General features: G+C 47.5%; 3 protein-coding genes across 4 annotated transcripts; 2 read left to right on the top strand and 1 right to left on the bottom strand.

Annotated features, from left to right (window-relative positions):
- Positions 1–6,564: 6,564 nt before the first annotated feature.
- Positions 6,565–69,323, top strand: MACO1 (macoilin 1). Its single transcript, XM_059690760.1, has 11 exons — positions 6,565–6,866; positions 21,896–22,037; positions 23,491–23,617; positions 28,142–28,265; positions 29,496–29,674; positions 31,779–32,280; positions 54,612–54,770; positions 56,097–56,279; positions 60,705–60,825; positions 62,987–63,161; positions 67,392–69,323. The coding sequence occupies exons 1-11, from the start codon at positions 6,787–6,789 to the stop codon at positions 67,592–67,594; spliced, it is 1,995 nt and encodes a 664-aa protein (XP_059546743.1). The 5' UTR covers positions 6,565–6,786; the 3' UTR covers positions 67,595–69,323.
- LOC132231512 (small ribosomal subunit protein eS24-like) lies at positions 45,322–45,827 on the bottom strand. The gene has a single exon (XM_059690761.1). The coding sequence runs from the start codon at positions 45,784–45,786 to the stop codon at positions 45,388–45,390; it is 399 nt and encodes a 132-aa protein (XP_059546744.1). The 5' UTR covers positions 45,787–45,827; the 3' UTR covers positions 45,322–45,387.
- Positions 69,324–100,290: 30,967 nt separating the features above from the next.
- Positions 100,291–124,515, top strand: LDLRAP1 (low density lipoprotein receptor adaptor protein 1). 2 transcript variants are annotated; one of them, XM_059690758.1, is made up of 9 exons: positions 100,292–100,495; positions 109,619–109,761; positions 110,573–110,685; positions 112,836–112,950; positions 118,306–118,378; positions 118,685–118,771; positions 119,308–119,438; positions 120,827–120,861; positions 122,541–124,515. In XM_059690758.1, exons 1-9 carry the CDS (start codon positions 100,408–100,410, stop codon positions 122,683–122,685), a joined length of 930 nt encoding a protein of 309 aa, XP_059546741.1. In that variant the 5' UTR covers positions 100,292–100,407; the 3' UTR covers positions 122,686–124,515. The 2 variants fall into 2 exon arrangements, with proteins under 2 accessions (XP_059546742.1, XP_059546741.1); XM_059690759.1 differs by lacking the exon at positions 118,685–118,771 and having other exon boundaries at positions 100,291–100,495.
- The last annotated feature ends 3,702 nt before the right edge of the window (positions 124,516–128,217 follow it).

Genomic DNA, 128,217 nt, shown 5'->3' with positions numbered 1-128,217 from the left:
AGGTGCTTAACATGTGTGGACTCAGTTGATGACACTGTGCGATGGGAACTATTAGTCTTAGAGTCCAAGTGAGGAACCTGAGGTGCAGACAGGTTAATGAGTTGCCCAGGTTTACAGGGCTAGTAAGTAGGAGAGCTGGAATTTAAACCCAGGCAGTCTGACTTGCGCACATGAGTGTTTAGCCCAGGGGTGGGCAAACTTTTTGACTCGAGGGTCACAATGGGTTCTTAAACTGGACCGGAGGGCCGGAACAAAAGCATGGATGGAGTGTTTGTGTGAACTAATATAAATTCAAAGTAAACATCATTACATAAAAGGGCACGGTCTTTTTTTTTTTTTTTTTTAGTTTTATTCATTTCAAACGGGCAGGATCGGGCCCGCGGGCCGTAGTTTGCCCACGGCTGATTTAGCCACTTAGCTAGCCCAGATGACTTCGAAGTCTTCTTCTAAAGTCTAGGAATATAGGATTCCTAGCCCTCAGCTACCTCAACAGTAAATAAGGGAGCAGGTGCCCTGACTCCTAGAGATCAGAGATCAGAAGTCTCCATTCCCCTCATGATCACCTGGTTCTGATTTCTGGCCTTTTGCTGGCCATCAGCACTTCCTATGACCTGGGTATCGTAAGGAAGGGCTCCGCTGTGTGGAGGAATAAATGAATGTGACCCCTGTTGGTCTGGGTCCTGTGCCAGTAGCTTGTAAAGCAGGCAGTCAGACCCACTTGCCCAGGGGCACCAGACGTCAGCCAGATGAACACAAGATTTCCAGCCCCTGTGACTGCAACCCCCGGACGGTTGTGTTTCCCAGCTGACAAGCTCCGTGTGAACGGCAGCTGATTCCACGGGACCCCAAACACCTGTGCATCCTGATCCAGCCCCAGTGAGAGCCTGGCTGCTGGACAAGAGGGCCAAGCTCCTCGCTGAACAGAGAAGCTTTCTTTAATAAAGGAAGGCTCCCCGCCACCCCACCACCACCCCATCCCCGCCCGGAGTTGGCCTCTCCAACAGGTTTGTTCAAAGGGGAGTTTTCTCTCTTCTCCTCTGACTCTTGCAAAAGTCCCCTGGTTTCTGACAACAGTTCCAGGTTGTCTGCAGATCTTCAAGGCAGGTCACCTGGAAACAAAAAGCACAGGGATCCAGGGCAGCTATGTCATCAAACAAATAGGGTTAAACGTTATTGTTGAGTAGGTGGAAGGTGAATGACTTCACTGAGCCAGTCTTTCAACTTTTTTTGTGTTTGTTTGACATTTTTCATAATAAAATGGCGGGGCCCTAACTGGTTTGGCTCAGCCGATAGAGCGTCGGCCTGCGGACTGAAGGGTCCCAGGTTCGATTCCGGTCAAGGGCATGTACCTTGGTTGCGGGCATATCCCCATTAGGGGGTGTGCAGGAGGCGGCTGATCGATGTTTCTCTCTCATCGATGTTTCTAACTCTCTATCCCTCTCCCTTCCTCTCTATAAAAAAATCAATAAAATATATTTAGAAAAATAAATAAAATAAAATGGTGGGAAAAGAGCACGTGTGCACCCGCTGCTCGCTCTGCCTGAAACACTCCTCCCAGCAGCTATCAGATCCACGCCCCAGGGCTTTTGACTGTTTAATCTTCAGCACCTGCTGCTCGGTCCGTAGTAGATATTCTCAATACCTAGTTGTTGAATGAATAAGAGCTGCACTTCTGGAATGCCACGCTCTGGGCCCAGACTTTTGCACCCATTGTTTCATTTAATCTTCCCCGCAAGCTTGTGAGGATAGGCATCATCACTTTCATTTTACAGATGAGGAAAGTGCTGCTCAGAGAGACGGAGCGAGTCCCCAGAGTTACACGGCGGGCAAATGGCAGAGCTGGGACCCCACTCATGTCCACCTGATGCCACCGCTTGTGTTGTGAGCTGCTTTGCAATTCCGCCTTCCTTTCCGAAACCATTCACAGCCTCCGTTTCCGGAGGAGTCAAATGAGATGCACTTCTCTGCTTTCCTCACAGGGTTATTATAAAAAAGAATATGTAAGCATGCTTGGCACCTGTGTCATAGAAAGGAAGGTGGGAAAATGGTGCTATGACTGTATCATTCTGGTTTGAGTGGTTAGGTGTGATGACTCAAGTCAGAGGGACTGCAGCTTTCACATGTGATCATGCATTTTGTGTAAAAACAGGACTCTACGAGAACAGCTCCCATGCCCTCCTCACCTTGGTCATGGGCAGTGACTAAGGAGGAACATCGTGCCTTCATTCTCTCTCGGGAAAGCTTGCCCACACCAAGGGTATGGTCCTGCTCTGGGCACACCTGGGTAAAGTGTGGCTAAGTCAATTATTCATTCATTTAACAAACTTGAGCTTAAGAGTCAGGCAACCTGGGTTCAAATCCTACCTCTGCTGTGTGATCATGGGTAAGACGATCAACATCTCTGAGTCTGTTTCTTCATCTGTAAAGTGGCTTTCACAGTGGTGGCAGCCTTGGTGAAAGTTTGAGCTCCGAGTTTACCCTTGGTCACCCAGTGCCACTTTATCAACATGCTGGAGTAGAGGCGAGGATTAAAAATAGGGCTCTGTTAACAGTAATTACTTGCTGTCACCTACTGCATGTCTGGCCTGAAAGTTCATTATCCTGGAAGCCTTAAAAGATCCCAAACTGGAAACAGAGGCTCTGAGAGATTCTGTAATTTGCCCAAGCTAGTGAGTGGCCAAGCTGGAATTTCTATCCTCGTCTGAAAAAGCAGGTACTCTTGCCATTTTCCAAACTTCATCTCTGCAGGCTATGGATCCAATCCCCAAGAAGCTTTTCACCTAGGCAGATGGGTAAGCCTCACCCAGGAAACCACAGATGAAGAGCAGAACTGATGGAGATGCTCTGTGCGAAAACAAAGGCAGGAAGGCGGGGAGATAGGTTGGAGTGGGTTTGAGGACAGTGAGTAGATAAAGCTTGCTTGCCTGGGTAGGCCTGGAAAGGGTCCTCATTGTGGCCAGCTCTGGACTCTGTAATAAAGAAAATGGGTTTTCTCTTTCAGGCCCTGAGGATATTTTGAAGATTTGCAAGTAGGATGAGGTAACAGAGAGCAGTGGTTGAGGACAATGCATTTGGTATAAATTACTTGTTCCTCCTTGGAGTGGGTGTTGATTGAAGGAGTGATCACAGGGCAGGGAGGGAGAGGTCTACCCATCCCAGGGCAAACAAGATGCTGTGTACTTCCTGGAATTTTTAAAAATGTGCTGGAAGACCACCTAATAGTCCCACTATTTATGAATGGTTAAGTTGGTATAGCCACTTGATAGATTCTGCAAACATCAGAAATATCGAGGAAGGGGGTATGATAACACTTAAAAATGCTTATCCTAGCTAATAATAGGCAAACATGGTAATTGACCATACCTTCGCTACGCCTCCCATTGGCTAATCGGCAAGATATGCAAATTAACCACCCACAAAGATGGCGGTTGATTTGCATACGGAGGTGCGGAGCGGCAGAGCGAAGGCTGAAGGCGGCTCTGGCTGGGGCAGCAAAGGCTTGAAGGCAGCTCCAGCCGGAGCAAAGGTCTGGGTCCCCGGTGCTGGAGGAAAACCGGTGCCGGCAGCCAGGGGAAGGGAAGGCCTATTGCACGAATCTTTTCGTGCAACAGGCCTCTAGTATTAAATAAAGAACAGAATACAAACTTGAGTATCTAGTATGATCACTATTCTGTTGAATAATAATAATAATAACGTAATAGTAATATCAGCCATAGAGAAAACAGGAAAAGAAATAAAAAATAGAAAATACTAACAGGACAGTGGGTGTGTTAAGGTGATGCAATGCATGGGTGTTTTTCCCCCCTCCACTGACTTTTCTACATCTTCCATTTTCTTTAATGATATACATTCATCTTTTTCTCTTAAAAAAAAGCACACTACCCTAGCTGGTTTGGCCCAGTGGATAGAGCATTGACCTGCAGACTAAAGGTCCCAGGTTCGATTCCGGTCGATTCCCAGGTTTTGGACTCGATCCCCAGTGGGGGATTAATAAAAAATATATTTGAAAAATAAGAAAAGCACACCAACTTTGCTGGGGTTTTTTCTAGTAGTGATTTTGTCATATCTACATTGCAGGGGAGTAATTGTTACTGGAAAGGGGACCTGACCCTGAATGGGCCTAGGGTCAGTTGGTAGTGTGTGGGTTCTTGCCTTGGTGCAGGAAAGATTTCATAACATGAGTCCAGGTGACTTTGAGGGAATGTTTATTAAAGCTGGGGACAGTGAAACAAGGAAGGGCTTGGCATAGAAAAAGCAACAGGAGAGACCTAGTTGGGGCTGCTTTGGTTCTCCAGAAATGTTACAGGAAAGAAATGAGTGGACAGTGCTTTAGCTCAGAAGTCAGAGAAGATAGCATTTACTAGGTGGCTGTAAACTGCTTGGCCATGTAACTCTCTGTCTCAGGGCCCTGGGGACAGGTTTGGGGAATTAGCCCAGGGAGGAGCTATCACTGCCCATTGCTCCCCTGGTTTCAAGTCTGGTGCGGTCCCGGTCCCGTAGAGTTTAGGAGAGGCATGCCTATGGGGAAGAAGGGAGGGAAAGGAAAGGGGAAGGCAAAGCTCCCGGGAGGAGAACACACACTGGGACCTTCTTTTTGAGGGTTTTTAAAGGCTAGGAGTTTAGGGAAGGTCTTGGGGAAGGATCTCAAAAGAATTATTATTATTATTTTTTTACTTTAAAAAATTGTATTAAATTAATTGGGTGGCTTTGGTTAATAAGATTATGTTTCGCCCTGGCTGGTTTGGCTCAGTGGATAGAGCATTGGCCTGTGGACTACAGGGTCCTGGGTTCAATTCCAGCCAAGGGCACATGCCCAGGTTGTGGGCTCGGTCCCCAATGGGGGGCGTGCAGGAGGCAGCTGATCAATGATTCTCTCTCATCATTGATGTTCTATCTCTTCCCCTCTCCCTTCCTCACTCTGAAATCAATAAAAAAATATTTTTAAAAAGATTATGTTTCAAGTGTACAATTCTATAATACATCATCTGTAAATTGCGTTATGTATTCATAATATTCATCAGGTTTATGCTGATGTGCTAAAAGATTTATTTCCTTAACTTCATCTGTCCTTGGGTGTGGTTGGCACAAATGGCACTATTTGGATTTCTGCTGTCTACCTCTCTAAGTAGAGTGATTTACGCTATTTATCCTTTGGTTGGGGAAGAGAAGTGTAAACCATTTACTCTTCTTAAAAATATATATATTTTTTATTGATTTCAGAGAGGAAGGGAGAGGGAAAGAGAGACAGAAGCATCAAGGATGAGAGAGAGAATCATTGGTTGCAACCTCCTGCACGCCCCAGGGATTGAGCCCACAACAGGGGCATGTGCCCTGACCAGGAATCGAACCAAGACCTCCATAGGTCAACGCTCATGGGTCAACACTCAACCACTGAGCCACCCCAGCAGGGCACCATTTACTCTTAAGTGTCCTTGGTTTAGGGAAGATAGGACTTACTAGATGGCTGTAAACTGCTTGGCCATTTAACCGTCTGTCTCAGTTGCCCTATTCCATTGCCAAGGAATTTTCCTGGCTTTTTTACTATCCTGCCTCATAGTGAATAAATGAATAGTAGATGCAAAGCACCCAGCACCGTGCCTGGCACAAAATCGCGCACGAGGAGCCTTAGGTGAGAAGAGTTTCGAGCCCCAAGTCTCCACCTTCGGGAGCCTGGCCAGGCCCGCCCCCGAGCCATCTCCCGCCTCGTCAGTCCTGGTTCCTGGCCGGGGCAGACACTTCTCCTACGCCGACGCGGGCTCTGTCCAGCAGGGGCGGTGCTCCTGCCGCCCGCCGCCCAGCCCGCCCTGCGGACGTGGAACCCCGGCTGCACCGCCCCACGCTCCACACCAACAGCCTCGCGCGACGTCGCGCGCACCCACGGTCCCGCCCCCCGTGACGTAACGCCAGGGGGCAGGACCGGAGTGGCCCCGCCCCCCGCGCTTCCTCCGATTGGCCGCCGCGCTGTCATCACCTCGCGGGAAGCTGGCAGGGTATGTGCGTGTGCGCGTGTCTGTGTGTGGGGTTTGCTTTGTCATTTATACCCCCATCGCGCAGTGACGCGGCCGGCCTGGCTCAGCGGTCCAGGGACCGCAGGAAAGGTCCTCGGCGCTGCCCCTGGAGGCTCCTGGCCGGGAGAGATGCTGCGAGCCCCTTACATAATGACGCGACTGACGGAGCACATGTCAGCGCAGAACCAGCACATGCCCCAAACCCTGGCCTCACTGCTGCCTGTGATAGCCTACAATGAAAATAGCACGGTATGCTCTAGTATGGATTATACAGAGAAGCGCACTCCAGTAATAATGAAGGGTACCAGGCATAATATAGGATGTTATATTTATAGGGCCTATTTATAAGCCTCTATTTAAATATTTTCTGATAGGCCCAGGCACTGGCCCAGACACCATAATGATTGGCGCATTTTTCTGTCCTTCAAAGAGGCGGGTTCTCGAGTTCGTTTAGCCTCAGTAGGCCCTGGGATTGGCCAGCAGCGACGTAGCGGCGCCTTCGATTGGCCCCAAGGGCCGTCCGTCGGAGCCGAGGAGGCGGGGCAGGTGGCTGGCTGGTGCTGGGGCGGGCGGGCCCCGGAATTGTCATTTCTTTGTTTCCGAAGGCGGAGGAGGCTCTGAACCCCCCTCCCTATCGTACCCCCTCCCCCGGGTGCTGGCTCCGTGTCTGCGTGACCGGCCCCAGGGGTAGAGTCCAGGCCCGACGAGGGGCGGGCCGGCGGCGGCGGAGGTGAGAGACGGCGGCGGTGGCGGCAGCACCCGGCCCCCCAGCGGGAGGATGAAGCGGCGGAACGCCGACTGCAGTAAGCTCCGCCGCCCCCTAAAGCGGAACCGGATCACCGAGGGCATCTACGGCAGGTGAGCGGCCGCGTCCCCGCCCCCGACGGCCTGGACCCCGAGGCCCCCGGCCGCTCCAGAGGGTCCCAGCCCCGTTATGTAACCCCGACTAGGCCGCACGCCCGCGCTGGGGGCTCTCCAGTGGAGCGCTGCACTGGGGGCCCAGCCCGCCCGCCGGGGTCCGCCCCGGGGGCGCGGGGCGGGGCCGAGGGCCGCCCGGCTGGGCTGGGAGGGAGCGGCGGGCGCGGGCTGGGGGAGCCGCCGCGCCGCCGTTGGAAGCGCCGGGCCCCGGGGGGGAGGGGCGGCGAGCCCCCTCCCGGCCCGCGCCCCCCAGCCTGCGTCGCACACCCCGGGGGCCGACCGGCCTCCGCTGGCCCAGCCCCCCTCCGGCTTGGGAGTCGCGGGCCTGAGCCCGGAGGCTCGAGGACCCTACGCACGGGGGGCAAGGCTGACAAAGTTGGGAGCAGGCAGTGTCCCCGCGGCCCCGGGCAGACCGGGCAGGTGACCACATCGCCCCATCTTTCGCTTTCTACTTCTCTGTGATGGGATCTCCAACTTGGCACGGAGGCCTGAAGCCGATACCCCCAAATCATTGCCCTATGGCCCCACTCCAGACTCAGAAAAGGAGCTGATGATCATTTTGTCAACAAACATTATTTTGACCATTACAAGTGGATGGTGATTTTCGAACCTTTTCAAATGGATTTTCACCAAATTCGCAATTTTTTTTCCCCCTCCAAGATAAAGACAGTGTGCTTTTAAAGAGAAATTGAATTCAGTACTGGGGGTGGGGGGTGAGGGGGAGAACAGGTTCATGGGGCAACTTGGTGACAATCACTGCTCTTTTCTGTTTCTAAGGATGCTAATTCTAAATGGTACTTGCCTTGATAAAGAAATGATTTCAGTGGAGAAGTAATTAGTTTACAAAGGAGAGTTCTCAGCGTGTGGATATAGGTTAAACTGAGTCCTCATGGTGTTTTACAGGTTAGCATATTTCTCTGAGCGGTGGGACTTCTAGAAATATGTGCGGTAGCTGATGACACCCAGTTGCCTGAGCATAACTGTACACCTTGCACATGCTGCTGTTTACACAAATGGAATGATTTCTTTTCGCAAGCAACTGACTGCTGTAAACATTGGGGGTTTTCTTATTTTCATGTTTCAAAGCATTAAGGAGCCAAAGTAAACAGTCGTTGAATATCTTCCTATGTAAGAGCCATAGATCATAGGAATAATTCATTCATTTAACAAATTTCTACACCATATGCTAGGCCTCTTCTAGCCAGGAAGAAGACAGCATTGAGTAAAACAGACCAAAATCCATGCCGAATTAATCAAACCTGACCGTTTTAACTAGGATTGTAAAAGGAAAAAACTTTTTTTTTTTTTTTCCTATAGATTTAATGGATGGGGGAAAGTGCTCTTCAAGTTACACACACTATTGATTCTTGAGTAACAAAATGGCTTTTTTCCCTGGTTATTGAAAAAGATTTGAACAGCTAAATATTAATACTGACTCAAGAATAGAAAAAGTTTATAAAGCAGAGTTGGTAGACAAAGGACAACTGTAGCATTGTAATGGCTATTTACAGTAACGATGTACCTCCATGTATAGAGAGAAGATTGGGAATCCCGTATTTACATGTCTGCTGTTGTATTTCAACTTCTCTTTGTATTTGAACAGATATACCCCGTTTAGTACCTGTCCCATTATAACCACTCAGTCAATGTGAATCAATGTGAAGAGGTGAATTCATTGTCTAATGAAAATTATTTTACTGATGATCTTCTGTAATTTCAATTCTTACATTAAAGATTAATAGTAAATACCTAATGCAAGTGATTTAGAATTTCATATGTAAAATTTTAAGAAACCAACTCTTCAGCTTTCAAATCTGTTTGATTTCCTCTGTGTGGCATTAAGTCAATTGTCAATAAAAGACCTAAATATATTTTTACATCATATATCAAATGAGTGTTTCATTATCTGTTTCTTGGTTTATATTATGGAGTATTGGACTGAAGAATAGATCATAGGTGGTCCCCCCCAATTCTGTTTTTAAGAAAAGATTTAGAAAACTTATAATCATTTCTGAAGCCAACAGATTGAGTGAGCTAGTTATAAATTGTGATGCTTGAGGATTTGTGAATATCAAATTTCTGTTGATCATCAAATTTAAGTCTATCCTAAATTGTTTTTCACACCATTTATTGCCCATCTTGCTTCTCAACATCTAGCCAATTTTGGTCTTATAAACAGAGAGCTTTCTTTTTATTTTTTTCTTTGAGGCTCTGTTGACAGTTTTGACAACTATTGTCCACTGTTTCATAGCATAACCTTTCATGGATTTATATTTTTTTGTGTTCTGTCTGTACAACTTTCTGAGCTTTGGTGTAGCAAAGAGGCAGCTGTGCTAAGGAAGAGTATTGGACTGCTGGCATTAGGAGCCCTCGGTCCATTCTCAGAATCCCATCTCAGAAGCAGGGCATCCACAGCTTTGATCTCCAGTTCTCATCTATCACATGAGTTTTGAGGACTAAAGGAGATATGTACAGTTTGTGAAAGTTCTAGCATGCCACAGAAATATTACTTGCCATGTTATCACATGTTGGGCTTATTCTTGAAAGAGGCAGGAAAGACTATAAAATTTGGTACAACTATAAACAACAGTCAAGTAGTCAAAACAAGGGTCAGTTGCTGCTTGGTCTTGAAAAAAATCCTGTTGCTGATCCGTTTTTAATCATGGGCTCCAATCCAACAACTGTGACAGGTGATTATCAAATGATAGCATTATTGTCAGTATAATGGCTGTGATCGAATTTTGTTTCAGGGGCAAGATAGAAGGAAAATGGATTTTAGACATGATATTAATGTTAGCTATATTTAGATATATGCTCATTATTTGAGAATTGAAATGTTTAGAAATATGTTATTTTAGTCAAGTTAATCAAGAATGTGAGAAAGGAAACAGGAATGGCGATCATTTTCTTTTATATAATTAAGGGCTAAAATTCAGTGTCATTAAAAAAAAAAAAATCCGAGCCAACACAGAGCCTGACACAGAGTAAGAATTCAGTGCTCAATAAATATTGAGTGAGTGAATTGATAAATGAATATAAGCTAATCCAATCCACTGATTTAAGAACCTGCATTGTTCAAGGAATTATGGAAGGTCACAGGATAAGACAGACAGTTCTTTGTCTTCAAGGAGTTTACCGTCCAGTAGGTCACAGTAATTCCTCTTAAATTTTGCAGTGGTTTTGAGGTTCTAAAGAACTTGGAGTTCTGTTCAAATAAAAATATTTGTGTTGACTTAAATTTTAGTTTGCTGTTTTAGTGGTTCACCTGATACATTAACAGCTTTATTTTGCCCTGTGCTATTTTATGAGGAAATAGATACTTAAGTGAGGGAATATTTTCTAACTCAGAGAGATAGATGTGAAAGTACGATGGAAGTTATGAACACAAGTTATTAATAAGGGAAAGTAGATGAATAATTCTACTACACGATGACATTGCAGAGGTCCTCAGTTTTATGGCAATGGTTCTCTCCCTGAGCTTGCCTTCACACATGCACCAGACAGACACTCCCAACAGTCCTAGCTAATTATGTGAAGTGCTTCTCCAGGCGAAGTGGGGTTGGCGTGCTATGCAGATTTTAAAAGCCTTAAGGGGGTTCTGTGTGAGTCACCCACCTTTCACCTTGCCATACTCCTCACTCCTGTCTACATGAAATTACTGACTTTATAATAGGAAGATGAGGAGATAAGGTGTGGTAAATAGAAGACAGAGGCAGAAACATTTGTTTAAAGTCTCTACAGTTAAAATGGTTACTTACCTAAGTAAGTAGAATTTTAAGTAAGTCATGTGTAAGCTTCAGGAAACTATTTACGGCTTTGTTACTGATGATTGAAGAAAGCAACTCTTGATTTGTGAATTTATGAATATTTCCTGCCATCGTACTGGGTTGGTTTTGCGTGTAGCATGTTTCCTGAAGCGTTGGCAGTGCAATACTGTACCTAACTCTCACATTTTTATAGCTTAGTGTCGTAAAACTAGGACTGAGGACTTCACTGGCATATATACCTTTTCCCATCTTTGTTTCAGAGAAGAGTTTTCTGGCCTTTAACTTTTTAATTGGTCAATTTACATCCTTCTCAGCTTCCTAATGTCCTTTTTCAGACCCTTGGCTGAATTATCTGGTCTCTAGAGATTTCACTTTACTGCTTTTCCTGCCTCCTTAATGATGTTGCTTTGCCTCAGCCTAGTTTTAGACTCCTCTGGGCTATGTTTATTAAAGCCACCGGAGGCTGGCGTGACCCTTGGCTGCCTTGATTTTACATGTGTTCTGCAACCGAAACCCCAGATACCTATGTTGCAATCTCATAGGCTAAAAGCATTTTGGTAACTTGGCAGGCTTAACGTCAACAGTGCTGGACCTGACATAAAAGTGACAAATTTGGTATTGTTTTAAAGGGGTGTTGGTACAATGGGATAGCTACAATCGAGAAATTGAAATATTTTCACTAACCTTTCCAGCCAGGTGTTTAGCTAAACCTTTTTATTTGTAGTTTCTATAACATACATTTTAAAAAATCTGCCACACTGGAATTTTGTCCTTAATTTTTGCTGGTAGTGTACTATGTTATAAAAAGAAAAAGTACTTTCCTCCAGCTTTCATTTATGATACTTCTCTTCTGAGCACTCTTGGCAGTTTAGTTTCATTAGATGTTTTGAAAATTCCCTTTACATTGCTGCTACCATTTGAAGCTGGAAAAGAGGGAACATGATCGATTTCAGATTTGCTTAAAAGCTTCCTGTTTTATCAGTGATATTCTTTTTTTCTTCATATTGAGTCCTTATGGCCTTTCTTGAACTCCATTGATGTTTCTATCTCTCTCTCCCCCTCCCTTCCTCTCTGAAATCAATATAAATATATTTCAAAATAAACAAATAAAAAAAAAAGTGTCAGGCCAGTCCCTTATTACCCACCAGATTTATCCTCTATTAAAAAAAAAAATCAATATAGCCCTGGCTGGTATGGCTCAGTTGGTTGGAGCATCCTTTGGTACACCAAAAGATGGCAGGTTCGATCAGGGCACATTTCCAGGTTGTGGGTTCAATCCCCAGTCAGGGCACATGCAGGAGGCAGCCCATCAATGTTTCTCTTTCATATCTCTCTTTCTCTCTCTCTCTCTCTCTCTCTCTCTCCTCTCCCTCCCTTCCTATCTAAAAATAAATAAATAAAATAAGAATCAATATAGATATGACAACAATGCAAAATGTGATCCTGTACTAGGATCTGTCTATATCTGTCTACCTTCCTATCTACCTATCTATCACTATGAAGGACTAAGTGAGATAATTACTGAAATTTGAATAAAGTCTATAGATCACACAGTAATGCTATAGTAATGTTAATTTCCTTATATTGATAATTATGCTGGGTTATATGAGACTATCCCTGTTTTCAAGAAATCTAGGAGTAAAAGGGCATTATGTCTGTAATTATTTTTAAATGGTTTAGGAAAAAATAATATGTGTACATATATAGGGAGAGAATAATAACAGAAACTTGATAAAATGTTTTTGTCTTTTGTGAAATCTGGGTGAAAGATATATGGGAATTCTTTGTATTATTTACGCAACTTTTCTCTAAGTCTAAAATTATTTCAAAATGAAGTTAAAAAAATAAAAGTAACACATGTTTGTTACAAAAAAATTAAAGCAGCCCTCGCCAGGTAGCTCAGTTGGTTAGAGCGTCCTCTCATATGCCAAGGTTGTGGGTTTGATTTCCAATCAGGAAGCAACCAATGAATGCATACATAAGTGGAACAGCAAATCTCTTTCTCTCTCTATCTCTCCCTCTCTCTCCCTCTCTCCCACTCCCTCTCTTCCTCTTCCTTCCTCTTCCTCTGTCTCTAAAAGCAATAACAACAAAATTTTTTAGAAATTAGACAATATGACAGTGTATATGTCTAATGCAGCGGTTCTCAACCTGTGGGTCGAGATGTTTTTATCTCTCTCTCCCCTTCCTCTCTGAAATCAATATAAATTGACCCCTTTGGCGGTCGAACGACCCTTTCACAGGGGTCGCCTAAGACCATCCTGCATATCAGGTATTTACATTACGATTCATAACAGTAGCAACATTACAGTTATGAAGTAGCCACGAAAATAATTTTATGGTTGGGTCACAACATGAGGAACTGTATTTAAAGGGCCAGAAGGTTGAGAACCACTGGTCTAATGTAAAGGACCTCAGTACTCCTGCTCTGGGATGTCCACTGTTATCTAATTTATAAGATAGTTCCTTTTTTTCTATAAAGCAAACGTATTTCTCTCTTAACAGAAATAGGGTTCTATTTCACAGAAAATTTCTTGGCATTTCTCCTCATTTAGTCTCCTGCCCATTTCTTTACCTACAAATTTATTTATTTTTAGCAGCAACATAGCATTTTATGTAGAATTCACTCTGTTCTCTGTGGTCTTCAAACTCCCATTTCTGTGCTCTTTCAGTAGTGCCCTCCAGCCTGTGAGTTCCCTGTTTCTCAGGCTTCTTTCCTATAAATGGTAATAAATACCCTTCCTATTTCACAGTTGTCAGGATAAAATGAGATAATATGAAAGCATTTGGAAAAGTTACAAGTGTAATATAAGTGAAGGTGTGGTTGGGTATTGAAGATGTGACTCATAACACTTTATTTATGAAATTTCTGATACTTATACAAAATTAACATAGTTTTTAGAGCCTGTGGGTTGTTTTATTTCTCTCTTTTTTTTTTTTTTTTAAATATATTTTATTGATTTTTCACAGAGAGGAAGGGAGAGAGATAGAGAGCTAGAAACATCGATGAGAGAGAAACATCGATCAGCCGCCTCCTGCACATCTCCCACTGGGGATATGCCCGCAACCCAGGTACATGCCCTTGACCGGAATCGAACCTGGGACCTCTCAGTCCGCAGGCCAACGCTCTATCCACTGAGCCAAACCGGTTTTGGCTTTTATTTCTCTTGATGTATTTCTTAACCTCTCTCCATCCCAAACCCCATGGAGTTCACACTGTTGAAAGTATTTTTGAAGCAGAAATTGTCCAGTTGCATTAGGTTATAATACCTGTCCTTGATATCTCTGTAGTCTACATAATCCTCCTATCTAATAAAAGAGAAAAATGGTAATTGGCGTACGACGATACCCTTTTCATTGGCTAATCAGGGCTATATGCAAATTAACTGCCAACTATGATTGGCAGTTAACTGCCAACTATGATTGGCAGTTAACTGCCAACTATGATTGGCAGTTAACTGCCAACTATGATTGGCAGTTAACTGCCAACAAGATGGCGGTTAATTTGCATATGTAGGCACAATGCAGGGAGGCGAAAGGGAAAGCAGGAAGAAGCCCCCTGCCACTGACAGTGATCGGAAACCCAGGGGGGAGCTAAGAGCTGGGGGGCAGGGCAAAGGCGGCCCTGGGGCCGCCTTTGCCCTGCCCCCCAGCCATGATCGGAGAATCAGGCGCCTTTGCCGCCCTGGCCAGTGATAGCAGGAAGTAGGGGTGGAGCCAGCGATGGGAGCTGGGCACAGTCGAAGCTGGCAGTCCCGGGAGCTAGGGGTCCCTTGCCTGGGCCTAAAGCGGAGCCCACAATCGTGGGGCCGCTGCAGCTGCGGGTCCCCGCTGCCCGGGCCGGACGCCTCAGCCAGAGGCGTTAGGCCTGCTCAGGGGCGGAGCCTGCAACCGCGGGGAGCTGGGGGTCCCCTGTCCAGGCCTGACACCTCTGCCGGAGGCCTCAGGCCTGGTCAAGGGGCCGATCCGGTGATTGGTGATCGGAGGGTGATGAGGGTCAACTCCTCTGGCCGAGGCATCAGGCCTGGGTGGGGGGCGGAGCCGGGGATTGGGGGGATATGATGGTCCCCTTTCCCAGGCCTGAAGCATGGGTCAGAGGCGTCAGGCTTGGGCGGGGGGTGGAGCAAGCGATCAGAGGGAGATGGGGGTCCCCTGCCCAGGCATGATTCCTGGGCCAGAGGCCTCAGGCCTGGGCGGGGGCCAGAGCCAGTGATCAGGGGAAGATGGGGGTCCCCTGTCCAAGCCTGACACCTCTGGCGGAGGCGTCAGGCCTGGGCAAGGGGCCGATCAGGCGATTGGAGGGTGATGGGGGTCTATGCCTCTGGCGGAGGCGTCAGGCCTGGGCAAGGGGCCGATCAGGTGATCGGAGGGTGATGGGGGTCTATGCCTCTGGCGGAGGCGTCAGGCCTGGGCAAGGGGCCGATCAGGCGATCGGAGGGTGATGGGGGTCTATGCCTCTGGCCGAGGCATCAGGCCTGGGCAAGGGGCCGATCCTGAGATTGGAGGGTGATGGGGGTCAATGCCTGAGGGCTCCCAGTATGTGAGAGGGGGCAGGCTGGGCTGAGGGACACTCCCCTCCCCACACACACCCAGTGCACGAATTTTGTGCACCGGGCCCCTAGTCTTTTATAAAAGTACTATACCACACAATTGTTAAAACCTTTTATAGTGACCCATTCTAGGTTTATTTTTCCTTTTAAATTGGACATACTTCACACTGATAGATTTGTTGTCATATATATTGTATGTATATGTATGAGTTTGTGTGTATGTATGTGTAAATGTGTAATTGACTCTAGAAAGGTTCTTTTTGCAGTCTGCCGGAGGCTTAAAATAGAAAAGAGAAATATGGAATAGCTTAGGTCTTCTCAGGCTGCTTCTCTTTTCTGGATTTTACACAAGGATGTGGTTGCAGAATGCAGCACTAGTTTTAGTCCAATTCATCTGGAGACTCAGACACAACTTTCTGCAGTCCACCATTTTACTGTATTAGAAATTAAGACAACAATGTAAAACAGTTATTAGTTTATATAAAAATAACAACAAATCCATGAGAAGAGTAATGTTTTATATTTTTGCAGATTTCTTTAATGTCAGGATTAATAGAAGACACTTTGAGAACCCCTACTTAGTCAGAACCAGTGGCAGGTAGGCCAACTGGAGTGATAGTTCGGCATCCAGAACAAGGCTGATTAGATTCATTTCTTCCTAAAGAAGAATAATCAGAATAGATTGGTAGCAGGTGCTTGGTAATCCTTCAGGCAGAATCTGTATTTGTTATCTTTGTTCATGTTGCTTTGTTAGGCACCCTTCCCAGTCACCTATGCATCATCTCTCCCTCTACCTTCATTGTAAGTGTACTTTGATAAAAGCCCTACTGGCAGTTCTAAACACTCTATGCGTTGCAGATCAGTTGTTCAACAAGTATTTGTTAAGCTCCTGCAGCGTGCATGGTACTGTGCTGGGCACTGCGGAGAAAGCAGGGAACAAAATGGGCAGCTCCTCTGCTCTTGTGGACTTTACATTTCAACTGTTAATTACACAGAATATTATTTAATTATAACTGATTAAATATTCTTATGGCACAGCATGTGATGTGAGCATATAATCGGGTAACTATTTTTGCTTTGGGGTCAGGGAGGGCTTTGTTGAAGCGATGCTTCTGTGTGTGCTGAAGGATGAGGAGTAATGAAAGTGTACCTTGTAATTTAAATTGTACTTAGGTAGGGATTTTCTTTGTGACTTAGAAATGTAGAAAAATGGAAGATTTAACCCCGAACAATCGAATGTTCCCAGTTAAGGGAAGTACAACTACCAGTTTGGAGATAAGTCTGATTATCTGAGCAGATCACTGTCTTCTTTTTCAGACATTGTGGATTTCAGTGGAAGTTCCATGACAACGAGAAGTTTATACTGTAGACCTTCTCAAATTTTATTTATTTATTTATTTTAAATTTTTATTTATTGCTTAGAGAGCGAGAGACAGAGACAGAGAAAGAGAGATTTGTTGTTTCACTTATTTATGCATTCACTAGTTGCTTCTTGTATGTGTCCTGACTGGAGATTGAACCAGCAACCTTGGCGTATCAGGACGACATTCTAATAAACTGAGCTACCTGGCCATGGCCAGGGCCTCAAATTTTAATGTATGCACAAATGGCTTAGAGAATCTGGTTCAAATACAGGCTTAGATTAAATAGACCCGGGGTAGGCCCTGAAATACTGCTTTTCTTAAAAGCTCATGTGTGATGCTGGTGCTTCTGTTCATGGACCACACTTGGAGTAGCAAGACTATGTTTACACATTATAAGACTTAAACAGGAATACCAGTTGAATAAGAGGCTGGATGAATATTCTAGAGGTGATGCCCGATAGGGAGAGAGATTTGATAACAGAAGACAAAACCGTTTGGTGTAAGAAGTTATCTTGCTACCACAGAAAGCTAAAAGCACTTCACAGTTGCTATTACAGAGGATGGGAAAGCTAGGGATTGAGATAAATGTTCACTAGCACAGCCAGTGAAATATTCCACAGAGTCATTTCTGTCGTGAGGACCGAGTGAACTAAATGGTCATTAGTCTGCTGAGGGAAAAGGTCAGGCAGGCACTGAGGATTGATGGCCACCCCGTGGTGATTATGTGGACTCTAAAAATGATCTGTGACAAGCAACTAAAGATACCTGGAAAGTGCACTTGACTTGGAAAAAGAACATTTAATACTACTTTTTTGTTATTCATAGATGATTAATCCATAGATGGAGGGTACTGCTAAATAGATTTAGGTTAAAAAAAAGTTTCAAATGGCCAAGATAGAAATAAAATGGGGAAAAGGGGAATCTTATAGTTAGCATCCAGTTTGAAAGAATCACCACCATTAAGCCTATTGCACATGTCTCTTTTTTATTTCTCTGGCACCCAAAATAGAAGCTTATAAGACTGTCAAAAGACATCACTGGTCTGCCCTTCTTTCATATGTTATTATGAGAAATATTTTTTCTTATAGTTATGCTTTTAAATTTTTTTCAAGATGTTTTATAGTTCTTAGTAAATTTATTTGGATCATAGAATTAAAGTAACATCAAGTTAGCATGTTATATTATGAACTGTATGTATAAAGTATTTTCTATTTAATCATATTTTTTTCGTGGTTTATTTTTCTAAGAATATGTCCATTTCGTCTAGGTTGTCCAGTTTGTTGGAGTAGAGTTGTTCATAGTATTTTTTTACTTCACCTCTTTCATTTCTGATTTTGTTTATTTGGGTTCTCTCTCTTTGTTTCTTGGTGAGCCTGGCTAGAGGTTCATCAATCTTGTTTATCCTTTCAAAGAACCAGCTCTTGGTTTTATTGATCTTTTGTATTGTGTTTTTTTTTGTCTCTATGTTATTTATTTCTGCTCTGATCTTTATTATTTTCTTCTTTCTGCTTACTCCAGGCTTTTCTTGTTGCTCTGTTTGTAATTTTTTAAGTTGGAGGGTTAGATAATTTATTACCATTTTTTCTTGTTTTTTGAGGTAGGTCTGTAGAGCTATGAACTTCCCTCTCAGGACTGCTTTCACTGTGTCCCACAGATTTTGGTTCTTTGTGGTTTAAAAGAAATATTTAAGTTATAATGACTTAAAATCCTGTCTAATTTTCTCACCCTTTAGAATGTCATGTTTTTGGATTTGGCAAAATTATATGACTTTCAGTACATTTAAAGAAAGGAATTAGGGGTTCTACAGTAATGAGCAGTCGTTTTAGGTTACTTATCTTTTAACTTTTGTATATTAACCTATAGAAGGACAATAGACATAATTTACTAATAAAGAGGACTAAGAGAATACCGAATCAGGCAACTATAATAAACTTTTAAAAACCCTCTAAGACTGAATTCGTAGAATTCAAGATTCGTTCTAGAGTAAAATCAACTTTGTCAATTAGATTGCTTCTTGATTTTTAGACGCAGGCCCACCTAAAAGGGGAGACTGAGAAAAGCTGAGGGTATGGCATATGTTTGTAAAAAATCAACTTTCCTTCTAAACTGACTCAGTAAGAACTGGGTGTCAAGGAACATCAAAGGTATGCAAGTCTTTATTTGAAAAGAAATGAAATATGTAAAAGGGGATCCCCTTGAAGTTACTGAGTTGAAAAAGAGTAGTCACTGTAACAAAGATGATCATTTTTGTGTTGCCTTAGGTTTAAATGATTGAGTATTTTTTAAATTTTTTTTAAATATATTTTATTGATTTTTTACAGAGAGGAAGGGAGAGAGATAGAGAGCCAGAAACATCGATGAGAGAGAAACATCGATCAGCCGCCTCCTGCACATCTCCCACTGGGGATGTGCCCGCAACCCAGGTACATGCCCTTGACCGGAATCGAACCCGGGACCCCTCAGTCCGCAGGCCGACGCTCTATCCACTGAGCCAAACTGGTTTCGGCATAAATGATTGAGTATTTTAAAAGTGTTCAATAGGCTGCCATTCTATGGATGATGCTGTAGTGGCATGGAATGTTGCCGGTCAGACTGGGATCCTGCCATGCCTGGGAGCATGTGGGGCAGGAACAGTTGGTAGTACTCTACCTTTTCCACCTGGAGAATAGTCTGACTACAGACATGATGAGGTACAGCTACATTCCAAAGGCAGCCCCATGGAAAAAACGATTCATCAGAGAAGTAAATACATTTCCATGCTATTTCTTTTTTTTTTTAATATGTTTTTATTGATTTTTTTTTTTAAGAGAGAGGAAGAAAGAGAGATAGAAACATTGATGAGAGAGAAACATCAATCAGCTACCTCCTGCATGTGCCCAAACCCAGGCATGAGCCTGACTAGGAATCGAACCGGTGACCTCTTGTTTGATGGGTCGATGCTCAACCACGGAGACACACCAGCCAGGCAATTTCCATGCTGTTTCTTAAATGCCTTCAAAACATGGACGAGCGGCTATTATTTCTTCTTTAAAACCTAGAAACAAGAAAAAAAAAAGCCTTTCAGTTTTAAAGCCAAGTAGCTTGGCAATCTAGTCACAAACTATATTTGTGCTCCTGAATGCTTGCATGATTCAGTTGTTCCTTCTAATAAAATATGCCTTGCTTTCCCCTGGATCAGTGATGGGGTTTAATGGGTGAGAGTGAGGGCCCTGTTCTCATCTGGCTAACATGACTCTAGTGAAATGAAACTATAAGGCTGGGTTTAGGATTCAAGCCTGTGTTCTTCTGGTTTACCTTGGGTTCCTCTATTCTGCAGTAAACCTCTTAGTTGAAACTTATTTACTATCAAGCCCAAAAGGTCTACCAAGAATTAGTATTAGAAATTGACCCTAGTTGCAAATTATGGATATCATTATGGTACTGTATTATTGAGGGTCGTATGTGTCTGTTCTTGACATCTTTCCCTGTATAGCTTCAGAGGGCACAGAAAGAGTCCTCAATGGTGGATCCTGGTTTTGTTGTTTCCTCCAGAGGTATATACTTTTTTGTATCTTACTTTATTTCAAATTTATTTCTTAAAAGTCTTGATTTTTGTTGTTACTGGTATATATTCAAACAGCTAATTTAATCATGGCATTATTGGAATATTTGTATTGCAAAACACCATGCAAGGCTCTAGGCCAGCGGTTCTCAACCTGTGGGTCGCGACCCTTTTGGCGGTTGAACGACCCTTTCACAGGGGTCACCTAAGACCATCCTGCATATCAGATATTTACATTATGATTCATAACAGTAGCAACATTACAGTTATGAAGTAGCAACGAAAATAATTTTATGGTTGGGTCACAACATGAGGAACTGTATTTAAAGGGCCAGAAGGTTGAGAACCACTGCTCTAGGCCAAGTCAAAGTGAATTTTATCTCCAATCGGTATATTTTTAAAAGCCTTTTAAAAAAATCCTCACCCAAAGACACATTTTATTGATTTTTAGAAAGAGAGGAAGGGGGAGGGAGTGGAGGGACGCAGAGAGGTTGGGGGGGGGGGTGGGGGAGAGGTGTGTGTTTGTGTGAGAGAGAAACATCCATCGGTTGCCTCCTGTACCTGTCACGACCAGGGACTGAACCCGAAATCTACATATGTGCCCTGATTGGGAACTGAACCTGCAGCCTTTTGGTGTATGGACTGATGCTCCAATCAACCCAGCCAGGGCTAGAAAACCTTTTTTTAAAAATACCTAAATTTAACCTGCTCTAGAATTGGGTTAAGGACCTAGAATTGGGGGTTTATTAATGGGTAGAATCTGAAGGCTTCCATTATCTATTATACAGTTAATGAACTGGCAGAATGGACATGAAAAATATATTTTTTAAGCCATGCCCTTACCTTGTTTTGAGCTCTGCAGCGGTTAGATATGTGTTCTGACTGGCTTATCAGAGTATGTTTCTATTTAACGTAAGTCCAGAGGGAACTGGGAGTACACATTTACAGAGCAAGGCCGGGACACTTCAGGGTTTTTTCTTTAATGTATGCTTTTTTGTGCCCTCACAGCCCTTAGTGTTGGCATCTGCTCCCTAAGTTGGTTTCTGGCTCTTTTGGGAAGTCATTTGTTTTTTAAGGATTTACTAAATAAAACCTGTTCTATTTTTATTACAGCATTTTACATGTTCAGTGACATTTGTTAATATGATAGCAAATCTGTAAAGCCACTAGAACCAAACAAAGGTCACTTCAAAGTACCCAGCTTACGAAGAATGGAGCAGCCATATCCCTAGGAAATTATCAAAGCCAAGCTCAGTTGCCATGGCAAGTCATTTGTTTTTAATTTGGTTAATGCAGATGAAAACTACATAGGGAGGCAAGAGGAGAAATGGGGGAAAAGACAGAATTCTTCAAGCATGTAGGGATGTGCATAAACAATTTCAAAGACTTCATACAGGTGTAGAGAGGTAGGAAAACAGCAAATGTGAAGCCTTCAGCAGCTTGAAAGCTGTTATTTTGAGAGTTGTGGTATTTGAAGGCAGACAGCACATTTTAAAATAATGGTAAAATTTAATTTTTTCCCACCTTAAATGGAATTAAGCATAATTTGGTCATTTTATTTTGATAGTTGTGGGTCTCCGAATGAATACCAGAGCTTTGAAATTTTAGATGGCCCACGGCAACATCTCCATTGTTTTCATGGTATATGAAGATATTTTTTGTCTCTTTTAAGCAAAACAGTGCATTTTTCTCTTTCTAGTTCCTCACAGATGACTGTGAATTAACTATTTATTTTTATATTTTGCAGTACATTTTTATACCTGAAATTTCTGGTAGTGTGGGCACTTGTCCTCCTGGCAGATTTTGTCCTGGAGTTCAGATTTGAATACCTGTGGCCGTTTTGGCTTTTCATCAGAAGCGTCTATGATTCCTTCAGATACCAGGGACTGGTATGTTTATTAATACGTTTTTCAAGTATAATGAATTTAATAACCCTTCCAAGAAAATCTTCAATAACTGGTAATGAAACTGTTTAAAGTAGATTTTATTAGTAATACTTAGGGGACTGTACTGAGCTAAATAGAGTCCATGAACTGACTCTAAGGCTATTTTGTTAAACCCATTGATCAAATTAATAATCCCTCCTCCTCTACCGTTGCAGTGAAAAGAAGGGGAGGGAAGGAGGACTCCCGGAGGAAGGCAGAGTAGTGGAGGAAGAGTAGTTACCCCATCCTACTCTAAAATGTTTCTGGAGCCCCTGTCACTGTGTTGGTGATTGGCTTAGAGTTAGAGCAGTGCTTCTCAAACTTTATGGTTTCAGAACCTGTTTACATCCTTAAAAATTATTGAGGACTCCAAAGAGCTTTTATTTATGAGGGTTACATTAATCCATATTTATTATATTAGAAATTAAAACAAAAACTTAAGTATTTATTAATTCACTTAAAAATAATAACAAACTTATTACCTGTTAATACAAATTACATTTTTAAATGAAAAATAAATATATTTTCCAAAACAAAAAAAATTGGAAGATCGACTACAGTTTTGCAAATTATATAATGTCTGGCTTAATGGAAGACAGCTGGATTTTCATATTTGCTTCTGAACTCAGTCGATTGCAATATCACATATCATGTAGCTTCTGGAAAACGCCACCATACCCTTGAGTGAATGAGTGTAGAAAAGACAGATAACATCTTAGTATTATTATGAAAACAGTTTTGACCTGGAAGACTTGCTGAAAGACCCCTAGAGATCCCCAGACCATGTGTTGAGAATTGCTGGTTTAGAGCAAGGGCACAGGTCTTATAGTTAGTTCTGTTGTGTTCCATAGCCACATCTTAAACTTATAATTCTCTCTACCTGGGCATAGTGCTTTGGTCAAAGCAAATCTATGCCTTGAAAAGATGGTTTTGAGCTCATGTCCCATTGGTAATAGGTAGAAGTGTGTCCCGAGGAAAGCTGTGTTAGTAAAATCACTAACATCAGCATAATTCTTATTATTTAGTTTGGTTCATATGTGCTCCAGCAACCTACCCTTTAAGAATGAGGCTCTTTAGGAATGTATTGTAAGGAGAGAGGAGATTTTTCTGTGTTAAAATGCTAGTTCTTTTAGTAACCTACCTGTGGAGTCCAAGTGAACTCACTTGAACCAACCTCAATTTGTTTTAGTCCAGTTCTTCATGATTTGAGGCCATAAACAGGATTATTCTTTAACATTAAATTAACACTACTTTTTATATGGTTGATTTTAAATGTTTAAAATTTCCTGTTACAACTTGCTCTGTAGTTATTGCATGGTAGTTTCAGAGATTTTGTCCAACATATTTTTAATAATCTCTGTTTGAAAATAACAGGTTCTAAGAGGTGTTTCTTATTTTGTCTTGTTTTTCCCTTTAGGCCTTCTCAGTGTTTTTTGTTTGTGTAGCATTCACGTCAAATATCATATGTCTGCTGTTCATCCCCATACAATGGCTTTTTTTTGCTGCTAGCACATATGTATGGGTTCAGTACGTATGGCACACAGGTAAGTCTTCATGATTTCTTAGATGGACAAAAATCTTAGATTCAGACTTCTTAAATGTGATTAATCTTTAAATAAATTATTTAGAGTTCAGTTTAATGTAGACATTTTAAAGTTCCCTTTTCCTAATAGATTATAATATACCTTTAAAATATGTTTTATTTTTTCATTATTAAATCAAAAGTTTAAGCCTTTATGACTTGATATCTCGATTGTTACTGCTGTCATCATCTTGTTGTTGTTTTGTTAATCCTCACTTGAGGATATTTTTCCATTGATTTTTCAGAGAGAGAGAAGGGAGAGGGAGAGACAGGAAGAGAGAGACATCGATTGGCTGCCTCCCACAGGCGCCCCAACCAGGGCTGGGGATCGAGCCCACAACCAAGGCACGTACCTTTGACTAGAATGGAACCTGGGACTCTTCAGTCTGAGGGTGACACTCTATCCAGTGAGCCAAATTGGCCAGGGCTCTCATCATCATTTTTTTTTTTTTTTTAAGTCAGAGTGAGTCCTATTTAGGTAGGCTTGAAGACAGCTATGTGCCAAATAGGAAAAATGTTCTGGGAGTTTCAGCATTGAAAGGAAGTCAGAGGTCATTTAGTTGAAGCCTTATTTGGTATAGCATTCCTCACACATGGTATTTAGTCTCTGTTTGAAAACCTATAGTGACAAGGCACTTACTAGTACTACTGTTGTTTTGGGGCATCTGTAATAGAAAATTCTTTCTCATACTGAGCCAGAATTTTCTTCCTTATACTTTTGACCTAGTACGTCTTAACTGTTTTTGGACTTACTGATCTGACTTAGAGGATATAAATTTTAAATTTCATTAAAATTTCAGGGGAGCTGCAGGTCATCTCCTCAAGGCCAAATATTGGACCTCCTTGCATTAGAGCCACACTGAATAGGTATAACCTCCATCCACATTAATATTTCTTTAGAGAGTTAAAGACACTGTCATATCCTCTCAAGTCTTCTTTTCTGGAGGTAAAACATCTCTGGTTTCATCAACTTTTCCTTGTGTGTTATTTTAAGCACTTCATCATCCTAATCTCCCTAGTTCTTAGTGGGTTTGTTTTTTTTAAGAATCCTTATCTCTTTTTTTTAATGTTTTTATTGATTTTAGAGAGAAGAAGGGAGAGGGAGAGTGATGAGAGATAATCATTCATCGGCTGCCTCCTGCACGCCCCACACTGGGAATCGAGCCCGCAACTTGGGCATGTGCCCTAACAGGGATCAAACCATGACCTCCTAGGTCAGTGATGGCGAACCTTTTGAGCTCGCGTGCCAGCATTTTGAAAACCCTAACTTAACTCTGGTGCCGTATCACATATAGAAATTTTTTGATATTTGCATCATAGTAAAACAAAGATTTATATTTTTGATATTTATTTTATATATTTAAATGCCATTTAACAAAGAAAAATCAACCAAAAAAATGAGTTTGCGTGTCACCTCTGACATGCGTGTCATAGGTTCGCCATCACTGTCCTAGGTCATGGGTTGACACTCAACCACTGAGCCACACCAATGAGGCCTTAGTAGTTCTTTTAACCAAAATGTATTGTTTCAGGTATGTTCTGACTTGAAGTTACACAGTCACCTCCCTTCTTCTTACTGATATTTCAAATTAAGATGAAATGAGATGTTTTGACAGTTCCACTCCACTGTCAAAGACTGAACATCAGATGCATAGGGATGTGATCATTTAACTTGTCTGCAAAGCTGCCTGAAACTTGATTCTTAGGACCAGCTGCAACCTGTAGGATTTTGACCACTTAGGGAACACCAGCTAATAAAAGCTCTCTGGAGCAACATTCATCCTCTTCTCAAAGTTACTAAGAGGGTGGTGCTGGCCCATGTAGAAGACGCAGTTCAGCTCTGTTACTTAAAGTATCCATCATGAGCGTGGTTTTCTCCATCTCCATCTTCACTCCTTCATATATGACTTGCTTTACAAGCTAGCATGATGGTTTCTGAGTGTGCTTTCCTCTAATTAAAGAGATTTTCCTACACACCAGTTTTTCCTTGTATTTCCTTGGCTTGGGCCTGTTTTGAGTGAGTTACCATTTACAGTAGTCACTGTCTCTAGGTCTCAGTTTATTCTTTGTCATATGAAAGTAGAGTAATCTAGATAATGTTTAAGGGAGCCTTCCAGCTCAGATAATCTGTGACTCGGATGAACTATAATGATTTCCTAAATTACTTTAATAATGTCTCAGTAGTTAAGAAAAAACTACTCATATAACTATTAATAGAATCTACTGGGAACGAGTTTGGTGGGTGACCCACAGGGCAGCAATGAAGCTAATGTCATAAGTGATACTGGCCTCTCTTTAGCCCTAGGCTCAGAAATGTATGTCGGAATAGCTAAGCTGCTAAGTATGTTTTAATTAGGAATGATTGGAGCTCAAACAAACAAAACAACTTTGTGTTACTATTGGTTCTAACAAACATGAGTGCAGTTTATATAACTTGGGATTAATTTTTCCCCAGTTGTTAAAATGTAAAATTCTTTCTTAAGAATATTAGGAATGGTTGATGAAATTATATATTGCCACAAAAGAATATTATATTATAAATTTTTCCCCTTGCTGTTAAAAGGGGGGGAATAGAATACAAAATTGTATGTACAACATGACTGTTGTTCAAAAATATTTTCAACATAATTTTATTTTATTGTTTGATAGGTTTAGAAATACAGATATTTTGTCCAAATTTTTCTATTTTTTTCTGTAATGTAATTTTTTTATTATATTTATGATAACCTTAGAAATTAATATAGGGAATAGGGAATATAACTTTTTAATGTGTTTTTATTGATTTCAGAGAGAGGAAGGGAGAGGGAGAGAGGGATAGAAACATTGATGAGAGAAACATCAATTGGCTGCCTCCTACACGCCCCCTACTGGGTGTTGAGCTCACAATCAGGGCATGTCCCCTAACTGGGAATTGAACCAGAACCTCCTGGTGCACGGGCCGATGCTCAGCCAGCCAACCAAGCCGCACTGGCCAGTTGGGAATATAAATTATTTTGAAACTAATATGAAGATGCATTTTTCTAAAGGTTGCTTCTGTATTCCTATATTGTAAAAGTACCTTTTTTTGTATAATCTATAAGAATGATTGAGTCTATTAGCTACGTTCACAGAGGTTGGGAGTGTTTTCCTTCTTTATGGACTAGGCCTAAGGGAACTTAGGTTTATTCTCCTTAGAAGCAGACTTAGTATTATCTCTGTAAACTTGGACCAATTTGTATAAACTCTGGGCCTCACTTTACTCTTCAGTAAAATAAGGAAGTAGGGCTAAATGATATTCTTTCTAGTTCCAAAATTGTATGATTTATTTGTTTGTTTGTTTCATCCCAAAGATCCTTAGCAAAAAGCTTTAGGTCACTGATTTTTCTCCCCTAGTCTCTCTTTTGTAACTTGCTTGCCTTATACAGTCTAAAAGGAGCTCTTCCCACAGTGGTTGGACCTCATGCCTATGTAGTCCCTCTTTATAAAATACCCCATTATTAGTCACATCCTGACAAAGATGGATCTCGCTGCAGATTTTGATTCTAAAACCAGTGAAAATCATTTCTTATTTGCAACTTATTCTGTTGCAAGCTGCTTTTTTCTTCCTTGGAAATTGTTTTTAATTACAAAGGGAATATGAGCTTGTAGTTAAGAAAAAAAATTTTTTTAAATAGTACTTCAGTGTCAGAAAAATTTCTTTGTGTTGTAGCGCATTTGTACTTAATAATTTATTTTTTTACATATTTCATATTAGTACAGATCTTCATTCTTTTGAAAACTGCATCATATTTTATTATATAAGTTAACCAAAATTAAACAGTTTCCTATTGATGGACATTTTAATTAATTCTATTTTTTTACTGTTGCAAATAATAATACAGTGCATATTCTTATATACTTATCTCAAGGTTCTTATATTTCTGTAGGGTAGATTTCTGGAATTGAAATTTCTAGGTCAACGGTTTCAGTATTTTAAATTTAATTATATTGCCAAATTGCCTTTTAAGATGTTTGCCTCAATTTATATCATTGCCAAGTATGAGAATGAACCCTTTCTCATACCCTCCCTATACGATTACATGTCTTAAATTTATGCTTATCTGATGGGTTAAAAAAAGGAATCTCATTTTTAAAGTTTGTATGTCCCTAATCAGTAGTGAAATTGAGCCTCTTTTTATATGCTTTTTAGCCATCTATGTATTTTCTTTTATGGCTTATAATCATTGCCTTTCTGTTGATTTATAGGAGCTTTTTGTATGTTAGGGCTATAACTCCTTTGTTTACATATACTGTAAATATTTTCTGCCAGAATGTTTGTCTTTTATTTCTTCCTATGATTCCATAGCATCTTTTGTCATATAAAAGCTTTCAGTTTGTATTAAATTGCTTTTTAATTGTTTGAAAGTCTTAATGAAAGTAACTGTAGTTGAACCAGTCTTTCAAACAACCCATCTGTTCTGTTAGTTAGTGTATCATTGATGCTTGTCTCTCTGCTGCTTTTCCACAGAAAGAGGAGTGTGTTTGCCCACAGTGTCCCTCTGGATACTCTTTGTTTATATTGAAGCAGCAATTAGATTTAAAGATCTCAAAAATTTTCATGTAGACCTTTGTCGTCCATTTGCTGCTCACTGGTGAGTATTATGTATATTCTTAATCTGTAATTCAGTTCAGTGTTTTTAATGTAAATGGTAAGTTCAATTGTAAATTTTTTCTTAGAGATTTTATGTGAACCCAGAAGACCACATAACATGGTGGCAAAGAGCATGAGCTCTCTCTGTTCAGGCAAATGAGTGTTTGAATGCCAGCTCTGTCCCCTAACAGCTTTGTTGCCTTGAACATGCATGTCACTGTCTCTAAGCCTTAGTTCTCCTACCTGTATATTGGGGACTTGTCTCATGGGGATATGGGAAAGATGAAATGAAGTGATGTATGTAAAGTGTTTCACTTAATGCCAAGTACATAGGTACCTGATAAATGTTACCTGTTTTCATAATGATAAGGTATTGCTCCTAAAAAGTCTTGATGAAATATATGGCTATTTCGTAAAGCATAAATGAATTTATAATTTTCTTATCTGATTTATAAAAGCAAGAAAATATTAATATTTAATGGAATATTATTACTATTTAAAGGAATATTATTTTTTCTTTTAAAATGTAAATTAATATTAAGATAGTTTATTCATTTAACCTTAACCATGAAACTTTTTTTGTTGTTAATTCTCACATGAGGCTATTTTTTTTTACCATTGCTTTCCAGAGACTGATAAGTTTTAAAATTAATGAAGTATAATATGAGTTTTGACAGTATTTGCAGAGGCTTTGAAACAGACTGATGAGTTAAATGAAAATATTTCAACTTTTATTCCCTCAGGTAGCAAGAATATTAAATTAGTCACTTGAATTTGAGCCTGTTTTCTGGTATTAAAAAACAAATGATGTCCTTTTGATTTTTTAACACGTATGATATTGACTTATGATCCCTACCCTGTTAGATCTTAAAAGCATACAGATGCCCAAATTCTAATATTGCACAAGGCACTTGAATGTTAATCAACAACAGTAGCCACTGTATCCAGCAATCACTGTGGTAACTTCTTGAGTTAGCTTGAAGAATGCCAACTCTAATGGGCAGCTTCATATGGTCTAATGGTCCCACTGTTCCCTGGGGGTTTGTTCTACATACCAACTGCTTCTGATTTCCACAGCAGACATCCCATTTATTTATGTGTTTGCTGAATGCTCAACTATCATCATCTAGAGTTTATTTCTTAATTTCAGTCATAGGTGTCCTCATGTGCATGATGCACGTGTTCTTTTGTTTTTAACTTGCAATTACTGGCTGGATTGTCTTCTCTCTAGTATTGGGTACCCTGTGGTGACTTTGGGCTTTGGCTTCAAAAGTTATGTAAGCTACAAAATGCGGTTAAGGAAGCAAAAGGAAGTACAAAAAGAGAACGAATTTTACATGCAGCTTCTTCAACAAGCCCTACCCCCAGAGCAGCAGATGCTACAGAAGCAAGACAAAGAGTCTGAGGAAGGTAGGTCTTTACCCTAAAGCTATTGGCTCAATAGGTTAGTCATTATTTTATTTGTCAGTACAATTTTATTTATTTATATTTTTTGGAAAAGTTGCTAGGACTTTGGAAGATTATCAAGGATTTCCTGTTTTCTGGTATTCCTCGTTAGGGCCATTACTTTGTTTGATCATGAAATATAGAGTGTGAGTGATGTTCCCTACCTAGGATCTGAAGACCATGTACCTTTAAATATGTTTATTTTTTATTTTTATAGCTTATTTTTTTATATTTTGTTATAAATATTTTAAAATATTCATTCTTAGTAGCAAAATAGTATGTATAAATGTATGAGTTTGTACCTGAAGCAAACCAAGAATCAAAGTATAAGTCAGATAGAGAAATAAACAGAATTGTTTTATAAGTCAAAATTTTTCTGAATAGAGCAAAGATGGAAAAGTCCCATTTTAAATGGCTCATATAATGCCATGTGGAACTTAAATGGTACCTTTTCTATAAGGACCTCTCTAATGAGCATATAATTAATTCAATAGATGAATTTACAGCAGTATCAGTTTTCTTTGGTTTGATAGTTGAAAGTTTGGGTTAGGGTTAGGGTTAGGGGTCATATTTGTAGTTGATATATGCCAAATCTTATTCTCTGGTGTGGTGCAAAAATATCTCTTTAAGTAGACTTTGACAAATTGGAATGTGTAGACCTGAAATAGAAAATGTTTTATAAGATACCTAATAAATGATACAGACTTCTTTAAAAAAATTTTTTTTAATTGATTTCAGAGAGGAAGGGAGAGGGAGAGAGAGATAGAAACATTAATGATGAGAGAGAATCATTGATCTGCAGCCTGGACATGTGCCCTAAACAGGAGTTAACCATGACCTCCTGGTACATAGATTGATGCTCAACCACTGAGCCACACCAGCCAGACCAGACTTCTTATGTCAAATCTAGAGTCAAGAAAAAAAAAAGGAGATTTGAATTGTAACATCACACTTCTTTTGTTTCATTTAATCTCTTTGTTTTCAATTAAGTTATTAAGTTTGTTTAATCTAAACATTTCTTAAAATATGGCTTCTTATGAATATGGTCTGCTTGTGTCCTCTCACCTCAAGTTTGATTTGACCGATAAATGAAGTAGGATTTAATTATAAAATCCTCATCATATTTTTGAGGCAAAGTTTTAGTGGCTTGTTTGGTGTTTATAAATGATTAGAGGCACAGTGCACAAAATTCATGCACAGGTCGGTTCCCTAGGCCTGGCTGGTGATCAGGGCCAATCAAGTTCCCCATCTCCCCACCTCTCCCCTCATCCTTCCCTCTCCGCCCACACACTGCCACTGCACGGTTCCCTGCCTCCCGACCTCCGCCCCTCCTCCTTTCCTCACTGCATCCGCCACCACCCACCCCTGGTTCCTCGTCCCAGCCCGGGGCCTGGCCCTGCTTGGGTGATTGGGGCCTGCCAGGGGGAGGGACTGGGAGATTGGCTGGGCCTGCTAGCGGGGGGACAGGGCCGCAGGAGGTTGGCCCCCAGGGGGGCGTTGATCAGGTGTGGGGCGGGCCAGGGGGCTGCGGTCAGTTGGCCAGCTGGCCTTGCTCCCGATCAGGACCCGATGGGGCCGGACCAGCTGGGGGGCAGTGGGGAGAGGGCTTATTAGGGGCTGGGATGGCTATCCAACCTCCCACACCCCCCCCCCCCCGCCCCCGGCTGGCCCACCCTCATTCGGGGTGGGGGAGCTGATGGGGGCAGGGCCAGCCAGGGGGAGGGGCCGTGGGAGGGTTGGAGGGCCAATCAGTGTCCCGATCAGGCCTGTTGGCCGCCGCAGTGTGCATCATAGTGACCAGTCGTTCTGGTCTCCCTGTAGTTCCAGTTGCTTGGCTTTTATACATGTAGATGGCAATTTTCTAAATATTCAGCTTCTCAAATTTATTTGGATTTGCTTCTTGAAGTTAGCATGATGTGGTGTAGTTACTGCTTCTAAATGAGCTTGCAGATTAATGTGAGTTTCTAAGCATAGATAATGCAGTTTATTGAATCAGTCTTTTCTGTTTTATACAACTAAATATTCTGATGTGGATTTTTTGTTTGTTGGTTTGTTTTTGGTATTGTAGCTGCCAAAGGATTACCTGATATGGATTCCTCCATCCTTATACACCACAACGGAGGCATCCCAGCCAACAAAAAACTCTCCACAACTTTGCCAGAGATAGAATACCGAGAAAAAGGGAAAGAAAAGGACAAGGATGCCAAAAAACACAACCTTGGAATAAATAACAACAATATTCTACAACCTGTAGACTCTAAAATACAAGAAATTGAGTATATGGAAAATCATATCAACAGTAAAAGGTTAAATAATGATCTTGTGGGAAGTACAGAAAACCTCTTGAAAGAGGACTCATGCACTGCTTCCTCAAAAAATTACAAAAATGCCAGTGGAGTTGTGAACTCCTCACCTCGAAGTCACAGCGCCACAAATGGGAGCATTCCTTCTTCATCTAGTAAAAATGAGAAGAAGCAGAAATGCAGTAGCAAGAGCCCAACTACACACAAAGACTTAATGGAAAACTGTATTCCTAATAACCAGCTAAGCAAACCAGACGCACTGGTAAGGTAAGTGTGCCTGCTGTGTCCTTACCAACATTTTCCAATAAACTTATCTTAGGTCTTGAAAGACACACTTCCATATGGGCCTGTGGGAATTGTTGGTGATCAGATACTATAACTATAAACTGCGGCATTTGACATTTTAGTGTTTATTTCATAAGGGTTTGTTGGCCACGGGTGCCACTGTTCTGAAGCGTTGAGTCCAGCTCTTTCCAGTGTTTTAAGAAGGGACAGTGATTGCTTTTCACATTTGACATATTTACATGTAACTTGATTTTCTAATGCTATGGAGAAGCTTATCTTTAGTCTTTGTCCTTTTTGCATATTCAAAGTTCTTGTGGCATGACACAAAAAGAAGAGTGTGTGTCCTGTTGATGCAAATCTCTGTCAGATAGATACCAAAAAGGGTGGTGGAAAATTGCCCTTACCACTCTGTGCTTGATTGTTTTTCTACTTAAAATGCAAATCATTCTCCAAATAACTCTGGGAAAGTTAGGTTTGAAAATAATCTCTTTCTAAAAGTAAATACAGTGTTAGACATGGATTTAAACCAGAAATAATTCCTTTTTTCATCTTTAATAAAATAATAATGTTGTATTACCTTGACTGGCTCAGACTTAATTTTGCTGTATTTTATATTTTTGTGTATTCTTTAAAATACCCGTGTTCCTTGTACCCTCATATCTTTTAATTTGGAAACTGGTATCTGAACTAGAGCTTTTTTAAATGTGTAACTGAAGAGGGCAATTGTAACTCCCTCTAAAAGTTACCTTACAATCCTTCTCCTTTGGCTTGCGTAAGGACAGTGTATTCTAGGAGAGAAGGTTTCCAGTGTTTTAACTTATATAAACAAGATTATTAATTTCTTTCATTTCTGATTGGTGGCTAGGTTAAGGGAAATATATTTGGGCTCTACTGCGAAAGGCTCTTGAAATTTTATAGCCCCATCACTTTTGGAAGCACACCCTGTTGTTGCTGACGTCAGGCTGGTGCCCCATCTGTCTGTTACGACATCATGCTTGTAGAGAAAGCGCTCAGCAGAGAAGCCTCCTGTAGATGCCCATGGGGAAAAGACCAATTAATTAGTTGACCTTTTATTTCAGCTATCCCACAGATTTATTATATACTATAAATAAAAACTTTTGATATCCTTTTGATATCAAGCTTTTTGATATCCTTTCTCCGATACAATTTTAATAATGGCAGTCAACTCAAAACAATTTTCCTCTGTTGGGTATTGCAGAGAGAGCAGTCAAGGCTCAGTCTTATGACACCATCTCACTTGGGCCTCAGTTGTGGTTGTTGATTGACTCTACTGCCTGATCTACCTTCAGTAAAGAAGTTCAAGGACTCACTCAGATGGTCAGTCTTCCAGTATGTGTGGGTCCAGTGCCCCCGTGCCTCTTCCTGTGGTCACTAATGTGATGTGCCTGATCGGAAGGGTCCCAGAATATTACTCTGTTTTAGGGAATACTTTCTATCAAATACATAAGTAGAAAATATTGTATTTAAATACTTTTATAAGCTTCCATAGGATTATTTTCAACTTTTAATGTAATATAAAAAATGAGATGACCTAAATATCCAACAGTAGGGGATAAATGTAAATAAATTATGGTTCATCCATTTGATGGACTTTTAATATAGGCATTAACAATTATGTTTTTGAGCCATATTAAACAATATAGGAAAGTGCTAATAGCAATATTTTATAAAGAAAGTAGAAAGCAATTTTATTAAAAATAATTTTTAAAGAATATACATAGGAAAAGGATTTGAAGGGAGAGAAACCAAAATGATAACAATGGTTATTGCCCCATGGTAGTATTGAGGCTTTATTTTTTCTTTTTACTTTCATGCATTTTCAAGTTTTTTTTATGATGAACAACAATGAAAGTTTATAAAAAGAAGACTATCTATCTGAGTAAATTATCCAGCTTGGCTGTAGAAGGTCTTATCACACTTCCTCTCGCTCTTCTTGGCTCTCTCCTGTTTCCTCTTGTTTGACTTCATGATGAATATTAATAAGACTGTAACTGATCCAAACTTGACATGTTTGAGTTGTTAGCTAGAGAGTTAAGCATGTTTGAGTTCAGATGGAGAGGGCTGGACTCAGGCTCCTTCTGGTGCAACATAAACGGCTGACACTGCATATTAGCCCTTTGCTGCTGCAGACACACCCAGGGTTGTGTGCAGGTCCATGCTGGCTGTAGGGAGAATATTGAGCTACCCCTTTAAATACATATTTTTAAAAATCTTTTGAAAGCCATTACTGTATTATTAGTAGTAAATTAATTGCAACACATTCTATAGCTGTGTCTTTCTCAATATCATGGTTGAGAACTGCTATATTTGAGGAACCAATTCAGTAGCTTTTCTTAGGTGGCGGGAATTCATTAGTATACTACGTTCAAAGAGAATTCTTGTAGATCACTATAGCTGTCAAAATAAGGTTTGATGTTCATTCCCTAAGAAAGGGCAAATAGTCCTTCAGATCTTTTTTCTATTTCTCCAAGCTCCATGGATGTTCTCTAATGCGCTATATATTAAAAGTGTCAAACAACTGGACACAGGCAAAATCGGGCCCAATGCCTGATTTGGTAAAACATTTTATTTATTTACATAGTGTCTATGGCCGCCTTTGCACGACAGTGATGGAGTTAAGTAGCTGTAATGGCCTACAAAGCCGAAGGTATTTACTATTTAGCCCTTTACAGAAAACATGCTGGTAGATCACTAAGGTTGAGGAATGTGGGTCATGTTAAAGAACTTGGGAATAAGTGTTGCCTGTAGGATCCTTCCCAGGAAAAGTTTGGAATTTGCTAAAACCAGGCCAAAGCCCTCTTTTGATTTGAGAAATACATATCTTACAAAATCACTTGAATTCTGCCAGCTTGGTTTCTGAATCCTTTACCCAAGGTATTTAGCAACAGACTTACAGTGTTGGTAGCCAAAAATATTTTTAATTCTGACATGTGAAAAAATTCTAGACAAAAACAGAAAAAGCAATGAGAAAGATCAGTTTTTTTGTTTTGTTGCTGTTGTTTTTGTTTTTCAACTAAGTGCTGGGTTAGAAAAGAGCGATGTAAATTAGAATGAGAGCCCTAGCCGATTTGGCTCAATGGATAGATTGTTGGCCCTTGGACTGAAGGGTCTGGGGTTTGATTTCCATCAAGGATTGTACCTCAGTTGGAGCCTTGATCCCTGGCCCTGGTTGGGGATTGTGCTGGAGGCAACCAGTCAGTGTGTCTCGCTCACATTGATGCTTCTCTCTCTGTCTCTCCCACTCCCTTCCTCTCTCTCTAAAAATCAAAGGAAAAATATCCTCAGGTGAGGATTAACAACAACAAAAACATTAGAAGGAGATTTGCTTAGTTTTTTTTTCTTCAGTGGTGGTTTAAAAAATACTTTTGGTGTGAAAAAATTATAGAAAATTTAGGTAGAGAAAAGGTGAAAATAGTCCCACCACTATGACACAAATTACTGTTAAATGTTGTATTTTCATCACCTACATTTATATAATTGTGGCCACAGTGTTTGTGTAGTTTTTTGTTCTGCTTTTTTTTCACTTAAATCATATAGAAAGCCTTTTCCCAATTTAGCCTAACCCTCATTTTCACTTGATGTGGAATATTCCATGGCGGGTCTGTGCTATCGTTCAGCAGTCACTAAGACTGGGCGGATCACTGTGGGACACCCGAGCTGCTTTCCTGCAGGCAGGAGAGCCAACAGTTTTGTTTGCACTTGGCACAGAGTTCCCTCTCAAATACAGCTGCAAGACTGTGGGGTTTTTTGTTGGTGATTGTTACTTGATTCAGTTTTCCTGGTTAAGAGAGAGAATTTAAAACTTTGAGTATAAAATGTAAAGTGTTCCATATTCTATAGAAGTATTAAAGTAGAAGTCTCTTCTTGGTTTATTTCCATGCCATGTTTTTGGTACCCAAGACAGAAGATTCACCTTTTTTATATTTAGTGCTAATTTTTAATAAGATGTCAATTATTTAACTTGAATAATGTCTGGTGAGAAGTCATAAAGGAAAAGTATCCACAGTTTGCCTAGTAGAAATGCATTCAACAAAACGGAGTAGAATTTAGAATGATGATTATTTTTTTTCTGGAACTGCAAGAGATCTAAAAATCTACACCAGCCTCCTCAACCCTTTTGAGCAGTGAAATTAATGAGCCTTAGAAGGTTAATGGCTAGTCCAGGTGACCCAGTTCGAGTGGTGGTGCCAGGTCCAGAACCAAAGTTTCTTGACTTCTGCCTTTTCTGTTATACCATGCTGCTTAATAGAAGTTTATTGATCGCCTTCATTTTTCTGCTTTATATTTTAGTTTTAGCTTTAAATGCACATATAGATAAAGTTGGTTCAAGGGTTGACACCAGAGCTAGATTTTATGCTCCAGTGGTTAACATTTATAGAAGAAATGCTTAGAATTTAAGAATTCATTTATTTTTCTTCTAGAGAGATGCTGTTCTGAGTGTTTTAAAAAGTCTTGCTCCTGCTAAAGACACAAGTGCATACTTATCTCAAAAGAGAGGGGGCCCTGACCAGTTTGGCTCAGTGGATAGAGCGTCGGCCTGCGGACTAAAGGGTCCCAGGTTCGATTCCGGTCAAGGGCATGTATGTACCTTGGTTTCGGGCACATCCCCAGTAGGGAGTGTGCAGGAAGCAGTTGAATCGATGTTTCTCTCTCATCGATGTTTCTAACTCTCTATTCCTCTCCTTCTCCCTTCCTCTCTGTAAAAAAAAATCAATAAAATATATTTTTTAAAAAAAGGGGAGAGAAGGGGCCCGCCCTTGAGAGCTTACACCCTTGGGAATTTAACTCTGGTTGGGTCTAGCTTGGGAGTTAGTCTGGTCCAGACAGCTAGACCCACTGAGCATGGAACTTGCCTTTTAGGGATAATTGTAAGGGTAGACAGCAGCAGACCTAAGAACCCTGAACTGGAAGAATTTAAGACAAGGGATAACTTACCCTGAGGAGAGCCCATCATTGGCTGCTTGGAAGACCTCTGGTCCTGGGGTCTGGACTTGGCTGAGATAGTAAGTTCCAAGAAAATTTGAAGCCATGGAATGGGGAGAGGGGCCTGTTGTTCAGAGGAAATTTGAAATCTGGAAAAAGTTGTATATCAAATACTCGCTCTTTTTTTTTTTTCTTTTAAAAAGATTTTATTAAAGGGCTTTATAAAGCAACATCCAGACTCCAGATCCAGCTGCCAAGGAGACCCTGTTATGCTGTGGGTACTGGCTAGGGCATGGCAGGCAGCTCTGGCTTTCCACCCTTCTGTTCCGAGATGGGGGTGGTGGGCAGTATCTCATCTTTGGGTTCCACAATGCTCACATGCTCAAATACTCGCTCTTTTATCTCTCTCTAAATTCATTTGGTTATTTCAAATACTAAAATATTGTTACTTATAACTTAGTTTGTTTATACAATTCTGCTTATTGGAGACCTGAGAGCCTGGTGGGGTTGGGAAGTGGAGGTAGGAAAGAGAATATGTTTATCAGCATTTTCCCAGCAATCTCTAAGAACGTGGGGTCCTGCCTCAAAGAGGAACTAGGGGGAGGAGAGGACTAGAGAAGTACTTTTTAAAAAAATATATTTTATTGATTTTGTTACAGAGAGGAAGGGAGAAGAAGAGGGATAGTTAGAAACATCCATCAGCTGCCTCCTGCACACCCCCTACTGGGGATGTGCCCGCAACCAAGGCACATGCCCTTGACCAGAATCGAACCTGGGACCCTTTAGTCCGCAGGCCGACGCTCTATCCACTGAGCCAAACCGGTCAGGGCGAGAAGTACTTTAAGAAATTTTAACTCATTCACTTATACCGAAGAGTATTTTAACTTATACTCATACCTAGGAACTAACTTATATTACCAGATCTAGGTCTTAGAGAAATTATATTTGTGGAGCGTATAGATTGATACCAATATACTTTATAATTAGGCTATACAATACAATGTTCTAGTTCATTGGTGAGTATATTGATGAGTATTGTGTTTTAGTAGGCTGTGATATGAGTGTGTGTGACTTTCTAATTTAAGCTGATGGGAATGTCATTGCTCTTCATTCCACTTTCTAGTCTAATAAGCCTTTTAGATACATGTCTTATAATTTTAGGTTTCTCTCAGAAGGGAGGATGAAGATAGCAAAAGCTAAAAAATAACCATCTTTCCCCTTATACTGGACTCGCCCAAATGTGGTTTGACTAGTATTCAGTCTTCTATACTTCTGAGTAATCTTATCTTCCAGTTACCAGCATTTGAGATTGCTGTGTAACCTCTGACTTAGTGTGGTTTTGCTGTTTGGGGAAAAACAACAGGAGACAGTTTACAGTACTTCATATTTTTTGTTTTCCCACATTTTAAGATGTTAATGTACAATCACAAATGATATATCGTCCGGCCACTGTGGCTCAGTGGTTAAGCGTTGACCTATGAACCAGGAGGTCATGGTTTGATTCCCGGTTAGGGCACATGCCTGGGTGCAGACTTGATACCCAGTAGGGGTCATGCAGGAGATAGCCGATGGATGTCTGTCTTTCATCAGTGTTTCTATTTCTGTATCCCTCTCCCTTCCTCTCTCTCTAAAATAAAAACATATTTAAAAAAATATATCATGGAAAAGAAAGGGTCATATTTTTTAAATACTGATTTTTAAAAAAATATATTTTATTGATCTTTTACAGAGAGGAAGGGAGAGGGATAGAGAGCCAGAAACATCGATGAGAGAGAAACATCGATTAGCTGCCTCCTGCACACTCCCTGCTGGGGATGTGCCCACAACCAAGGTGATTGCCCTTGTCCGGAATCGAACCTGGGACCCTTGAGTCTGCAGGCTGACGCTCTATCCACTGAGCCAAACCGGTTAGGGCAAAAATACTGATTTTTAATAATCAGTAGATTCAGTATAATTTGGTGTGAATAACTGAAAAAGAGCAAAGTGAAGAGATTCCAGGAAGCCCCTGTGTTGTTAGCTTAAGAAGCATTTCAAAGCAACAAGGAAAATTGAGGGCTAATGTTCTTTACCAGAAGAACAAAGAGACATCAGTTCTTCCTGCAACTATCCATCTTTCCTTTCCCTTGTAGGGAGCTGTCTGGGTACTGGCCTGGTTTGAGGTTAGGAGTGGGTGGGGTTGGCTTTTAGCTCCCAGGGCAGGGAAGGGAATGAACTTGTTAGTTCTAAGTTACAACAGGAAGTGGGGAAGAAGATTCAGATCATGGAGCCCAAGATTGTAGACACAAAGCAGGACTAGAATCCAAAGCCAAGACCTGACTATGGAGAAGAAAGAAGACACGGCAGTCAGTGCAGGAATAAAGCCTGTGAGCATTCCTGGGACAGGTACCTTGGGGAGGGGCATGGCCTTTTATGAACCATTCCAGCCCTCCCCCAAGGCCCTGAAGAGTTCTAAGTGTGGGAATCACAGTAGTTTAAGTGGGAAGGTTACAAAGGATTCTCTTGAAAGGTAGAAACCCTTTTAAAAGAAGGTAATTGGAAAGATCAATTATTAAAGGGGAAGTAGCAAAACAGATTATTTAGTATGAACCCATTACAAAATATGGGAGGATATAGTTCTTATGTATACAGAAAATTATTTGAAACTAGAGGCCTGGTGCATGAATTCATGCACCAGTGGGGTCCCTCAGCCTGGCCTGTGGGATCGGGCTGAAACCAGCTCTCCAACATCTCCCAAGGGGTCCTGGGTTGCAAGAGGGTGCAGGCCAGGCCAAGGGACCCCACCAGTGCATGATTGGGGCCGGGGAGGGACCGCAGGAGGGTTCAGGGTGTGTCCCGATCTGCCGAACCCCAGCAGCAAGCCAACCTACCAGTTGGAGTGTCTGCCCCCTGGTGGTCGGTGCTTGTCAAAGCGACTGGTCAACCGGTTGACTGTCTGCCCCTTGGTGGTCATTGCACGTCATAGCGAACAGTTGAGCAGCCTTAGCATATCATTAGCATATTACGCTTTGATTGGTTGAATGGCTGACGGTTGACCGGACACTTAGCATATTAGGCTTTTACAGTATAGGATAGTATATACCAAACAGTCAATTGTAGATGATGATAGGGGACTAGAGGCCCAGTACATGAATTTGTGCACAGGTGGGATCCAGCTGGCCTGCCCTGATCGGGCTGGTGCGGGGGGAGGGGTCATGGGCAGTTGGCCAGTGGCCCTGACCCCGATCAGGGTGGGGGGGGGATCAGGGGCGGGGTCAGCTGGGGGAGGGGCTGCGGGAAGTTAGCTGGCTGGCCTCACCCCCTGGTTGAACTTTCAGTTGAACTCCCAGTCAAACTCCCTGTCGAGGGGACAATTTGCATAGTAACCATCTATACTAATAAAAGAGAAAAATGGTAATTGGCGTACAATGATACCCTTTTCATTGGCTAATCAGGGCTATATGCAAATTAACTGCCAACTAAGATTGGCAGTTAACTGCCAACAAGATGGCGGTTAATTTGCATATGTAGGCACAATGCAGGGAGGCGAAAGGGAAAGCAGGAAGAAGCCCCCTGCCACTGACAGTGATCGGAAACCCAGGGGGAAGCTAAGAGCTGGGGGGCAGGGCAAAGGCGGCCCTGCCCCCCAGCCATGATCGGAGAATCAGGTGCCTTTTCCGCCCTGGCCAGTGATAGCAGGAAGTAGGGGTGGAGCCAGCGATGGGAGCTGGGCACGGTCGAAGCTGGCAGTCCCAGGAGCTAGGGGTCCCTTGCCTGGGCCTAAAGTGAAGCCCACGATCGCGGGGCCGCTGCAGCTGCGGGTCCCCGCTGCCCGGGCCGGACGCCTCAGCCAGAGGCTTCCTGCAGGGGCAGGGGCAGAGCCCGTGCGATCGTGGAACCCCCCCCCCCCCCCCCCCGCTGCCACTACGGGTCCCCGCTGCCCAGGCCAGACGCCTAGGCCAGAGGCGTCAGGCCTGGGCAAGGGGCCGATCCTGCGATTGGAGGGTGATGGGGGTCAATGCCTGAGGGCTTCCCAATATGTGAGAGGGGGCAGGCTGGGCTGAGGGACACTCCCCCTACCACCACCACCCAGTGCACGAATTTCGTGCACCGGGCCCCTAGTTTATTATATAGGATATTTACTTTCTACGTTGTTTCTATGTAGTATGAATTTTTCCACAGGTTTATACCTATAATAGAATGTGTCCTAATGAAGGCAGGGGGACCTTCTTTTCTCCTAATCTGCCACAGTACACAGTTCTTTGCTCAGAGTAGATGCTCAATAAATACTTGTTGAATGAATACTACCTTTACGCAGGGAAAATATTAGAATGGGGATAGGAGATGGGCCTCAGTGATTTCATTGCAGTGCAGTGTAGTTCTCAAAGTTGAGTGGCAGTGTAGCTCAAAGGCTTTCGAAGTTAGAAAACCTCCATCTCACGTTAGAATAGGCCAAGGACCAGACAGACACCAGTATCAAACTTTGTTGTTCTTGAGTAGATTCTTGTGAATTTTACTTCTAAAATATAGAAGACCTTATACTCTAAGCTCCTTTCCTTGGTATTTCCCAGAAAGTTTTGAAATTCAGTACTCTGTCAGTACTTTTCGAAGGCTGTACAGGAAGTTCAAGAATGTCTCGAAGTTACAAGGGAAGAAAACTGCAAGGGGCTGCTGGCAAAAACGCCATTCGCTTCCGCAGTGGTTGGCTGTACTCCAGGGCCAAGGAGTCTAGCTAGGCACAAGCCTCATCTCAGCCAGGAACAGCCAGGGAGGAAACCTGTTTGCCATGTCTTATTCATCTTTCCTATGGGTCTTCCCCCCCTCCACCCTGAGCCCTGGCCATTCTCTTCATCTTTATGGTATTGTAGTAGCTACTGGAGAGAGCTCAGATCCCATGTTTCTGTTTCAATCTTTCCTCCAAAGAAATCTCCCAGGTTAGAAAATATATTGACTGCTTTTACATAGATCATCTCCAGTGCTACAGTGTATTTGTTTGTTCTCTTTTGCATTTGAATGCATTTTACTGTGTGTCAGGAACAGTTTGCCAAAGAAAATCTGACCTGGGAGAAGTGATTTGGGTGTTGAGCTTTCACCCTGGCTGCTTTCCCTATATGTGCGGTCACATGCAGCTCTGCCAAACTACTACTGCAAAATGGCTTGCTTGACACCCTCCCCGTGAGTGCTGGCTACCAAAGCAGGCTGTCCATTTTACAAGTGCATGCAGTAGTTTATTTGTAACAGTATCGGTTTCAGCTGAGAGGTAAACTTTAGAATGAAGATTATGAACACTGGACACGTGGAGGTTCTAACTAGATTAAATTTATTGGATATAGCTGCTACTAAATTATTTGGAAATAAGTGAAAAAAATAAGTAGTAGAGGCAAGTTTGGTGTGTTTGTTTTCTCTCTGTGGGAACATGTATTTGATTTATGTTTGTCTAGCATTGTCTCTGAGCAGATTATGTTCTCAGACCTGATTTATTTTCATTTTCTGCCATGCTTATAATATTTAAGGTACCTATAAGTTTTACTTGGTTAGCTCTGTTTATATTAACTCAAAATATAGTTTGAGTTTATTTTAACCATTGCAGTGATTTAAAACTATACTATGCTTGGTATAAACGTGGCAATAGAAGCATAATCATTTTATACTTAAACAGGCTGTTTTATGGCTTGAAACCCATGTGGCACTTTAGAACCTAGACATTAATGAATTTAAGCCAGCAATTCACGTAATGAGTCCATACCCAGGTGGTCAAGGAAGATACTTACCTATGTTGTATGGATATATAAAGTTTGAAATAACACAAATTATCTGGGAGGCAGAGTCTGCATTAGAAAAATTTTTATGTTTAGTACTGAGACTTCATTCTAATCAAACAGATTGCAGTTTCCTCCCTAGAATTCAGAAGGAACTACTATAAAACTTTGAGTCAGTACCCCTTCTGGCACATAATGAATTGAGATTTCCAGCTAAGGGGATTAGAGGTGGATTCCCTGAAGAGGAGGTACTTCTAGCAAAAGGAACTATGTTCTTTAAATGTTACTCACGCTATCATTTAGAAACTGGGTGTTTGAATACTTTAACAGTCAGCATGAGTGTACTGCAGTCTGTGCACCTCTTTGGGGATTTTGAGATCTTTTTTGTAGCCAGCTGAGACTCTGGCTAGAACACAAAACAAATTTTGTGTTTGTTTATTGTTTTGTTTTGTTTTTATGGGAAAAATGCAACTCTTCTCTCTCATAAAGTGCGTTTCACCTTTCTTTTTGTATTTTTAAAACATTTTTATTGATTTCAGAGAGGAGGAGAGAGGGAGAGATAGAACATCAATGATGAGAGAGAATCAATTGATCAGCTGCCTCCTTCACGCCTCCTACTGGGGATTGAGCCTGCAACCCGGGCATGTGCCCTTGACGGGAATCAAACCTGGGACCTTTCAGTCCACAGGCCAATGCTCTATCCACTGAGCCAAACCAGCTATGGGCCACTTCACCTTTCTTGATAGAATGCTGTAACAGATTTGAAACAGAAACACAGAATAATGAACTCAAAAGGACCATTGCCCTGACCTTTCCCTTGGCTCTAGAGCCAGTGCTGCACAGGCACGAGGGGGAGGCCAGGGTTCAATCATCTGTATTTAGTACTGCACCAGGCACCAGAGAGTTTGGAGCACATACTCTTCCAAACAGGACAGCTAATTGTGGCTTGAGTGAGAGGGCGGGGGGGCGGGGGGGGGGTGTTGCAGGCCCAATGTTGCTAAATCTGGTATTTTGAAGAGATGCCGAAAATAGATATCTTTATGTGAAATCTACCAGTTAAAAATTTTTTTTTAACATCATGCAGGGAAGGGTCAAACAAAACATATTTATAGACCAGATTAGCTCACCAGTTTGCAACCTCTGCACCTGACCCTTCCTGTTATTCTTAGTTTTGCTCCCTCCTACCCCCTGACCCCACTAATATACCAATCAAACTTGACTCTTATAGGAAGGACTTTTGTTAGGGATTATCTGGTAAATCCCATTAACTAATTTGCCATGTACTGTTGTACCTTTCTGCCTCCTCTCCTGTAGTTCCTTGAGCTCCTGGAAAATATGCACTTTTGTCAGCACTCCGCCCCCAGTCAAAGACTGCCCCCTTTATTGTTTAATCCTCACCCCTGACTAGGAGGCTTTCAGACCACTTAGAAGAGCCGGGACAAGAAGGTGGTTTAGGTTTCTGGTTTTCCTCAAACAAAACAGAACTGCTTAGGCCTCCTGTACCTAGGACTGGTGACTTCTTCCACTCCAAGATGTTTTTCTGCCATGATTTTAGAGCAAAAAATACACCAGAATTTGGGACATGGACACTAGGTATTCACAGATTTCACAGGCCAGCTAGTTTAGAATTGGACCTTTTAGTACCATCCCTTGTAATGTCAGGTCTGATGTCAAAGCAATGCCTGCTCTCTCCTCTTTCCTTAGGGAGCCAGAGCAGGACAATAAACTAGCTCTAGAATCCAGATTTAGAAAAACTATTGCTTTGATAGGAACTGACGAATGGAATGTAGATTAAGGAACCGAACCATTATCTACTTCAGAAAGTTAAGACCCCCTTTTTTTTGGAATGACCTAAAAAGTTTGTAAAGTAAAAGAGTTGGATTTTCCCTAAGACTTTCAGAATATTTTAAAACTGGTCTATAACATGGGAAAATCTAAGAGCAACAGTGAAAACTATGGGAAGTCCATTAACAGCCTCTATTAAAATAACTTTTTTCCCAATTATAAAATAATTAAAATGTTGAAAATAAGTTATATATGTTGATTACATCCAACTTTTAAGATAAAAGATAGCCACTACTATATATATATATATATATATATATATATATATATATATATATATATTGATTTCAGAGAGGACAGGAGAGAGCTAGAAACATCAAGATGAGAGAGAATCATTGATCAGCTGCCCCCTGTGCACACCCCCTACTGGGGATTAAGCTTGCAACCAGGGCATGTGCCCTTTACCGGAATTGAACCCAAGACCCTTCAGTCTGCAGGCCAACATTCTATCCACTGAGCCAAACCAGCTAGGGTGCCACTATTTTTTTTTTTTTAAGTTTATAGTTTATTAATCCTCTCATGAAAAATCTGCACAACCATCACAGATAAAGTCACCGAAGAATCTTTACTCCTTCTTTTTGCCAGCACCAACGTTGGCCTTTGCAGTCCCCCTGACTTTCCTCATTCTGTTCTTGCGTTCCTTTCTCTGTTTTCTTGAGGTCTTCTTCTTCTCATATAGGCCATGTCTTGCAAGTCTGTGTTTGGGTTCATTTTTCTTTGCGTAATCCAAGGAATCATAAATCATGCCAAAGCCAGTGGTCTTGCCACCACCAAAGTGGGTTCTGAATCCAAACACAAAGATGACATCAGGTGTTGTCTCATCCATTTTGGCTAGTTTTTCCCGGATTTCTGTCTTGGGTCCTGTTGCCTTCCCAGGGTGAAGGACATCAATGACCATTTGCTTCCGCTGAAGTAGTCTGTTGGTCATGAACTTCCTGGTCCGGATGGTTACTGTGTCATTCATGATGAAGGTTGGTCTTCAGGCAACCAGGGAGGAAAAAAGCGGGTGCCAGTATCTTAATATATAGCCTCCAAGTCTTTTTTCTTTTTTTGTCCTTTTTACTGACTGTATCATGAACATGCTCCCTTGTCATTGAATATTCTTCCTCAATGGTTTTTTAATGGTTGCATGTCAGACAGACACATGAATATACAATTTAGCCAATCTCTGTTGAATATTTAAGTGTTTCTTAATTATAAGTAATGCTGCAACAAACATACTTTTACATAAGTCTTTTTATCACCAGTCTTCTGAAGAAATATCTGAGAGGAGTATGCTGCATCAACAGATTTGAACGTTTTAAGGACTTTTACAAACTACCAAATCTGACCACAGCCTTTAAAGAAAGACCTTATTAAAAATACTAGTTTTTGGCACTTATACCTTTATTCTTGAAGGATTTCGAGAAGTCAGTTGTTCATTTCCCAGAATGACCAGTTGTGTGAAAGTCTAGGATTCCTTTTCTGCATTTCTTTGCATTCTTTAATGAAAAGGAATGTGTTTGCCTTTTGTATTTGATGGATCAGGGAGCAGAGGCAGAGGTATTTTGTAATACGCTTTCACCTAGTAATTAGGTCATCAGGCTGTTGCTTATTTTTGGATGCTTGTGCGTGGCAAGCAATTGTGAGACCTGAGGCAGCTTTATTTTGCTGTTTCCAAAGCTGTGGTTCACAGGGTATCCCTGAGCAGCTTCAGTCAGTAATGAGGCATTTTCACGAATTTATGAGAATGACCCGTGCTGCCTGTCCTGTCAGTGTGAGTGACCTGTGAAGGGGAGAGGGGAAGGAGTTATGGAGAGGATACAGGCTATTTGGGGGTGGGGGGCAGATCTTTGATTGTATGAGCTCAGCTTTCTGCATACACAGCTGTGTGGTCCCTAAGCAAGTCTTGTCTTGTATGATTAATGTATACCAGGGGATCTCCTAATGCAGTGGTCGGCAAACTGCAGCTCGCGAGCCATTGGCCCCTTGAGTGTGGCCACGAAGTTTCAATCGCACTGTACTCGTGCGCCCGCACGTGGTATTTTGTGGAAGAGCCACACTCAAGGGGCCGCAGTTTGCCGACCACTGTCCTAATGGAATTAGATACTTACCAAGATGGAGCAGCTGCTCTTCATTCGTTTTTCTCCTGCCTTCTTGATAAGCAGGAACCTACTTGCCCGTCTCCTTCAGCCATTATTTAAACTAAATATCTGACGGCCTGCTGTAGATAGGGTTCTAGAGCCTCCTCTGTTGTAACACTGACCTGTTCTCTCTAAGGACAGAGTGAGGGTGAGAGACATGGTCTGGAAGGATTGGAAGAAATTTTAGAAATAGAGTTCCAGCTTCTAATTTTATAGCACAGTTGGTTTCTGGCTTCAGAAAACTTAGTCTTTTTAGAAATAAGATACATAAACCAGAACAAATTTTATAAAGTACAAGCAATGAATGGTTTAGTGCAGCGGTTCTCAACCTGTGGGTCGTGACCCCTTTGGCGGTCGAACGACCCTTTCACAGGGGTCGCCTAAGACCATCCTGCATATCAGATATTTACATTACGATTCATAACAGTAGCAACATTACAGTTATGAAGTAGCCACGAAAATAATTTTATGGTTGGGTCGCAACATGAGGAACTGTATTTAAAGGACCAGAAGGTTGAGAACCACTGGTTTAGTGCCAAATGAGAAGCGTCAATAGTAAAGGCTTTAGATTTCAGAAAGAGAGGGAACTTTGGGCCCTGGAGATCAGCACCTCGTGCTGGAGAGTTTGTTCAGTTGTTTGTTTTAATTTTTTAACTGGGCCTTAGAGAATGAGTAAAATTTGACAGTTAGAGTCCGTTCCTCCCAGGTTAAGTGGTATAATAAAAGGCAGAAGATGTCTGGAAACAAGGAGTGGGTGATTTTGACTTGTGAGACAGGTTTCTTTCAATGACTTGACTGTATAATTTGGAGAGGACCTGAAGCCCTTTTCTTAGAAAGCAAGCAGAATTGTGAGGGCCGTGTTGTCCTGGAGAGCCTGTAGCATCTCTGTCACTAGCACGTAAGAGTTCAGAGATGGCCAGCAGAGCCATGGCTCCCTGTCTTCCTGATGGGCTCCTGGGGCCACGCCCGCAGATATACACTTAGGTAGTTTTATGGAGTGTGACTCAGAGTGTTTAGGGAACCTAGTCATCTCTAAGTAAAGTCCTGGCTGAGAAAAGGTCTCCCTCTTTTTTGTAAGACTTGCTTCCTGGGGAACTTTACTGCCCCAAAGCCTTCAAGTTCCTCTGTGCTTCTCAGTCAGGCCTCAAAGCTTCAGGCTTTATTAAAACCTTGAAGTTATTGGAGCCTTTTAAACTTTCAATGAAATCATCTTACTGTGGGCTGTAATTCAAGCAATTCACAAAAGATAAGGATTACAGACATTTAGACATAAATATCTTCCAACCTTTCCCTATACTTAAAAACAATACCCCTTTCAACTAAAAGCTGACACTTAAATACTGTACTTTGTTTTACTACCAGGTATACTTCAAGATACTCAAAGATTTTTTTCCTATTTAGCCTGCCTGAAGGGTTAATATTTGAGCTTCATTCTTCTGGAGGTTATTAAAATGTAAATCTTGTCCTATTAAAATTAAATAATTATCCACCATTTACACTGTAACTTACCTTAGGTGGGAAGGATGAGGGAGAAGGTGAGATAGAGTTAAGGTTTGGAGTGGGTAAGAGGGATCCTCAACTTGTCAGCTTTGCTTGGAAGTCAGCCCAGCCGTCAGAGTGCAGACCTGAGGAAGTTCTGCTCTGGATGGCCCCAGCTCTCACTTGTGAGTTGGAGTTCAGATGTAGCTTCACAAGGTTAGAAGTTGAATGCTATTTTCTAAAGTGATCAGTAAAGTGGCTAGGAAAGGTGCCTGGGCCTAATAGGTAACATTTTCAGTTGGCTAGAACCCTGCCTTGTCTAACTGGCACAAATAGATTTATTTATTGGACATAGACTCCAGCTTCGCCATGGGCCCTGTCTGTCTTCCAAGTGGTGACACCATTAGACAGCCTTTGTGGGGGTGAGAAGTAGTGCCACAGGAGCTGGGCAAGCTGCAAGTGCATTTATTGCCTGCCTAAGCCTTACCAAAGTTTGCCTGAAATGTCTGGCCCCCCTCTTTTTTTTTTTGGATGAGGTTGCAGTTCTGGAGGAAATTTGCCTTTTACCCCTTAATCTTCTATTGTGTAGGGAAGAGAGTAGGCTTTAGCTCTCAAAAATGGGGTATAAGCTCACAGATGAACTTTTTTCCTTCTTTTTTCAATCTCTATTTACTGAAATGCATTTTAGGGTTATAAACTATTACTTCTGTTTCATGTTCTTCCTGATCACTTGCTTTAAATTTATATTATAGCTATTGACATTTTAATAAAATCTCATGAATACATTTGAAGATTTTGCATTACCTTCTTAACACCTTCTCAGTGTATCACATCAATAAATTATATATCTGTACTAGAGGCCCAGTGCACAAAATTTGTGCACTCAGGGAGGGTTCCTCAGCCCAGCCTGTGCCCTCTCGCAGTCCTGGAGCCCTTGGGGGATGTCTGCCTGCCACAGAGGCAGGAGAGGCTCCTGCCACCACCGCTGTGCTCACCAGCTGTGAGCCCGACTCAGGGCTTCTGGCTGAGCAGCGCTCCCCCTGTGGGACCGCACTGACCACCAGGGGGCAACTCCTGCATTGAGCATCTGCCCCCCGGTGGTCAGTGTATGTCATAGTGACCAGTCATTCTGCTGTTGGGTTGATTTGCATATTAGCCTTTTATTATACAGGATTTTTATCTATGAAGTATTGACCTTCAGCATCAAGGGGTTAAGTATATCATTAAGACAGGTAGTAGCTATCTGTCTAATAAATGCCCCTGGCACTTGACTGTCTTGATTCAGTTCAATGTACTGATCACATAATTCATTTAAAACTCACGCAGACACTTTTTAATGACCATATGCAAAAACTGAACTATATCTTACAAAATAAGATTGCATAGTACATCCACACAATGGAATACTATGCAGCAATGAAATTATTTATAAAAAATTTCTAATGGCTTAAGATATAGAAACTGTATGTGTGTTACTGTCTCACCAATATTAAAAATATTTACATGTGTGAAGGAAGATAAAGGAAAAAAAGACAGAAAATAAGTAAACCAAATGTGAATAGTGAGTGATTCTGTCTGGATGAGAAGATTATGAGTTATTACGTTTTTATTCCTTATACTTTTCTATTGTATGCAGTTTTTTAAAAATATCGACTGGGTATCACTTCTGTAATGAAAAAGAAATCCAATAAGGGATTGTAAATCATTTTAACTACCTACTTTAGTAAAGGATTAAAATATAGTGAATGTTTAAGGTTAAGTTAATGCTTTCTGTAGCAAGACAATGAAAAACTTCCCCTCAGAAATTTTAAAAATTACTTTGAATTTACTATTTAGCACTTTTAAGTTATCTTATGTGTCATTATGCAGTGTTCCTATAGCTCAGTGTTTCTTTTTTTTTAAAAGTATATTTTTATTGATTTTAGAGAGGAAGGGAGAGGGAGAGGGAGAGAGAGATAGAAACATCAGTAATGAGAGAGAATCATTGATTGGCTTCCTCCTGCATGCCTCCTACCGGGATCAAGCCTGCAACCAGGGCATGTGCCCTGACCGGGAATCAAACCGTGACCTTGTGGTTCACAGGTCGACGCTCAATCACTGAGCCATGCTGGCCGGGCAGATCAGTGTTTCTTAAACTGGGTAATGCTGGCACTAACTCATAGGTTTGCTGCAACTGTTTGGAAAACTAATTCAGAGTTTTACAAAATAGATGGTAGCAGTTATGAAAATCCTGAAACATTTTAGTTCTGTGTCTTGTGAAATTATTTTATTTTTTAAAATAAACCTTTTATGGAATTACTAGAGGCCCAATGCACGAAAATTTGTGCAAGAGTAGGCCTTCCTTCCCCTGGCTGCCAGCACCAGCTTCCCTCCGGCACTGGCTTCCCTCTGGCACCTGGGACCCGGGCTTTCCTCGGGCTGCCGGCAGGCATCTGGGACCGGGCAGCTTCGCTCCGGCCCCAGCTTCGTCTGGAAGGATGTCTGGTCTAATTAGCATATTACCCTTTTATTATTATAGACTAGAGGCCCGGTGCATGAAATTCATGCACGGGAGGGGGGTGTGTGTCCCTCAGCCCAGCCTGCACCCTCTCCAATCTGGGACCCCTTGAGGGATGTCCGACTGCCCATTTAGGCCTGATCACAATCCAGGATTGCTGGCTCCCAACCGCTCACCTGCCTGCCTGCCTGGTTGCCCCTAACTGCTTCTGCCTGCCAGTCTGATCACCCCCTAACCATTCCCCTGCCAGCCTGATCGACGCCTAACTGCCCCCCTGCCAGCCTGGTCTCCCCTGCAGGCCTGGTCACCCCCAACTGTACTCCCATGCCAGCCTGGTAACCCCTAACTGCTCTCCTCTTCAGGCCTGGTTCCCCCCAACTGCCTTCCCCTGCAGGCCTGGTCACCCCTAACTGCCCTCCGCTGCAGGCCTGGTTGCCCCCAACTGCCCTCCCCTGCCCCCCCCAACTGCCCTCCCCTGCAGGCCTGGGTCCCCCCAACTGTCCTCTCCTGCAGGCCTGGTCCCCCCCACTGCCCTCCCCTGCCGGCCATCTTTGACCACATGGGGGCGGCCATCTTGTATGTTGGAGTGATGGTCAATTTGCATATTCTTTATTATATAGGATAACACACATCCACAAAAGTACACAAATCGTAACACATTGTTTGCGGGTAGTTTTTATCGCGCGAACAGGTGGCGCGGGCCATTTTTGCTAATTTTTTGCGCAAATGGCAACATTCAATGAAATTACGACAACTTTAGTTTACATATTTATACGTTACCCGCATTCTACCGCTAGTCTATAAAAAACGTATTAATATGTGTCCCGCGCTCTACTACACTGGTAGAACGTATAAATGCGTAAAACGTATAAATACGTTTCCCGCATACAATGTGTTAAGTGTAAAACTAATAAATTTTCAACATACCTTTGTAACCACATCATTTTATATTTTTTTGTTTTGTGCTGCTATGTCTTTGACAAAATTTTCATAGTTCTACTTTTAAAAATACGTTGTTTAGTGTTCTGTGGTTTCCATAAGTTACATTCTAGATATTCTGCACTTTTTGCTCTCATAATTTTATTAACTCTTTGAGTTTTTACATTTTTCAAGGAGCTCTAAAATTTCATTCAGAATATTGTTATTCTTAGTTCATGGCAAAAAAAAAAAAGGCTTTTATCAGTTAAAAATGCAAAAAGGTAATAACTGCAAATTATTGACATCTAGCCTGTGCAGATTTAATTTTTCTTTCATTCCCAGTGTGGCACACGTTTCCCCCAGTTGGCTGGTTGTGTGGAACTTGATTCCTGTGCCTCTGCATATGATACAGCTCAGGTTGCTAATCTGAAGAAGCAGATCAGCAGCCAGCAGTAAGTGTGTCAAGCCTAGAAATGCTAGACCAAGCTGGGAGGAACTTTACAGACGTTAGCCTCAGATGGGGAAACTGAGTCCTGGAAGGTTACATGCCTCCTCCAGGGTCACAGAGTTGGCACCAGAACTGAGTCTAGAATCCTGATTCTAAACCCCATTACTAACCCATGCTAAGTCACTATTGTTATCTTAAAATTCACCCTTTCTACTGAAAATGCAATCCTCAGACTGCGAAATCGACTTCTGAAGAAAGATAAATTACCTAACACGTTTTCCAGCCAAACTTCTTAATGGGGATAACCTAACAGCAATTGATCTATTTTGGAAAGCATCCCTTGGGTTACTTCGGGCAAATGAGGGCTGGTGTGGGATGGTATAAATGCCGGTCGGTAATTGTTTAGAGCAGTTCCGGGAGGACGTTCAACTGGAATAACCCTGGCAATAGGGAAAGTGCGGCGTGATGTTGACTTGTGACCCTTCCCTGGGGAGCAGCTGTGTCAGGAGACCTGACGGAGCTCCTGGAACACAAAGTCTCAGTCTGTGCTCCCCGTCACTGGGCAGAGAGACTGTCTACTGTGCCTGGGAGATGACCATCAATGTTATATTCCTCTTTGTTTTTGAGATTTTGTTTCAGTTGGCGAAAGGTAGATAAGGAAATATCTCTTGGTTTGCTAAGAGAGGCCAGGGAACATATTTAGTAAGTACTAATAAGTGAGGTGGGCCCTGGGGATTTGGTGCTTAATGAAACATGTCTGTCAGGACTTAGTCTGTGGAGCTGGCAATCCCAAGGGGAGATCACCATCGCCCTCCAGAAACCCTGGTTCTGTTGGTATGTTGTTTAGGGCAATGCACAATTCTCATCAGAGCACACTGATTTCTGCCTACCTATAAGTTTGTAGAGAAAGGTGTCTTCTTAGTCTCACATGGCAGCCATCGTTGGTCTAACCTCTAGTGCCACTCGCCAAAGTACCGTCCAGCAGACCCATTCTATCCTTTCTCACTCTGTTCCCGGAGTACAGGCCTTTCTCAGAGGCTCTGTCCCTCACATATCGATGGCTGTTCCTGCCTTTGAGCTTTTGGACATGTTTTCTCCCTTATGTAGAATGCCCCTTCCTCCCCTTCTGTTTCTCCAAATCCTGCCCAGCCATTAAGACCCAATTCAGTTCCCATCTTCTCTCCTCAGAACTCATGTGGCACTTCTACCCATACCAGGCTATGGATGGTATAACTACAGTTCAGCCTACTGGTGAAGAGTGGACTCTGGAGCTAGCCTGTCTGTGTGACCTGGGCCGGAAGCTTTCCTGGATCTAGAGTTTTATAGAGTTCTTCATCTATAAAAATGGGAATAATAATTGGATTTAGCCATAAGTTGTGTAGAATAAATGAGTTCATACTATTAAAACCCACAGAACAATGCCTGGTACATAAGTTCTCATTAAATATTATTATTCCTTCTAGCATGTATGTAATCATGGCCTTCCTTGTGTTTAATCATTTTAAGAATTTATTGGCCTCTAGTGAAACTGTAAAGTCCCCTCTTGAAGAAAGCAGCTTGATTTTACACTTCTTGTTGACCTTTTCTAGCCATACATGTGCATATAATAGTTCCCCAATACATGAAACTAATACTGTATTAAATAAAGAAAGTAGATGGAACAGGAGTAAGGAATTGAAGAGAAAATACAGGCTTCAGTTCACAGATGGTGTTTTCTTATGAGTCTTAGAGCATGCAATTTGTTCTTTTTTTCTTTCCTTGTCCTGAGTCTAATGAGCTCTCTGTCACACTCACCAGAGGTGTGAACATCACTTAGCAAGGATGCTAGAAATTTCAGGAGGTTGTTTCCGACACTGTTTTCTTCTAGGCCTGTGCTGGGATGGAATCTCAGACAGTAGATTCTGGTCTATCAGAATATCTCAAAGCAGGTGGGTCCTGAGCTGGGTGTTACTAACGTACCTCCCTTGCTGAGGGGCACGGGCAATTCACCAGTAGGGAGGGGACCTTACCCTTCAGCCACACTCTCTTTGCCTTTCCCTCCTCCTCTATTCGCAGCTGAGATGCTCACAAGCACCGTCTTTAGCTGTCAGTGTTCACAAACATTTGGGGGAAATCAGAGGTTACCTTCTGGTGGGAAGAGGTGGGGACCCAAGCAGAAGCTTTCAATAAAGAGCCAGTTGCAGATAGGAGTTGTGGTGATGGCAGGAGCTGCCAGAGGGGTCCTCGGCCATTCACCCAGCAGTCTGGGACTTTAGCCAGGGTCTCCACAACGCCCCATGGGTACCCTCTCTGTGATGAAAATGCTGTGTTTCTCCTTCTCCTAGGCTGGAACAAGACATTAAAAAATTAAAGGCTGACCTGCAGGCCAGCAGGCAAGTGGAACAAGAGCTCCGCAGTCAGATCAGCTCCCTCTCGAGCACCGAGCGAGGGATCCGCTCAGAAATGGGCCAGCTTCGGCAGGAGAATGAGCTGCTGCAGAACAAGTACGTGCACCTATCAGGCCTTTGATGAGCCAAGTGGCCTCACTGCTTCTTTTGTTTCCAGGGATTGGAGCACAAGATTCATGATGACAAAGGGATCGAGCAAAGGGGTTTTTAAATAAAATGTTTAATTTAATACCAGATACACAACATGTTATAAAATCTGTAAGAACCTATTTCACTTCAGCAAAAGTTTGTTAATATTGCTATTTTGTCTTCTCTCTCATTTAATGACTTATCTTAATTTAAAATAGTTATCAAGCTTTTATGATAATATACGGAAAGTTGAAAAGAAGTATTTCTGCCACAATTTGAAGCTCTTGATCCTTTGAGTGAAAGTTTCCAGAGCACTGGACTCTATTTACTTTGATTTCCCAAACTAAATGACATTGAACTTTGATTTTACTTGAAGAGACAGGCAAAAAGCCAGCTCTTCTATGTGAATTCTTATGCTTTCTATTAATTCATTCTGGAATTATTTCTTGACTCAATATGGGTATGTCCTTTTTTTATTTTTTAGTTTCTTAGCACTGTGTGCCTACAGTAGTGAATAATATTATAGGCTTTGGGTTTTCTGGGCTTGCCCTATTGAAGGAGTAATTCTTCAATATTTTTAAGGAATGTAACTCAAAAGTTTAAGCATTATAGGCAAATAACCTCTCCACTGCTTCTGACCCACATGTGGTGACTGTAGCATTGATACATAGAGAACATCTCACCCTTATTGATGTATTTAGATAAACTGACCTTATATTGTTAAGCTGCGGGGTGGTTGTAGGCAGGGAAGGGAATATGGCTGAAATTTCCATCTGAAATGAAGCATCCTATGACCCTACAAAATCTAGTTTGGGATACTCTAGAAAAACCATCTCACAGCTGTAAAGAAGAGGCAGCAGCATAATTATATTCAGGCAAAGAAAGACATTCCCCCACTCACACTTTACCTCAGTTTCAGTGGTGCTGGTTCCATCAGCTGTGCCTTGGTCAGACTGAAGTTCTTTCAAGGTGCTTTGGGGCACTTGAATTAGTTCTGCTGTTACATTTCCCTCTGATAGAAACTTGCTTTACCCTATTTTCTGAATGACCTTCTGTAGATAGAGCAGAAGCTAGGTCTGTATCTTATATGGCAGCTTGCTTATTGGTATTTAGAAATTGTTAAGTAATTATGACAGTGTGTTCTCCCTGGGCACCCTGGGAGTTGACACTTATGTTTGCTGTTCAAACCTCTTCTTTACTTTGGCCTTAAAATGACAAAGAGGAGCCATGTTTTTCCAGGGTTCATAGTGGGTATTGTAATTGTAAAACTGTGTGACAATCATTTCCATATAGGTTACATAATGCTGTGCAAGTGAAGCAGAAAGACAAACAGAACATCAGCCAGTTGGAAAAAAAGCTAAAAGCTGAGCAGGAAGCCCGAAGCTTTGTAGAAAAGCAGTTAATGGAAGAGAAAAAAAGGAAGAAGTTAGAAGAAGCTACTGCTGCCCGGGCTGTTGCATTCGCTGCTGCGTCTAGGTATGTCCGTGTCACCTGAGTGCTTAATCTACGGTTGGCTTTCCTTGTACCGAGACAGCCATGGGAATTTGATGCTTCGGGCAGGATTAGAACTACAATAGTCGTGCATGGATGGATTGTTTTTAATTATGGCTTTATTAGCTGGTTTAAACTCCATCTGTGCAAGTTTGCACTCTCTTATAACAACTTCATCCTCAGCGATCTCCTCCATAAAGTGAGGGGAGGATATCACCATGCCTCCCACACCTGGGAGGCAGAGTGCTGCTCATAAAAGGGTTTCCAGCTCTAGCTGGTTTGGCTCAGTGGATAGAGCATCGGCCTGCTTTGATTCCCAGTAGGAGGCATGCAGGAGCAGCCAATCAATGATTCTCTCTCATCATTGATGTTTCTATCTCTCCCTTTCCCTTCCTCTCTGAAATCAATAGAAATATTTTTTTTAAAAAAAGGGTTTCCAGTCACTTTCTTCCAAACTGATAATTACTAAACACTTTGAAAGAACCAATCTAGAATTTTGTACTTTTTGTAGAACCATCACTACTCCCTACTCATTGGTGTGTGTTTCTGAAGTTTTTATCTAAAAACTAGAGGCCCGGTGCATGAATTAGTGCACATTGAATGGAAATTAATTAGAAGAAATATTTTAATACTGCTATTCACCCTTTATAATAGAAGTGTCAACCAAATTCACGATCAACAATGACAGATGGAAACACGTGTGTGATTGGCGCCAGCGAGAGCTTTATATAGATACTAGGGGCCCGGTGCACGAAATTCATGCACTGGGTGTGTGTGTGGGGGGAGTGTCCCTCAGCCCAGCCTGCCCCCTCTCACATACTGGGAGCCCTCAGGCGTTGACCCCCATCACCCTCCAATCGCAGGATCGGCCCCTTGCCCAGGCCTGACGCCTCTGGCCTAGGCGTCCGGCCCGGGCAGCGGGGACCCACAGCTGCAGCGGCCCCGTGATCGTGGGCTTCGCTTTAGGCCCAGGCAAGGGACCCCTAGCTCCTGGGACTGCCAGCTTCGACCGTGCCCAGCTCCCATTGCTGGCTCCACCCCTCCTTCCTGCTATCACTGGCCAGGGCGGAAAAGGCACCTGATTCTCCGATCATGGCTGGGGGGCAGGGCAAAGGCAGCCCTGGGGCCGCCTTTGCCCTGCCCCCCAGCTCTTAGCTCCCCCCTGGGTTTCCAATCACTGTCAGTGGCAGGGGGCTTCTTCCTGCTTTCCCTTTCACCTCCCTGCATTGTGCCTACATATGCAAATTAACCGCCATCTTGTTGGCAGTTAACTGCCAATCTTAGTTGGCAGTTAATTTGCATATAGCCCTGATTAGCCAATGAAAAGGGTAGCTCGTACGCCAATTACCATTTTTCTCTTTTATTAGTGTTGATAGATATAGATATAGATATAGATATAGATATAGATATATATCGATAAACTTGCTTAATTAGACCTGCTTTCTGATTTAGCTAAACTTTTTCCAGCTCAGTGAAGCACCCCAACTTCTTTCAGGTAATTGTTAGCAACACAGCAGTAAATATTAACACGGAAGCAGATTATTATTGTAGATCATGCAGGGAGAACAAAGGGTAAAATATTTAACTGCAGCAGTGTTTGACTATATTCTGCGCAGCGAGAAAACCTGAAGTCATTTTCAAGGTCCACCATTTCTTTCTTCTTTTCAGTTGGGTCAAGTTTCTAAGCTTTCTAAATATCCATTTTCTGGGTAATGAAAAGACAATAGGATTCCACTGAGTCTCCTAGCTACCTACTCCAGGACTTCTGTGAGGATCAAATGAGATGAGGCACAGGAAAATGCTTCACAGACATTTGGTTAAAGTGTGAAATGTTACCACCTGGCTATAAAGCAAGTCATGTTCCTGGGCTGAAGAAACTCCAGGGAAGCTAGTCGCTAGGGAGAGGAAGGCAGGCGTTGCTACGTGACGTCATTACCCGGCGCCCACAGCTGGGCTGGACTGGGCTGTGGGCCACATTTTGCACCATGGGGTCTGGCAGTGTCAGCTGCGATTTGGTGGGGTGTCACTCCAGGGTGGTGGTGGGGCCTGTGTTCCACTTGGGGGAAGCCGAGTGTTGCTCTGAGGGCGCCAGGTCTACAGTGCCGTTTCTCTGTCAATGGCCAGTGTGTATCACGGCAGCTCCTGTGTTGAGCATCTGCCCCGCTGGTGGTCAGTGCACGTCATAGACCAGTTGGATGGTCGGACACTTAGCATATTAGCCTTTTATATATATAGATGGAAGAAAGGTAAAACCTTGGTTCCCAAGTACTATGTACTAACTGCTTATGTCTTTGTTGGATATCAGCAAATTGTCAAATGAGCTGGAAAAGATGGGGGGAAAGGAAGCATAAGTCACTCTTAGACATCATTGAACTTGTGGAGTGATACAAATTAGGGCCTACTTCCTATGCCATTGAAAAGTACGCAAATATTCCAAACTTAATGTTCAGGTACTGTATTCAGATAGTAACTGCTACCTGAACATAAGCCAGGAGAGAAGATGGTTAAGAGCCTCTTGGTTTGTTTTTGGCTTCTACTTCACTTTTTTCCTTTGTTTTGTTTTCTTTTTTTTACATTTTATTGATTTTTTACAGAGAGGAAGGGAGAGGGATAGAGAGTTAGAAACATCGATGAGAGAGAAACATCAATCAGCTGTCTTCTGCACACTCCCTACTGGGGATGCGCCCGCAACCAAGGTACATGCTCTTGACCGGAATCGAACCTGGGACCTTTCAGTCCACAGGCCGATGCTCTATCCACTGAGCTAAACTGGTTAGGGCTCCTTTGTTTTCTTGACTAGTGAAGTCATCTGCATGGTAGAAGTCAGTTACGGGTTTACAGATGCAGAGTGAGGGTAAATTATTATTTATTTCATTTTAAGTTTCTATCATAATTTGAATCTATGTGATATAATTCTACTGGCATTCTTCCTTGAGTTTTGCTTTTTTGTATTTGGTGTGTTAATAGCCTTCTTTTGGGTTCTGGCATTTGCAGAATAATTGATCAATCCTCAGCTTACCTTTTAGGAAATAACAGCAGGAGAGGACTCTTTCTCCTGTGTGATCCTGTCTCCCCCCAGCAGACTCTGTACTGCAGATAGCTGAGCTCACTTGGCTTATCAGCATCTATACAGACACACAAGACCCTTTATTAGTCTGCCTAACCCAGTGGTCGGCAAACTCATTAGTCAACAGAGCCAAATATCAACAGTACGACGATTGAAATTTCTTTTGAGAGCCAGATTTTTTAAACTTAAGCTATATAGGTAGGTACATTGTTATTAACTTAATTAGGGTACTCCTAAGGCTTAGGAAGAGCCACACTCAAGTGGCCAAAGACCTGCATGTGGCTTGCGAGCCGCAGTTTGCTGACCACAGGCCTAACCTAACCTAATCTAATGTGGAGTTTTTGGTCTGTTAATTGTTTGAAGATTTGTAAGCATTTCTGAAGCACTTAAACTTGCAGGAGACTTTTCTGAACAATAATCTAGTGTGGCTTGTGCTGTCCTTAATTCATCTACCATCTACCCTTTTTCCCCCAAAAAAACCCGCTGAGAAGTATATGACAATTCCTTAACCATGTTGTATAGTGCCTCTTACTAGTATACCTGAGAATCAGTAAATTGGTTTTCTTCTCTGCTCTAAATCCCTTTTGTTTCCAGTGAAGCTTATTTGTTTTGTTTTGATCTTACCCTTAGATGGTCCTTGTTTGCCATCACTTGTGTAGCGATTGTTTTTATTCTTAACGAAATCTCAAGACTTTGAGTCTCTCACTGGACCTATATTTTTGTGTAGGCAAGACACCTACTTTCTCCATCAAGCTGTTTCTGCAATCTTGCTATCATCTTTTGTAGTTTATCCTTGTTGTAGCCTTGAGAAGCCACCTAATGCTGCTCCCTTCTTCTCTTTACTCCAGGCCTGTGACAACCACGATTAAAGAAAGGTGAAAGTCTCAAGGCATAGTCCCTCAAAAGTGGAAAAAAATTCTGGCTCACTGCCCCCTGCTGGGCATGTCTGGCTCTGCCTTGCTCAGTTTGTGTGCATTGTCTCAAGTCATATGGCAGGGTGGGAAGCTTGTTGGGAAACTTCCATTTTTATCCCAGTTCTGTGACCTACAAACTAGGTAGCCATGAACTAGTATTATATCTTATTTATAAAAGTGGATAATATACCCTATCCCCATAAAGAAGGTAGTGTGGGTGAAGTACCTAGCTTGGTGCCTGGCTCATATTAGATACACCGTTAATGATAATTATTTTTTCAGAGTTTGTTGAAATTATCAAAGAATAGAAAGCATACCAGACAGCCAATACCTGACTGACTTTGGAGTATAGAGAAGTATCAATCCTGCAATATAAATAAACCGATAGTCTTTTAAGTCCCCTTCTCTCCTTCTCTTCCTTTTCAAAAGGGGAGAGTGCACCGAAACCTTACGGAATCGGATCAGAGAATTGGAGGCAGAGGGTAAGAAGCTCACAATGGACATGAAGGTGAAAGAAGACCAGCTCAGAGAACTAGAACTGAAAGTCCAGGTAATGGGAGGACCAAAGGCTTTCTTGTACTTGAATTCCTCTTCTGCGTTGATTGGTGGCCTGTGATACAATGTGGAGATGGTGCTTTTTGATACAGGCAAATCCCATTGCATCTGAAAAGCTCTATGACCAGAGGAAGCGCTAATCTTGTCCAGCTCATTGATGTCATGTTTAACTTAGTCAGATTCTAATACAAGCCAGAAATGTTGATGGTCCTTTGACATGTTTTATACCAGAATTTGAATTACTGTAGATTCATTTTATTTTTCTAGGTTATAGTCCAGATTAGTGTCCTTTGGGATTTATACATCTCTTATCAGCCCCCACCGTCTCTCCATCCCCAGGGAATTGACCATTCTGGTTACTCTGAGCTTTTCCAGATTGCAGTTCTGAGCAGTACATTTTGGGAGGAAAGCTGCCAGTGCTGTGAACGTAGCCAGTTTTGGGAGCCATGTGTACTGTGGCAAAGTATTTGGCATTGGCACTTCAAGGGAACATTTAAAATGAATGTCATATATTATAAAGTTACAGTAATTTGACTCATGTTTGGTAAAGGTAGCATCAGAAATGGATGGCAATGGTGAGGAAAACAATAAAATTAGAAGGTCATCTCCGTCCTATACAAAAAGAAATTCCAGATGAAGAGTTGAATGCAGAAATAAAAAGACATTTTATTTTAAACTAGGTGAAAATATAGTAGAATTTCTTTACTCTTGAAACAGGGAAAGACTTTCTAAACAAAAATGATGGAAGAGGTAATGGAAGGAGACTAAACTTTGGGTGATGAGCATGCAATATATAGATGATGTGTTATAATACAGAAACTTATATAATCTTATTAACCAATGTCAGTCACCCCAAATTTAAATAAGTTAAAAATTACATTGCAGTCAAAAATATAATGGAAGAAATCACAAAGCAGAAAATATAAATTAGAATAATCAACTGGGGGAGTATAGATATTGCATCAAATATAAATAAGGAATTAATACTCTCGATACATAAATAATTCATAAAAATTGCTAAGCTCAAATATACAGAAAAATAGGCAAAGGATACCAACAGTTAATTCACAGCAGAACTAGAAATGGCTGATAACATATTATTATATCCTTATTAATCATAAGACATAGATTAAAATTGAGTATCATTTATCTCCTGTGAAATTAGCAAAGAATTTTAAGTGATAATATCAATCTGAGTGAGCCTGCAATGAAATAGGCCTCATACATTGCTGGGGAAGTGTAACTTTCTGGAAAGGGTCATGTACTTTTTAAGTATTTTCCTTGTTAGGACTTCAACCTACGGTAAATATTTTTTAAAGTCTTATTGATGATATATATACAGAGATGTTCATTATGGTGGTAATTTAAATGCAAAAAGAAACAATCTTAACAATAGGTGATTCATTTAATAAATTATGGTACATATATATGTGGGAGTATTATGCAGCCATTAAGAATTACATTTTCAAAGAACATTTGCGATTATATGGTTTTTTTTTAATTACACAAAACTGAACACATACTGTTACCTCATTTATGTTAAAAGATACACATGTGCTTAAAAGACTTAAAATAATATGTATCAAATTTTCACAGTGTTGGGATTTTGGGTGATTTTCATTTTCCTCTTTGAACTTTAATATATTTTAAAATTCTCTATAATACGTGTGGATATCTCTTTTAAAATGAAGAAATTAAAATATCTCTATACATATATTTATTGGTTACATTACCAGATGTTTTAAGTGGACTTATTCTGCAGTGTGCCCTATTAAAATAACTAACATTTTTACAATTGTTAGTGCAAATTGAGAGTAGAATTTTGGCTAATTTGATTACAGTATTACAGCAACATTTGCAACTGACAGCAAGGAAAATGTTCTTTTTGGTTCTGAATTAAGCTTGTAAGAAAGTGTCTTGTTTGGAGACAGAAAAACCCAACATGGTCAGATTTATCTAAAATGTTTTTGTGTGTGCACATCACCATACAAAGACATTTTGCCCTCTAAGTGGTGGGTCTAAACCCATAGAACACTGGCATTCTGTGTCCTAGGGGCCAGGTCAATAATAGCGGGATTTTATTTGTGATTTCAGGCTAATTTGTAGACCGATGCCCAAACTATCTTGTAACATTGCTGCTTTGATGATATTGATAGGAGCTTCGGAAGTATAAGGAAAATGAGAAGGACACTGAGGTGTTAATGTCAGCTCTCTCAGCCATGCAAGATAAAACACAGCACCTGGAGAACAGCCTGAGCGCAGAAACGAGGATCAAGCTCGACCTGTTCTCCGCACTGGGGGACGCCAAGCGGCAGCTCGAGATTGCCCAAGGTAGGAGGACAGCGGGCCCCGGGGGAGGTGGTGTGGCCGAGAATGCACAAGGACGAGAGAGCATATCCGTTTTCTCCTTAATGGTTTAAGCGCCCAGCATACAGTTTTGCTGAATTAGAGAACTGCAGAGTCACTCAGAGGTGCTGGTGCAGCAGTACTTACGGGTCTGTGGGAACATGGAGAGAGGCGGGGACGAAGCCAGTCTGGGGAGTCAGAGGGCTCAGGGAGGCTGATGTCTGAGCTGGGTCTTGAATGGTGAGATAGGGTTAGCCCAGTGAAGAAGCAGCAGAGCGGAGTGAGGACTAGAGAGGCATATAACAGAAGCAGCAGCTTGAGCGAGGCCAGGGAAGCTAGGAGGCCTGATGTGTTCAGAGCTGCAGCTGGCTGTGCTTGGCTGGAGGTTACAGTCGAAGTGGTGAGAGGAGAGTCTGGAGAACTGGCCGTTCACTCAGCAGGTATTTATTAAGACCTACTGTGTGCCAGGCATTGTGAGAATCCCTGAGGGACCAGACAGTAACAAACATTTTGGTCTTAGGGACCCCTTTACACTCTTAAAATCATTGAGTACCCCAAAGATGTTTTTATAAAAACTGGGTTATATCTGTCAACATTTATCTATTAGAAATGAAAAGTTCAAACATGTATTTCTTCATTTATTTTAAAATAACATAAACATATTGTTAACATAAATAACATATTTATGAAAAATAACTATTTTCAAAAAATAGTAATGAGAAAAGTGACATTGTTTTACATTTAGCAAATCTCTCATTTCTGGCTTAATGAAAGATAGTTCCATTCCCACCTCTTTCTACATTCAGTCTGTTGTAATTTCACTGGCCATGTTGTTTCTGGAAGACTTTTCTGTGTCCACGAGGGAATGAGTGTGATGAAGGCCAGTCATGCCTTAGCGCGATGGACCCTGTGGGTCCTGTGAGAGGGCAAGCCACGCAGCAAGGCAAGGCCCGCTGCCCTCAGATAGAGGAGAGGACGTGAAAGGCGAGAGGAGATACTGGGTGGCTTCATGAGGGAGGGGACTCAGCTTTGAAGGGTGAATTCTGAGAGCAGAGAACAGCAGGGAAGAACATGGCTACCTGAGGGAATAGTGTAAGCGAAGGAAAGAAAGTGTTGGGAATGTCCAGGTGAGCAGACCAGTGACCTCAAGGTGGGGGGTCTGGCAGAAGAGAGGGGGCGATCAGGAGGACCATGAGTGAAGCCTCCTGGAGAACATATTTCCCTGATTTTCAGGAGGGCGGGTGAAAGGTTCTGGCCTTGTTTCGGAAGTCTCTTTCCAGTAGCTGTGTGAAAGATGGATTGGAAAGACAGTGGAGGCAGGGAGGTCATTTAGGAGGCTACCACTGTCCTAGCTAAGAGTGGTGAGTGGGGGAGCAGGATGTCCAGACAGGAGGGAAGGATAAAGGTGCCAGAACCAAGAAAGATGAGCAGGAAGGTGTGAGGAGTGAAAAGAGAGCGTGAGTTTGGTTTGGGATGTTTCCATGTGGAGTGGCTTCCTGGACACCCAGGTAAAAATAGTTCATCAGTTATTGGGAGTTTGGGGCCTAAACTCCAGAGAAAGGACCAAAACCCCCGTGGGTGGTGGGTGGGATATAGAAGTTACGAGAAGTTAGCGAAGCCATAAGAGTGGCTTGGAATGGCCCAGCTGGTAGAGCAAAAAGAGAAGGGAGTTGAGAATCGGGCTTATTAATCTGTGGACTCAGGGAAAGCATTTAAAAAGAAGGTTCCAGGGATCCTGCTTTAAGGCTGAACTTCTGAGCATACACTGGCTTTTTGCCTGCTTGGCCCAGCTCCCTGGGAAGTGGCCACTTCTCTCTGCAGCATCCCGTTTACTCCGATTTGCCAACGTGGAAGAGACTTCCCCCTGCAGTGAAGCAGCACCTGGTCTCCAAGTAGCTGAGGGGAGCTTGGCCTGTCAGCCCAGGAATTCTTGTAAAGCCACAGAGAAGCAGAGAGAAATGTCTTTTTCAAAAGCCCTGGGAATGTTTGCATATTACTGATTAAAGACATCAAATTTAAATCTGTAGAAAAAAAGATCCAGTGGCTCATATATCAGATGCCGTAGGAATTTTATTCATCTGAGGCTAATTGTGTTAAAAGGGAAGGAGGGTTTTGTGCTTACTGAAAGCTGAGGAGACATGAAGGAAGTCCCAGGGAGCAGGTTCTTTCCATGGCTCTTTGCTGCTGCCTTTCCCACTACTTCCCTTCACTGTCATGCTCAGAATAGTCTAATAAGCACCCAACTTTGTAATTCAAATCAAACCCCTGTGTTGCTTTTCTCCTTCCTACTATCTATATAATTTGATTCATCCTGGTTTCAAAATGACTTCCTCTCTGCTACGTCCTTTTAAAAACTATGCCACCAAGGGCAGCTACATTTTAAATATGTTACCATCTTCCGCAGGACTCATGAGTGCAACTCAAATGCAACCTCCTTCTTTTCTGAGCATTTAAATTTCTGAAGTGCTGTTCCTAAGTGTTCTTCCTCTAGTGGACAAGGGAGCTTCAAAGAATGATGGAAATTGCATAGGCTTTGGAACGAAGGGTCCTGGGTTGACATCCTGCTCTACCTCTTAATAACTGGGCAAGATGCATAACTTACAGCGCCTCAGCTTTGTCCTGGGCTGGGCACTAGGGATACTGTAATGAGAGAGAAATAAGTAGATAGTCCCTGCCCTCATGGAGCTCATGGCCCAGTGGAGAGATGATGAACACAAGTCACCACCTAAGTGATAGTTGCAAGAGAGATGGAAGAATGTGTAGGCAGGAGTGCAGACTCGAGCCAGACTGCATAGATTTGAATCCTGGCTCTGTACTCAACCTCTGTATGCCTGTTTCCTCATCTATAAAATGGATGATGCTGATAATAATTTCTTCCTGATAGGGTTGTTGTGATAAATAAATGAGTTTGTATGTGGAAGTACTTAGAACAGTGTCTGGCACATACATGTTAGCTAATATAATATTACTAGAGGCCCAATGCATGAATTCATGCACCAGCGGTGTCGCTTGGCCTGGCCTGTGGGATCCACCGAAACTGGCTCTCCAACATCCCGTGAGGGCTCCTGAATTGTAAGAGAGGGCGCAGGCCAGGCCGAGGAACCCCGTCAGTGCACGGGGCTGGGGAGGGACACGGGCTGTTGGCCAGCTGGGAAGGGACCGCAGGAGGGCTCCAGGGCATGTCTGGCCTATCCCGCTCCGTCCTGATCAGCTGGACCCCAGCAGCAAGCTAAACTACCACTCAGAGTGTCTGCCCCCTGGTGGTCAGTGCACGTCATAGCAAGTGGTTGAGCAGCGTTAGCATATCATTAGCATATTATGCTTTGATTGGTTGAACAGATGATCAGAGACTTAGCATATTAGGTTTTTATTATATAGGGTCATTATTACAAAAAGTTAAGTGACAGAAAGAAAAGTTTAGAGTGTGTTGAGAATCTATGAGTTGAGGAGATAGGGTCTGATTTAAATGGGAAAATTAGGGAAAGCTTTGTAAGGAAGTAGAAATAGAAATCCCAGGAGTGAACGCAGAGAGAGCAAGGGAAATAGCCCTGAGGCAGGCATCGCTGCTTGGATGAGAAACTGAGTGTAGTGAGGGAGGGTGTCAAAGGCTCAGCCCATGGCAAACTGGGCAGTCAGTTTGAGTCACTTGAGAGCCCCTGTGCAGCAGCCAGAGCCAGAGCTCCATTTATTTTCTACATGAGGACCTGGGGCAGTTCTGAGGCCTTAGTTGTTCTGTGTTTCTTGGTCTGACACCCAGAGATAGTCCACCCTCCCAGAAAAATATTGCAGCTCAAGAGGGAGAGCCATAGTTTAAATCATTCCCTCTTAGGCTGCCATTGGTGACCGCCATGCTCAAAACATGGCTCCTGGAAATGAACCTCTTTGTTTAGTCGCACCTACATAGAGGGAATCCCTTTTTACTGTGAAACATGGCCCTCAGGCCAGATCTGGCTGCTGCCTGTTCTTGTACCATCCACTGGCTAAGAATGGTTTCTATATTCTTCCATGGTTTAAAAAAACAGACACAAACATGACAAAGACAGTATGTGGCTCACACGCCTGAAATATGTACTGTTTGGCCCTTTACAGGGAAGTTTGCCTACCCTTGCAAACGCTTACATCAAAGCGGAGTCACACCCACTTGGGGCTGGCCTGGGAGGCATCGTGTGGGGCTAGCCCTGCCTTCCCACTAATGGTGGGTCTTTGATCTTCCAGGACAAATTCTTCAGAAAGACCAGGAAATCAAGGACCTAAAACAGAAGATAGCCGAAGTCATGGCCGTCATGCCCAGCATAACGTACAGTGCCGCCACCAGCCCCCTGAGCCCGGTTTCCCCCCACTACTCTTCCAAATTTGTGGAGACCAGCTCCTCTGGACTCGACCCCAACGCCTCTGTTTACCAGCCCATGAAGAAGTGAGGACCAGCTGTGTTCCACCCAACAGTGTGGTTACCAGAAGGCATTGCGAAGAAGCATCTCTGGCAGTCAAGATAACAAAAAGTTTATATTGTATTTTGTGGGACTGTATATGTTGTCATTTTTAAAAAGGGGGGAAGATAACTCCACATCTGATTAGAACTGCCCATCAGTTTTTCTTGTAAATTTTTAGAAGACCTCACAGAACTTTGCAGTTTATTTTTCTCGGCCAATGCATTAAAACCATTCTTGGATTTCAAGTAGCCAATTTTGCCTTTTATGTAATCTTACAGTTTCCTCTTGAAGAAAGAAAAAAAGGGGGTTTTGCTTCTCAGTCCTCTATTTTTGTTTTGTTTCGTTCTAAAATAAGCAAAACCTGCACATTGGATCCATGTGGGGTGATAATGAAAACTTTGTTTTTAAGAGTGAAAGAGTTAAATAACCTAACACAGTTTTGATTGTATAGTTGAATTCAAGAAGGTGATTCTTGATATTACAGAAAACAACATTTGATTACCCCTCTAAGGACCAAACAAATTGAAAGAGTGTCATTTAAGCTGAGGGGAGAGACTCAGGCAATGAGACTAGATGTGTTTGAAATGTTTCTATTCCCATCAGTGTGTTTAGACCTAGAAAATTGCTAGCGGCTGTCTTGTTCACAGTGCCTTGGGAAAAGACATTTCAAGAGGAAACTTGATGATTTTAGACTATTTTCCCCCTTTGTAATCATCTATCTTCTATCTGTATCGAGCTCACTGCGGATCCTGCTGTAAAACTGGTGGGTAGCTGGGCTGTTCGTTACCACCACGACCAGCACTTTCTTTCCTGTCATAGAAAGCACCACAGTGTTCTGGGCTTGTCTAAAATCCAGCACCTTGGGAAGGTGAGCTGGGTGGTGTTTGTGTACGTGAGGCTGCAATGACAGCTAATAAAAGCTGCAGTTCTAGGTTCTTTTGTTTTTGTTTTGTTTTCATTTCATTTCACTTAACTGTGCTTTTCACTCTTCATTATCTTATGTTTGATGATTTAAAACAAACTTGACTATTCCTCAGCTCTTGTGCCAAGGAGGGTTTTTTTTTGTTTTGTTTTGTTTAAAAAATTCTAAACTCAAAACTCTGCACAAAGATTTCAGTTTCAAGTGTATATTATACATTGATAGAAAAGTGTTTGCACTGGCAACTTTTGGAAGTGTTTAAGAATCAGGGTGGGGGTGGGGGGAGGGACTGGGAGAGGGAGGGGCAAAGCAAAATTGTATTTGGAAACTAGGAAAATTAAGAAACCAAATAGATTGGTTTTGCTTCCTTGCCATGGATTCTGGAAGGACATAGTTCTTCTAAAATTTCCTGTTAATTGGCATGTACGTCTCATTTAAAGAAAATTAAGTAGGACAAGCAAGTCAGCAAAATAGAAGTATTAAAAAGAATCATCCTTTTAAACACAGATCTTATTTTGGGATTTAAAAAAAACTTCTAGCTTTAGCCAGGTGTGCATGTTGCTGCCATTTTGCATTTTTGAATCATCTTGTGTAATTGTCACCATGAAAGTGTTACTCAGAATTGTCATGGATTTTTTTCATCTTTGTGCAAAAACATGGAAAATTGTCACTGACTTTGTGTTCAGGTTTCCCCCATTTTGCTGCCTTTTGGGACACTATTTTCGTTAAATACTTGGTCTTGGCTGCATTTTTTTTTCCTGTGGGGTTCAAAAGAATAAACATTTTCTTACAGATAAACTAGTTTTCTGCCTTTTTAACTTTTTATGAGGGCACGACAAGTTTGATTGTTCTGAATGAACCTAAGATTATTGCTCTTGTTCTCTCCTCATCTCAGCTTCCTGTCAGGTGGCCGTGTCCAGCAGACGCAAGATTTGGGGTGAATCCATTTAGTAGGCTTCACCTCACGTCTCACTTAAGACATCTCCATTCTCATTCTCTTTCCCTCCCTCTTCCTCCCCCATCCTTCCTCCCTCCCTCCCTGCTACTCTTCCTCATCCCTCTTTCTTTTTTCTTTTTAAACTAGAGGCCCAATGCATGAATTCATGCACCAGTGGGGTCCCTCGGCCTGGCCTGCGGGATCGGGCTGAAACCGGCTCTACAACATCCCCCGTGGGGTCCTGGGTTGCAAGAGGGCGCAGGCCAGGCTGAGGGACCCCACTGGAGCACGATTGGGGCCGGGGAGGGACCGCGGGAGGGCTCCAGGGCATGTCCAGCCCGTCTCACTCAGTCCTGATCAGCCGGACACCAGCAGCAAGCTAACCTACTGGTCGGAGTGTCTGCCCCCTGGTGGTCAGTGCATGTCATAGTGAGCATTTGAGCAGCCTTAGCATATCATTAGCATATTACGCTTTGGTTGAACGAATGACCGGACACTTAGCATATTAGGCTTTTATTATATAGGATCTTTGTTCAAAATATTACATATGTCCTCCTTTTACCCCCATTGATCCCCTACAGCCCCCTCCGCCCCCCACCCCAGGCCTTCAGTATCCTCTTGTCTGTGTCCATGGGTTATGCATATATGCATACAAGGTCTTTGGATGATTACTTCCCACTCACCCACCCTCCGCCTTCCCTCCGAGATTCCACACTCTGTTCCCTGCTTCCATGACTCTGGATCCACTCCGTTCATCGGTTCATTTTGTTAAATGGATTCCACATATGAGTGAGATCATGTGATACTTGTCTTTCTCTGACTGACTTATTTCACTTAGCATGATACTTTCCAGGTCCCTCCAGGCTGTCTCAAAGGATTAGAGATCCTTCTATTTTACTGCTGCATAGTGTTCCACGGTATAAACGTACCACGGCTTTTTTATCCACTTGTCTACTGATGGGCACTTGGGCTGTTTCCAGATCTTAGCTGTTGTAAATTGCTCCCTCCCTCTTTCTCTCTGGTGACTGATTAGAACCAAGGCTGACTTGCCTTCCTGTCCTAAAAATAACCAAGTTAGCGGGGCTGGAAGGTAGTCGGTGAGACAATCTTGAGAGCAAATCTCCTTCCCATTTTCCAGAACCTTGTAGGCCCACGTTGTGACCAGGACCCTGTTGGGTTTGCTCCTGCTGTGACCCACACTGACCGCCAAAGGAACCTCTCCCAAGCCTCCCGTTCCTGGAGGCCTTGCTTTCGTCTTCCGAGAAGCCAGCGCCTCTCTCAGCCCTGTTTTCCTCCCTTGGCCATTGTTACCATTGGTCTTGGCTCCAGTTTTTTAATATTCTGTTTTGGCATCTCACCTATGTCCCTGTTGCTGGGTAGCCTCCTAAGTCTCCACCATTTAGGGTCTCGCAGACACACCACACAGTACCGCGAGCAGAGTTCCCAGGGGAAGCACTTTAGTTTGGCTTTATTACCTGTGCCGACCCTGCAGAAATGTCTGCCTATAGCAGGGGTCCTCAAACTACGGCCCGCGGGCCACATGCAAATACAAATATTGTATTTGTTCCCGTTTTTTTTTTTAACTTCAAAATAAGATATGTGCAGTGTGCATAGGAATTTGTTTATAGTTTTTTTTTTTAACTATACTCCGGCCCTCTGACGGTCTGAGGGACAGGGAACTGGCCCCCTGTTTAAAGAGTTTGAGGACCCCTGGCCTATAGCATTCTCGACAGCATGCCGTTTCCACCAGGGAAATCTCCAGTTGTCGTCTTTGTTGTGTTTTTTTTAATCCTCACCCAAGGATATTTTTCCATTGATTTTAGAGAGAGTGGAAGAGAGAGGGAGAGACAGAGAGAAACATTGATGTGAGAGAAACACATCGAATGGTTGCCTCCTGCATGAGCCCCAACCAGGGCCCAGCCTGGAGAGGAACCTGCAACCAAGGTACCTGCAATCAAGGTGCCCTTGACCGGACTCAAACCTGGGACACTTTGGTCCACAGGCCGATGCTCTATCCACTGAGCCAAACCGGCCAGGGCCGTCTTTGTTTCTTTCTCTCTCTTTTTTCAAATGTATTTCTTTATTGGTTTCAGAGAGGAAGGGAGAAGGAGAGAGAGAGAGAGAAACATCAATGATGAGAGAATCATTGATCGGCTGCCTCCTGCACGCCCCCCACTGGGAATCGAGCCCACAACCCAGGCATGTGCTCTTGGCTGGCATCGAACCTGGGACCCTTCAATCTGCAGGCTGACGCTCTATCCACTGAGCCAAACCAGCCAGGGCCGTCTTTGTTTTTTAGGCCCATTATAAAATAGTCCCATGTCTTAGTACTTTAGAATTTATTACATGCCATAAAGCAGTGTTTGCCATTCTGGATGGTTAGGTATTTACCTAAAGAGCAGGCAGAGTGTGTGTTGACCGGCCAGACAACCTCTTACTGACGTCTGCCACCTTGACATAAGAAGCGATCATGAGTGTCCATTCTTGCGGTGACCATCTTTCCAAGAGGCCCTGTAAGAGGAGAATGAACAGCTCCTCTTGGCCCCTGGTCGGGGGGGAAGGAATGGTCCTTTGTCTGACCACCCGTTTCCCACGCTCATCCACCCATATGATTTGGGCTATGGCAGTGATGGCGAACCTTTTGAGCTTGGCGTGTCAGCATTTTGGAAAACCCTAACTTAACTCTGGTGCTGTGTCACATATAGCAATTTTTTGATATTTGCAACCATATTAAAACCAATACTTATATTTTTTATATTTATTTTATATATTTAAATGCCATTTAACAAAGAAAAATCAACCAAAAAAATGAGTTCGTGTATCACCTCTGACACGCGTGTCATAGGTTCACCATCACTGGGTTATGGCAAGGCGCCTGGGAGGGCTGAGCCTTTCTAAGAGCTGGTCTTAGATCGCTTCTTACAGAATCCACATAATACCAGAGGGAGTGGAAATGATGAACTGGAAACCTGCCCCAAAGCCGGTTAAGTGAAGTTCAAGTAGTAAACTGTTTTCACTTGGGCCACAGTCGCTCAACCGCTGAGGTTAAAGGGCCTCTGAGACCCATAAATGTCTGGTTTCCTGTGACTCTCAGTGACATTTCTTGCTGAGCTGGCCTCTTCACCGGCCAGCAGCACTTGCCCAAGGGCAGCCCCCACTATTGCAGGCCAGCAAGCCCTCTAGACCAGTGGTTCTCAACCTTCCTATTGCCGCGACCCCTTAATACAGTTCCTCATGTTGTGGTGACCCCCAATTTCATTGTTACAAATTGAACATATTTAAGCATAGTGATTAATCACAAAAACAATATGTAACTCTATATGTGTTTTCCGATGGTCTTAGGCGACTCCTGTGAAAGGGTCGTTCGAACCCTAAAGGGGTCGCGACCCACAGGCTGAGAACCGCTGCTCTAGACAGAGATGAGCGTCTGCGCCCAGCTCTGCCGCCCCAGCTCTGCCGCCCCAGCTCTGCCGCCCCAGCTCTGTGACCTCTCGTAACCTCCCTAGGCAGGTGCTGTTTCCTTACCTTCCACAGGTAGTATTCCTGCCGGAAGGCGTTACTATGGGAACAGGGGGACCTGCACAGGTGCTCTGCAAATGACCCAGCGCCTCCCGGGGGCAGTCCAAACCGGAGCCTCAGTGAAGGTGAGGCAGGGACCTGGTGAATTCCTGTTCCTGGGCAGCCCCCCCCCCCCCCCCCCCAGCCTGACTCCTAAGTGGAGCTCCTCAAACGTGTGCGATCTGCAGCTTCACTTGGACATCAGCATCTCTGGGGCCCCTTTCCCAGACACCCACCCCGATCTGAGTCTATTTCAACAAGAGCTCCGGTGCCTCGGTGGCGTGTTAAATGTTTGGAAGCCCTTGTGCGAGCGCTTTCCTAACTGTAGGAAATAGGCCTCTGTGATCCATCTCTAGCATAGTCAACTTTTACTGGCCACGGCTACCGAATCCCCCGGGCAAAGGGAATGTAGGGAGGAGGGAAGAGGATATGAGAACAAAGAACTGGATGGGAGCCAGCATCCTGGTGGAAACCCCCGAGATGCCTGCCTCCACTAGACGGCGAGGTGGAGGCAACTAGAAAAGGCCTCAGTCCAGTTTTTTTTTTAAATGGCTCAAAACCGGTTTGGCTCAGTGGATAGAGCGTCAGCCTGCGGACTGAAGGGTTCCGGGTTCGATTCCGGTCAAGGGCATGTATCTGGGTTGCGGGCACATCCCCGGTGGGGGATGTGCAAGGGGCGGCTGATCGATGTTTCTCTCTCATCGATGTTCCTGACTCTCTGTCTCTCTCCCTTCCTCTCTGTAAAAAAATCAATAAAAATATATTTAAAAAATAAAAATAATAAATGGCCCAATGGGAGACGTAGGAGGAAACAGATGACCCCGTAGCACTCAGCCAATGAGGAAGGGGAGGAGGGGCTGAATAAATAGGCTGTGTTCGCTACCCCAGGCGTGCCTGTGCCACCGGATGGACACCCGCTCTCGAGAACTTACTAAAAGTCTCGTTTTCGCCATACTTCTGCCTCAGACAGGTGAGCATTTCTCACACTAACCTGAAGGCTCCACACTGTCACTTTCTTCCAGTTCAGAGAAAGCCAACGCTCAGGCTCTGGAAATTCAGAATTCAGAGCTTCATTGAGGCGGGGCCCTGGAGAGGAAGAAGTCCTTAGGGTTTATACATGTTGCTCATTGTGTTGCTCTCGCCTCCCCATTAGAATGCAGGCTCCGGGAGGGCAGAGACCTTCTACTTTTTTACTGCTGTAACCCCCGCAATGACTGCCACACAGGAGGGATTCAGTAAATACTATTGAACGAGTAAGGTTAATTACTAGGCTAGACATGTAATCTGAAATAATGTATCTTTTTTAAAAATATTTTTTGTTGATTTTTAGAGAAGGGAGAGGGAGAGAGAGAGAAACATCAATAATGAGAGAGAATCATCTATCGGCTGCCTCCTGCACATCCCCTACTGGGGATCGAGCCTGCAACCCAGGCATGTGCCCTTGACTGGAACCGAACCTGGGACCCTTCAGTCCACAGGCCAATGCTCTATCCATTGAGCCAAACCAGCTAGGGCTGAAATAATGTACCTTAACTGAATCAGAGCATCTCTGTGATCGTTCTAGTGAAAAATAGAACTGTTTCTGGAAGGAGAGGGGGACATACTTACCGTGACATCTTTCATCTGCGTATCTCTGGTTTCTGCTGAAACCTTGTTTTCCTTATTAAATTTTCTCTACCAACTCCTGCTCGACGTAGCCAGGTGCAAAGATTCCCCAACAGCTGGATTTACTGAGAATAATTACTTCTCTGTCAGGCAGCCTGCTGGGGCCTATCCATGCTTCACCGAGTTGGAGCCTGAGACCAGATTAGCCCACATGCTGGCCCCGCTGCATCTTGAGTCAATGTGGGGCGTGTTTTTCTTTCGATAGCAATTGAATTAGAAAGCGTTTCCTCCAGGAGGGTGTCTGGTTAAGTGAATGTCTCAAGGATCTCCTTCCATCTGCCCAGGGGCCACACTTTTTTCTGGTCTCCCTCATTCTTTGGGTTTGCTTTGTTCCTGCTGTATTCTAATTATCTCAATGGTTGTTTGTCATTCCTTTGCCTTTGCCTGAGGTCCAAGTCTTACATCCCCTCTGGATGGGCTTGCTAGGGTTCTGGAATCGCCCTGTTATTACACCTCTGATCTCTCTCCATTCTGCCCCTGTTCCCTAGCTCTGCGGCCTCCAGACATCTTAGGGTTGAGAAGGAGATGAGACTGAGTGTGGAGAGGGACCTCTAGGAGGCCTGGCCCCAGTGCCTTCAGCATCGCCAGTTTTCACCATTTCCTTCTCTTTCAGCCTCAGACCTGTGCTGACACATGATCAGGTACCAGGTCCATACCCATCTAGAAAAATCGTTCCCAAACTTCAGGGTTCATCAGAACTGCCCGAATGGGCTCCACCTGCAGTTTCTGACTTAGGAGGTCTGGGGTGAGGCCTGAAAAGTTGTGTCTCTAACAAGTTCCCAAGTGAAGCTTAGATCCTGGGACCCCACTTTGAGAACCACTGACTTCAAGAGGAAGGGCTGGCCCTGGGGCCCAGCCCCACCTGAAGCCATCCCCGGCAGCTGCCACCAGAGGGCACATGCAACCATAGGGAAGGTCTTTTTTCACCTCCAACAGCAGCCAGCTGAGGTTCTTCCTTAAGATTTCTTTCTCTTTAACTGTAATTTTTGTTGCTATGTATTAGGAAGAAGAAATATGGATCTAAAAAATACCGTGGCTTCTCCTAGTCTGTCTCTGGTAAGTATCACAGGCCTGCTGGACCAGTCCTTCGAAGGTACTGACTCTCTCCTTCCTTTTTGAAGCTTCCGAGAAACGGAGCTCTGTTCCCGAGGGAGACTCCCGGGCCCCTCCCTCAGCCACCGAGGAGGCACTTCCTTCCAGAGGTCCTGGAATCACTCCGTATTCAGGACCCAAGGGGCGGTTAAGGTTATGTTTTCATATTCTTTATACTTTACCATTTGTTCCATGTTTTCTACAGTAAATTTAATAGTGCTTTTATAGCAGAAAACAATAATGATTTTAAAACACATTTTAAATGTAATTAAAAGCCAAACCAAATAATAAAAATAATAATAAAAAGCCAGCAATAACCCAAGGGGGGACTTGGGGTGAGCAGCTGGGGGTAAAGGTCCCCAGCTGGAACTTGCCCCCACTCTCCTGCTTGGTGGTTCTACCCAGTGTCTACTGGGGGTGGGGGGGTGGGATCAGAGCAGGTTCCATGCTCAGGAACACCTGGCTGGAACCAGGGAACAGACAGTTACCTGTGAGGGCTCTGTCCCCCCTACAAGTTCACCTGTTGAAGCGTGAGGCCTGATGCCCCCCTGAGCACAGCACCAGGCCATATCCACACCAGGGCTCCGGGGCCAAGCGGGTGGAAGCAGGCCTAAGATATTCAAACTCAGAGCCTTTGCAGCCCAGAGGTTCCTCCTTAGTGGTCTGTAGGCATATTTTATTTGACCTGCATAGAATTGAATAAGTTTGAGCTAACATTGAAAAATTGGGAGATTTCACATTATCCAGATTTTTGTTTTCTGCCAAAAAAATCTGCAGATCTGGCGTCCTGGGGCTGGCATCTCGCTCAATGCTCTGCAGAGCTGGGAGCAGTGGGCCTCAGGTCTCCACCGTGGTTGCTCACTAGTTCCACGTGGGGAGTTTTTAGAAGTGCCATCTCCAGGGCCTGCCCCCAGGGAGTCTGGTTTAACTGGGCTGGGGGAACTCTGGGCTTTTTTCTTTTTCTTTTTCTTTTTTTAACTCCCTAGGAGTTTGTAATGAACAGCCAGGATTGAAAAACTGGGAACTAGAGAGGAATAAGAGAAATCTTCAGTCCTGGCCGGGGCCTGGGGCCTCAGGCCTCAGCGGATGTGCCATGGGTGTCTGGGCTGGGGGTGGGGGCCTGGACTTAGGTGCTCTTAGCTGGCCAAATTGAGATGTGAGGGTGGCTGGCCTGTCTGCCCATCTTCTTCTTGGAGACCTTCGCTGGCTCGCTTCTTGCTTTCTCTTCTCTCCGCTGGGCTTCCCTCCAGGTCCTTATCCTGGATTTTCCTTGCCAACCACATTTCTCACACTGACCAGTTTAAATTATTAGCCCTCCAATTTCCAAAAAGAGAACCTGTCAGCATCACCTCAAATGTGTTGTCATCGTGTGTTCTTTTTGTCTGAAGTTTTTTATATTGTAAGCCATAGAAACAGCCTGTGGCCGGTATAAACCCAAAAGGGAACTGAGTGGAAAGGGAGGGGTGGGCGCATATAGGGTGGTCTAGGAGCTGAGAAGCCCGCTGGGGAAGACAGGAGTTAGTACTTGGGCTCTCACAGGGACCTGGACCCACTCCTGGAGTGAATGGGTCCATGACCCCATCTCTCTCAAGCAAGAGTTTTGGGAGCCTGTAATAGACCTGAATTATTGTTCCCAATTATTCTCTCCCTCCCCAGTGAGAGGATTAAACATCCGCCCTCCTGGGTGTGGGGATTGGCTCAGGGAATGTGAGTGGACATCCCCTTCGCCAGATCTGAGCAGAAGCTTTACCTGCACCTGGGGGACTCGGGTTAGCCTCTGCTCTCTCTGCCAGGGGAACAGTGTTCCCTTGGTTTGGGGCCAGGTTGGCCGAGAGCTGAGCAGAGCCAAAGCCAACCCTCAGACCTGTGAGCAAAAAAATGCATGTTACTGGTATAAGCCACTGAGATTTGGGGGCTATTTGTTACCGCAGCAAAAGCTGACCAATGTAAAGAGAGGCTAAGCTGGAGTCCTACTCCCTCCCATTGGCCGAACTCTGGGGTGGAGAGCAGGAGCCTTAGGAAGGAGATCCAGGGCCCCTCAGCTTCAAGGTGGCAGACTCAGCTTGCAGGCACCCCGCCCACCTCCGGCTGCATGCATAAACAGAGGCTGTTACGGAAACGGGACCCAGGCCCCACAGGCTGGGAGCCAGGAAGCCACACCAGTGGTTCCAGTGGCCAAAGCCCGAGGCAGTGAGTCCTACCCCTCCTGCCCCCAAAGCCCCTGTCCTTATCTTCCTCTCCCATGAGCTCCGTTTTAAGAATTTTACCAACAAACAAAAGTAACTACATGTATAATTGGTGACTACTCATATTAGTCCAAGGCGTACCTTCTGATGGATGGCCGTGGCCCGTGGAGGTGAAAAGCGAGAGAATTCCGCCTTTCAAGTCACCTGTGCAGCCTCTTTGAAATGTCAAAATAGCTTTGGGAGTGCGTGTTACACCTTCCCGGCCTGTACTAGTATATATCTGCCCCCGCGCCCACCAGTGGGAACTGACAGCTCCTGAGAGGGCATCCTTCCAGCAGCCACGGCTGGAGCCCAGCGTGTCCTCGAGACTCAAAGGAACGGCCTCGTGGCAGGCATCATGGCAGGCATCTGGGGCCTTCTGTGGGGGAGGCCCAGGGGTGAGGCTGCTCTGGAGATCCACGGGCCCGACTTGGGATAAGCTGAATTCCTGGTGAGAGCAGAGGGGTTGATGTGACACTCCCCCGCCCCAGGATGCTCTGTTGTACAGCAGTGGAGCCGAGTCACCTAAGCTCTGTGCCTCGCTTTCTTCATCTGTCAAATGGGAATGACGGACATGGTCCCCAGCACACAGTGTTGCTGTGAGAATCAGCGAATCTGCACCTGCCAGGCACTGTGGCTAAGATCTGGGGCAGTTGGCAGAGATGAATGGGCCATGGGCTCTGCCTAGAAGAACGAACCTTCTGGTGTGGCCGGCGGTCAAGGGTTAAAACCCAGTGGAGGAGAACCATGTATATGGAAAGTCTACTGTACAGATGTGGGGTGACGGGGGGTGGCGAGCAGCTGCTTCCAGAGCTGGGCTGATGGAGGCAGGGAGCAGGAGCTGACACCATGTCCCCGGCTGTTTCCAGTATGTCGAGTTGGCACGGGAAACATTTGGAATGGGCTCCAGTTGTTGCTGATCCGAGCCAGACGGAAGAGGGAGGAAAAGCCGCCAGGGAGCCCAAGGTTTTGGGTAAATAGACAGATAAAAGTTAAGGGTCAGGAAAAAAAAAATATTAAGGGTCAGGGAAGAATGGAACAACTTGTATCTCAGGCATTTCCCCCCCTAAAATACTATCTTCATTTTTAAAAATTATGTGAAATAACATTTAAAGGTGATTCTTTAGAATTTTATCTTTTTTTTTTTAAAAGAGCTCTTTCAAATCATTTTCGTAACCTGGCAGGGAGTCAAAATATGAAGAGAAGATTCAAACTCGGTCCCTTTAAGCGGGTGCTCCCATGATGGCTTCTCGCAGGCGTGACCAAAGGTAAGGGCGACGCCGGATTCCAGGGAGCCAGGGTGGGGAGAAGGCTCCAGGTTCACAGGCTGAAAAGCGTGGTTTCGGCAAGTCTCCGAGGGGTTGCAGGTGGCAGGAGAGAAGTGAAATTTGAGGGACCCTCGGAGTACGGGGCACGGTTGCTGGGTCATCAGCACTTTGAAATGTTTATGTTTTTTATTTATTTTAAATGTAGTATATACATATTACTCAGTCTTTTTTTCATAAATTTTTATTGATTTCAGAGAGGAAGGGAGAGGGAGAGCTAGAAACATCAATGATGAGAGGGAATCATCGATCGGCTGCCTCCTGCACACCCCACACTGGGGACTGAGCCCGCAACCTGGGCATGTGCCCCTGACCAGTAATTGAACCTGGGACCTTCAGTCTGCAGGCTGACGCTCTGTCCACTGAGCCCAACCAGCCAGGGCATTGAAATGTTTCGTGATGGTGATTCGGTGTCGAGAGTATTCGTCGTCTGGGAGAACCGAGCAGGAGGGGCCGAGCAGGTCGGCTGCCCCCCCGGGATCGAACTTCTTCAGGGCAGAGGCCTGGTCTCCCCGTCCACTGAGGCAACCCCGAGAAACACGATCTCGCTGAAGCAGGAGGTTCCAGTGCCGTCGACAGCTCAATCGAAGGGCCTCACGTGTTTCGAATTTTATCTTTTTCGAAAAATGAAACTTTTATTTTAGTGGAGGTTGATATCTGATCGGAGCAATCAAACTACACCACCACCTGGTGGCAGCATACTAAAGTCACAGGTTTGTTTTGTTTTGTTTGAGATGAACAAAACGCTGCAAGATCAATGTTTAGACATGACCAGAGATACCAAAGCTGTTCCCCCTTCCTCCTCCTCCCGGCTTTGCTGAACTCCACTTGCATAGTTGAAGGTTCCTAGTTCCCAGCTTTTTGTCTGAGCCCCACCACTGGTTTCCCAGCAGGAAGTTACCCTGCTGCTGCTCATCCCCTGCCCTTCGCCAGCCCTGGAGAGCATCAGGGTCCGGTCCATGCCGCCCTCCAGCTCTTCATCGGAGCTAGCGCCTCCCCCTCCCGGCTCTCAGCCCAGCCCTCCAGGGGATGTGAGAACTGGTGAGTACAGATGCTGTACTGGACTGTGGTTCAATCCTGGTCGACCATCACTGGTTGTGGGCACCTGGACTTCTCTAAGGCCTATCAGAGCTTTAGTTTTCCCGTCTAAAAAGTGGGGTGGAGTCTGGATTCAGCAAGAGATTTCTTGTTCTTTTTACTACATGCCTTTCCACATGAGCTGGGGTGGGTGGAAACAGGAAGTGATGGGGAGGAGTGGGATGGAGAGGCGCGTGGAGGCCAAATGCCCTCCATTGCACCTCCTTCTTGGGGCCCCTCTGCAGACACGGCTAAGGCCCATCCCTGCCTGGAGCTCCCGCCCAGTCCCTGGTCCCCATCACAGTCTCGCCAATCCCCTCTTCCAGACCCCCAGACTCGGTCCCCAACGCCTCGCACCATTTTATAATCCACGTGGCGCTGAAGGATAATGACTGAACAAAGGTCCTTGCCCTTCCTTGGGGCCCAGAGACGGCAATGCTTTGGGGGCGGGGGGGGGGCGGGTTAATATATTTTATTGATTTTTTTACAGAGAGGAAGGGAGAGGAATAGAGAGTTAGAGACATCGATCAGCTGCCTCCTGCACACCCCCTACTGGGGATGTGCCTGCAACCAAGGTACATGCCCTTGACCAGAATCGAACCTGGGACCCTTCAGTCCGCAGGCCGATGCTCTATCCACTGAGCCAAACCAGTCAGGACAATGCTTTTGCTCTCAAGTGGCTCACAAAGGTAGCATTCCAGGCACTTGGGAAGCGGAGAACTTCCGGAGCAGGACTTCCCCCACCTTGGCGACCAGCAGAGCCCGTCCTTAAGCTTAGGGAGCCAGCCTCCCGGCGGCTGCTGCCACTGCCTGATCTTGTGCAGCCCTGGACGAGTCATTTATGCCCCCTTGACCCTTGAGTCCCCCATTTGTAAGGGGGAGCGCTCCGATCTAGTCCAGCTCCAGCAACGTGACTGTTGGGGTTGCTGAAGGGGTGAGAAGAATGGGTGTGTCCTCCCGCCCCTGCCTTCTTGGGGAGCCCCAGGACCCTGCTTGGAGGAGGAGGCACCACTTCCCCTGGGGAGGTGGATCCCAGGGGGACACTGTGATGCTCCCCCATACTCGCTGTGGGCAGCCAGAGCTAAGTGCTATATTAATTATTACCAACTCCCTCTGGGAAGCAAATTCAAAGTGAGGTCACCATGGTAACCCAGACGTTGCAATGTGACCAAATTTTTAAAGTGCTCAACATGTTCCAAGCAAATTACCTCTCAGTGGAAGAGAGAAGAATGGAGCCTCCATCCCTCTCCTCAGTGGCCTCTGGAAGAAAAGCCAGGAGCTCCCACGGAGCCGGGAACCTTTCTACAAGAGAGGGCGAGGCGGGGGCAGGGCGGAGAGGCCAGGGCGGAGCTGGAAATGACAACCGAGGCCCTGGCCAGAGAGCCATAGACCTGGATTCTAGTCTCAAATGCAGCACCATCTCTTCTACAGCCCCCGGCTGGGGCTTTGCCTTCTCGGGCCTCCAGGAGAGCCCCCCCGCCACCCCCCGCCCTGCAGTATTTCTTCAAGGACCAAAGGACCACATATTGGTGGGGGGGAGGGGTTGGGGAGGACCAGGGGGTTTGCTAATCAGGCTTCCAAGACAGAGAGACCTGGATTCAAATCCTACCTTTGCCACCCAGCAGCTGTGTGACTTTGGACCGGTGACTTCACCCCTCGGAGCTTTGGCTCTGTTACCTATAAGACGGGGGTGGTTGTGAAGTTTAAATAAGATCCATGGGAAGGAAGCACAGTGCCCTGCACACAGTAGGCACTACTGCCATTGTTCCTGCCACTCACTACGTGTCCAACGTGCCCGGCTCTGAGTTGAGCAAGGCACACACGATCTCACCACATCCCTCCCACGAGACAGCCGCTATGCTTACCCTACTAGAGGCCCCGTGCGTGAAATCCGTGCAAGGGGCTTGGCCCTCGCAGCTGCCGTGGCTGCCTCGGCCCTCGCAGCCCCGGCTTTGTCCGGAAGGCCGGTTGGCCGTCCGATTAATTAGAATGTTACGCTTTTATTACTATCGATTGTACAGATGTAGACACTAAGTCAGCGAGGTGAAGCAACTCACCGAGGTGGGGCCTGGATTCCAACCCAGGTCTGTCTGCCTCCGGAACTAAAGCCTCTGACCCTTCCCTACTTGGCCTAAGGAGGAAATGAGACATGTTGAGTGCCCAGCACAGTGTGTGGCACATAGTAGGTGCTCATTAAATAGCTGCGCACCCGTAGGCACATCCAGTTTTCATGTCATAGCCACTGTATTGCCCCTGACCCCCCATCTTCTGGGGTTTGGTGACCAGGATCTGCTGGGTTTGAAACTCTCATGACTTGGGCAGTGAGAAGGAATTAGAGGTAGAGACCCCAAGCAGGCCCCCTCTTTAGGCCACTGCCCAAGGGGGTGCCAGTGTCTATCTGATCATACGGGCCTGGCCTAATATTCTCACCTGTCCCCTGGGCCCTGGCTGGCCTCACACTGATGGGACCCAGTTGGCCAGGAGCTGCCTCTGACCTCATCCCACCCTAGTAACTCTGGCCTTGGATGCCCCCACCTACCATTTACTGCTGGGTCAGCATCCCACTTACCTGCCCAGCTTCCCCAGGCTTTCCAAGGACAGAATGAGGTCAGGCCTCCAGAGTGATGGTTGGATTAATAACAGCCATTCCTTCCACCAGCCCATTAGCCCTGCACTGTCCCAGGCCCATGTAGGGGCCAGAGTGAGCCTCATCAGTCAGGGGAGCACAGCTAAGAGGGGGTAGGGGCTACCCTCTTAGCCAGCTCAGGGTCCCCCAGGAGCCCACAGCAGCTCAAAGTTGAAATCTTGGGATATGGACACCCCAGTTTTAGCCCTTCTTCTCCTTGATGGTGGCATGTCCGTAAGCAAATTGCTGCTCCTCTCCGAGCCTCAGTTTCTCCATCTGCAGTATGGAGTGGCCAATGCCCATTGCCTGTCTCCTGGGGTTGCTGTGGGGACCGACCAGGAGCAGTTGGGATCTCGCTGTGTAAATCTCCGTGCACGTAGAAGAGGTGATTCTGGGTGTTGATAACCTTGCCTGAGTTGGGTTCCCCCAGAAGCGGACTGAGACGGGGTAAGAGAAGTTCCCTTGGGTGGTGATCCCAAGAAGCACTGGTGGGAAGTGGGGAAGTGGGCCAGGGAAGGAAGACTGTGCACTTCAGGGCATGCTGATGGGCAGGCTGCAGCAGGGAACGGGGCAGGGGGTGGGGCTCAGGAGACGGATAGAATGGGCTTGGATTTGTCCTCATCAAGAGGCTAAGCTATTTGTCCACCAGCACCCAGCCACCTGTGGTTGGGGACTGCTCCAGAAGACAGTGTCCCAGCACTTCCGGCTTGCCCCGGGAGGGGGCCGAGCGTGCCCCTGGGAGAGAAAGCCCTTGGAGTTGTAGGTAGTTGCATAGGAGACACGTACATGTGCACAGGAATGGTGATGCTGAAGGGATGCGGGCAGGGCTCCACACGCATGGCCGCATTCATCGCTGTCCTCACATCAACCTTAAGACGGAGGGACTAGGATGAGCCCCGTTTTGCAAAGGAGGAACCTGAAACTCAAAGCGGGGAGGCTCACTTGCCCCAGGCCACACAAGGGGCGGGGATAGCACTAGCGCTGGCTGCAGGGTCTTCGGTCTTTTCACTGCCCCCAGGTCAGCAGGACCCATTGGCATGTGGGGTGCAGCCAGCAGCTGGTAAATGTTTAACAATGGGAGGAAAAAGCCCCACCAGCTCTGGCTTACAGTGTTTGCCGGTTGCCATGGTATACGTACTCCCACCATGGTCCGTTTCATGCTACCAAAGCGACATCTGTCACTGAACACAGTTGGGAAAGGATGCTGGCTGACCGTGGGCTCTCGGAGCTGGTCTGAGCTGGCTCCTGCAAGCCCTGGTTGGAACATTTTTGGTCTCATCTCCTACCCAGCTCGGCCCTCAGCACCACTCAGCCTGAACTTCTCTCTAAGGTGCAAACATGTCACACCTGTCCCAGGCCCACCCCTTTGCTCCTGTTAGTCCACGCTCTGGAATGCCCTCTTCCTCCTCTGCCTGGGCCCAACTCTTACTCACCTCTTCGGAGCCTGCTCTGGTCCTACGTCCTCCAGGCTGTGTTAGTCAGGACCAATACCACTAGCTGCTGTAACAACCCCATAATCTCAAGAATGTAACCCAATCTAAGTCTGCTGCCCCCTAGACCAGCAGTCCACTGCAAGTGGGGGTGGGGTGTGTGTCAGGGGAGGGGTTCTCAACTCTGCAGCCACCGAAACCCGTATTCTTTTATTTATTTGTTTGTTTGTTTATTTTTAAATATATTTTAATTTATTTTTTTACAGAGAGGAAGGGAGAGGGATAGAGAGTTAGAAACATCGATCAGCTGCCTCCTACACACCTCCCACTGGGGATGTGCCCGCAAGCAAGGTACATGCCCTTGACCGGAATCGAACCTGGGACCTTTCAGTCCACAGGCCGACGCTCTACCCACTGAGCCAAACCGGCCAGGGCCCCATATTCTTTTAACACTTCATGTCCAAGTTCACCTCAAAAGGGGGAAACATCCTGGAGGACCCACAGGTTAAGGCCAGGCGTGGAACGGGTGTTCATCGCTTCTACCAACGGTGTGGCCAGAACTGCCCTCCTGACTGCAATGGGGGCCAGGCGGGGGCTTTACCTGGAAATGCGGTTTCCCTCCGAGGAGAGAATGAAACCAGGACAACAAACCAGAGCCAGCTTCTGCTTCTGCTCCCACAACGTCCACAGCCTAACCAACTTCTTTCTTTTCTAGATTCTTCCAGAACATACTGTCCAGAAACTGTTTTCTTTGGGTTTTGACTCAGACTGCCCAGCATGGTTATTGGGTCGGCCTTTTCTGCCTTCATAACTCACAGAGATGGCGCTATGAAAGGTCCCGAGAAACTGGGTTGCCAATGCTTGCTTCAGGTATGAGTCGCCTGTGGTTTTTGGGGTTCCCGGGCCTGATAATGCAGGTGTAGGCAGGGCTGGCAATCGGTATTTTTAATTAGCTATTAGGTCGTGCGGATGTACAGCTCACATTGGAACTGTTGGCCATGGCGGAGTCGGCACCCCAGGTGTTGGATTGGTGGGATCAGATTGGACCTGGGTTCAGCAACCTCAGTGCTTGAGTTCTGGCTAGGAAAGAATTCAGAGGCAAGACTCAAACTATCAGAGGACATTTGTTTGGAAAATCACAGAGGTAGAAGAAATGGGCTTAGGAAACAAGTTATGGAGCAAAGGAACTTAGAAGTGAGGGAGGTCAAGGTGACTGTGCTCAGGGTGAGGGGGAAGGGAAAGGCGGGGTGTTGGGGGGAGAGCATGCTGTCCTCTGTCCGAAGGGTTTTCAGGGTGGGAATTTTAAGGGCGGCCCCAGGGGAAGATCTCAATAGAATATTCAGCAGATTTCCAGGTGTGTCCTTTCAGGGTCAAGGTCTCCACTGACCGATTGGTCGGCACCAAACACAGCTGGTCCTGAGGTCAGCCCTGGCCTCGGTGTTACTTGTCTGGTTTTGCTGCTTTTCTAGGCCTGGAGATGAACTATAACCGAGGCTTAAATGTTATCGCTAGGAATGAAAGGTCAGGGGCTGTGGTCCAAACCACATGATCAATGACATGGTCGGGGAGGAAAGGTCACCTTGGGGATGACCCTACAGTTGTGTTGCTAGGCGTCTGGGGCTTTCACCATGGTGACCTTCTGTGCCTGACCCATCGTCCTTGCTCTGCTCATATCTGTCTGACTGACGTTCGGAGAACCACCAATCTGGTGCAAATGTTCCATTTCATGGTTGTGGACCCTGAGGCCTGGAGAGGGGGAGGAATTCACCCTAAGCCAGTGGTTCTCAACCTTCTGGCCCTTTAAATACAGTCCCTCATGTTGTGACCCAACCGTACAATTATTTTCGTTGCTACTTCATAACTGTAATGTTGCTACTGTTATGAATCGTAATGTCAATATCTGATATGCAGGATGGTCTTAGGCGACCCCTGTGAAAGGGTCATTTGCCGCCCAAAGGGGTCGCGACCCACAGGTTGAGAACCGCTGCCCTAAGCCATGGTATAAGTTGAAACTTGACCTGACACTTGAACCCAGGGCGCCTGGATTTTAACCCCGGGCTCTGTCTACACACTACGGTGTAGCTGCCCTTAGAAGACCTGACTGTGAACTCCAGCACAAGGCACTGGTAGATGTTGAGTCTGTCTCTTCCAACTACTTGTTTTGGGATCTTAGGCAAGTCTCTTGACCTCTCTGACCCTCAGTTTTCTCATCTGGAAAATGGGGATGAAAATAATCCCTGTCCCATAGGATGGTTAGAAGGATAAAAGATAAGAAAAGCGCTCAGGGCAGTATCTGGGAAGTGTGTGTGTGTGTGTGTGTGTGTGTGTGTGTGTGTCCCCTCTTCTCTACGCATATGCCCTATTGCACACACATAAAGGCTACAAACTTGGAAGGGTGATTTACAACCACTACCTAGAGCAGTGGTTCTCAACCTTGGCTGCACATTAGAATCACCTGGGAATCTTTTGAAAATCCTGATTTCTGGGCCTCATCCTCTGGAAATTGTTTCTTTGTTACTAATGTGTGGCCCCGCCCCATAACAAAGAAGCAGAATTTCCGGAGGATGAGGCCCAGAAATCAGGATTTTATAAAGATTCCCAGGTGATTCTAATGTGCAGGCAAGGTTGAGAACCACTGACGTAGAGGGATAGACAGGGAAGGAAAAAATTGCACAGAGAGCACAGGGCCTTTAATGCTACATAAAGAGGAAGAAAGAATTGCGTGTTTTTGGTCCAATGTGGCTGGGGTGCAGAGAACGAAGTGAGGAGCCCCTGCGGGAAATCCTCGTTAAATACTCGCCGCTGGCTCTGATTTTCTGCCGAGGTGCGTGATTGCTCTCCAGGAGCACGGGAGGCATGTGGAACCCACCTCAAGGACGAGGCTATTCCAGGAGAGAGGCTCATCTGGGTCAAGCTTCAGCCACTGTGCAGCCAGGTTTTTTCATGACAATCAGCTGTCAAGATGCACATGCAAGTCCTTGGGAACTCAAGTCACACCGCTTGATCTTGCTTGTTATCCAGTTTGGCGCTTAGCTGATTGTTTCAAAAATACCCCGGAGCTGTGTGTGCGCACATGCAAGCCTGGGCTTTGCTTCTGTGCACAGAGGCTGCGTGGGCCCCTGCCCGTGGAGGGTGCATCCGTCAGGGGAGGCTAGGCTCTGCTGCAGTAACAAATCTCCCCTGCGTTTCAGTGGCTTAGAACCACGAAGGTTTCTTTCTTAGTCACTCTGCATGTCCACTGGGGCTCCGCTGGGGCTCTGCTTGTGGTGGGCACCCGGGCACACAGGGTGAAGGAGTGGCTGCCAACCCAGTTGTTGCTGTGCTCTGTGATGGAGGGCGAGTGGAAGAGGGCTCTGGAGGGTCTCACTCGGGCAATAAAGGGATTAACATCATTGCTTGATCTTGCTTGTCCAAATGCAGACACTACCTCACTGAGGCAACTCCTTGGGCCCATCTCCTCCCCTGTCTGCGTAAAGGGGATTAGAACAGTTTCCACCCTTTACCAGTATGGCTCAATGGTTAGAGCGTCAGCCCACATACTGAAGGGTCATGGGTTTGATTCCTGGTCAAGGGCACCTACCTGGGTTGCAGGTTCTCCCTGGCCTAGGTCGGGGCATGTGTGGGAGGCAACCAATCGATGTGTCTCTCTCACATTAATGTTTCTCTTTCTCTCCCTCCCTCCCTCCCTCCCTTTCTCTCTCCCTCCCTCCCTTTCACTCTCTCCAAAATCAGTGGTGAGGATTAAAAAAAAAAGAATGGGGAGGCTCTTGAGTTTTCTCTGATCCCCTCCTGCCAGACAGGTGATGAGCCCGGTGTGTGAGGATGTGGGGGGACAGAGGGCTGGTGGGACAGGGGAAGGCTGAAGTCAGGGGGGAGGTCCCGGCCGCTTGATACTTCCTGTGTTTATCACTGCTTTGTTCTTGGGGCCCAGTTGTCACCACAAAACTGCAGCACCAAACCCACTTGCTTCCCTTCACATGCGCCCACCCCCTCACCACCTCCCCCCGCCAATGGCTTCTCTCTGGGATCATGGCCCCCTCCCTCTCCCTCTGTGCCCACAGAACGGGGTTCCCTCATGTCAGGGATGAGGCTGCATCCTGAGATGAACCAGCCCCTCTGGGAGCCATCGCTGTAGCCAAACCCACAAGGCTCACTGAGGGTCACACCCATCGCCTCTTCCAAGGGCTCTGCCCCTATTGAGCACGTACTGTGGGCCAGCTCCTCTACCGCTGGGGTTAAAGGGAGTCCCAGGCTGAGGCTGGGGGTCAGCTCAGGCCCAGAGCCAAAGGCCCAGTTCCTCCCGCCTCAACGCCTCCACGACAAAGGCAGCTCTTGCAGTGATCTCCCCAGGACAGTTTTCACCCCTGGAAGCAGCCCATGGGGCGGGGGAGGTGGGGCGCAGACAGGGAGAACCGGGTGCATTTTGGATGTGAAAGGGAATCTCCGGTGGGTGCTGCCCATCGTGAACACCTTTCTGACCTCCGCTAACCTCCCTTTGAAAAGAGAAACCGGCCCTCAGATCCAGAGCCCGAAACTGAAGAAACTGCTTGATTAGCATCGTACTCATGCGATTGCTTAGCTGTTTATGGCAACCCCACAGTTTCCCATTCACACAGTTCCCTGGGAAAATAAATTACATAAGTAACAATGAGTTGGTTTTAAAAAACAACACCACCAAATAGCTGTCAGCACAGGCAGAAGTGAAAGTGGTTTCGAATGCCTGCGAAGTTTGAGAAACACGGTCCAAGGTTTCGGGGTGGGAGGTGGGGGCGATTTAACCCTGGTTTTCTCCTTCCAGCTGAGAGGACCCTGGCCTGGAGGCCCAGAGTCCTTATCTCTAAACATCTCCGTGTCAGGCTCCTTCCTGTCTCCAGAGCAACTCTGGGGAGGTGGTGGTGACCCTGAAGGCTGGCTCCTGGGTGGAGGCAGCCTGGGTGTGAGCTCAGCAGCCTGGCCTGGGGCCATCGAGTGGCCTGTGGCTCAGGACCTGGGAACCATTGGCCTCCTCTCTTCCCACCCCTTCCCCATCGCTTTTCCTATAAACCAGTGGTTCTCAACCTTCCTAGTGCCGCGACCCTTTAATACAGTTCCTCATGTGGTGACCCCCAACGGTAAAATTATTTTCGTTGCTACTTCATAACTGTAATTTTGCTACTGTTATGAATCGTAATGTAAACCCTTCGGATCACAGGGTGTCCGGTTACCTGACCTTCCCCCCCGCACCCCCACCCGCCCGTGGCCACAGTTCCAGGTAAGGCTGAGGTTCCCTGGCACCGAGGGCCTCCCGCCCTGCGCCTCCTCTTCCAGGTTCAGCCTCTCCCAGCACCCCCAAGTGCTGGCTCCCCACTGCTGACAGAAGCTGCCTCCGTGAGTCTGTGGTGGTTTTCAGGCACCTTCCTTTTAAAACACCTTCATGGCCCAGCCAATGCGGCTCAGTGGTTGAGCGTCAACCTATGAACCAGGAGGTTGTTAATGTAAAAAACATTCCTACCTGTAAAGAATTTTTGTGAGTTTATTTGAGCCAAACTGTTGACAATTGCCTAGAAGCAGAACCTCAGTAGATTGAGATAATGCTCCAGAGAATGGTGGGTTACATCTGTATTTATACATTTCAATCAAAGGAAAGGGACGTAGGTGGGTTACATGAAATCCATTGGTGATAGATTAGAGGTGGGAGAAAGCAAAGCAGGGGGGGAGGGACCCCTGGGATTGGATAAAAAGTAAAATGATAGACACATACTTAGGTGGGTGCAGGAACAATGAACATGATAACAATGAAGGAATTCCTGGTGTCCTGGCGCCCAGACACATTAGGTTGTGCCCCAATGGGTCCAGAAAAAGGGAAGTTACAAGTTACCCAGACATTTAAAGGGTATGTTATTATAGATGCAAAAAGCCAGATAGGCTCAGTTAAGGTAAAGGTTGACCTTGTCAGTGAAGATATCGGTCCAAGATGTAACTACCCACCATAGAGCAGTTAAAAAAAAAAAGACAAATGTACTACTCTTTGTAATATTTTAAGCAATAATTAAAAAAAAAATAGTTAGAGGACTATTTCCCACCGGCTGAGGTAAATCTAGGAGGGTTGTCCCTTTTATGGACTTTCTTGTCTGCCGGTCGCAGGCCGTGCCAAAGCAGAGTCAATTCCCTCCTTAATGTCGGTCAGCAGCTTGGACTTGCCTCTAATCCTGCATCTGTCTGCCCCGTGGACTGTGAATTCCTGGAGGGCAAAGACCGTGTCCTGTAGCCTCGGCCTTAGCTTTGTCTCTATCCCTGTTTCTGTTCCTTGCGAGTATGCTGTGCAAGTGTAACCCACGCATCCTGGGACCCCGGGGAGCTGGGGCTCCGCACCCGCGGGCAGAGCATTAAATAAGACACAGGCCATTAACCAAGAGAAGCTAAAAAGAATTCCAACTACGACTTGTGTCTTTCGAATACGCTTTAAAATCCTTTCCCCTCCGAGTCCCTGTTTCTTCTCCTGCTTTCCTGCTTCAGGCCCTCTGTGACACAAAACCTACAAACCAGTTTGTCCAAAACCCAGAGTCACCTGTTAGAGCAGAAGCAGGTGTTGCAAGTCAGCTGGTTGTCCTCCAAGACCCCGTCCTCCTCTTCCTCACGGGCACGAGGTGGCTCCGCTGGATGGCATTTCCCAGCCTCCTTGGCAGGCGTGGCCGCAGGACTGAGTCCCAGCCACGGGAATGTGAATGCAAGGGACGGAGCCTCTTCCAGGCCTCCGTCTGAAGCCACTGTGCCCTCTTCTTCCTCCCGGCTGGCTGAAATCAGACACGGTTACAACCGCAAAGACGACAAGCCTTAGGGCAGTGATGGCGAACCTATGACACGCGTGTCAGAGGTGACACGCGAACTCATTCTTTTGGGTTGATTTTTCTTTGTTAAATAGCATTTAAATATATAAAATAAATATCAAAAATATAAATCTTTGTTTTACTATGGTTGCAAAGATCAAAACATTTCTATATGTGACACGGCACCAGAGTTAAGTTAGGGTTTTTCAAAATGCTGACACGCCGAGCTCAAAGGTTCGCCATCGCTGCCTGAGGGGGTGGAAGGAACCTGGGTTTCTGAGTGACTGCGTGGAGCAGCGATGCCCTCCACACCTGGGACATTCTCCCCAGGACTGTTACGTGAGAGAGAAATACACTCTGCGTTCTTTAAGCTGCTGTGTTTTGGAGTTTCTTTCCCTAGCAGATTAGCTGTACCCCCTAAGTCTCCGAGCAGGGGAGGGAGAGATGCTGGCTGAGTGGTTGCCACCAGAATCGCCTTTAGGAGAAAGGGGGAGCAGAGCCTGGGACCACTCCCACGTGAGGAGCTCTGTGCCAGCCCACATTGCGGAAGGACTGAACGGCCGGGGGCGGTTGCCATTGCAGTGAAAGATGACAGTTTCTTGTGCAACGAAAGGGGAAGGGGAAAGATTGAGGTCACAGGTCATCAGGGGTGCCGTGTCGACAGCGACTCAAACGCAGTAGAAGCCACCTTCATCTCGCCCAGCGTGGTCTGCTAGAGGACCTGGGCCCCTGCAGCCCTTCCCGGGAGGAGAACAAAGCAGCCCCCCGTCGTTTCACCAGGGCCTCCCTAGAGCACAGTGGCTGGATTGACCAAGGCCACTCTGGCCGTTAGAGGCGGAAGGGGCCAAAAGAACCCCCAGAGAGGATTTGGTGCCAAAAAGGATTTGAAACTGGAAGCAGATGGGGAAGCCAGCAAGGGAACTTCCCGAGGTGGAAAGATTAACTCAAGAAGCTGCCGGGGAAGACAATGGATGGAAATGAGCGAAGGGATTCCAGGAAGGAGAGGAGCCTGTGGCCCCCGCACCTGGGGAACGCCTTGCAGCTTGCAGGGCGGGGGCCATTCGCCCTGACAGTGCTGGGGGCTGGCGGGAGGCAGGAGGACTGAAGCACGAGGTCTGAAAAGGACCAGGATGATGGGGACAAGGCCCACTAACGTAATCAGCAGAACCCTGTGCAGAATGAATGAAACCTGGGCCCTTGTTCAAAAAGCAGAGAAAATGTGTCATTAAAAGCACACAGGAAACTTTCTACTTCCTTCTGTAATCTCTCTCTCTCTCTCTCTCTCTCTCTCTCTCTCCCTCCCTCCCTCCCTCTCTCCTTGTCACTGTGATTTTTATTTGCTCTTTAATGTCATTCTGAGTAAAGAAAAATGTAAAATTTAAACGATTAACATGAGTTTTATCATTCATCTTTATATTATGCAATATCGGTTTTAAAGGCAAATATCAGAGCATTTAACTCGTATGTAGAATCACAGAAAATACGTAATCTGTATTTGATGGCTCTTCCCCCAGGTGCCCAAGCTGCCAGAAGAGGCAAACAGGAAGATGAGCACCCCCCCCCCCCCAGAACGAGGGAGCTAGCGCCCCTGGGCACAGGGATACCCTCAGGATAAAGACTCATAGACACCCAGGGGCCCCACCCCACCGCTGGACACACCCACTCCCGGCAGCCCTGGCAGAGGGGCAACCCCCAAACGTTTTTAAACTGTCATTTCAGGATGACCTCCCTTCCCCTGTCCTGTGCCTGTGATCAGGGTCCCGCCAGGCACCAAAGACAGCCACAGTGGGTGGGGCCTGGGGTACTAATGGGCCGAGGAACAGGTGGCAGGAGCCGGGACACATCTGAGCTGAGGCCAAGTGCCCGGCACATGCTCCCTTGTCCCATCTGACTCACTTACAAAATGCACAGTCAAGGATAAAATTACTAAGAATTTCAGGACGGCGATGGAGGAGCGTCAGATGCCAAGCATGGGCCCTTCTGAGCACAGGGCCCTGTACACGGGCAGCGCTCCCAGGAGCTGGGCCTGGGAGGAGGAGAGGTTCTAAGTCAGTGTTCAGAAAAGACTGTTCATCAAAAGACGTTGATGTCTGAGCGAAGACTTGAAGAAGGAGAGGGGATGAACCACTCAGGTTTCAGAGGGAGGCGTGTTCCAGGCAGCGGGAACAGCAAGTGCAAAGGCTGCGAGTTGGGCACGTGCCTAGTGTGTCCCAGGGACGCAAGGAGGCCATGTGGCTGAATCAGATGAAGGTTGCTTCTACTGCATTTGAGTTGCTAATGGCCCTTGGGGCGTGGGCTTATTTAATCACCAAATAATCCTACCAGGTAGGTTTGGTCTCTGCTGACTGTACAGGGAAGGAGCCCGAAGCCTGAGCAGCAGTGTTTGGAGAAGGGAGACACCTTGCACCCATCCATGCTCTCCTCAGGCCCCACGAGATGAGTAGAGAGCAGCACTTAGCTGAGCCAGGGGGTGGGCCCTCCAGACAGGGCGGCTTCAGGAACAGACACTGGATTCGGTCCCGTGGAGGCACATCAAGCACCCGGTCCTGGGGAGGGGTGACGAGGCCTCGGCATGAATGGGTTACGTATTCAGTGACTTGGGACAGGGTTCCTCAAGGTCAGGTTCTCAGGTCCTCTATATCTACATCTCCTGGGGCACAGATTTCTGAGCCCACCTGTGGATCCAGAAGCTCTGAGAGTGCTGCCTAGGAATTTGAATTTTTAGGACGCATACCAAAGGAACCGCAGCTGTAGGGGCAGAGAGCAAGGCATGGGTGGCAGCTGGAAAGGGGGCCCCAAGGGAGACAAGCATTCACATCCCCTCAGGGGGGTCTGGGGTGGCTTCCGCTGGCCTGCCACCTATAGCAACGACTTCTTGTAGAGTGCAGTGTATCAGCTGGGTGTTGGAGGGGGGAGGATTTTGCAGGGTAGAGAACTGGGAGAGAAGGAGAGAGTATTCAAGCAGAGGGAACTGCATAGGCCAGTGATGGCGAACCTATGACACATTCATTTTTTTGGTTGATTTTTCCTTGTTAAATGGCATTTAAATATATAAAATAAATATCAAAAATGTGTCTTTGTTTTACTATGGTTGCAAATATCAAAAAATTTCTATATGTGACACGGCACCAGAGTTAAGTTAGGGTTTTTCAAAATGCTGACACGCCGAGCTCAAAAGGTTCGCCGTCACTGGCCTAGGCAGAGATTTGGAGGCTGGGCATGCCTGAAGGAGAGGAGGAAGGCAGGTGAGAGGAGGTTGTACACAAACTTCCTTTGCTCCCTACTATGACCGAGGGACACTGATTATTTCACTCGGCTGCAACTGCTGAGAGGACAGGAGTATTGCGAATTGGCCCCGATTGACTGCATGGGTAGCCCCGCTCCCCTTGCCTAAGCTCCCAGATGGATGGATCAGCTGGGCCCATTGGCCCAACTTCTCTTCTTCCTTCTAAGGAAGAGATAGATGAATGATTTCACAGGCTTTTATCCCAGAGAACAAAGGGGCCGGAGGGTTGGTGGGATGAGTGAGCTTCTGTGTGGGTCATGGCTGACCTTATGGCCCTGCCCTGGGTGGCCCTCCATGTGCTGGCTGGGTAGAGGGCCTGGGAGGAAACCTGCTCTCGACTGGGGCCCCACGCCTGCTCTGGCTGCTCTTCTGCTAAGAGCAGTCACACCCTGAGGGGCCTTGGGGGGTTGCTGGAGCTGGGTGGTTCGCAAGAACAGATTGTTAAAATATTCAAGAACTTTGCAAGCTGGTTCGTAAACTTTTGGTAACTTGAAATTGGACATGATAGATGTATTTACACCATGAAAATTCATGGGGAAAAAATCAAGAACTTTTGTAAAATACAAGGAAAATGACTTACAAGAAAAATTCCAAAAACATAAGCCTATGAGTAGAGAGCAGCACTTAGCTGAGTTCATCCCCTCTCCTTCAAGTCTTCGCTCAAACATCAACGTCTTTTGATTATGAGTCAAGACATAAAATTACTCTGTCAAGTTGCTCTGCAAGTTCTCAACCCTTAAGTTCTATATTCAGGCTGATAGAGATGGGCTTGTCCAGGGATCTCTGTGGCAGGCAGAGAGTGAGGACAAATGCAGGCCCTCACGGTAAGAGCTACGTGCTCTCAGACAAATCCTGTCTTGTACATGAGGAATCTGTTGCTCAGAGAAGGGAAGTGGCCGGCCCCAGATCACACAGCTGGTGGTGGCGGGGCTGGGATGCAAAGCTGTGGCTGCCTGCCTTGTCGCACTCAACCCATCTGGCAGGTGCGGCCCAGTCCCCCAGCAGAGCCCTGTAGCCCTGTCCTCCTCTTAACACAAGGTCAAGAGCCCTGAAGACAGGGGCATGGAGCCAATGTAAGAGGGAAGCTTCCTTGCCCCGAGTTCCGCTGCAAGAGGGTGGCAGAGGCAGCCACTTCCAGGCCTCCCTGATGCCAGTCTGTGCTGTTTCCCCATTTTGCTGGCCTCTGTGTCTGTGTGGTGACCTCCGGGCCAGAGAGCGCCAATGAGAGCAAGGGAAAGAGAGGCAGGGGACTCATCAGTTCCTTTGTTATTCTTAATGAGCTCAGCAGCTCCATGGCCGGAGACCTCCCTGTGGTTGCCCAGGCAGAAGAGGAGACAGCCGCTGGGCCTGCCCAGGATGGCAGTCTGGGCAGGTAGGGCCCCCCAGGAACACCTCCCCCAGCCCTTTAGGTGCTGCTGCTTCCCCACTTGCAGAAGTCATCTGACTGCTGGGCACACTCTGAGAGCCACAGGACAGAACTGGCTCAAGTCCTCTGGGCCAGGCACTGGCCAGCTGCTCCAGGGAACACTGGGGTGAATGATGGTCTCAGCTGCTGCCAGAAGCAAACAGGTTCACCAAAAACGGTAAAAAAAAAGAATGATAACCAGAGTTACCACGTGGTGTGTCAGCTGAGCTCTTGCCACATGCCAGGCACTTATTTATTTATTTCCACATATTACCCCACAGAAGCCTCTGCAGCCCTTTAAGGCAGGCTAACCCCCATTGTACAAATAAGGAAACTGAGGCTCATTTAGCTAAAGTTGTGTGTGTGTGTGTGTGTGTGTGTGTGTGTGTAGGAGGGAAGTGAGGTGTGTGGGTAGCTGTGACTGGGGGTATTGGTATTGGGCCAACTAGATGTTCTGGGCAAAGGTAGGGAGGCTGGCAGAGTTGAGAAGGCAATCTGGCTGGATGTTTCTGGAAGGGGAAACAGCATGGGAAGAGTCTGAGGGGGGAAGGGTTCAGAGGCAGCTGGTTGGGGCTGCTGGGTCAGTGGAACACAGCAGGCAGAAGAGGCCCTGGAGGTTGGGTGAAAGGGCAGAGCCAAGTCTAAGCAGGAAACCCCTTGGGCTCCTGACTCACCAGTAACCCAGGTTACCTCTGATTCCTTGGAAGAAGGCTGTCATAGACCTGGGTCCAAGTGGGGAGGAGGTGGCCCTACCCCTCCAGCAGGGAGTGAGGGTGGGGCCCTCAGGGGTGAGGCTGGATTACCTTCAGCTCAGGCTGGGCCAGGCTGGTTCCAATCCCAAGAGAACTCCCTTCCCTGGGGGCCAACCAACAATTATGATAATAGCCACTCCATCTTCACTGTTTATCCAACACTTGCCATGCCAAAGGCTCAGGCCTGTGGAGTCACCTAGAAAAGGGATTTTATTATTATTTAAAAAAATATATTTTATTGATTTCAGAGAGGAAGGGAGAGGGAGAGAGAGATAGAAACATCAATGATGAGAGAAAATCATTGGTTGGCTGCCTCCTGCATGCCCCCCATTGGGGACTGAGCCCGCAACCTGGGCATGTGTCCCCGACCGGAATCAAACCCGGGACCCTTCAGTCCTCAGGCTGACTCTCTATCCACTGAGCCAAACCAGTCATGGCAAGAGATTTTTGTTTTATTAAAATATGCAACATATATAACACTTACTATATGCCAGGCATAATTCAAAAGATGTCTCAAACATTACTCTTTTAATTCTTACAAACACCTATGAGGTATAATCCCCATCTTATTTATTTATTATCCCCATTTTACAGGTGAGGAAACTAAGGCTTATAGATTTAAGTAACTTGCCTAAAGTCATCAAGTAGAGAAGTGGAGGAGATGGGATCCAAGGCTCCAGTATCCATGTGTTTAACCACTGTGCTTTGCTAGTGGGAGCAAGAATACATACTGCTGTAAAATCTCCCATTTTACAGATGGAAAAACTGAGGCCTAGCCAGATGAAGGGACTGGTTGGCTCACAGGGAAGTAGGGAGGACAGATCACTTGAGTCAGAAAGCAGAGGTCCTGATCCTAGCCGTGGCTCTGTCTTGGTTCCCACTGCAAGTTCAAGTGATAGCTGGAGAGAAGCTGAGAGCCTCCTAGCTTCCTGGCACCTTCTATCTCATTAGGGTCCCTTAAGGGCCCAGTGGGGGGAGAAAAGCAATAAGATTACAATTGACACCATTTTCTTAAGGACAAAAGCCAGTTATGCCCATAGTTAGCTTCCCTTTCCCTTTAATTGTTTCTCCCCCCCCCCCCCCATTACTAAAGGATAGATGATCATTGTACAAAACTTCACAAAGGTCAGATAAAAAAAGAGAAGAAAGAAAAAAATATCATCTTAAAATTCCTTCCTGAATACTGGTATATTTTCAAGATTACTTTGCTCCTTCTCTGTTTGTTTAGACACATTTGAGCTGGGAGGCCAGAGGCTTGGTTTCCTGTCCTGGCTTGCGGTGTGACCTTCAGCAAGCCCCTGCCCTTCTCTGGGCCACATCTCACCTGTGACATGAAAGTTTGGACATGGTGACCTCAGATGAGGCCCCTTGCAGCTCTGACCTTCTGTTACTGCTTCTGTTTCTGGAACTGGCAGAAGGGGCACAAGCAGGCTGCCCGTCTGCGGGGGATGCATGGCTGACAGCTCCCAGCAAGTCACCTCCGGGAGGCTGTGATGGCCCTAAAAACAGCCTTCACTGCAGGCACAGCGTTCCCAGGCCGGCCTGCCTCGCTGGGCCCATATGGTGCCCCCTGCCAGCCGGACACCACCAGCTGCCCTTCACCAGCCAGCCCCGAGTGATGGCTTTTCCAACAGGCTCCGGAATGTCCTCTCTACTGTCCCAGGACCCAGCTGACTTGGGGTAAGGGAGATGGGGAGGGGCTTAGCTCCGTAGCCACAGTCCTTTGTGGGAGAAGACAGCCTGGTGTCGTGAAAAGCTGAGGAGAGAGGGAGAGAAGAAGAGAGGAGAGGAACATGGACTTTATTCCGACTCCATTTGGGCCTCTTGCTAGGCATTTGGGATTCAGAAATGAATCAGAAACACTGAACTGTCCTTGAAGGGCACAAAGTCTAGTCCTGAGAAGCGTAGAAACAGACAGCAGCAACACTTGCCAAGCCCAAAGCTCAGGCCTGTGGGGTCCCCTAGGAGAGGCCCAACCAAGGGGTGACAGTCAGGGAAGGCTTGCTAGAGGAGGCAACTTTATAGGTGAGTTCTCAAAGACAGGACGCAGCCTTTCCAACTCATGTTATTTAAGCCTTACAGACAGCCCTGGGGAATGGCATTGTTTCCCCTTTTACAGACGAGGCTCAGAACAGTGAGCTCACAACCACCAAAAGGAGGAACATTTGGGTCCAAACCAGTGAGTGCTTCTCTCCTGGGCCTTGGGCTCTCCCCTGTAAAACGGGTCTATTGCTGGCTGCCGTGTGGTTGGAATGACCGAAAAAGCACTTAATTTATAAATGGAGAGAGGAAATGTCCGCAAGGCCTCCTATCCAGCTGGACATAGCACAGCCCAGTCTTTCCCCAGACACAGAAACAGGACTCCTGCCTTCGGGCCGGCGCAATCCCAGAGGTTGGTTTGCCTTGCCGAGGCACCCCCATCTAGAAGCAGCCAGAATATATGTGCTCTGCTTTGGACTCCCTTTGGCAAAGCCTGATGGGGTGGCACAGGACCCTAGAGAGAATTCTAAATCCTGGAGTTAGAACATCTGTGCTTGAGGAATTCTAGTAGCCAGACTCCCCTCCAAGTGCCTCCTAGCAGGCAGGGCAGGGCAGGGTGTAGGTCAGTGATGGCGAACCTTTTGAGCTCGGCGTGTCAGCATTTTGAAAAACCCTAACTTAACTCTGGTGCCATGTCACATATAGAAATCTTTTGATCTTTGCAACCATAGTAAAACAAAGACATATTTTTGATATTTATTTTATATATTTAAATGCCATTTAACAAAGAAAAATCAACCCCCAAAAAATGAGTTCGCGTGTCACCTCTGACACGCGTGTCAGAGGTTCGCCATCACTGGTGTAGGTCATGCAGCACCTGGCCCTGGCAGATATGAAGGGTCACTGGACTTTACAGATAAAGATTAAGACCCAGAGAGGGAAAGGACTTGCCTGAGGTCACCCAGCAAGTCAGAGCCAGAGCTAAGGCTTCTTCCCCTAAACCTCAGAGCATAACACCCAGGTCATACCATCTGGAGGCTACTTGGGGAGTGGGGGTGGCATGGGGCCACCCAGCGTGCCCAGGTGACACCAGGGAGCAGCCTGGGTGCTACTGAGCTGGTAAAGTGCAACTGGTCTTGCTAAGGCAAACTTTTATATTCCTGCCCCGTTCCCAGCAAAGTTCGACCACCCTCCACCTCTCATTCTCAGGCTCCCACTGTCCTAGGCATCTCCCTCCTCTTGAGTATGACCCTTCTCTCCAGCCCTCAGTCTCCCCATTTCTAAAAACGGTCTCCAAGTACCCAAATGCTGCACCGTCTAGAAATCCTAGGCTCCCGCCTCCCGCGGCGGGGAAGGCGGCTCGCGAACCTCAGACGCCTTCGGGGTGAGTAATAAGGGGACTGGAGAGAGGAAGGAAAAGAGGAGGCCTTCTTGGGCTCCCTACCTTAAAGGCGCCCTTTGTCTGGACAGCCTACGGGGGACCGAGGGCAAGGGCCAAGCGGGGCGGGGCGGGGCGGGGCCTGGCTGCCGTGGGCGGGGCCGTGGGCGGGGCCGTGGGCGGGACGGTGGGCGGGTCCTGCCCGGCCCTCGCCCCGCCCCGTCGGACGTAGGTGCCGACTGGCGCTGGGAGGGGAGGAGCGCGGAGCCCACGCGCCGCCCGACCCCGGCGGAAAGTTTTCCCTGGCGGAGTTTTGGTGGCGGCGGCGGCCGGAGCGGCCATGGACGCGCTCAAGTCCGCCGGGAGGGCGCTCATCCGAAGCCCCAGCCTCGCCAAGCAGAGCTGGGGGGGCGGCGGCCGACACCGGAGTGAGTGTGTGCGCGTCCGCCGGGGCGGGCGGGGGTCAGGCCCGCGGAGCGGCCTCTCGCGGGCGCCCAGTGCGAGAGGCGGGGCCTGACCCGCGTCCTGCGGGTGAGGGACCCGCTGGGCTCTGGTTTGCCTCTCCTCCGGAGCCCGCTCGGTGCCGCCGGGCAGGGGGCACCGAAGTTGGGGAAAGAGGCCGGAGCGGCAGTGGGGCAGGTTGCAGGTCCGGAGCAGAGACCTGCGCGACCCCCGCCAGCTCTCCACCCGCCGCCCTGGGCAGCCCGGGGAGGCGGGAGCGCAGCCTCGGGGTCCGGGGGTGACGGGCGGGGGGAGAGTGGGCGCCGCGGCGGGGGACACGCCCGCACCCCCTGGCCCGTGCGCCCCGGGCGCGGCGTTAGCGGCCGGCGGGAGCCCAGCTCGCCCCCTCCAGCTGTCCAACCCAGGAGGTCGTCTTCTGACTCCCAGGCGCCCAGCAACCGCCCCGGGTCCGAGCCTGGCTTCGCAGGCACCTCTTTGAAGTTGGGTCTCAGGAGGTACCACCCACCCGGCCATTTAAGACCCCTGCGTCCCCTCTAGCCGAGTCCAGGCGTTGAGGCTGCGCCCTGGCTACTTTTGAAACCTGTTTTCGCTCGCACCTTCCCCCTCGGGCTTCCAGGGTCCCCGAGCACCCTGGCGACTCACAGACTCGCCGCCCCCTCTCCCCAGGGCGTCTGGGAGGGGCCTCATCCGGCCTCTCCTCTCCCCGTCTCGAGTTACTCTAGGGAACCGTCACCTGGCACCTTCCCCTGAGGCCTGAGAAACCCAACCTAAGTCCCTGCTTCTTCGCGAGGACAAACCGGGTGGCTTGCCTTCCTGGTGGATGGAGCCAAAGCCAGGACTCCCACACACTGCCAGCCCCCTGGCCTCTCCCGCGGGAGGAAACCGTTGACAGTACAGTTACCCTCGCCCCCCTTCCCTTTGCGTTCCGGGCTCAGCCAGGGCAGTCGAAGTTCCCGCAGCCCCGAGTGCCAGCGTGTCTGGGCCTAGAGAGGCCGCCTTGCTCCTCCTCTGCTGTGCCTGCTGTGGTCTCCTAAACAGAGACTGGCATTGGGAACCTGGGCTGGTGGGTGGGGGTGGGGGCAGAGACCCTAGGGCCAGGCATGCGCCATCTCCCACACTTATGACTCCCAACAGAGCCCCTTTAAATATTTGTGGGATTTGACCAGGACTTCTGAGAATAATGAACTGTCCTAGTGGGGAAACCCTGCTATTTTCTCTTGGGATAAGGGAAGGAGGGAGAGAGGAAGGGAGGGAGGGAGGGAGGGGGAGAGAGCTGGGAGAGCTGGGCAAGGGAAGGAAACATAGCAACCCCTCTGAATCTGGAGAACTGGAAATCTTGGTTGGTAGAAAAGAGTTTCTCCTGCCTGCTCTGATCTTGGACAAGCCACTTGTCCTTTATGATCCTCAGTTTCTTTGTCTGTAAAATGGGCATAAAAATTCTAACCTGGCAGGGGTGTTGAGAAAGTTACTGATAATCATGCTTCTTTCTGGCACCTAATTGGTGGTTTTTTTCTCCCCCACTCGCCTTCACTCACCTGTTATGTGTACATTCCACATGACTGTTACTGTGATGGAGCAAGTTTTGGGGTAGGGGAGTCTCAGAGCCTGTCTATACTTGCAGAAGAAAGGAGAGGAGAGCCCCTCTCTCCTATTGACCCCAGTATGCCCAGAGTGCTGTTCTGGGGCTTTGTGGACCCCAGACTATCCACCCCATGGAGCTGTTGTAAGGATCCCTACCTGTCCCTCATTATAAAGTCTCAATTTCCTCATGTAAATTGTAAATAACAGTAGTAGTATCTACATCATATTTTTTGGGGGGAGAGAGTAAATGAAATGGTGTTTTGCCGGCATAGAGAAAGAGTTCGATAAATAGTAACTACTGCTTTTGTCATTTTTAAAAATATATGTTTTTATTTCAGAGAGGAAGGGAGAGAGAGATAGAAACCTCAATGATGAGAGAGAATCATTGATTGGCTGCCTCCTGCATGCCCCCTACTGGGGATCGAGCCTGCAACCCACGCATGTGCTCTGACTGGGAATTGAACCCAGGACCTCCTGGTTCATAGGTTGACACCCAACCACTGAGCCACACCGGCCGGGCTGCTTTGTCATTAATGTTTTACACAGTATTTTTGTTTATTTCATTTGCTCCTGTGAGGTGACAGCAAGGATTCTCATCAGACTCATTTTAGAGATAAAGGAACCGGGGCTCGGGGAAGTGGAGTCACTGACTCTGACACAGCTTCCGAGAGGCAGTGCTCCAGATCCCCAGCCCAGATGTCAACACTGTGCCTCATGGACTCTGGCCCTGGGAGGAGCAGGAGCAGGCCCATCCCAGGTTGGGCTGCAGCCCTGAGGACAATGGTGGCCACAAGATAGAGAGGGAAGCTGTGGGGTGTGTCTGGGGTGGGATGTGGGGACAGCCTGGCTTGGGGTAGTGTTCCAGCCAGACCTTGGTCTCAGACCTTGAGGGCTGGGTGGTTTTGAGGCCAAACTGAAACCAGTGGAATTAGGGGTACACTTGACACCTATCAGCTGTGACCTCCTCACCCCTCAAGGTCCTCAGCTGGGATTAGCATGATCATTGCTTTATTTGTGGAGAAACTGAAGCTCAGAGAAAGGAGGAAGATTGCTTGCGATCACACTGCAAAGCCAGGACCCCAAGCTTCTTTGCACTGAACCTCACGGCCCCCCGTCTCTCAGTTAGTCCTAACTTCGAAGGGGAGACTGTCCCTCTCCCACATGTGGCTTTCCCCCCCATCTCTTCAGGAACCATAACATTTTTATTTCGGTCCCTGGCCAGGGATTTTCCTTTCTTCCAGCTGTCAGAAGGGTGACGCACCCTGGTCCCTCAGTCCCCTTTCTTCCAGGAGGGTCCCTCTGACCTTGGGCTCCTTCGTGGGTTGTGCCAGCCTATCAGAGAGCTCAGTGAGAACAGCTAAGGAATAGGAGGCACAGGCTCAGTAGAGCTAGTTCATGGTGGAAGGCAGGGGGCAGAGGGTCTAGTCGTACTTATTTTTTAATCCTATGTAATACAAGGGTAATATGCAAATTGACCCTAGCAGAACAACTGGGAATGGCTGGTTACTATAACACACACTGACCACTAGGGAACAGACGCTCAATACAGGAGCTGCCCCCTGGTGGTCAGTGCGCTCCCATAGGGGGAGCTCTGCTCAGCCACAAGCCAGGCTGACGGCTGCCAGCACAGCAGTGGTGGTGGGAGCCTCTCTCACCTCCTCAGCAGCACTAAGGATGTTCGACTGCAGCTTAGGCCTGCTCCCTGCTGGCAAGTGGGCATCCCCCAAGGGCTCCCGGGCTGCCAGAGGGATGTCTGACTGCCAGCTTAGGCCTGATCCCCCAGGGAGTGGGCCTAAGCGAGCAGGTGGACAATCCCCTGAGGGGTCCCAGACTGCGAGAGGGCACAGGCCAGGCTGAGGGACCCCCCCCCCCCAAGTGCACAAAATTTTGTGCACCAGGCCTCTAGTATTTACAATAAAAGATATAAATAAACACTCAGACCATAAAACTTACTGAGCACTATGTGTCAGTCACTGATAGAGGCGTTGGGGAGTCTGGTGAACGAGTTGGTCTCCCTTCAGATAGTGTTTACCAGCTGGTGGAGGAGGCAGGTTGACCAGGGTGCAAATGAGTAATATGTTGTGGGTATTGGTGATGCTATGAAGAAAGAGAAAGTTGGGGTGAAGAAATGATGGGGACAGCTTCCTTACATAGGGTGGTGTTTTCATTTGGATTCTTCTAGAAGCAGATGCTGAGACAAAGATTTGAGTATAAGCCCTGGCCAGGTAGCTCGGTTGGTTAAGCATCATTTTGATAAGCCAAGATTGCAGGTTCGATCCCTGGTCAGGGCACATACAAGAATCAACCAAGGAATGCATAAGTAAGTAAAACTACAAATTGATGTTACTTTTTCTCGCTCTTTCTCCTTTCCTCTCTCTCAAATCAATACATTTAAAAAAAGCTGTAAGTACAAGCCATTTATTTGGGAAGAGGTCCCAGGAACTATTGTTAGGAGAAGGGAAGGGAGTTCAGAAAGTGGACACTGAATGATCTAATCCCCTTACCATGGTGGGCGACTGGAGCGCCATCCTGTGGGGAGCTCTGGGAGGGGGTGTACTGGTAGAATGTGTTCTGCCTTTACTGTTTGAGGGGCTGTGCTGTCTGGTGGGTGCAGGGCTCCTGGGGATGGGAGCTCTAACACCCCAATGCACCAGTCTGCATCTCCAGCAGCCAAAGAGGGCCACAGGCAGAGAGTGGTGTGTCAGGTGGCGTGTGTGGAAAATGGCACCCTTTACCAAGGCGATAAAGGTAGGGCACTGATAGTGTCAGTGCAGGAAGTCAGGGAAGGCCCCTCAGAGAAGGTGACTGTAATACATGTATGAATACAGGGAGAGAGGAGTCTGGGAACAGCATTCCAGCCAGAGGGAACGGCAAGCACAAGGAGCATTTAACTGGAGGCTGGGATTCTGCTTCTCACAGGTCTGGCGCCAGAGGGGTATGTGGCTTGAATGGATCAGGTCATCTACCGCCCACTGAGGGGGAACCAGACAGTCCCTTCAGGCAGTCCTGCAAGGCAGCATGCCCACCCCTCCTGGGTGAGCCTGAGTCTGACTCCTGCCTTGCATAGCAAAGGGTGCGGTGGGCTGCAGGTGTGGGTGAAGAGCCCGGCTGTGGGATTCAAGACCCAGCACTGTCAGATATGAACCATGGCCAGACTCCCCTGAGCTGCTTTCCCTGTGAAACGGGAATCCTAGTATCTCCTTGACTCTCCTAATAAAATACTACAAATGACTGTATGCATTAAAGCTCTTTGCACTTGACCCTGGGAAATGACAGTAGCTCACACTTCAGTGGCCCTTGGTATGTACCAGGCATGGTTCTAAGCCCACCTCATGGGTGAACTCCTTTCATCCTCACAACAGCCCCATGCGGTGGATAGTGTTATTATCCCATCACGTGAGGAATCTGAGGATCAGGGAGTGGAGGGACTGGGAACCCCACAGCCCATATGCAGACCCCATGTTTTAACCTTGACAGTATCTTTTTCTCGAGTAGTGTAAATAGGTACTTAGGAAATGATAGCTGCTGCTGCTGTTACCATTTTTAAATTTTCTCTTGAAATTATAACAACTTAAAAAAAATTCACTGATGAGAGAGAGAGAGAGAAAAGCATCGATTTGTTGTTCCACTTGTTTACGCATTCCCTGGTTGATTCTTCTATGTGTCCTGACCGGATATCGGACCCACAACCTTGGTGTATCAGAGTGACACTCTAACCAACTGAAACGGACAGTTTCCGAAATTTGCCCAGCGCTCTCCACATCCTGAACTTTTTCTGATGGTGCTCCTGAGGCACTGAACCCATTTTAAGGAGACCATGGCCTCGAGAAGCAGCCGCACTCCAGGTCACAGCAGAGCGCGAGTCTCCTTCTGAGATGTCACCCTGAGGGTTCTGAGGCCATCTCCCCTCCAGCCAGAGGTTCCCCCAGGCCATGGGTTTGGCTGCACCTCTGATATTTCTCAGACCAGCCAGGTCAGGCCACCTGGCTCAGCAGGAGGGGCACAGGGGCACCCTACCCAGCTCTGCCCCCTGGTCAGGGGCCTTAATGAGGAGAGAGCACATGTTTGCAGCCTCGAGGTAGACTGGGCATATGGTCTGTCCCCATCTCACTCTGAGAGCAGGTCATCTGTAAAATGGCAAAGTTAAAAAGCCTAGTCATTACCCACCACAGGGCCAAAAATAACCCGACCGGAACAAGGCTGTGGACTCAGGCCTGTGTTTTGTCTGGGGCCCTCTGGGAGCTCTTCTTGAAGTCCAGGCTCCTCCCGCCCATGTGAGGCGGCTGGATGGTGAGCAGGGTGAGCGTGGCAGTGAATCTCCCCTCTGTGTAGATGGAGAGCTCCTGCGGGCTGGTTCCTTGAAGAGGGCGTGGGGCATGAGAGAATGTACACTCATCGAAGGAATGAGTCGTACCCAGAACTGGAGGGTGGGAAGGAGGGTCTCTGCTGTCCTGGGAGGGTGGGGGAGTGGGAGGTGGGCGAGGGAGAAGTAGGACAGGCAGAACAGCAGCGCTGGGCAGGAATGCACCTTCTCCATACCAGTTTCTGGGGGAGGCAGGCAAGGATGGAAGTCCTTCAACAGGAAGACACATGGTAGGCAGCTGCGTGACCGTGGGAGGGAGAAAAGGAAGTCCACACTCAAGAGAGGCAGGAGCAATCCAGTGACAGGAGGGAGGAGGCCTCGGTCAAAACAGCCCTGAAAGCTGGGACTGTTGTTTCTTTCACTTTAAATATATTTTATTGATTTTTTTATAGAGAGGAAGGGAGAGGGATAGAGAGTTAGAAACATCGATGAGAGAGAAACATCGATCAGCTGCCTCCTGCACACCCCCTACTGGGGGATGTGCCCGCAACCAAGGTACATGCCCTTGACCGGCATCAAACCTGGGACCCTTGAGTCCGCAGACCGACGCTCTACCCACTGAGCCAAACTGGTTTCGGCCCTTTCACTTTAGAGATAAGAAAACTGAGGCTCAAGGAAGGTAATTTGCTCAAGTCTACTCAGTGTCAGAACTGGGATTCTAGGATTAAGGCCCTTGCTCTTAACCACTAGGCAATACTGCCTCAAAGAAGGCTTCCTGGAGGAGGCTGGATGTGAGGGGTTTCGAGCAAGGGAGGGGAGGGGCATTAATGGAGAGGGGACCACTTGGGCAGAGGCACAGGAGTGGGAACGTAAGTGTCACACCACGAGGAAGAAGCTCTGAATGGTTAAAACGTGGGTGTGGGTCTGGGGGTGTGTGGGGGGGTGTGTGGGGGGGGGTCGGGGGGTGGAGAGAGAGACTGTGGGAGAGAAGACGGGAGCCTTAGCTCCCCAACAGTCACTGTAGGAATTGCCTGTAGTGGATTGGGAGCTGGGGGTCCCTCTACTTGTATGACTTGGCACCAGTCCCATTCTTCTCTGGGCTTCAGTTTCATCACCTGTCAAGGGAGAGGTTTGGGCAGAAGGTCTCGGAGGCTGACGAGTGGCAACCTGTCTACTAGGGCCCTCTTCCAGGAGGCCATGGGCCAGGGGAAGGGTCAGGCCAGGGAAGGAGGAATGCAGAAAAATGTCAAGCATTTCAGAGGTCAAGGAGGGCTGGGGAATGTTTTGACAGCAAAGAGGTTGTCTGTGACCTTGGCAAGCTTTGGCCCTTTGGAATGGAGGGAGCGGAAGTGGCTTTGGACACGGACCAGGAAAGGGCTGAGCTGGAGGAAATGGGAGAGTGGGAGACATGGAAATGGTGGTGGTGGGGGGGGGGGGGTTGTTTGCCATAGGGCCGTGATGGATAATGGGATGAACAAGACCATCCCTGGTCAGTTGGTTTTGCCTCCCTGGGGCCTTGTGCTGAGGGACAGTCCAAAGCCTGTAAATCAGAGGGAACCGAGCGCTACAGTTGATTCGCAGTGTCTGCCACGGACACCGGAGGCAGGCATGGCAGTGCGTACTTTGCCCTCCCGGCTTGGATGGATTTCTGGAAATGGTCTAAGGAAGCGGGCCTTGGCCATCTCTGTGGTGCACCCTGGAAACGGATTCCTGTCTGAACCCTGCTCTGTCCAAGATTGTGTGTGAGGCTGAAGAGTAGTTTCCTCATCTATAAAAGGGGTACAACCATAATACCTACCTCCTACGTTACAGCATCTGACAGAGGGTGATGAGGGATGGACAGCGGGCCCCAACTGGCAGGAGCATGGATGTTCGTTGTCCTGGTGATGGGCTTGGAAGGATCCCTGGAGGCCTGCCTTCTTCTGGCCTCCCTGCTCCCCAGCTAAGTGATCTGGTGCCTCTGGGCCTCAGCTCCTGCAGAGGAACCCTGGGGATGGTTAACTGGTCCGACCCTGGGCCTGCGCGGAGTCCTCTCTCGGGTGGGTGGGGCGAGGTGGGGGCCTCTTTCCAACTCTACTTCCTGGCCTTTTCCTGCCCAGGGAGCTAGGCTCATCCCTTGTTTCCAACCTTTCCGACCATGAGGGTCCAGGTTTTCAAAGGACCCTTCCCTTGTGCCTGCTCTGGGTCAGTGCTGCAGCCCGGGCATTACTCATCTCAGGAGAAGAATTCTCCAAGACCATGCAGGTGGTGGGAAACAGAGCTGGGGTTCACCCCCGCCTGCCGGATTCAGGCGGCCTTCACATGATGTCATTTGAGCAGTTACCTCCCCCTTTCCCAAACCCTTACTCTCACCCTCACCTTACTCTCCTTGGCCTGCTGTGTCTTTCCTGGTCCCCTTCCTCCTGGTCTCCATGGCCGTGCAGATGGAAGAAAGCAGAGCAGGCTGGCGCTGTGGAAACCACCCAGATTTGAACTCGAACTCCATCCCTTTAACTCTGTGTATGGGGCCTTTGTCCGATGACTGGCTCTCTGAACCTCAGTTTCCTCGTGTCTGAAGTGGGGATAATATCCACCTTCCAGGGTTGCATTAAAGATTCATTGAGAAAATGGTATGGTTTGCCCTCAGCAAGCAAGTGTTAGCATTGAAGTTGAGTTTGGGCTTTGGGCTTGAAATTATGGGTTCGAATCTTGGCCCTTACACTTGCTGGCTCTTTGGACTCAATTATGTGATTTTGCCTCCCTGGGCCTCAGTGTCTTTGTAAATGGGTATGATAAAGTGATCTACCTTTTAGGTTCTCGTGAGGATTAATGAGAATATTTTATGTAAAGCTTGCTACCACAGTGCTTGGTACATACTGGAAAATGTTAATTTTGCCCTTTATTAACTATAAAAATAATGGTTCGGCTGGAGTGACTCAGTGGTTGAGCGTCGGCCTATGAACCAGGAGGTCACCATTCGATTCCCTGTCAGGGCACATGCCTGGGTTGCATTTGGGGTGTGCAGGGGCAGCTCATCAGTGATTCTCATCATTGATGTTTCTGTCTCTCCCTCTCCCTCCCTCTCTGAAATCAATAAAAATATATTAAAAAAATAATGGTCGATGGCAGGACCCCACAGCCCCTTGCTGGGTCTGTGGGAAAGGGGCTGGGAGGGCTGTTGCCGTGGTGCCTGCCCAGCAGGTCTGAGCGCCTGTCCTCCTGCCAGAGCTGCCTGAGAACTGGACAGACACCCGGGAGACACTGCTCGAGGGGATGCTCTTCAACCTCAAGTACCTGGGCATGACGCTGGTGGAGCAGCCCAAGGGCGAGGAGATGTCCGCGGCCGCCGTCAAGAGGATCGTGGCCACGGTGAGCCTCGGTGTGGGGAGCCAGGTTCAGCTTCTTCCCGGGGTGCAGCTTGTCCCGCACTTATTACCCCAATTGGATGTGTCTGGCCTGTCCCTGCCCTTGAGTCCCCTCGCATCTGCCTCGGGGACTCTGGTAAAGGGTAGCCATTGGGCCTGTGGGGTGAGGGTCAGTGTCCCCCTCTCTAGCAGTTGGGGCCATGTCCTCTCCCAGCCTCCCCTCCCCGAGCTCAGGTCCCCTGCCTAACAGTTGGTGACGTAGTGCTAGGAAGGATGGGGGAGGTCGCTGTCACCCAACCACTTGCTCTGTGTCCTGAGGGGCAGGTCAGCACACCAGAGACCAGATTTCCCTCTCGCCTGCTCCGAGTGAGCGAGGGCCCTATAAATCCACCTCCCCTGTTGGTCTCAGACCCCTCAGCTCAGGCCCTAGCGGGGTCAGCAGGTAGAGCAGAGTCCCCAGAAGTCATCCTACTGGGTTGTGGTAGCCCACTCAGAGCTCAGAGTGTGAGGTCCTCCTAGCTGTGTGTTTTGGGGCAAGTCCCTTAGCCTCTCTGGGTCCTCCTCCTCCTGGGAAAAAGCACTGCTGACTCGAGGACCAGTGCTCGGCAGACAGCGGCTGCTCAATGAGAAGCCATTGTCCCTATTTTTATTAGAAGAAGGTGTTGGCGGAAATGTCTTCTAAATCAGGTCTTCCAGTCACCGCAGCTGAGGCCTCACATGGGCCTGGAGTCTGGGGGCTGGAGCAGCTAGAAGTAGCCATGAGGGTGGGTCCCAGGTGAGGCAGGCAGGCTCCTTTGACCCATGTCTGCCTCAAGGCCAAGGCCAGCGGGAAGAAGCTGCAGAAGGTGACTCTCAAGGTGTCCCCACGGGGGATTATCCTGACCGACGGCATCACCAGCCAGCTCATTGAGAACGTGTCCATTTACAGGTAAGCTCAGCATCACCCACATTCACTTGCCAATTGGGGCAGTGGGTAGAGTGCCCTGCCGGAAGCCAGCCAGGCTATGCCACGCCCTGTCCGAGTGACCTTGGAGCCTCCGTTTCCTCATCTGTAAATTGGGGTGGAAACAGATCCTGCCTCACGGGGCTGTTATGAAGCACTGAGTGCACAGCACCTGGCTCACACTGGGCGCTTGGTTAAATGGCAGCTGCTGCTGCTGTGATCACTAGTTGCGGCAGGCAGCTGAGGCCTGAGAGGACTGGGAACTGCCTCCCCAGCCCCCCTCCTCTCCCAAGCATCCTGCTGAGTCAGGCTTGGAGCAGACAGCTGCAGAGTCATGGTCCTTTCCTTCCACTGTGAATGCAGCAGCTCTGCTCTGGACATCTGGCCAGGTGTCCAGGGAAGCCACTGAATTAGCTGGGGTGCTATCTGAAGGCAGAGTCTGAGGGCAGAATGTAGATGGTATCAGTTGGGGGTGGGATGCCTTGTTCATGAGAGGCAGAGCCCAGCCCCGGGAGCCTCAGGCTCTCCCATCCTCTCTCAGCTGGTCAGTTGTAGGATTTCAGACCTGGAAGGGGCCGCAGAGATTCATATCACAAATGGGGAATCTGAGGTCCAGAGAGGCCTCAGGTCGACCAAGGCCTCGGTGAGGTAGTGGCTAAGCTGGGACCAGGACACCAAGGCCGGACTTCTGTCCAGCAGGCCCTGGTCTGCCAGGCATCCCTCTGCCATATTGCTTTGTGTCTAAGCAGGTGGCTTAGCGGTTGGAGCATGGGCCAGTACTGGGGTTGGGGTGGTTTTAGAGTTCCTGGCTGCTATTTTTCACCTTCCTGGTTTTATCTGCCTCCTTTAACCAGGTGAGGCATCAGACCCAGGCCTTGCCCTCAAGGAGCTTCCAGTCTAGGAGGGATGGAGAGGAGGAAATAGGAGATCGAATATAAGTGTTTCCCACGAGGGCAAGGAAGGAGAGGCCTGTGTGGGGAAACCCGGGGGGAGGGGGGAGCTAGAACCACCGGATGGAGAAGGGGTAGCTGGGGACCTGGTACCCATCCCTCTGCCCATCTGGGCGTCTTAAGCGGTGCTGATCCCTATGTCAATGCCTGATTGAGGCTGGGGCCACACTGGGGAAGGACGTCTGCTGAACTGTCTCCATTCTGAGCTGCAGTTCCTGTGCTGGTTGCAGTTCCCAGCATGGAGGGTCAGACGAGGGAGGCAAGTGTCTAAGGCAGAGGTCCTCAAACTTTTTAAACAGGGGCCAGTTCACTGTCCCTCAGACATTCCACACGTGCGCACTGCGGGCCCGGGACGAGTCGGCTGCTAAGCAGGACAGGCAGCGGCGGCAAAAACACCCGGCGGGCCGGATAAATGTTTTCGGCGGGGCGCATGTGGCCCGCGGGCCGTAGTTTGAGGACCCCTGGTCTAAGGTGAGGGAGCTCCTGGATCCTGGGGCTCCTGGGCTGGTCATCTCCACACCCTCACCCTCCTCCCAGCCCTTCTACTCCACCTTCTCCAGGAGAGTCTGCTGACAGTCTCGGTCGCCCTGGGAGGGACAGTCCTGGAACCCTTCTGGCCTCTGGTCAGGGGCATGAGGGGCAGGTAGGGGAGGAGGAGGCCAGCCAAAGGGCCCCAGCGGGTGGGCAGTGTTCGCTTTCCCTTCCACCTGGTCAGCACAAGCCCTTGAGAGGTAGCATGGCCGTGGTTCCGGCCTCTGAATCAGCGGGTGAGGTCAGGTCTCCGCTCTGCCACTAGCTGGTGGTCTGAGACTGCTAGCTTCAATGTTCTCATCTGAAAAGTGGGAAAAATAATAAAGCCCTTCTCAGAGGGCAGCTCTGAGTTCAGTGAGGTGATATCTGAACACTGCCTGGTGTACAGTAAGGGCTCAGTGATTACAATTTTGGGGTGTGGCTCAGTAGAGGGGGAAGCTGCCCTTTCTCCAGTCTTTCCACCAGTCCTTCCTCCGTCATGGATGGCCCAGGATGCCAGGCCCAGAGGCCGAGGCCGGCTCTCCAGAATCGCGCACCGGTGGAGTGGGAGAGCAGGCTGTCTGGAACTCAGGGACGTTGCAATATGGGTGGGTGTTCTGGATGTTGTCAGGCCCCCATGCAGGGCTCTGGTGACATTTCCCACTCGCCTTTCAGGATCTCCTACTGCACGGCAGACAAGATGCACGGCAAAGTGTTTGCCTACATCGCCCAGAGCCAGCACAACGAGAATCTCGAGTGTCACGCCTTCCTCTGCACCAAGCGGAAAATGGTCAGTGGGGAGAGCCGGGGCTTGGGCAGCTCTGCTCGCCTTGGCAACCTGTCCTTGGCGGCCCTGTCTGGTGGGAAGGCAAAGCCAAGGTGACACATCACTTAAACTAGGAAATCCTGGGAACCCCAAGTGGACGGTGAGCGCTGAGGACGCCAAGACACCTGTCAGAGTGGGCTGTGAGCAGTGACGAGCCCGTGTTCCCAGGGAGTGCCCTGGCCCTGCCTCTCTGTAATGTGATTTGGATTTGAGGTTTTTGGGGGTCTCCTGGTAATAGTCTGGTCTGGAGGTGCAGGGCCTTGTAGGGATTCGTCCTTGGAGATTGGTGATCAGAGGGGCCCAGAGTGAAAGGGAAAAGTGAGAGCCTAGGAGGACCAGCTTCCTGTGGCCAGAGCGGGGAGGGCCTGGCCTTTTTTGGTATGCACCACGTGCTTGTTCCAGTGGCAGGCTTTAAAGGGTCTTCTCATTTAATACAACAGTGCTGTGAGGTGGGAGCAGTTACTGTCTTCATTGTTTTTATTTTTATTTTTAATGAGAAAACAGACTCATCGGTCAGCTGGCTTGCTGAAGATGACACAACTAGCCAGACAGAGTGAGGGTTTAAACCCATGGTTTCCCCCTCCCTGCATGACTGTAGGGAGCAGGGACTCCGGGCCCCATTTCCAACCCCCCCCCCCGCCCCCCCCCGCCACACCTCACTGGGATCAGTGAGAATCTCCGAGGTCTCTGGGCATTTGTCTTGAGCTTTGGGGCAGGCAACCAGGAGTGAGTCAGCCTTTGGTGTTGGAAGCCCCTTCATTTCCAAGGCCCCCGAAGCCTGACCGTTTGCCCTGGAAAGAGGTTCCACACATTTATTGGTTTAGTATTGGCCTCTGTCAGCCTGCATATGGAGCCAGAGCCCCAGTGCCCAGGCCTTGTGTTCCTGGGAGTCAGGGAGACTGGCGGAGTGGGAGAGCCGGCTCTCTGGAACTCAGGGGAGATGCCCTATGGGGTATCCCCTCCCCATCCTCAAGGACACATCGAGGACATCACAGTCTTGACATGGACCCCCAGACTTCCTGCTATACCCATGAGCCATCCTATTGTTGCTGTAAGAAATTACCACAAACTTAGTGTTTAAAGCAGCACAAATTTATTCTTGTCTGGTTCTGGAGGTCAGAAGTCTGAAATGGGTCGACAGGGCTGTTTTCCTTCTGAGGGTCCCAGGGGAGATACATTTTCTTGCCGTTTATAGTGTCAGAGACCTCCTGCCTTCCTTGGTTCATGACCCCCTTCTCCAGCCTTGGGGTCAGCAGTGTGGCACCTGCCAATCTCCCTCTCTGCTTCCCTCATCACATGACTATTTCTGACCTGCCCCTCCTGCCTCCCTCTCATATGGCCGCTTGTGATCGGGCCCACCGGGTACCCAGGAAATCCCTCATCTCAAAAATCCTCAATTTAATCACATCTGCAAAGTCCCTTTTGCCATGCGAGGTAAGGTTCCCAGGTTCCAGGGATTAGGATGTGGACCTCTTTGGGGTGACAGTTCCGCCTCCCACAGGTCTCTCGGAAGGAGCACGACAGGAGGAGGCAGACGAGGGTCTGATCCTGGCCCATGTCCTTCCTGTGTGGCCGTGGATAAGACCCTGCCCTTCTCTGGGCTGCCCGCCCATCGGCAGCGTCGGGATTGTCCTGAGAGGCCCCGTCTCTTTGGTGCGCCTTTATTCTTCGCTGCCGGCTCGGTGTCGCTGGCCACTCCCCAGGGCCTCGTGAAGCCCCTGCGGTGGCTTCTCCCAGGACAGCGGACTCCTGGCTTTGTCCCTTACGAGGCCACAAAGGCTTAAAATACAGGCTCATTGTGTCCGCATTGTCTGTCTCTTCCTCCCCAGTGACCAGAGCAGGCGCTGGGCGGGCAGTTGGCCATGGCCATGGCGGGGGGCGGGGGAGGAGGGGCGGGGAAGGGGGGTGCGGGTTCCCAAGATGCAGAGGCTTCCTCTGGGAAGGGGAGGTTGGGGGATAAAAGAAAGCCGATGCTGGCCCAGCAGCGAAGGGAGGCCTGGTCCGGTGCGCCGGGTCCAGAGGACTGTAGCCGCCCCGATCAGACTCAGCCTGACCCAGGCCAGAGCCAGTTACCGAGGGAACAGCCGGCCACGGCTTCATGCTGACAGCAGAGCCCGGTCGGGCAGGGGGAAGGGCGCCTGTTGGACATGGGCACTGACGTCCACTCTTCTTGGCAGGTTTTCACCTGTGTCCGGGATGACGGGTCACGGCTTGTCCTCCTTTTCTACCCTCTCCCACCTGGCCTCCCCCTACAGGGAGCCTGGGGGAAGCCCCTGGAGGAGCTAGCCCAGCCCAAGGGGGTGCAAGGATGGTGTTCTTGTGGTCCCCAAGGCCTCAGCTGAGCCCCAGCTGGCCTGGTGCCTGGCCACGATGGAAATCCCCAGATTCTCAGGGCTTAGTGGACGTTTCTGAGGAGGCGGCAGCAGGTGAAATGGGTGCCTCAGGTTTTGCAACGCACCTGCTGACAGGTACCCCTGCAGATGTTCGCTGCTGTCTGGCCCGGGCTGAGCCCTGTGTCGGGCTCTGGGGACCCGGGAAATCAGCCGTGGGGATATGAACAAGGTGGTGGGGGAGAAGGGGCCGGATTCAGTAACTGGGACACAGGGTCTCGGTTCTAGCGTCGAGGTTAGTCAGTCTCACTGGAAGTCAGCAAGACTTCCCAGAGAAGGAGATGTTTTGAATTGGGCTTTGAGGGTTGAGGTAGGAGTTTGCCAGGCCAAGAGAAAGGGGATGGGATGGCGAGAGGGTGAGCGCCCTCCAGCACAGGAATTAGCAGGTGCAAAGACACAGAGGTGCAAAACGCGGTGGAGTGGATGGCAGTTGAGGAGCCTGGGAGGGTGGCAAGGTCCCTTCCTCCTGCAGGGGAGCCTTGAATTTGGATGTTGACGTAGTCCTCACTCCTTTTGGCCCGGGGCCCACAGTCTCTGCATCCCCACCCTTTCTCGCCTGGATGCCTGAATGAGCCAGGTGCCTATGACCCACCCGGAGTTGGGGGGCAAGGGGTTCTTTTCTGGGTTGCCCACCCGTTCAGCTCAACTCAGGCAGGACCAGGCCTCCCTTCCCCAGTGGCCGCTAGGATAAGTTTCTCTACAAAGAAACGTTTCCATCTTCCCGACTGGGACGTCTCAGCGAGCACTTCAGCCTCCGGGCTCTGCTGGCCTTGGCGGGAGCTCAGGGAGCCCAGGGTTTCCGTGCAGGTGTACTGGCCGTGAGCAAAGCGATACCCTTAATCCTGCTCCGGGCAGGGTGGGACAGAGCTGTTCTCCCTCACATGGCCATTGGCATTTCTCAGGTGATCCTTTTGTGCGAAGGTTTAAGCTTCTGGGGCTGCCTTGGTCTGAGTACTGGGCTCGAGGCTGGGATCCCTGGTCCTGGCCCAGCTCTGCAGCCCTAAGCTAGACCTGGCCCCTTTGAGGAACTAACAGCCTGGTTACCGGGAATAAGATAGGGAATAAGATAGAGACACGGGAAAAATGTGCGAGGTAGAACCTGGTCAGGGCAATCAGGCAGGCCCACAGGCCAGACCCACTCAGAGGGATAGGTAGGCTTTTGTCCTGTGGAATCCAGGAAGACTCCCGCCCCTTCCCCCCTCTCCTCACCCCCTTACCTGAGGGCAGGCTGGAGCAGTCCTTTCTTCTGGTGCTGCCCAAATTCCTGCAGCCAGCCCAACCCCTCCCGGTCCTGCCCAGCCTGGGCTTGCAGCCACCTGTCCACCTCCCAGTCTTGGATTATATTTGGCTTACCTTGTAGCTCAGGACTTTAGGGAGAAAGGGCAGGAGTGTATGCAAATGAATAAGCAGATTAATGCAAAGACAGGCTTGTGCCCCCAGGTTTCCTGAAGGCAAAAATCATGGTGTTCCATCCCCCTGCCACATCGGATGACCAGCCTTGCTTGGGTGTATAGTGACTGACTCGGGCTTGTAATTAGTCCATATTTTTAGTTCATGAGCAATTCTCAATGGTAACTGAGTCTATTCAGTTTGATTCAGTTGTGACAGCTTAAATTGTAAACAGCTGTGAAGAGTTTCATACTTAATTACCATATTTAAGTTTTGCCATAAAGTCCCCGTACTTCCATCAAAAATGTAAATGATGGAGACATTCAAATGAGATTTTATACTTCGTGAAGTTTAATTGGCATGGATCAGTCAGCTTGTTTAGGGATTTTAAATTAAAAAAAAAAAAGTTTTATAAAGGCAGTAGCCATGGATTCATTTCTCAATTAAATTGAGTTGTCTGGCGAGAGGAAGGGAGTGGGGCAGAGGCTGGTTAAGCCGGAGCTTGTACACTTGAAAGGGTCTGGTGCTTTCTTCCCTGGGCGCGGCTTTCGGAAGGAAGCTAGCTGTCGCCTCCAGCCATAGCTGCGAGCTCTGGGCCTGCACTCCCACAGGCTGAGCTGATGAGCCCTGGTCTAGAATCAGAGAGAACAAGGGGTTGAGTGGGATGTGGGATGGGGCAGGAGGCCCTGGCTGGAGCGTGAGGCCTCAGGATGCCTGCCTCTGGGGAAAATGCAGTTCAGCCAGCACGTTGCCCCTCTGGGGGGCTCCGGGAACCAGGGGTGATTCTTGCCTTTGGGGAGCACCAGGTGGGGTGACACAGGCATGTGAGCTGGTGACAAGAGAGAGGGGTGATGTTTGAGTTGGGTTGGAAGAGTGGGTGGGAGTTCCCCAAGGGTGAAGGGCCAAGGTGTGGCCCCGCCTTACAGGAGGGTGATGGCACTGAATGGTTTTCATCCCTTGCCACGGTGCTCACTGACAACTTGCTTCTGTCAGGAAATGTGTAAGCTGTCCACTGCCTTTCTGGGGTTCAGTTATAAGCCCTCTGACTCTGTGCAGTACTAACCAGCCCGACCTCTGCCCCCGTGGCTCATTCAGACAGTGGTCGGACGCTTTCCAACTCTGGCTTTTCTGTTTCTTAATTCCAAGGGTTAAGTAACTGTGTGAAGTCCTTGAGTAATCAGGGAGGGCTTCTCAGAAGCAAGCCTCACAATGAATTGAATTTAGGAAAGCCCAAAGGGAAGGGGAAAAGTGGAGGTGAACAGCCATTGCCAAGGTACGGGCTGGAATGAGGGTGGGAGCCGTGGCTGAGCTACAGGTGCTGAAGAGGGGGCCAGCTGCCTGGGGAGGGCGTGGCCTCTTTCTAACCCGGCTGCTTTGTGACCTGGGAGAGGCCGGGGCTCTGCCTCTATTCATCAGGCATTCCAGAGCCTTGGGATGGAGCCAGGTGGGCCTGCCCAGGAACCCCCAGCCTCCAGTTCAGACTTGCTATTACCCCCCTAATACTGCACCCCCTCCCCTGAACTCACTTCCTGTTTTTCAGGCTCAGGCTGTCACCCTCACAGTAGCCCAGGCCTTCAAAGTTGCCTTTGAGTTTTGGCAGGTGTCCAAGGAAGGTGAGCCTTGTTCACAGACATTGTGTGTGGGCGGGGGTGAGGAGGGAGCACTGAAGAGGCCGGCAGGGCCCTGTGGGCTGGGGAGGGGGTGGTGGAGGCCTGGACAGACTCCCAGCTTCATCACCTCCCTAGTTGGCGACTTTAGACAGGTGCCTTGTGGGGTGAACTGAGACCTGTAGTTCCTTTCCTCCTGCTGGGGGGAGACCTGCCCCCTGAGGTTGGCCACAGCCCACTCCCTGCCCAGCAGTTGCTGGGGATGGAGTGCTGGGGCCGGAGGCACTAAAGCACTGCGCCTTGATCCCACAGAGAAGGAGAAGAGGGAGAAAGCCAGCCAAGAGGGCGGGGACGGCCTGGGCGGGGGCCGCGGCAGCAGCACCCCCTCGTTGAAGAACTGTGAGTCTTGGGCAGGGGGAGGGGCTGGAATCAGCTGCAGGTCTCGGGGTCTGCCCTTCACCCAGAGGCCCTGCTCCCTCCTGGGTTGGAGCAAACGCTCGGTTTTTTATTTTGGTTTTGTTGTTAAATACATGATACATGGTCGTTATAAATAAACTAGAAAATGGGGATAAAGGGGGAAAGTTACTCATTATGGTGCATGTTCTCCCAGATGTGTCCCTGTGCAAAAATATGCACATATGTATACCTCTGTGTGTACTTTACATGCTGTCTGGGATCGCTTACTGAACTCAGCTCCTGTTGTGACTATAAACCATTAGTCTCGGAGAGGATCTCACGTCGGGGGCAGCTGTCCAGCTGCTTTGGGAGGTGCCAAGGTGGGGCTCTGGGTGTTCTGGGTGATAGGCCTGGGAAAGGCGCTGGCCAAGGAGAGTCGGGGCCAGGACAAACCAGGAGGCTCCAGGAGGGACGAGGAGATGAGGCGGGGAGACAGGAGGCTCCTCTCGCACTGACGCATCTGACCGGACCCTTCATAGTGGTCGCCACGGGGAACCTGCTGGACTTGGAAGAGATGGCCAAGGCCCCGCTGTCCACAGTCAGCGCTAATACCACTAACGTCGACGAGGCCCCGAGGCCTCCAGCCTTGAGTAACAGCAGTGTTGTCTGGGTGAGTGTTCGTGTGGCCTGCTGACCCCGCGGGGATCCGGTGAGCCACAGGCTTATCCCTGGGGGAGGCCCCCCGGGCGGTCCAGGGCCTGGCACCCATGACTTACAGGCATCTGGGAGGGCCACCCCCAGCCCAGCAGCACCCAGGCCCAGGGTAGGCGATGAACAATGTCCCCTTTGAACCCAGGGCTAGGTCCCCAGCAGGCTTGGCTCCCAGCACAGCTGTCCCCTCACAGCGCCTGGCCTCTTGGCCTAAGCATCCCGACTGCAGGACGAGCCAAAGGCTCCCTTGTTCTCAGGGCGGCAGAGTTCGCTCCTGACCCGCCCCCCCCACCGTCTGAATGAGGAGTCTGGGACGTGGGCAGCCAGCAGCTGGCCCCTGACACGCTCTGCGAACTGGGGCAGGCCCCTGACCTCTGTGTGTCTCAGCTTTTTCATCTCTTCAGGGAGGAGGATGACTTGCCTGCAGAATCTACCAGAGGAACCTCATTTTTTAAATTAAAATTTAAAAAGTCTTTTACTTGGAAATAATTTTAGAATTATAAAATGTTACAAAAACAGTACAAAGAATTCCTGTTCACCCTTCATCCAGATTCCCCAAACCTTAGCATCTTACGTGACCACATTACAGTTATCAGAACCATTAACGTCGGCACGACACTGTTACATAATCCGTGGTCCCCACAATGTCCTTTTCCGGTCCAGGCTCCATTGCAGAATCACACATTACTTGTCATATCTCTTTAGTTTAAGAAACTCTGGCACCTGACAGACATGAAAGACCGTCAAATCCCTCTGCCTGCCCGGGGCCACCCAGGTGCGCCAGGCAGGCACTCTGAGCCCGCCCCCCTGCTGTCTGCAGCCACCCTTGGCACCTGCCCACGCTCTGGGAGACTGCGGGGGGAGGGGGGGGCCGGGAGAGGGCCCTCGCCCATTGTTTTCCCGCCTCGGCACTTATCCCTTGAGCTTGGAATTTGGGCTGGGCTTTTGGAAGTGGATGAAAGCAAGGAAACCCTTCCCGCCCTCTTCCTCTCAGAATTCGAAAGTCTTAGCAGCCTTCGGCCTAACCCTCCCTTTTGATGGAAGGAAAAGCTGAGTGTCAAAGAGGAGTAGCCACTTGCCTAAGGGGTCACTCGGGTAACGACAGAGCTGGGAATCGAACCCACCCAGGTGTCCAGGTGCCCAGGGGCCCTTTCTCCTGTTCACATCCCAGGTGTGGGTCCCTGTGCTGAGATGCTGGTGGCGGGAGCCAGGCGGGAGGCCTGCCTAAGCCTGTTCCTCCAGGCGCCCCCAGACTCCTATGCTCATGTCTCGAGTCCCCGTAGCTCACCCAGGGCTGGGACAAGTCCCCCACCTCGGGTTCATATCTCCCACTTTGTTTTCCCCAAGGAGCTGGATGACGACCTGGATGAAGCATTTTCAAGGTAACATTAACTGGGCTCCTTATGCTGGGGAAGGAGGCCTGGCATTTGTGGGCAGGTCTCTGGGGCCCTTGGCCAACTCTGACCATCTCCAGAACAAAAATCTCAACTTGAATACTTCCAGGGGTGGGGAGCTCACTACCTGGGGTTGGCCATGTCTGCTAGAAAGCTCTTGCTGTTAAGTAAAAAACAATTCCTAGTGGCTGCTTTACCATAGTCTGAGCTGAACTAAGTCCACTGCTGTAGCTACAGCTGAGGCTGATTTCCTCTTCCTGCTCCTGGTGTCACCGTCAAAGATTGGCTTTTGATTTCAGAGAGGAGTGGAAAGGGAGAGAGAGAGAGAAACATCAGTGATGGGAGAGAGTCATTGACCAGCTGCCTCCTGCACACCCCACTCTGGGGATCGGGCCTGCAACCCAAGCATGTGCCCCCACCAAGAATTGAACTGTGACCTCCTGGTTCATAGGTTGATGCTCAACCACTGAGCCACCACGGCCGGGCCAAAAACTGGCTTTTTTTGCAGCCTCTGTTCCCTCCAGAGGCTTTCCATTTATGGAGAAGGGCAGGGAGCAGGTATTGCTCACTTAAGCCCGTGGAGCATTACACAGAGGAGGAATGTCGCGCACAGCACGGAGTTGTTTTCGTCTAACCTGTGGGGTGGCAGTTCCCCATCTTCCCAGGGCCATCCCGTAGCCATGGCTACCTGTAGCTTGGGGAAAGGCCCCTGAGAAGGCCGAGGGGAGGCCTGGGCAGCTCAGGGCTTCCAGTTAGGCCTCCCTTTCTCCCTGGGAGCAGCCCCCTACATCCCTCTCCCTCCTCCCCAGGTCCTTCCTGCCAGAGCCTGGTGGAAGCCCCTGGCCCTGGTGGTGGGGAGTGGTCTGTGTGGCTCCTTCTTTTACTGTCTTCCCTGCTTCACTGGCTGACTACCTCCCCATCGTTTGAAGAAAACCTTCCATTTGCTTTTTCCAGATTACCCAAGAATCATGTTCCTTTTATTAAAAACTTCAAAAATCAGCAAAGCATTAAATTGGAAATGATACCATCCCATCATCCCACAGCTCAGACTTTTGGGCTTAATCCTATACATATACATTTTTTTTTTTTTTTTTTGCATTGATCAGCTCGACATATTTGCATTTGGGACCCTGATTTTCACTTGCCACTGACATATCAGGAGCATCTCTCCAGGTGTCTAAAATGCCTCGGGCACACATTTCATCAGCTGCCTCGCATTCTTGAGGACATGGCTGTAATTTACTTAACTCTCCCCTTCTTGTCTTCTTTCTGAATTCCTTTTTGAACATCACTGTGTTGAACATAGTTATAGCCAATAGTCTCAGGGTGGCACCCTCCGCCTCCCCCGTGTGCCTCTCTCTGCCCTTACCAGTGCGGCCCTTTCCCTTTCTTGGGCATTTCCTGAGGGAGCGTGGATGGTGTGTGTGCCCCGGCCTCTCTCTGTGGTGAGAATGCCACTGCCTGCCCCACAGTTTCCTGAGTCATTTGACCCTCAGAGACTCCCCCTTTCCTGACATCTGGGCCTTTCTCCTTTGGCCCCTGTGTCCTGGCCTTTTCCCACTCGTGCCCTCTCACTTCTGACCCTGGTGCTGGCCGGGCTGGACTGGCTCCTCAGGCCCCCGCCAGCCCCTTGCCTGCACCTCGGCTCACACAGCTCTGCCTTCCAGGCTCGCCCAGTCTCGGACGAACCCTCAGGTCCTGGACACTGGACTGACAGCACAGGACATCCATTACGCCCAGTGCCTCTCGCCGGTCGACTGGGACAAGCCTGACAGCGGCAGCCCTGAGCAGGAGGACCTCTTCAGCTTCTGAGCGCCCAGGGCTGGTGGGGCGTGTGACCACAGCCACCTGCAGTTGGGGTGGGGCAGCCCCAGGCCCCCCGGCCCCCCAGCCCCCCTTTTCCGGTGGGCAGCTCTGTCAGCCTGCAGATCAAAGCTGCAGCCAGTCAAGCGAAGGGAAGGAGACGTGTTGTCTAACCCCACTCTCTAAGAACTGAAAGGGGCTTGAGTATTTATTCAGTGACTTCTGGTTCAGCTCGGAAGCTGGGTTTGTGTCAGGCACGAACACGGTGTTACAACCAGCTTCCTGCCTTCTCTTGAGCAAGCTCTGCTGGGCTGTGGGTGTCCGGACGGCGACCAAAGCATTTCTCGTCCCTTTTCTCTGAGGACCCAGATTTCCCCGGCGGCAGCGGCGGCCCTGCCCCTCACTGAGGGCAGCAGAGCACTCGTTTCTGCCTTCTGAGCACAGGAGGGCACCGCAGCCTCGGCAGAGACTGTCCCTCCAGCTCATCTGCTGCAGGGGCTCCAGCAGGCCCGGGGGTCCTCGGAGACAGAGGGGCAGCCCCTGACCAAAGACGACACAGCTGGCACTTTAAAGCACACGCAGCAGGTGTGGCGCCCAGGGTGCCCGATGGCGCTGCCGTGCAGAGAGCTTTCTCGCTGCCCTTCCACGAGCAGGGACCCAAAGTCCCCAGGACGTCCGTCAGTGCGCTGCCCACGGACTCCCAGAGTCTGACCGCGTGACTGCCCTCCGTCGGCGCCCCCACCCCACCCCTCTCCCCGGGACTGATGAGCTGTGCTCTCTTCCCTTTCGTCTGTGTGTCTGTGTGAGTGTCCCTGAGCCCCTCCCCCATACTTCCTGGATTTGACGAAGAATATTTTGTTGCCCTTTTATAGAGAGAAAACCAAGGCCACCAGCATGGAAGGGGTAGAGTCTAGAGTAGAGCCCAGGCCTGATGCCAAAGCTGCCTTCTCACCTGTGCCTCCCACAGTTCACACGTTCTTTTTTCTAGCTTTGTTGTCCCCCCAGAAACCAAAAAACCCAGCTATTTTCTGACCAAAATGTGTTTCGTAACAAACCATCTGGTGCCTTTCCACACGGAACTGGCAGGAGCCTCCTTGCTTGCTGCCTCGTTGCTATTGATTTCCGTGAAAATGGAATTGTTTGAAGACTGTTCATTCGGACTGTTAAACAAAACCAAACTCTAAGCACCTGGACACTCTGACCCCGGGTCGGGACGCACCAGCAGCCGGCTATTTTCAGGGTGTTCCCTCCTCCTCCCTCTTCATCCGCCCCCCCCCCCCCCGGGCTCCCCGCATCCTGACACCCAGCCAAGCTGTCAGCACCTTCTCCGTCCCGAGGTGCCTCCCGGGCCCGGCTTTGCTAACCTCAAGTCAGACACTGCTGGTAGTTGGAGCAGGTTTCACCAGCCCAGGAAAAACACACCATTTCTTAGAATCTCCTTATCTAAGTGCTTAAACCAAAATACAAAGACCAAAGTGCCTGGGTGAGGGGTGGGGTGGGATTTGCAGGGTCTTTATCAGGATAGAACAGCCTTTCCCCGCCCAGCTCCTATACCCCCGCTGCCCTTCCCGGACCTTGGTATCGGCCCCTGCATTTGCCACGAGGCAGTGAGGTTGGGCCTGACACGCCGTCCTGGGCACCAGGGTCCATCCAGGAGGCCTGAGAAAGGCCGGGCTGTGAGTGGGGTGTGGCCTCCATCGTGGTCTCTGGCCTCCAGCGGTGGTTGTGCTCCCTGTGTGTGCACAGATAAGTCTTATTGTGCTTTTCTTTATGTTGCTGTCAATGAATTTCTAATGAGGAAAAGGATAAGTAATAAATGTTCTCTTTTTGAAATACAAAGAGCATGTGGATGGAGTGTCCTAGGGCCGCGTGGAGCAGTGCCTGCCCTCCAGGGGCTGGAGCAGCAGCGGCCACGGGCCCAGGGAGACACGGTCTTTGGCCCCAGTAGGACCCCCTTTTCACCAGCAGGTGGGGATGTGATGAGGTCATCTCTGGACAGCTCAGCACGTCAGCCCCGAAGAGTCTGGGCTTCCTAACCAGGGTATGTGAACCCCCAGAATTTGCATACGATTGTGTGTTTCTATGTACATTTTTCTTGGGGAGAGTGTCGTCCATCATTTCCATCACATACTCAAGTGGGCCCCCCAAATGTATTCGTCTGACAGACTGTGCTGAGCACAAACCAGCCTGGAGCTCAGTGCTGGGCTGGCAGTCCAGTCAGGTCCCGTGGACTCGGTGTGTGGCTTGGGTGTGACGGGACTGGGGGCGGGGGCGGGGGGGGGGCGCTGGTGGAAAATGTGTTTCAGTGACTTGGGAGACCTCAGGTCTAGCTCTGGCTCTGCCACTTAGGGGTTTGACCTTGGATCAGTGACCTCTTTCCTTTAGCCTCAGCTTCCCTATCTGGGAAAAGGGTATCATAAGCTTTACCCTTCCCACCTCCCTGGGTTTTGTGGGACTCAGAGGTGACCATTATCATATTGGTGATGTGATTGGAGGGCTTAGCTAAAGGTTATCAGAGCAAAAAGCGATTTGGACCAAATGTGGTTAAGGATGTCAAAGTGAAATTGATAACTGACAGTTCCTCTTAACCGAGCTCCACTCTGTGCCCCGGGCTCTGCTAAGCTCCCGACTTTATCTCATCACCGTAGCCTGTTGAGTCAGATGGGACTAGCCCTCGACTGCAAGCACCAAGGCCCTGCGGCCCGCGAAGAAGGCAGTCACATTTCCAGCACTTGGCAGAGCCTCAGCCCAGACTCAGAAATGTGTGACCCTTGACCCCCCAGGTCCTGGCCTCCTGGAGCCACATCTGCGGTGGTGGTGCCCTTGTCCTTCTGGCGAGCCACACGGTGCCCGCACAGGAAGGCCGGCCTCTCCGGCTCCAGTGGGGTCTCCTCAGACTTTCTGCCTTTGTTCCTGTCAAACAGTGATTCTCCAAATGTTCTGAACCCAGAGGCAGAGCCCTCTGATGTCAGCCGTCCGGAAGACGCGCTGTGAATTCTGAGTGGATCCTAGATAACTTAAAGTCTCTCCTTTCTTCTTCCCCCATAATCTGAAAAGACACCCAACAAGTTTGTCTTTCGGTTTAAATTTGGCCAATGTCTTTAGTCTCCCGATGTCTCAAATTATGAATCCCGAGCACCCGCTGTCTGCTCTTTCATGCATAACGGAAAAGCCGGAAGAACAAAGTCGCCTTTCAGACTTGATGTGACCTTCAGCTTTGCTGGTAGACGTTGGGGGTCTCCTCTCCCAGGGGGAGATACCATCCCCATTAAATCTCTCCAAGGACTGCCCACAGACTCGGATAGGGAACCTGGGGAAATCCTGTGCCCTCGGTGCTGGCTTGGGGTTGGAGCTGGTTTGGGGACTGGTCTGCCCCCCGGCCTTCCTCCCCTGGCCACCTGTTGCGTAGGGATCACAACAGGTGGCCTGTGTATTTATTAGGGAGTGAGCCTTTCTCGGTGCTTACTACAGGCCACTCTGTTAGGTTCTTTATACGTCACGTCAGCGTCCTGGCAACCATGCTCCAAGGCGGATGGCCCTAGTCTCAGGTTGAAGATGGGACGACTGAGCGTCAGGGAGGATCACAACCGTAAGGAGTGGACCTGGGATTCCAGCCCCAGTTCTCCTGACTCCAGAACTTATTTCCATGGCACCACCCACCCTGTGGAGTGAAGGGCAAATCCAAGTGGAGCTGCCCATGCCCTCCCCTGCTCTGCCAGCCACGCAGCAATGGACAGCCTCTGCCACAGGACAGACAGGAGATGCTGACCAGTGGGTGTCTCCCCGGGAGGTGGTTGTCAGGCCTAGGCCAGGCTAGGTACCGGGGGCAGGGGCTGTCCCATAGACTCGGGTCCCTCCCACCTCTCCCCAGGTGGCTGCCCTTTGGGGCTGCTGCTCTGGACTTGCCCAAGTCAGGACTCAGCAGGGTGCGTCCCATCACATCAGGGCCCTGTCTTGCCCCAGTAGGCGCTGCCCAGCCTTTGGGGTACAGGGTGGGAGGGGGCCCCTGAGTGAGTTTGGAGCCGACTCAGTGCGTTACTGGTGGTGAATGCCCCCTCAGAGGGGCCGGGAGGGAGGGGAGCACCACAGCACCTGCACACGTCGGCTGGTTTAAGCTGCTCAGCGACTCTGCTAGTAGGCAGTCCTAGTCCATTCTAGAGGCAGTGAAACAAGCCCACGGAGCTAACGCAGGCCTGGGATGCCAAGCCTGTGTTCTCTGTCCTGGGGTGGCCCTGCCTCTTGGCAGGGCATGTGAAACGTTGGGACATCACAATGATCTTGCTTAGGAGCTTCTGAGGGTGCACAGAATAGCCTTAGCCAAGAGCCCAGTACCCAGATGCTGGATCAGGTTGGTGCCTTGCCTTCTAGCCTGGACAGGTGTAAGCCATGTCACACTATACCTGCCGAGCCCCTGCATGGGGTGGGGCTGCAGAGGTCTGGCTTGATTTCTTCAGAGTCCAGGGGTTGCGGGTCATGGTGCCCTGGACAGCACCACACCAGGGGGACATTGGGAGCCAGGGTTGAGGAAGCCAGGGGGGATGTTCCGCTGGGCCTTGGGGGGCAGAAAGGTTGATGTCTGCCTTTGCTAGCCTGCGAGCTCCGAGAGGCCTGGGCCAGTGTCTGATTCACTCTGTGGCTCCAGTGTCCAGCATAGAGTGGCCGTCAGTGACTCAAGTCAACTTATCAGAAGGGGGACAACCAGCCTGGCTTCCTATGAGAGATTGCTGAGAGACGGGGCAGTCCTGGGTCAGCTGGCAGGACTGGAGCCTCTGCAGCCTGATGGACCACTTTGCAGGTTATCTGTTCCACAGGCAAACCCATCCCATGGCGACTCCCCCACGCGCTGGGCTTTGTCACTAGCTCTCCGCCCTCAGCCCTGGCCTGGCACACCAGCCCAGCCCGGCTTGGTGAAATGTGGTCCACTCCTCTGCCCCAACCAAAGCTCTTGGTTTTCAAAATGTCTGGAAAGCAGGATTTGAGAATGTGGGTGCTAGAAGAGCCCCTAACTGTCCTCCAGCCCACCCTCTGTGTACAGTTGGGAACCGAGCCCCACAGAGGGCCAGGACTCCCCCAGGCCGCAGGGCAGTTAAGCAGAGCCGGATTTGAGCTCTGCTTTTCCACAGACCTCACGCCCAGTCCGTTCCCCGTGCGCTTGAGGTCTGCGGGCTGTGGGGAAGTGGAAGTGATTACGATGAGAGGAGGCTGGAGAAAGGGCCTTGGTGGATTCTCAAGCACATAATGAGCATCAACTCATCACCGTCTCTTCATCCTCCCTCCTCCAGGGCCCAGGTCTCTTCTGCAGCTCAAGCTGCTGGCGCAGACGCCTGGGAGAGAACAGGGAGTGTGATTATGAGCACGGCCTCTAGAACCAGACTGGCTTTGCCATTCTAGCCATGTAAGTGCGTCACTAGCAAATGACTTCATAGCCTGGGCCTCAGTTTACTCGGGTAAAATAGGATGATAACAGCACTCTCCAATCTGGGGTGTTGTGAGGAGTGAGTGAGTTAATGAATGAGGTAGAGGCTGCAGGGTGCTGAGGAC

The sequence above is a fragment of the Myotis daubentonii genome, chromosome 3 (assembly GCF_963259705.1).
Source record: "Myotis daubentonii chromosome 3, mMyoDau2.1, whole genome shotgun sequence".
In the NCBI taxonomy this organism is placed as follows: Eukaryota; Metazoa; Chordata; class Mammalia; order Chiroptera; family Vespertilionidae; genus Myotis; species Myotis daubentonii.
The sequence above is the reverse complement of the archived record's forward strand: the minus strand, read 5'-3'. Positions and strand labels throughout refer to the sequence as shown.

Bases quoted from the DNA above. Each gene is read 5' to 3' on its own strand.
- MACO1 (XM_059690760.1), top strand. From the start codon at position 6,787: ATGAAGCGGCGGAACGCCGACTGCAGTAAGCTCCGCCGCCCCCTAAAG. The intron at 22,038-23,490 runs GTATGTTTATTA...TTTTCCCTTTAG, and splicing joins CCTTCAGATACCAGGGACTG to GCCTTCTCAGTGTTTTTTGT. The intron at 54,771-56,096 runs GTACGTGCACCT...ATTTCCATATAG, and splicing joins AATGAGCTGCTGCAGAACAA to GTTACATAATGCTGTGCAAG.
- LOC132231512 (XM_059690761.1), bottom strand. From the start codon at position 45,786: ATGAATGACACAGTAACCATCCGGACCAGGAAGTTCATGACCAACAGA.
- LDLRAP1 (XM_059690758.1), top strand. From the start codon at position 100,408: ATGGACGCGCTCAAGTCCGCCGGGAGGGCGCTCATCCGAAGCCCCAGC. The intron at 109,762-110,572 runs GTGAGCCTCGGT...GTCTGCCTCAAG, and splicing joins TCAAGAGGATCGTGGCCACG to GCCAAGGCCAGCGGGAAGAA. The intron at 118,379-118,684 runs GTGAGCCTTGTT...TTGATCCCACAG, and splicing joins TTGGCAGGTGTCCAAGGAAG to AGAAGGAGAAGAGGGAGAAA.